This window comes from Vulpes vulpes, chromosome 3 (genome assembly GCF_048418805.1).
Source record: "Vulpes vulpes isolate BD-2025 chromosome 3, VulVul3, whole genome shotgun sequence".
Classification (NCBI taxonomy): domain Eukaryota; kingdom Metazoa; phylum Chordata; class Mammalia; order Carnivora; family Canidae; genus Vulpes; species Vulpes vulpes.
The window spans coordinates 65,723,043-65,867,221 of NC_132782.1; the positions used below are offsets into that span (position 1 = coordinate 65,723,043).

The 144,179-nt window shown below is 46.5% G+C and overlaps 1 protein-coding gene across 2 annotated transcripts; it reads left to right on the top strand.

The window, feature by feature from the left end:
- The first annotated feature begins 16,387 nt into the window (after positions 1 to 16,387).
- On the top strand, positions 16,388 to 74,540 carry ICE1 (interactor of little elongation complex ELL subunit 1). Of its 2 annotated transcripts, none has more exons than XM_026017680.2 (19): positions 16,388 to 16,703; positions 29,013 to 29,071; positions 29,731 to 29,765; positions 32,365 to 32,383; positions 33,123 to 33,234; positions 34,716 to 34,792; positions 35,958 to 35,995; positions 38,184 to 38,266; positions 38,454 to 38,493; positions 38,575 to 38,631; positions 45,757 to 45,843; positions 48,600 to 49,009; positions 51,355 to 56,154; positions 57,392 to 57,560; positions 60,287 to 60,447; positions 64,253 to 64,443; positions 66,523 to 66,629; positions 72,500 to 72,598; positions 73,475 to 74,540. In XM_026017680.2, exons 1-19 carry the CDS (start codon positions 16,620 to 16,622, stop codon positions 73,654 to 73,656), a joined length of 6,810 nt encoding a protein of 2,269 aa, XP_025873465.2. In that variant the 5' UTR covers positions 16,388 to 16,619; the 3' UTR covers positions 73,657 to 74,540. The 2 variants fall into 2 exon arrangements, with proteins under 2 accessions (XP_025873465.2, XP_025873466.2); XM_026017681.2 differs by having other exon boundaries at positions 16,479 to 16,703; positions 48,600 to 48,964.
- Positions 74,541 to 144,179: the final 69,639 nt, after the last annotated feature.

Genomic DNA, 144,179 nt, shown 5'->3' on the forward strand with positions numbered 1-144,179 from the left:
TGGAGGCTCCAGAGATTTTTTTTTTTTTTTTTTTTTTTTTTTTTTTGCCTTTTTCAGCTTTCAGGACACCTGTATTCCTGGGCTTGTGGCCCCGTCCATTGTCTTCACATGGCCGTCTCCTCTTTGCTAAGACCACCTTGACAGTCTTAGATTTGTCTGGAAGAGTTTGGAAAAGGTGACATATTTATGAAGTTTCTAATGTTTCCTTTGAGGCCAGTCTTCCAAATAGAAGTGGAGCTTGATTACAATTGGTTAAAATCCATGATATAATCCAGTTGACCCCTGAAACAACATGGGTTTGAACCATATGGGTTCACTTATACATGGATTTTTTTCAATAAATACAGTAGGGGTGCCTGGCTGGCTGAGTCAGTTAATCTTATGATTTAGGCTCAGATCATGATCTCAGGGTCCTAGGATCCAGCCTGCATCTGTCCTGCTCCTTGCTCAGTGAGAAGCCTGCTTCTCCCTCTCCCTCTGCCCCTGCCTCAGCATGTGCTCTCTTTCTCAAGGAAATATAATCTTTAAACATAAATAAATAATGAAATTACTACAGTAGAGTATTATAAATACTTCCTTCCGAGTTTAAGATTTTCTTTTCTCTAGCTTACTTTATTATAAGAACACAGCATATAATACCTGTGACATAGAAGATATGTAATTAACTGTTTATGTTTTCCGTACGGCTTTCAGTCAACAGTAGGCTATGAGTAGCGATGTTTTAGAAGAGTCGGAGTTATAAGGGGATTTCCAACTGTGCGGGGGTCAGCACCCCTGACCTCTGCATTGTTGAAGGGTCACCTGTGATTTGGGAGAAACAGACTCAGAAAGCCCTGAGAGCATATACTCATGCAATGTTGTTCAGTGTAAATTGAGTGGCTTGGTACACTTTTAAATTAATATTGGGGAAGTTCCTGAAATTAGCAATAAAGTTATTTGCAAGTTTTATCTTCCTGGGCAAGAGTTATCTAGAGTAGTGATGTCAGATTGATTATCAAGACAATGAGATAGTAAATAGATGCTAATGGTGGTGCCCGGAGGCTCAGTCAGTTGAGTGTCCCTTTTAGGCTCAGGTCTTGGTCCTAGGGTCCTGGAATCCAGCTCCCTGCTCAGCGGGGAGCTGCATCTTCCTCTCCTGCTCCCCCTGCGTGTGCTCTCTCTCTGTCAAATAAACAAATTTTAAAAATCTTAAAAAAAAAAAAAATAGATGTTAATGTTGACAGTCAGTTATGTGGGTATAGAGGCTTTGGTTCTCGATACTTGGCCCACCAAAAATTCCTGAATCAAATTAGAGCAGAGCATGCCTCTGGGAGGGCCACACTTCACAGAGAAACCCAGAAGTCCCCCATGCACACTGAAGACAGTCGGGCCAATGGTGAAGACGGGAGGGGGTCGCCTGGGTACCTGGGTAGTTTGCAAGGGAAGCCACTGTCGGAGCAGAACATTTTCTCTGTATGACTTCCAAAACCCACACCCTGAATGACTTCTAAGGGTGTGTTCAAGTGACAGAAAGTGTGGAACTGGAGACAGCAGGGGGATGAATTCTGTAAGTGGCAAGGGCATCTGCCACAGCCCAGCCACAGACCTGTGCCGCCCACCACCTAACTAGAGGGGTGCCTTCTGCACTGAAGGGTGGGTGCACCGGGGCTGAACGCTGGGGTGAGTTCAAACATTGACAAAGTGTGAGCTCTTCTTATTATTTCGAAGAACGGTGGGGGGCGGGGGGCGGGCAGGGAGTGTTTCAGGTAGCCGTGTAGACCTGCTTCCAGTGAGATCGCAGCCCAGGCAAAAGGCTAGAGAGAAATTCGCAGGTGCTGAAGTTACGAATGTCATGTGTCTCATAGCTCAGCAGCTGTCCCTTCCTAAGTACCGACCGCTGGGCAGGTATGTTATATTTGCAACTAACTCAACACAGACAAAGGTCCTGTCGGGCCATCTTACAGCTGCATGAAGAAGCGTTCCCAGAGGCTGAGTGTTTGGCCAAGGCCACATAGTGAGCGCCTAAACCCTAAACCCTAAGCCTCCCGACAATGCCATACTGCCCCTGGCATTTCCAGAAAGCCACAGTTAGGCTTGCTGCTACACTCTGCAGAGCTCGCACACCATGTACCTATAGATACACATGTTCCTCTGGCGTCATCCTGGGACAGAGCATCTCAGCCTGAGAGTGCAGCCCCAGCACCTCCACATCCCAGAGCAGTGCCCCACCTGAGCACACGCTCCATCTGCACTGCTCAGTGAGTAAAAGCAGGGCAGTTAAAGGTTCTAGCATGAGCCTGTAGTGTTGGGGGAGATGCTTACATGAGGAAACTGTGCATTCTACTCCTATAACATAAGGATGCATCATCAAACCTAGGGCAAAATAGGAATTCCCCTTCCAAAAGAATAGGAAAGACTTTCAGATAAGTGAATTAAAAACATAAACTCTGGCAGGAACAAGGATTTTTTTTTGTCTTCTTTGCTAAATTAGTACCACTTGGGTTCAAAGACGATCGATCATGTTTGTCAAGTTTAAGATTTATCAAGTTCCTTCTGCTTTTCCCAAATTTTAGGTCTGTGACTTAAACATATTTCATAAAGAAAATCACAGTGTCTTCCTCATGTTGCTATTTATCAATGAGAAACAAGGTACTTTATAAATAACACTGCGCTTCGCAGGATTCCTGTTAAGTGAGTCAATATGCATCCCCCCACTTTTTGGGCAGAAAATCTGAAACACAAGCAAAAAATAAAATTTTAAGCACACAAGAAATGCAAAACCAAGTTGAGAGTAGACACAAAGTATTTGCTCGAGCGGTACTTCCCATCCGTCATTCCCAAGTGTCCGTACCCCTCGTGTGGTTACAGATCAAAGACTGTCTTATGAGTTGGATTGCCGCGTGCATTATGGAAGGCAGTGACTCTGCGTCACTCTGTGTTCTAAGGATCTGTGTCCTGCCCACTGAAGAGTACAGAGCAGCTGGAGAGAAGTACCAATGACACACCAGGCAGATGGATGGGGCAGGGTGCTGCTCTGGGCTAGATAAATTAGGGTTGCACCCCCCCCCCCCACCACCACCATCCTGTGGGACAGCGGCAGGAAGTGAGAGACAGGAGCACTTGGATGAAGTTCTGGGCAGGAGGGAGACATTTGGAATGAAAGGTGAGATCATCTAAGGCGTGTTGGGAGTCTGAGGGTTGATTTAATGTTCTAATTGATAATTAAACTTCAGAGAGCTTCCAGAAGGCTGGGGGAGGGCAGGAGAAGAGGATGTTAACTCCCTTCTATGGCTGGCTGGCCGCAGTGACAGGCTTTAAGGACAAGAGAGCAACCTGCTTTAAAAAAAGGCAACTCTTTAAGAGAACTAGTGTGCAAAGCAGTAGAGAGGAGTGGAAGGAGTCCAGGGCGGGGCTGTGTGAGTCAGCAGACACACGGTGCACACTTTGCTGTGATGAGGCGAAGGAAGGGAAGCAGAGGCAGGAGGAAGGAAGCAGGTGAAGTGTGGGCTGATGGGGAGAATGTGTTGTCGTTGGCAGAAGTCAGGCAGGTGAGCAGGAGCCAGCGTCAGGATGGGGTTCGGGAACAGTGTGCCATCCTGCTTCCAAAGCCACATCACATTAATAAGCAAACTGCAGGAATCACCAGCTATTTTAAAACTGACATGGGATCCCTGGGTGCAATGGGTGGCACCTGGGTGGGCTCAGTGGTCGAGCGCCTGCCTTCAGCATGGGTCGTGATCCTGGAGTCCCGGGATCGAGTCCCACATCAGCCTCCCGGCATGGAGCCTACTTCTCACTCTGCCTCTCTCTGCCTCTCTTTGTGTCTCTCATGAATAAATAAATAAAATCTAAAATGAATGAATGAATGAAAAAATAAAATAAAATAAAATAAAATAAAATAAAATAAAATAAAATAAATAAAATAAACCAGACTTTATGCAAAGAACTATGTGCTTCCATTAGGGTCAAAGCAGGAGCGGTCTGTGCCCCGGGCTACATGAATAAGCCTGGAAGGCCTTTCTTAGGATCTGTGTCCACCACCCAAAGGAAGGTGAGGCAGGGTGAGGCCACCACTGGGATCCTGCTTCAGGAACACGCAGGCTTAGATGCATTCCAGATGCCAGAAAGCTGCCTGTGGTGTGCAGCAGGTGAGGCCCCCGAGACAGCAGGCTGCGGCTGCAGAAACCCAGCATCTCTGCACTGCGTGTCAGCTGCACTGGCCTAGGCGGTTGCGGGGTGGGCGCCCCTGTCGCCTGTCTGGCAGCCTTCCCACGACAGTGGCTGCTTCTCAGACGGTAACCTGGTAACCTCCATGCAGGACGCAGCTCGAATGGAATGATACAAACTCCCTCTCGACCCTTGACCTCTGGGAAGGCACCTGAGGAAAAGTCTTGAATAGACCTTGAGTACGGATCTGCCAAATGGGCCCCAACTCAGTACCTACTCACACCATTGCACTCCGAAGCTTCCATACCACTGGAAGGACACCTAGTGCTCCTGCGCAACCTAACAGGTTTATTCTTCATACAAATGGGAAGTAATTCCATCTTCTTTGCAGAAGGGAAGAAAGAAACCTGTGCTTAAATATTTAATTTTTTCCCTCATCAACCATAAAATGCCTCACTGGATAGAAAATCACTTCTTTAACTGAAATTCAGACTATAACAACAAATTCAACAGGATACATCCAAAAGACCTTTGGGGGGGGGGGGATCATACCTCCCTGTCTGTTTTTCAGTGAAGAACATTAAGTTATGTTTTGTTTTGTTTTTTTTCATCCTAGTATATGTTGAATGATGGTCTCCAGTTTTTGGAGCATCCGCCACAGATCTGGAATGTAGTGTTCAAGTGTAGCACCATTTTTCTTTATGGCAGGGTTTGAAGATGAGCCCAAAGGGAAAGTTCTGGCCAAAGATGTTTGGTATCACTTTGTTTAAATTTCAAACAATTGCTAGACACTTCTTCTAAATGAAAGATACTCCCCCCCCCCCCTTTTCTTGGCAAAAATTTTCTGCCTGGACAAATTACAGAATGTGCTATAGTCTCATGATCTTAGAATACAACCATTCCAACCCACAATCTGGAATCATCCATTTCAGAAATAAGTTTTGATAACCATGGCTTCTTAAGGCTTCTTAAGAAATGCAAAAACATTGCTTTTCAAAAACTTTTTGTGACACCGAGGTCCCGATAATTTTACTATGTGCTTCTTCCAAGAGATAGGTAAACAACCTCTTTTAAGTTTCATACATTTTGGAATGGACACATCCTTGACTTTCCCCTCCTGTGCCAATTCTTCCTTCCCAGTTGGGGAGATGACACCCAGCACCCCTCTATTTCCATATGACTGCCAGAACAAAAGGTTTTAATGTAAGTCAGATAACACCTTTCCATTTTTTAAAACTCCTAATGGCTCCTTTTTGCATTTAAAATCTAAAACATTTCCACCCCAGCTTACAAGACCCCATGTTAGGGGTCTGGGTCTGTGCCACCCTCATCCCTTAGAGTAATTAATACCAACTGGCTTTTTGCTCTCCATACTCCAGACCCTGAGCTGATTTCTGATGCTTTGATATGCCAAATTCACTCCTGATTTGGAGACTTTCTGTTGTTACTCCCACTGTCTGCAACTTTCTGTTCTTTTTTTTTTAATAACTTTATATTTTAGAGCATTTTTAGGTTCACAGCAAAATAGAGTGGAAGGGTGGAGTCCCCACGTGCCCCTGCCCCCACACTGTGCATAGCCTCTGTCACTGTCGGCATTCAGATGGTACACGTGTTATCGAGGGTGAGCGTGCACCGATTCATCATCACACAAGCCCATGGTGTGCATCAGGGGCCACTCTTGATGTTGTACATTGCATAGATTCTAGTAAATGTATGCTGACATGTGTGTGTCATTACAGTACCACGCAGAATAGTTTCACTGCCCTGAAAATCCTCCCTGCTTCACGTGTTCATCCCTCCTCCTGCTCCCAACCCCTGACGACCGCTGATCCTTTTTACCATCTTCATAGTTTTGCCCTTTCCAGAATGTCACCAAGGTGGAATCAGACAATGTGGAGCCTTGTCCGACTGGCTTCTGACAGTCTAAGGCTCCTCTGTGTCTTTTCATGGCTTCATAGCTCATTTCTTTGTAGCCCTGAATAATATCCCACTCTTTGGATGGACCCCAGGTTATCTGTTTACCTACTGAAGGACATGTTGCTCACCTCCAAGTTTTGACAGTTTTTAATAAAGCTGCTACCAACGTGTGTGCAGGCTTTCATGTGGAGCAAGTCTTCAACTCATTTGGTTAAATACCAACGCATGAGATTGCTGGAGGTCTTGGTTCTTAATCTCACTAGGCTTATACTTTCATTCAGATGAATAGCCATTTATTTATTTGCTCAGGGATTCCTTCAGCAACTATTGTCAACTGTCTGCCGCAGGTGAGGCATGATCCAGGACTAAGGGTGTGGGGAGAAGGGAAGGAGCGAAGGGTGGGTATCTCCTCCACAAAGCATGGGTCCAGCACTGGGAAGCCCTCCACAAATGGGTGTTGGCCAGTGCTGCTGAGAGCTCAGAAGATGAGGAGTCAGGGAAAGAGAGATGGCCCAAACTCGCTGACTTAGAGAGATCTGTGGTCACAGGACATTGCAGCAGGGACACGAATGGGGTAAGGAGAGAGGTCCACAGATATGGTGCGGGGGTGGGGGTGGGGAGAACATTCTGCGAGAAGGGAGAGTAATACAAAGGGTCAGAGGGTGCCTGGTGTCCCTCTGCAGCCCAAGGCCCCCACCCACAATGGGATGCATGTGGAAGAGGGGTGGGAACAAGAACAGGTCTTCCAGGAAGATTGTGATTTTTCCCCACTCTCTTGGTCCAAAGAGGAGTCTGCTCTGGTTTATGTTTGAAAGCATCACTTAAAAAAAAAAAAAGAAAGAAAGCATCACTTGCATGAGCATGTGGGACAGATGTGAGACAGAGGGGTGGGAGGGGTGGGGGCCGCAGGTGCTTTGACTGTGTGGCTGCCCAGCTGCTGGGGAGCTGGATGAGGCATGAGGGATACTCCCCAGCTCTGGGCCCTGGACGTGCAGAACGTGCTGCCCTGCAATTCAGCAAGCTGGGGAATGTTCGGGATGCCTGTCGCACATGGCAGGAGAGAGCACATGCTCCCTGAGCACCTGCCTCTAGAGTCTAGGCCAGAGGCCCAGGCAAAAACGGGTCCCGCAAGCCACACACCCGGGGTTGGGTAGGAAGTGAGGGAGAGAGAGTCGAGGGCTGAGCTCTGGGGCTGGGGATGCTGATGGGGCAGGGGGGCAAGCAAGAGAGCTGAGAGGGAGCAGCCTACACGGGGGGCCGGGGGGGTCCAGCCAGAGGGTCCCAGGCCCCTGAGGACACAGGATCAGGGAGGAAGGGTGACAGCACTGTAACCAAGATGCTGTGAGCCCTGCAAGCACCCGGCCAACATGCAGGTCCCCCAGCTTTACTAATCTGTCTTTCCCTGGGCCCAGGGAAAACACCTGCAGCGCTTTTCTGGGTCCCTGGAAAGTGTCTGTACCGTATTCTCAGGAGGAGGTCCACCATGAGGAATGACAGGAAGAGCTCCATGGGTTTACACTGTGGTCAAGGTTACAGACGCGTTTCATTGGATCCTTTTCCAGGAAAAAATAAAAAACAAAACTCTCCCTTGACTCCATATTCTCCCTTCCAGGCACCAAGAAAATTTAAAAGTAACTGCTGAGATGCAGAGCAGCGGTTCCTCGTCCCAGGACAAGAGGCAGAGCCCGAAGAGTTGCGGCGATCACGGTGGTCCGGGAGCTCCTGGCCCGGGGCGAGGGCGAGGCTGTGCAGGGCAGTACCCCAAAGCCGCAGCTCCGGGAGCCCCAGGACACCTGCCAGGAGCGGCCACAGGCTCCAGGCCCTCCCGCAGAGCCCGGGGAAAGTGCCCTCACCAAGCTCACGAATGCACGAAAGTTTCCCCTGTGTGGCGCCCACCGCCGATGGGCCAGCCTGGGGCGGCCCCGAAAGGGCTTCGCAGACCTCATCGTCCAGTGACAAAAAGATGACGGTGTAGGGTGAGGACAGTCGAGGGGGGTTTCAGTACAGCGGACAAGGGGCCCTTCCCGGTGCCGTGAGCGGGGGACGGGTGCTCGGGGAGGGGAACGGCGGGCAGGGCAGACACAGTGGGTGCTGGGGCGGGGCACGTGAGGACGCAGGACGCGGGCAGAAGCCGTGGGACCCACCGTGAGGCACCGAGGACGGCCCGGGAGCACAGCGCGCAGAGACCATGGGATAGGGCCCCGGCTCCGAGGAACGGTGGTGGAACAGGGACTGCCCGGACCCCTGAAGCCAGCCCAGGGGCAGAGGTGTGCAGAGGGCTGGACGGGAGGAGGTGGCGCGGACCCCCCGAGCTGCTCCCCGGCCATGGAGGGGCCTCCCACCGGGGGATGACCCCCGGGGGCCTGGTGCGGCTGTTTCTAGGCAGCGGTGGGATCCCCAGAAAGTAGAACAAGGAGCCGGTCTTTACGGGAGCACCGGTCCTCAGACCGGGTCCAGCAGAGAGCCCTCCTCACACTTGCCTCAAAGGACCAGGGGGTCAGATGTAAACCTGCAGGCAGGTGCCTGATAAGGGCACCTCCGTGCCTCAGTTGGTTAAACATCTGCCCTCGGCTCGTGATCCCAGGGTGCTGGGATGGAGCCCCATGTCCTGCTTAGCTGGGAGTCTGCTTCTCCCCCTGCCTCTGCTGCTCTTCCTGCTTGTGCCCACTGTCCCTGTCAAATAAATAATATATATATGTATATGTAAAATGTAATTAATATATATTATGTAATAAATATATAATGTAATAAATATATATATTATGTAATAAATCTATATATAAAGATAAGGGCATCTCTTCGCACGGCTCTCTGTTGCAGTCTGCCCAGCTCCTATCACCTTGGCCTCGAGGTGGTAAGGTTCTTTACAAGGTGTCTAACTTGGAAATGTCCTGGTGGACTTCCTAGGAGCAGAGCCTCCCTCAGCAGGTCTTGGCTCTGACTCTGGCAGAGGCTCCCATTTCTCCTGGGAGTGCCATCCTTCCATGAGGTGGCATCTTGGGGGAGCCCCACTAGCAGATCTGCTCTGGCAGCAGTGGGCATGAGGAGACAGTGGCTGCCTCTTGTTCTGACCCAACGCCAGCGACACTCTGAGGTCTCTTCTCAACGTGGGCCTGACTCCGGGGCTTCTATGATCATCTCTGCATTGTGTGGCTTTCCCCCCCCCTTTTTATAAGATTTTATTTATTTATGGGAGAGAGAGAGAAAGAAAGAAAGAGAGCACACAGAGGGAGAGCGAGTAGCAGACTCACCATCGAGCAGGGAGTCCCATGCAGGGCTGGATCCCAGGACTGCAGGATCATGACCTGAGCTGAAGGCAGATGCTTCACCAATGAGCCACCTGGGCGCCCTGTCCCAATCTTATCAAGAGTCCCACTGAGTCTATTTAACCAGAACCCCCCATCCTCAATATCTGACCCTCCTGAAGCCTAATCCACTGTTCCCTAGAGACGTCCCGTTGGCTGTCTCTGACAAACATCCTGTTAGGTCAGTTTTGCCTGAAGCCCCCTCTCTCCCCCCCCCCAGTGTTCCTTCCTAGAAACATTCCATTTCTTACTTCATGGGCACAGGATGTTGTATACACAGATGAATCATTGAACTCTGCCTATGAAACTAATAATACACTATATGTTAATTGAATGTAAATAAAATAAAATAAAATAAAATAATAAAAGAAAAGAAAAAGAAACGTTCCATTCCTGGGCTGCTTCCTGGGGTCACTCAGCAGTTGTCCCAGGGCTTCCTAGAGCCTTATGATCATAGCCCCGGGAGAGACGAGTAACAAAGAGCACAGGCGGTAAAGGTCCTGTGTAACCAGAATCATGAAGGGCCTGGACAGACAGAGAAGCATGAGGCCGGGAATCAGAGTTTGGTGAGGGTGGGAAATCAGTCAGTGCTCCTGGACGGGCCGGAAGCTGGTGCCTAGAAGGCAGAGGAGGGCTGGGGCAAGTAGGAGCCCAGCTTCCCTGCCGTGAGCTGCTGCATCTGCAAGGGAGGGTGGCCTGGGAGGAGGGGAGACCCCGTGGGGCAGGAGGCTGGGAGCAGGTCAGGCTGGGAGGGTGGGAGCAGGGCCCCTTCCCAGTGCACCATCCACTCTCCAGGGCTCATTCTTGCTCTAGAGCTTTGCTGTTGGCATTTAAAAAGCTTTACTATGCCTTGAACAAGGGGCCTGGTGTTCATCTTGCACTGGGCCCCACAAATTGTCCAGCCGGTGTTGGTGCTGGAAGCAGCTGGAAGTTGGCTGGGCCTGCAGCGCAGGTGCTTTTTAGAAGCCAGCCTGGTGGTGAGGGTCCAGGCTGACAGAGCCACTACGGAGGAAGGGAGGGAGCAAGCTGCACGAGGGCAGGGACGTGTGTCCCGCGCCCCCTCCCTGAGGCTTGCTGTGGGCCTGCTCCAGTCTCTGGCACATGTTCTCATCCAGTGATATTTGCTGCATGATGAATGAACACTGGGAAAGAGAAGACAAGGTGAACGGCCCCTGTCTCTGGTCTCTGTGAACACAGGTGAGCAGGAACCAGGCCCACGTTAAAGGAGTCGCAGCATAGGGACTTGGCAGGAAAAACCTCTTGGACGGCTCTCAGGTGGACGTGGGGAGACGCAGGAGGGCACCGGGTGGGTGGAGGTGTGGGAGAGCCCAGGGAACCCTCAGACGGGAGGTGCTGGGGTGTTAGGCCAACTTTGGGGAAGAGCCAGGTGGAGGCCCCGATGGGCGCAGAGGCAGGTGTAGCTGCTGTGTGGCTCTGGGGACGCATCTCTGCCACCTCCTCCCTGTGATGTGGGAGACAAGCGCTTCATCACTCTGACTCTCCGCTCCTTTGCTTCTACACTAACAGCCACTTAGAGCTGCCGAAGAGCACACTTGTCCCCTTGCCGAGCAGGTGCTCCCAGCACCCCGCACCGCCTGTGGCTCTGAGCTTTGGGAAACACAGGCTGGGCAGGTGGCCACTCCCGGCTCACGTTCCGGGGAGGAGGAGGACAGGGGGCAATGCAAGGCTTGGCTCCAGTTCGGCCCCTTCACATCGCTCACATTTATCTACTTTCTGGGACAAGTGGGGTAGTGTTGCAAAGGAAATACAAGAGCCGTATGTGAGGGGCAGGTGGGATGAGGCCCGGACCAGGGGAATGAGCCGGCCCCAGAAGATCTGTAGGACAGTGGGGGTGCGTGACAAAGCATGGTGTGGGCCAGATCCAGGGGAGCCATGCAGGCTGTGGAAGGGGGTCCCGACTTTGTTTCTGCTGCAGTGGAGACGGTGCATTGAATCCGGAGCCTGTCCACCTCTCCTCTCAGCAGCATCACTGTCATGAGCAGCTGGATGCCACTTGTGGCTGGTGGTGAAGGGGGGAAGAGCTCGCAGTGAAGGGTTCCCTGGCCATCGGAGCTGGGGGTCCCTGGAGGGTAGTGGCAGCTGTGGGGCCGAGGGGGGGGCAGGTGGAGATGGGACCACAGGGCCTGATGATGCTCAGCTGCGTGGAGTGGCAGGGGTGGGAGGGTAAAAGGAAGAGTGGGAATGGTATCAAAATAAGACAATAAAATGAGACTTGCAGGGGTGCCTGGGTAGCCAGTCGGTTGAGCATTTGACTTCCGCTCGGGTCATGACCTCAGGGTCTTGGGATTGAGTCCCACATTGGGCTCCCTGCTCAGTGTGAAGCCTGCTCAAGATTCTCGCTGCCTCCCCCTCTGTCCATCCCCACCCTGCCCCCCACCTCTGCTTGCAGACACACTTGGTCTCTCTCTCCAAAGTAAATAAACAAATCTTAAAAAAGAAAAATGAGACATGCAGAAGAATCCCAGGGAGGTCCGCAGAGCAGGTGTGTGGGCACGAGCCTTGAACTGCAGGATGTGCAGCCTGGGACGCCAAGTGCCACCCCGCAGGGTGGCGGCCTAGAGCGGCCTGGTGTGCAGGCCAGGAACCTGGTGCCTGCTGCGAGAGGCATCGCGGAGGGGGGCACACGGCACATGTAAGGCAGATGTGCAAGGGCACCACTGGGCACAGCCCTCATGAAGGTGCCCTGCTGAGGGTCCCGCCACCAGTTCCTGCGACTCCAGCTCCCTGGGGCCTCTCACCCTGGACCACGTCTGGGCCCAGGGGCCTCACAGATGCTTCCCAGCAACACAAAATGCAGCACAAGTTATGGTGGCTTAGCTCCTCTCAGATGCCAGCGGGAGGGGTCAGGGAGACAGAGGCTCGGTGGGCTCTGGCCTCCAGCATCTCCAGCCCCCCGCCCCCGAAAAGGCTCCATGGCTGGGCTGGGAGGAGAGGCCATGAGGAGACAGCTTGTGGCTGGTTCTGCTGTGACTCGGGTTCACGAACTGCTCAGGTCAGAGGACGAGCTGCACAGACGGGCTACTGAGGGGAGTCCCTGCTTGCAGCCCTGCGGGGACCTCCCATCCCGCGAGAAGTTCCTACCGCCCCTCAGGCTGCAGGTAACAAGGGAAGAGGATGGGGTGAGCAAACCGTGGACACTTGGAGGACGTGCAGCCCGAGCTCCAACTCAGGCATCCGAGGAGGGGGACTGCTGGGTTGGCCTGGGTCTCTGCGCTCGGACGCTGGGTCCTGTGTCAGTCTGGTTCTGCAAATGTCAGAGAAACATTTCTCTGGGGATAAAATCAGATGTGGCCTGGGGCACAGAAAGGATGAGAGACCCGGACAGGACCCGGAATTCAACGGGAGGAGAGGGGAGGCGGAGGCGGACCAGTGCCCTGCTCTCCACAGGGCCTGCAGGACCCCAGTGGGCAAGGTGGCCACGTGGCTCCACGGTCCCAGTATCACAGGGCAGGGTGCGCAAGGGGGCGACAGGCTCAGTGCCCTGGGGTGCATCTATGTTCCCACGGGCAGGTGGTGGAGAGCCTGGGCGGATCTTAGGAGCCAGGCCGCTGCTGCGGACGCTCAACCAGTATGTAGTTGCAAGCTAGTTGCAGGGGTGCCAGGGAGGTCTCGAATCCCTCAGAGAAACTGAAACACTTCCCTGAGCAGCAGACCCCAGGATGGGGTGAGGGCAGCCCCCCTCCCAGCTGCACTTCTCCTGAGGGGGGTGTGTGGGAGCCACGTTTTACTTCCGGCTGTCTGCTTCCACTCTGCCTCGGCCCTGGGCATCTCGAACACCTGCCAGGCATCTTACGTGCCTCCTGGCCGTCCTCTTGGGGCCCGGACAGTTTCCACCTGGACGCCTGCAGGATCTAGTGCACAGAATACCCTCACTTTTGTCCAAAGCCGACATGTGGCTTGCTTCTGGTGTGCCCCACCCCACTCCCCATGGCCTCGGGCATCTCCCACCACTGGCCTTCCCGGGTTCTCACTGAGTCACGCCAGGGCACATGTCTAGCTTGGAGCGGCTCACCCCACACTTCTCCCTCTTCCCTCTCCTGCCCTCTTCTTTAGGAGGGGTGGGCTGCACTGTGCACACCAACGCTCCCTAACAGAATCCTGTCTCCCTCGCCTCTCTGAGACTGCTACCTCCCTTCTCCAGATCCCAGAAGCCACAGGAAGCATTTCAGGTGACAAGCTGTTACAGCTGCTTGGTGATCACAAAATACCCTACAAGGAAAGTGAACGTGTGCTCCCAAAGAGGGTCACACAACTGTGAGAGTCCTTTAAAATTGTGCTTCATCCTTAACAGTCACACCGGTTTTGTGCGCTATTGCAGATGATGCTTGTTGTAGGAAATGGATTCGTCTGCTTTCTGAGTGAGCTCCATCCTCCCTAAAGGCCATTTGTGTCCAACATACAGGGAAAGACTGGCATCCTGTGGCCACTCGTTAGCATTACATCGCAGGTCTGGAAATGCACAGGACTTCATCAGATTCGGACTCCATAAAATGTGTAGAGGAGTTTTAAAATAAATAATGCTACGTAGTTTATTTTTATTATGGAAAGTGCATCAAATGAGAGGAAGGTGCTTCCTGAAGCAAAACACAGGAACTTCTAGGCAACAAATCGTTTTCCATTCTGAGTATGTATGATGGTAATCTCCTTGGCCTCTGGACCAGATCTATTAACTGTTTCAGTGGAAGCACGTATTAATAAATTAAATCATCAGTTTATGTCACGTCTTAGTTATGTGACATCCTAAAGCTTTAGTTTGGAGAAGTTACTGAGAGAGTACCTGGGAGGTCCTGAAGCAAAACCTGAGACTTTTAGGGTCCGATCCTCTGAACTGTGGACTGGACTCCACAGGGAGTCCCCACATCAGAAGCCCGAATCTAGACTTCCCTCCAGGTGTGAGGACACAGGCAGAAAAATGCAACGTTTTTCTTGGAAGTCTCATGAGAAAAATGATTTTTTTGAAAAAACGGAAAACTCCAAACCAAAACACCACAAACTATTTTTGTGAGTAGGCTAAGGATACATTTGTTTTCCAAGATGGATGATGCCATCAATCACTTGTTACTTAACTACTCTCTGCCTAGTAGGTGCCTTGCACCTGCCCCCATCCTGGTCACTTTTCACTTGAACGGCAGCTAATCCTCTGTAAGACAACAGCAGCTCAAATTGGTCACTTGCTGGAGAATTTAAAGCCGGGTGTGTGGTTCCAAATGGACCGTTCAGCACTGTCTGCAGTATAGACACCTGCTTGTTTCCATCACAATGAGGAACAGCTGTGGCTCCCCACGTGGGAAAGGGGGACGCGTAGTTTTCAGCGCTCCTTGATCAGTGGCCCACCTCAACTCCCACTATACCTATAACGTGTGTCTTTGCAGTCTGCAACCTAAGAATGAGTTTTACGTTTTTTTTTTTTTTTAAGACTTTTCAAGTAACCTCTACATGCAACCTGGGGCTTGAACTCAGGACCTCCAGATCAAGTGTCACACGCTCCACTGACGGAGCCAGGTGGGGGGGGGGCATGTTTTGTTCGTAAAAGTGGTTCTTTACAAACCAAAACTATTGACAAATATGCGCAGAGATCTGTAGGGCCCCCAAATCCTAAAATCATCACCACGCGGCTCTTTACAGAGTTTGCTTGCCCTGCGTTACACATAGATTTTTGCTTCTTTCTCTCAATGTCTGAAGCACTGGCTTGAGGAAGGTCGTGGTAGAAACAAATGCACTTTCATCCTTGAAGGCGGGCGCGGGTTCTTTTTGACCTTCAATCACTTGCAGCCAATTCGGTTGACTCGGACATTCACTGAGCACCTACTGTGCACCGCCCTTCACAAGGTTTAAAAGGAAAACGGAGAGGTCTAAGAAGACGTGAAAATCACTGTGATCCAAGTCAAAATGTGGGTGTCACAAAAAATCAGTGCGGAAAAGGCGGGTGTCACGCAGGGTGGTGGAGGTAAAACGCGGGCCCTGGGCGGCCCGGCGGGTGACAGCGGATGCAGCTGGGAGGAGGCGGTCCAGACCCGGGCGCGGGCGGCGCCGGCCAGGCCGGGAGGCCGGGAGGGCAGAGGAGGCCTCCAGCCGTGCTGGGGGGTGGGGGGGGTGAGCTACTAATCTGGAGAAAACCTCCAGTTATTTGGGGAACCGTGAATCACAGGGCAGTTCCCCTGGAAATCTACGTGTTTGGGATCAGAATCCGGAAACGGGAGGTCACCGGGCCTCCTCGAGGGTCCCGCGCGGCCCAGGTACGCCGCTCCTTCCCCTCGCCGGTCCCGGCTCCCCCGGGTCCCCCGGGTCCCCCGACCCGGACCCCGCGCTCCGCAGCCCGAGCCCAGCACTCTGGAAGGAGCCGCTCAGGTCCGTAGGTGCGCCGGCGGGCGGGATGCAGGGGTCTGGGCCTTACACGGCGGCGCGGGGCAGGGCGGGCGACCGCGCGGTCCTCGGAGGGTGGCGGATGGCGGGTGGCGGGTGGCGGAGAATCCCCGCGCGCTCCGGGGGTCGCGCCCGAGCCGCCCCAGCGGCGGCTGGTTTCCTCCCCCGCCCGGAGGCACGCGTGCGGCTAGGAGGTGGCCGGCCGCCCCACGGCCCGCGGCAAGGACCGCGGGGGCGGCGCGGCGCCGTCTCCAGGCCCCTCCGGGACCCGCCGGACTGGCGCGGAGCGGTTCCCTCCGGTCACAAGTCGCACACCTGCCCGCCGGGTGCGGGTCCTTCCGGGCCGGCGGGCGCCCGAGTGACGTCACCCAAGGTCCCCGCCCCCTGGCTGGCGGCTGTGGGTGTCTATGCAAAGTCTGTCACACCCAAGCCGGCATGGAAGAGTCGCCGCCTAGACAGCGCAAGGGGTGCACCTTCGAGGCTGTTGGTCTCCCTGACTTTTCCCGTGCGGGCGCCTCTCCGGCCGTCCCGGCCCGGCTCCCCTGCCCATTCCGCTCAGGCGGCGCCGCGGGCAGCCCCGGGCCGCGGCGGGGGGCGGGGCGAGCTAGGGCGGGGCGGGGTCCTGGCTGGGCGGTGTCGCGCTCGGGGGCCGCGCCGGGTCGCATTTCTCTCCAGTGCCCGAGGCGGCTCCGGTCGGGAGAGCCTTTCGCCACCTCCACGGGGACCTCTGTGCACGGATGGACCCGCCCGGACCCGGCGGGAAGCGGCCTGGCAGGCGGCGGCCCCGGCAGCGTCAGCAGAGGGAGGACAGGGCCGAGGCCGCGGGTCCCTGAGGCGCGCGGGCCCACGGGGCCCGGCGTTGGCACCATGATGCCGGGCGAGACGCACTCGGCGGCGCCCGGGACGGCGGCGGACCTGTCGCGGTGTCAGGGCTGCGCCTCCCTGCAGCAGGTGCGGGCCTCCCCGGGCCGGGCGCGGGGCTGGGGGTCCGGCGCCCGGCGGAAGCCCCCTCCTCCCCTCCCGCTCCCCTTTACTGCGGCTGTTTGGGGAAACGCCTCCTTTGCGTTACTGGGCGTGCGGCCCGGGAACCCTCCGCCAGGATGCAGGGGTGGTGGGGGGCGTGCGGGCGAGTGCTGGGGGCCCTTCCATCACGTACCCAGCCCCGGGGCTCCCCGGGGTGACTTTGAGGTCGGCGGTGACGGGCCAAATGCCGGGGGAAGCTGCCCCTCTCTGCGACTTTTTTTATTGCCCTGGCTCATCCTGAGACATTTGCCTGGAGGCGCGACGTGCAGGTTGGCTGGGAGGGCCATTCGTCAGTGAAAGGCTTGCCGTTCCCGCAAGTTTCTAACCGCGGAATGGACTGTTGTGTGCAGCACGGAAGAGGCGTTGCTGCTGTCTGGCTCCAGGTCCTGCGAGGTAGAGGGAATAGGCCCAGGGTCTCGTTGCCGTCGGGAGTCTCTTAACCTCCAGGGTCGGTGCCTTTGACGGCAAAGAGGGACGCAGCCCTGCCTGCAGGAGTGCATTAAATTATCGCCCTTTCTGCCCAGTGGTCCGGGCAGCAGGGTCACAGGGGTGAACAGAGTGGATGATCTGCTCCTGAAAGTCAGACACGTGTGCAAATAAGACCTTAGAAGATTTTAAGTGTTCCAGAGAAAGTAGAGGAGGCGTTGGAATGGGGGTCTTGGCTTTTGGGATATTCTGGGGGGACGGGAGGTGGGGAGAGCTGAATGTTGAGCACAAGAGGTGTGGCAGGACCTCCCTGCACGGACGGATTAACAGGTGGGACCGTTATGGGGTGAGGAGAAGCAGAACAGCGTGGGGTTGGTGTGAGCAGGGTGCAGAGGGGAGGGTGGCTGCCTAGATGGGACCAGAAAGGGATGTAGGCCATACACACCATCAAAGTAAGCTGGGTGGGCTTTTGTTTAAGTGCATTGTCTGTGAACTGATCCCAGGTGTTTTCAGTGTTGGGAGCGGGGGACATAGGAAGGGAGTCACGCACCGGCACCCTGGATGGAAGGGAACTGGTGGTAGAACTGTCCGGGCTGCGCTGTATACGCATCTGTAATATGCTTTTACTCTTTTCCCTCAAGACCCCAGGAACATGAGTGAAGTTCTCCTGAATCTGTAATAAGATTATTCTTTGTGCCAGTCTCATCCAACAAGTATTTGTAGGTCACCTGCTGTGTTTGAGGCAGTGTGATTATAGCAGCAGGAAAAGAGGCAAGCATCCTTGATCTCTTGGAGCTTCCATTTTAGGAGGTGGGAGGAAGAGACAGACGAAACAAGTCACATGAGAAGATGATAAATATGTCAGAAATTGAGCGAATAAGGTGTCAAGAACAAATGGGCAAGGAAGGGGCCGCTGGCTGGTGGAATCTATGTAGGAAGTCCTGGGAAGGCCTTTCTGAAAAGGTTATATTTGAGCAAAAGGGGTGAGAGAATAAGCTCTGGAAATACCTTGGGAGCAGAGCATCGCTTACAGTAGGTGTGGAGCCCGACATGGGCTTGCTGGGTGTGCTTGGGCAAAGCACGGTGGCCAATGTAGATGTCTTAGTCTCTTCTGGGCTGCTGTAACAAAATGTCATAGACTGGGTGGCTTATGAGTCCTAGGAACTTATTCCTCCTAGTTCTGTTGACTGGGAAGTCCTAGATCCAAGCACAGGCAGATCTGGCATCTCAGGAGGGCCGGATTCCTAGTTTGTGACTGTCTGGCCCTGTCCTCCCCTGGTGGAAGGAGGAAAGTGAGCTCTCGGGGTGGGGGTGGGGGGTCTTTTGTAAAGAGCCCAAATCCCATTCCTGAGGGCTCTGCCCTCATGACCTAATCCCCTCCCAAAGGTGTCACACTTTTGTTGTTGGCCGCCCACATGGGATTAGGTTTAAATATACAAATTTGGGGAGGGAGCACAAAAACAATTTCTAGCAGTCAGGACGTCTGAAGAAATCAGAAGGAAAAGGGTCTGAGGTGTGGGCCCTTAGACACCACTGCAAAGGATTTGGCTTCTACTCTGCAAAGGAGTGTGAGCTGTCAGAGGCTTTTGTGAAGAATAACTGGTGTGAATTATGCTTTTCAGTTGGGAATCTGGTCTTTCTCCAAAAACCTGGCCTACCCTTGGTAGTCCTCATCTCAGCTAAAAGTAGCCACTGCATCTCTGGTTGTTTAGGTCAGAAACTAGGTGTCATCCTTGGTGCCTGTCTTTCTCTCACATCCTGTGTCCAGTCTGTCCTCTGATTCCCTTGACTTCTCCTTCCCTATCCACCCCTCTTCACTCTTGCCCGCTGCTTCCAGCCTTGTGTGAACCTGTGTGATCTCTGGCCTAGGGATTCATGCTTCAGCCTCCAGAGAACTCCCCCTCTCTTCCACCATTGCTGCAGTCTTGCTATTGGTTCTCAGAATAGCAGTAGGAGGAATCCTGTTAGATCCTTTGGCCAGGCGTATGCAGGTTTGTTCCACGAGGGGCAAGATCATTAGGATGCGGTCTTGTGGTCTATTCACAGGTCTTCCTCTACCCTTGTAGGGCACGAGCAGCGCAGGCAGCAGTAGAGGAATGGGCCTGGCTGGGCTCGAGGGAAACTGGATTTACAAAAGCAGGGCCTGCCTTCGCAGACCTCTTCCCTAGGTCAGGATACTCCACTGCATTTGGGCTTTTGCCTGGAACGTTTTTTTAGGGGAAGAGAATGATTACTCAGGTGTAGAGTCTTGAACAAGTCTTTAATTTTGCAAAGGAATGCTGGAAAAATAGGTTTGTGGCACATTATTGAAGATCTTGAATAGTAACCCCCTTCAAGTTTTATACTTTTGTCAGAAGGAGTAGAGAAAGGTTTTGCACAATTACCAGCGGTGTTTTTGGTAAAAATAGCAGGTGGCAGTGTACAGGTTGGATGAGAGGAGTGCATCTAGCTCTGGAACCTTATTTTATTAATGCACGCTAGTGATAACAAAAGTCTGGGTGAAACAAAGCTTCCTGGGAATGGGAATAAAAAAGCAAAAGGGTTCAGATATGAGAAGCTACAAAGCGGATTTCAGGTCAGGGGAAGAAAAGATCCAGAGATTAAAACCAGAGTGTCTGAGAATTGGTAGAGGAAAGAGAAATAGAAACCAAGACAGAAGAGGTGTTGGAAATGTGGGATTGAAGTTCTAGAATGAGGTCAGAACTGGGACTTGGGAGCTGCTTTCACATTGTGGAGCATGAGGCTTCCAGAGCGCCTGATGTCCTGCTGAGAAGACAGAGCAGGCCAGGGTAGGTCGGAGCGGGGTTCCTTGTAAGAAGTTTGTTTTGGAGGGGGGAGATGGTGATAGGAGAATGAGGGAGCACGGTCTGTCACTTGAAGAGATTTTGAGAAGCTTTGTGACACGTCCTGAGATTAGGTGCTGGCACTAGCAGTCGGTGAGGGAAAAGCTGCTGGCTGCTGACGGAAGGCGGGCATGGAATGGTGGGTGAGAAAGGAAAACATAAACAAGAACCCCAGGAAGTGAGGGCGGAAAAGATCGAGAACAGGGAGCAGGTGGAGATCTGTCATTCGGGGTACGTCCCTCCCCTAGGAGAGGCTACCAGGTTCCCTCCTGGAGGGACACTGGTGCCAGGGAGACTAGGGGGTGCCCTGCACAGAGACAGTGGGCCGCTGGGTGGTTTTGTCAGGCACTTGGCATCTGGCTGGAAACGGGCAGGCTTGCCGCAGGCGTCTCCCAGTTGTTGCGGCTGCACTGGGCCTGGTTCTGAACCACAGCGGGAAGCTGGCTCTGTCCCGAGCGGAGCCATCCTTTCCTTGTGCTGGAAACCTTTTCCCTGCCCTCTTTGTTTCAGTGTTGCTGTGATGATGGTCACTTCATTTGGAAGCATGTGAATTAACTCCACGCTAGGCACCCTTTGTTTTGTCGTCCCGCAGCTCACCTGTTGTTAGCTGCCCACATGGTGGCGATGGTTGGTCCCTGAGCTCCAGCCCAGGGTCCCTGCGGCTGCTGGACTTGAGTAGTCACAGCAGAGCAGCGTGGCTCCTTCTGCGGTGGCGGAATGCACTTGCATGCTGCTTGCGCTGGGTTGTTTTAAGTCTGCTGGCATGAGTCGCTCCATTCTGGTGGAGGAGAGGCCTTTTCTTCATGAGTTTGCTTCACTGCAGAGCACAACAGTTTAACCTTTGGGCATCCTGGTGATAGTTGAGAGCACGTGGTTATACCCTTGACCTTGTGCCACTAGAGTAGATTCAGGGTACGTGGTGTTTGGCCGTCCTCAGTGCAGACTTGAGCCTGCTACTCAACTCGTGTAGGCCTCCCCCTGCTACTTGCCAGGGGTCGGAACTTCATCATTTGGACCCTGAACTGTGATTTTTCCTAGATGATCTGACTTGTAAATTATTCTATTAAAAGAAGGCTCACAAAGTTGTAATCCGTTCAGTGAGCAGACATTTTCTGAGCATCTCCGGGTCTAGGATGCCATGGCTTGTTTTGGAGTATAGTCGGGAAAGGCTTGGTGCACTTGTTCTAGTTGGGGTTCCAGATAGTGAGGAAGCTACCACAGGAGAAGCCTGTCAGTGAGTACTGTGCTGGGGGTTGTACAGGGTATGCGGAGAGCATCTACGAGGAGCAGGGAATGGGTTGAGGTCTGAAGGATGATTCTTAGTCGAGTAAGAGGGAAGAGATGGAGGGAGTGTGTAGTGGACCAGCGGGCACCGTGTGCAGAGATCAGTGTAGGAAAAGGTGGTTTGTGATGGATGAAGCACAAAGTGTGAGGTCAGGGCAGCTGAAGACGAGGCGCGAGACTGGGGCCTGCCTTCCCAGGAGGCAGAGCCACTCAGCTTGTTTGGTGGGGAAGTGCCCTGAGTGGCATTGGAGTAGGGGGAGCATTCCTGCCTTCCTGCCTTGTTCCAGTCCACTCTGCCAGAGGACATCACGTGGGGGTCCTTGCTACTGCTCAGGAGACACAGCTCTTATGCAGATCAGTGTAGACTTTACATAAGAGCACTGAATAAAAAGTTAAGTAGGAGGAGGAAATGTGGCATATCAAAGAGGATTCAAGCTGAACAGTGAGCCAGATCATCCCCAGCAGAGCAATTAATGGGATTAGCATGATCTTTAAAAATAATTTCTTTTGAAAGAATTTAAGACTTAAAAGAAAGTCACCAGAATAGTACCAAGAACTCTGGTATTCTCTTTAGCCCATTCACCGGGTGTTCAGATGTTTCCTAGTTTGCGTGGTCATTGGTACCCACACACTTCCTGTGCCCTGCAACACTGCAGGGCGTGTTTCCCCAAAATCTGACCCATTATCTGACAGAATGAGCCCGCAGCCCTCCAGCCTGGACCTTAGTCAGCATTGGTGCAGCCAGTCCCTCCCATCCTTGGGCCCTTCAGATTTTGCTTAGAGGCTCAGGAATCCCGCTTGCTTTGCTGGTTCCTGGTCCGGTTGACGAAGTGTGTTGTAGAGCACTGTCAGTACTTCTAGCCTCCTCCAATTGAGTCTCTCTTTGCCTTTCACGTACCTGAAAGCTTAAAGAGCACAGCTTTGGGTTCTCATTGGCAAGGTCTGGAAACACTCTGGGGATCACACTGTATCAAGGATCCCAAAACCCACTCCAGCCTCAGTGTCATCCTACTCTCCAGGTGGCTTATTACACCAAGAGCATACATGCAAAATCTGCCAGGAGCAAAGGCCACGTGGTGGTGCCCTGAGGAAACCCAGTGAGGACTGGACTCACTGAAGTTCTCCAGCAGCGGCTGTGACATGGTACAGTGTCTACTGGGCACTGGTCTCATGCATATGCCTACCTAACACATACCCAAACTCCAGATGCTCAGAAGGAAAGCAAGTTTGAGCATAAACCACATTGTGCAGTTAAGCATAGGGAGTCATTCTTGGCATTAAAAGAATGATGGGAACCCTCCAGAAATGCAAGTGCCCAGACATCACCAGGGGCCTACTCTGCTAGCAGGCCTTTCCAGAGACAGCATCTCAGACCTGTGTGGGCACCTTGAGGGTTGAGGGAGTGCTCTGGCCACCTCAGGAGTAGAGGCCAGAGACACTGCCAAGCACAGTGCCTAGGACAGCCACCACAAACAGTCCTCCAGCCCATAGTGTTAGTGTTGAGGTTGACTTGGGCAGTGTACTTATCCCATTGTGCCCTGTACTTATCTGCTGTGATTCTACATGGTGTACTGACTCCTTAGTATTGCCGTTTCCCCAGATGCGCTGTCATCCCCTCTCCCCACCTCTGCCCCCCCCCCCCCCACCTCCGCCCTGGAGCACTGGCTTGCCCCTCTGCCCCCTCGGTGCCCTGTGTGCCCAGCCCCTGTGTTGATTCCACCTCTTGGAAAAGGGAGGGGAGATAAGCACAGATTGGATTTCTTTTATTTTCCTCAAGTGCTAAACGTTGGCAGGGACATTTGGAGGATGTTGTGTGGATGACATGAAAATGGTGTGCTTTGGAGAAGGAGCAAACAAGGAGTAAAACGTACAAGTAGCAGAATGTACTACTCTGGGAATATATTAGTGAACAAATGAACAAGTACAAAGTACAGGTTGAGGGACTATGCCAGGAGCCAGAGAAAAAACGAGATGGTGTTGAGTGGGGAGGGCTGGGAAGAGGCCTGAGCGTGGCAGTAGCGGTAGCAATGGGCATTCCAGATGAGCACGACCGCTGGGAGAGAAGTCAGGGGAAGCAGGTCCTTGGGAGCTAGATGTACGGGATGTGGTGAGCCAGCCCTTGGCCCCCAGCCCCACTTCTCCCTTCCCACTTTTAATGGTTTGCACTCTGTGTTTTGTAATGAACTCTGATGTCGTTAAATAATAGACTTCTGTTGCTGCTTCTTGCTTTTCAATGTAGGGCATATTGTTCAATTTCCGACTTTGGAAGGTGAACTAAGCTGTCCTACATTGTACCCCCAGCCCTCTGGAGCCTCCCTTAATGGCTCCCCCAGTCTTCTCGGCCTACATAGGATTTGCATTAAGTCATTCCTCAAAGTGGACATTGTCCTGACTCTATATGCTATTCAGAGCTATACTCTGGATAAATTTTTTTTTTTAATTTTTAATTTATTTATGATAGTCACAGAGAGAGAGAGAGGCAGAGACACAGGCAGAGGGAGAAGCAGGCTCCATGCACCGGGAGCCTGACGTGGGATTCGATCCCGGGTCTCCAGGATCGCGCCCTGGGCCAAAGGCACGCGCCAAACCGCTGCGCCACCCAGGGATCCCTACTCTGGATAAATTATACTTACTTTACCTTGATGTGTTTTCTTCTTTCCACTGTTGAATGATGATATCTGTAATTCAACTTGCTCATCTTGAAAAGATTAAGGACTATTTACCATATGCCAGGGACTGGGTCAAACCCTTCCTGTGGCTCATCTTATTTACTCCTGATAGCTGACCAGCTGTGCCCCTCCCAGCGCTTCAGTCTCTTTATCTGTGGAATTGGAAAGGATCTTGAGGCAAGGGGAGGCTAAACATATGCCCAAGTTTTACTCAGCCAGAAAGAGGTGGGACAAGAATTTGAATCCAGCTGTGTGTGACTCTAGAGTCAGGTTGCTGGAATGTCTCTTGTGTAGTACTTTATGTTACAGAATGATATCTGAAAGCAAGGTGGAGATGAGGCCCAGTAGCAAAGACCTGGAAAGAGGATGGGGAAAAAAGGGAAGAATCACTTATATTTAAAAAATAATTTTAAATGCATGGTGAACACCAACTACATTTACTTGGAGTTCTCTGTCAGAAATGTCATCTCTCTCTCTTTCTCTCTCTCTCTCTCTTTTTTTAAATATTTTATTTATTCATGAGACACAGAGAGAGAGGCAGAGACACAGGCAGAGGGAGAAGCAGGCTCCATGCAGGGAGCCCGATGCGGGACTCTATTCTGGGACTCCAGGATCATGCCCTGGGCCAAAGGCAGGCGCCAAACCGCTGAGCCACCCAGGTGTCTCAGAAATGTCATCTTAATGCTTTCATTCTATCAGATATTTCTGTCAGTTTCTTCTTAAGGGAAAAGAAATTCCCTCCTTCTCAGCCTTTGGACCTGCTCTGTTCTGGGCACAACTGCCTTCCTGGATTCCCATTTCCTCTGTCTTGTGTGCCATATCAATGGTTTTGGTGAAACATGTTCATATCCTCCAGGATTTCCCTATTAAGGCTGTCTGGGAAGTAAATTCATAGAAATTCTGGAGATAAAATGGCTGTTTTACCATCTCAGTTGATTGGTGCCTTGTACAGAATTTTACCTTGGAAATTACTTTGCTTGAAAATTTTGAAGACTTGCTTTCTAGGTCTCTAGGTTATTGTTGAAAGCTGAAGCCATTCTGCTGCCACATTCTTTGTATATGAGTTGCTCGGTTTTATTTTTCTCTTGGGGTTCCTGTAGGATCTTTGCTTGTCTCTGATGCTCTGAAATTTGGTGCCGATGTTCCGTGGTTTGGAGTCTGTTTCTGTTTGTGTCCTGGGACTTTTTATTTTGGAAACTTCTGGTTTCAATTCTGAGATTTCTTCTTGAATATCACAATTTCTTTGGTTATCTGTGTGTCTTTTCTATGGCTCTCTGTCTGGAACTCCTATTGTTGGGCACGTGAGATCTTGCACTGATACTCCAATTGTTTTTATTTTTCTTTGTTCTTTCTCATGTCTGTTTTGCTTTATTTTGAGAAACTTTTTTTTCCCCCAGTTTTATCATCAAACCTTTTGAGGCTTTTATTTTGCTTTCCTGTTTTTAATTTAGTTCTGACAGTTTTATTGAGATGTAATACACATACCATAAAATTCATCCTTTTTATGTGTACAATTCAGTGGTTTTTAGTTCACAGTTACGCAACTCTGTCATCACTTTGTAAGACACATTCATCCCCCGCCCCCCCCAATGCCCCTGCCAAGAACCCTCTTAGGCATTAGCCATCATTTCCATCCACCCAACGACCCCACCCCCCCCCGCCCCGCCCCACCCTGCCCCGTTCCTGGCAACCAACCACTAACCTCCTCTGTCTCTGGATTTGCCTGTGATGGACAATTCATATGAGTGGACTCATACAGCATGTAGCCTTTTGTGACCAGCCTCTTGCATGTATGTGATGTTTCCCAGGTTTAGCCTTGTCATGCAGGTGTCATTTATTTGTTTTCATTGCTGAGATCAAATGGTATGGCTGTGTGACATATCCTTTATCCATGCATCATTTGGTGTATGTTTAGCTTATTTCTACTTTTTGGCTAGTGTGGATAGTGCCGTAAGTCGCAGAGTTCGAATTTGGCATGGACGTGTGTTTTCAGGTCTCTTGGGCAGAGACCGAGGAGTGGCATTGCTGGATAACATGGTGAACTGTGTTTGACATTTGGAGGAATTGCCAAACTGCTGTCCACAACAGCTGCTCCATGTCGTACTCCAACACAGAACCCGAGACTCTAGTTTCTCCCATCCTCACTGACACTTGTCTGTTGTCGTGACTTCAGCCATCCTAATGGGTCTGTCTTTAATTTTTAAGAGCTTTAAAAAGAAATTTCTTGGAACTCTGTATATTCCTTTTAAAAGTACTGTTGTTTCATGAATATAACATCATTTATCTCTGATCATATTAATATTTTTGAAGTTTTCTTCTCAGTTTTTGTTTACTCCAACTTGCTTTGTCTTGTTTTGGTGTCTCTTTCATGTTACAGGCTTCTCTCTGATGTGTGGAAATCCATGGTGGTTCCTATTAAAACTGTTGGCTACTGTGCTGGCTGGAAATGCTGAGTGTGCAGGGCTTCTGGACCCTGAGCTTCATGCAGGTCTGGTGGGTCATTTATTTGAAGGCTGTCTTGTGCCAGTGCTGGTTAGATGTCCTCTGAGAAAGCGCTTTTAGTCTCCCGCTTGGAGGGCAATGGACTGGCTGTGACAGTCTGAGAGCCAGTGGGGACAAGCAGGTGGTCAGGGTCAGGTCAGTATTGTAGGAGGTGCTTTGTCCCTTTGTTTTTGGCACAATATTTGCAGTGTCCCAGGCAGAGGATTCTTCAGACAGCAAAGCTTTTGCTGGATGGTGGCATGGCAGAGAGGTAGGAAGTTGAGGATTTCATGCTTTTAAAAAAGCTTGCAACTAGTTCTCATTTTGGTGTCACCCTGCTCTCTCCTGTCTCAGAGCACCTGGTGTCACAGATTCCCCCCTTTCCCACCTCTCCTGCTTTCTTGAGCCTAAGTCAGTATTCTCGAATCTGCTTTCCAGTTTCCATTTGTCCTTTATTCTGCTCTCATCTTTGTGGGTTTTGCCTTTGGGGCAAAAGTTCCTTGGCTTTAGTATTAGCTGGCTTTTAGGGAGGGAAGAAAAGCAGTTGCATTATTTACCCTCTGTGCCCAGAAATCTGTTGTTATATGGAATTTATTTTGTACGTGATGATTATTTTTTAATGTGGAAAGCAAAAATATACATTGAACACAAATATGGAATGGTCCACTCATTGCCCTTTTGACTTACAATGTTTAGAGTCTCTACTATATACTATATCAGAATGATTAAAGATGTAAATATAAAAAATGAAAGTACTAAAAGAATGTATAGAAGAATCCTTTTATTTTAGCATCTTGGGTGGGATAGAATTTTCTAAATATATCAGGAAACCAAAGTTGTTTTTTTTTTTTTTAAACTGACAGATTCAGCTCTGAATATTTAAAGCTTCTGCATGTCTCTGTGGTTATATTTTAGTGATCAGTTGACATACTGTATGTATGTATGTATTTGTAACTTTAAATGAAATGTTACTTTTGCTCAAATATCTCAGGTATAAGAAAGTGCCACCACACCAGTGGTTAAGGACCACACAGTGTTAAGGAGCTATTAATAAGAGAAAAACTGTGAATGACAAGAGATTTCTCAGTCACACTCATAAAGAAATTTAAATGGAAAAATAGGCCTTTAAGATTTTTCAAAGCTCATAACTATCACCAATGCAGGAAGCCTATTTGGACTTGATCCTAAGGAAAGATAGAAGGATCTCACAGGAATGGGCAGGGATAGTCATGGGGTGCTGTTGGAATCAGAAAGAACCTGAATGGCCTTCAGTGGTGAGTTGGTGGAATGAGCACATCCAGATATCCTTTACTTATGCAGGAACAGTTCTGGAAGGAGATACTCAAAGAGGAATACTGATTGGTGGTGGGAATATAAGAAAACAAAGGCTTTTTTTTTTTTTAAGATTTTATTTATTTATATTTTGGAGAGAGAGAGAGGGCACACATGTAGGAGATGGGACGCAGAGGGAGAGGGACAAGGAGACTCTGAGCTGACCTCAGAGCCTGACTCAGGCTCAGTCCCATGACCCTGAGATGAGAAACGCCAGCCGAAACCAAGAGTTGGGCATTCAAACAACTGAGCCACCCAGGCACCCCAAACTAAGACTTTTTGTTTATGTCTTTCAGTGTGTACCCTTTTTTATTTTAACATGTTACATGTATGACTGCAAAGAAGATGCACAGACTACTATATGGGGAAATACTTCTAAAATTCTGTCATTTGGATTATCTAGAAAAAGATGTTTGGGAATAATCAATGTGGAAAATAAGTTCTTTTGAAGTATTTACTAATGAAATATGGAGATGTTAGGGTAAAAAAATCACTTAAATATCTGTTTTTAAGTCGTAGGAACATCTTGAGCAGTGTAATTAATGATGTTTTGCCTGTTGGATTGATAGCAGTAATTTAGAGCCAGATTTGTAGTTGGTCCCTAAAATATATAGATCTTTATAAAGACCAACTACAAATATATTTTGTATATATATGTATATTATATATCTTATAGATCTATATATTTAGGTTCTAAAATATATAGATCTTTATAAAGATCTATATAAAATAGATTTTTCATTGAATTTCATCCCTATTTTAGTATTCCCATTTGTTCTTCCCATGTTATTTTTATTTTTTGCTCTTTTTATAATTTATGTGACTTTCTGATTGTCTTAAATCCTTTCAGAGACAATTTTGAGTGAGTCGTAGACTGATGATTACTAGTAATTAGTGAACTAAAATAGTGAATATGTATCAGATTTTCACTGATTAATAAGAGCACTCCGTCAGAATGTCTGTACACCCCCCTTGCTGTCAGAGAGAGGGTCATCCACCTAAAGAAAGATTCAGAGTTAGAGCATGGGTTCAAGATCACACAGAGTAGGTCAGTGTTTCTATGTAACATAAATAATATATTTATGTATTTCTGTGTTTACATGAGAGTAAATATGTTCATGTCTTATAGTAAGTCACATATTACAGAAAATGTCATTCATATTACAAAAACAAGTAGCTGACTATAGCTTTTTTTCTTTCAGAATTTAAACGAGTATGTTGAAGCACTAATTACCTTGAAGCAGAAAATTATTAATACAGAGTGAGTATGTTTTCATGTGTTTTGTTGAACTTCATGAACCTGATAGACAAGCCAGAGCAGGTGGTGCTGGGTCCCTGGGCCCAGAGAGTTTCCATCCTCCCTGGGGCCTTGGGCTGTGGGTCACAGTGGAGCCCCTTATTGGCAAGCCTGAGGAGTAGGAAGTGACTCTGGTAGAGCGGGTCCTCACTGGGGACCCTGGGCTGTGGGTCACGGTGGAGCCTGTTACGGCAAGCCCAAGGGGTGGGTGGTGACTCTGGTGTAGAACGGGTCCTCACCTGGGACCCTGAACTGTGGGTTGTGGTGGAGCCTCTTCCGGCAAGCCCAGGGGATGGGTGGTGACTCTGGTAGAGCAGACATTTTTTTAAAGCTGTTTTCTATCCTTAAAGCCTCTGAGCTTTGGGACTGGGCCTCAGATTCCTTCACAGTATTTCATAGCCATCATACGAGCTCTTCTTTTGTGTTTCTAAAGTTCATATATCATTGCAGTGCTTTTAAGGAATTGAAGGTGATACATATATGTGTGTATACATATTTAATTAATTAAACATAATTTGTTGCAGGAAACCTTGGAAGACAGGTGCCTAGCGTATTTTGAAATGTGATTTTAACAGTATATTTTCTAGATCAAGAAAGTAATGTCATTCTTTTCTTTGTTGCAGTAATTTATTAACAGAATATCAGAAGAAATGTGATGATATCCTTTTATTATTGAGTTTGTAAAGGTACTTGTCTATAGCTTCTTAAAGAGCTGTAGGAATGTTCAGTTATTGTTAGGAAGGGAGTGTTTCCAGACTCTGAGGAAGGAACCCTCCTGAGCAGTGTAGCGGGCGAGTCTTTTCCTGTGAGTATGTGTTTAATGATGAAGAATGCTGGTTTCTGTTCTAGAATATTCTGTTTTTATCACTGGTTTTGGTTTTTTAGGGCCTCCTGATGTTGTAAGGGGTAGGTCTTTTTCATCTGTACTGAGGATGTGACATATGTTCTGCAGGTTTAGGAGTAAAGTGAAGTTGAACATGATACTATGAGAATTTTTCGGAATTTCTGTAAGATCTGCAATGTAGGGAATATTCAGAACATAGGAAAAGTGACTTGTTAATTAGCTTTATGATTTGTAGAGAATGGATGTATATCTCCTTAATCATAGAGTGATTTTGTATTTATAAGACAAGTTTGGTCCGCATTTGTCCAATAACCATTCAGAGCACCTGTAGTGTAGTTGGCCTCTGCTGAGATATTTTATTGGTAGTGTGAAAACTGTGTGTGTGTGATTGACTTTTCTGCATTTCCTGGTGAAAACACTGCCCATGAATGAAATCCCCCATGAAAATTAGTTCAGGTGTACTTTTAGGGATTCACTGAAGTGCAGCTTCAGCTTTGGTCTTGGGACAGAGGCTGTTCTTCAACTATGGCAGGAACACGAGGCCTGCTTTGGTAGTATTTCTGGCATTCCCTCAGCTTACCCATGATCACTGATGATTTGTCTGTGTTGGAACCGTTATGTCTAAGTTGCGTGATTAGAGTAATAAAATCAAGGCATAAGGCCTAGATTTGTTTTTAGTACTGAATTTCCACATTAAAAACAATGTACATCTGTGAAAATCCCCCCTTGTACTTCATCTGTTGAAACTCTGTTTAACCATAAATGTATATTATCACAAGAGTGATATCTTTGATTATGAAAACTGTACAGAAATATTTGTTAATTAAGTACCTTTAATTATCTAGATAGGAAATAGGCAGTGAATTCCAGTATTAGGAGAATATACTTTTCCTTTTTGGGATAAACTTTTTGAGGTAATTACACATGTAATCTAGTGGGGTAAGTGATTTACTTCTTAAAAATTTATAAAATTATTAGAATAGTTTATTAAAAATCGGTAAACCTTGGGATTCTTCTGGAATACCCATTCTGTGACGTAGTAATCTTCTTCAGCCTCACCTACAAGTAAATATTCTTTTAAAAAACAACAACAAAACATTTGATATTTGCTCCCAGTATGTATTTTTTGTACCTTAGGTGTACAGTGGTTTGCTCTTACAACCCAGGGTGCTAATGGTGCAGGCTTAAAAGGTTTTGTTATGTAAGTGGATTTTTTGTTTTTATTTTTTTAAGATTTTGTTATTTTATTTATTTAAGATTTTATTTATTTATTCATGAGAGACACACAGAGAGAGGCAGAGACATAGGCAGAGGAAGAAGCAGAGAGCCCGATGTAGGGACTCTATCCTGGTTCTCCAGAATCACACTCTAGGTGGAAGGCAGACGCTTAACCACTGAGCCACCCAGGCATCCCAAGATTTTATTACTTTAGAGAGAGAGAGTGTGAGCGCACATGAGCAGGGGCAGAGGGAGAGGAAGAACCTCAGGCTGACTCCCCACTAAGCATGGAGCCCCACCTAAGGCTCTATCCCAGACCCTGACATGACCTGAGCCGAATCAAGAGTCAGATGCTTAATTGATGGAGCCAGGCAGGCCCCTTGATTTCGTACCTTTTTGTGTAATTCTGACTGTTCTGTTATTTCCTTTTTTGGAAGGACAGGTAATTTCATTTCATCAGGTATTTTTGAACCAATCTTTTTTGCAAAGACTGATAACTTAGGGTGAATATAGTCCTTAATGTGGAGAGAAGTCTGTATTCTGACAGGGGAGGATGGAGGCATGTTGCTATAGACATTTGCCACCTCATGGTATAAGCATAGAATCTTCTCGGAGGTGACACTTAAAGAGATCATTGTTTTGCTGTCCTAGAACATTTCATTGGCATGATGAATTGAGAAATGAAGTTATATTGTGTAAATTGTAAAAGCTAGACGTCATGTAGGTTTAATGTTCTCCCTGTGTTTCTTTTCCTGTTATTCATTGAGCACAGTGGTATATGGTTCTCATAGGTACCTAACTCTTGTTTGCTGGAATTATGCTCTGGACTATTTGAGAAATTCAGGATAGGTTGTTTGGGGATTTTGTTATTTATAGGATCCAAAGTAGTATTCATTTGTTGGATTTTGCTTTGTGTTTATTCTTAGAATTCAGTATTAATCATCGAGGTAATTGAATACCTATTTTAATTTAGACAAGTAGATATTTTAATGTTAGGTACATGTTATGGTAAATTGAGCAACTTAGTGAAATTTTTATCACTATGTTATAAATGGACCTTGGAATATTGTTTTCTAGGAATTGTGATCTTGCGTGTATATACGTTGAACAGAGATTATTACAGGTAATTTTAAAGTGAGTTTAATCTTCAGACAAGTATCAGACAAAACTGAGAGTTTTCTTTAACAAGTTTTACAGCTGCAATTTGCCAGAAGGTAAGCTATCTGTCTTCATAATTGTTTTGGGGGTAGATATTTATCAGGCTAGGTTTTGAAACAGACTCAATCATAGTGCCACTTAGGATTGACTCATTATGTAGAATGTTACTTTGATGGTCATAATAAGAGAAGATTTACATTTTCCTTACTATTAAATTATCTAAATGAATTTCTTACCAAGGTCTTAAATTACAGCCTGGTATTTTCACTACTTTTACTGATGATGTTGCCATTGAAATGAAGCTTATTGTTAATCAAATGATTGTTGTCTATGTGAATTGGACTATTTAATAATGTGGTTATCCTGTGTATTTTAAACAGTTTAAAGTGGAGTGAAAATTTAGCAGTGTTTCATATTCTGAATACATTCATCCCCTAGAAGAGGGCAAAACATTGTGATAAACTGATCACAAAATTGCCTGTCATTTAATTTGAATAAATGGGGATGAGTTCAAGGTTGGAAAAACCTAATTGTTTGGCATATTGTCCTTTCATATATTGTCTATCAGACTGAGAATCTACTTACTTCTCAAGTAGTTTATCATATAGTTTTATTAGAGTAGACTATAATGTCAAAGAATAAAGAGCCTTATGAAGATCATGTTGGTATAAATAGAATGCATTTAAAGAGAAATTCTTTTATTCCTTTTTTTTCCAAGTTAGAGAAAATAGAAAAATAGTCAATATATTTATAGATACTTTTGTATAATAATGCTAATGTGTTGTCCATTTTTAGAGAGAATAGTACTCTGCATCACCAAGTGGAACAGATGCTTCAAAAAATTTCTCCTCTGCAGAAATGTCAGGAAGAGTTGGGATCTTTAAAAGCAGAGCTAGAAGAGAAGAAGGTACCTATAGGAATTTTCCTACAAAGGTTTATCTTCCATAAATTAAGATCTGCTATTCACTGTCATTGGCATGAGGGAGTATTTTCTGTCTTACAGAGGGAACAGGGGATACTCAAAAGTTGTTAAGTATATTCCTCTATTTAGAGACACTGAACTAGTTGGTTAATGGCTTGATCCTCACAGTAGTGACTAGCTCTGTGATGCTGTATGGGCTGCCTCTGCATTCTTTGAGGTTCTGCAGAGGAACCTTCTAGCTGTGAATCTTTAGCACTCTGTGTGTCCTGTGTTGTTTGCCTTTTCTTATTGGTCTTGCTTTCAGTGTAAAATAACCTGCAAAAATTTAAACTTAAAGATAGATCATGTTTTCTGTTTCAAAATCAGGTTGCAGTAAAACAGTTTTTAAAAATGCTGTAAACTTGTTTTTCAGTAAAACTTTGGTTTAACTCTTCAGGGGTCTTAGGAGAGAATTCATGGCTTTTACAGATAACGTACATCAGAGGCCAGTAAAAGTTGGCTTGCCTGCCACGTGTCCTGTCCAGGCTGGAACAGTGCCTGCTTCTCAGCGTATTCTCTGAACTCTTTTCACAATGCGGCCTAGCCGTCAGTCGTGGACTTGTGCTCTTGTAGGAATGCCACGCACCCATTGCGGGTCTTATATACTTCAGCAGTGATTGGTGTTCCTACTTCTTTTTTCTTTTTTTTTTTTTTTTTTTGATGTTCCTACTTCTGTTGGAAGTCTCCATTATATATTGAACTACTCGAAGAAGGTTAAACAGAAACAACCGCAACATCGAATTTTGTCTGCCTCTAATATATAACAATCTTGGCAGCTGTATCTGAGAGGAAGTGTGAGCACTAGAGTCAGAACCCAAAGAGAAATGTTCATTCTGTGACTTCAGAAAGATAAGTCAGCTTATGGATTCTCAGACCCCCTCATCTGTGAAAGGGGGCCATAAAATCCATCTCTACGCTATACGATCTTGCACACATTGTAATAGGATACAGCACTCAGCAACAGCTTCTTTCCCATTCCGTGGTGGCCGTCAGGATGTGTATGCTGAGTGGTGGTAGCACATTTTCCCAGTTATTACGTACGATGATTTGCTTTATATTTTTTTGTAGTAGTAATGATAGCTTATATTTATTGAGCTCTAAAATTTTTTTAGATTTTGTTGAATTTTAACTGATTGGGGCAAAAATACTGGCTGTTTATTCTTAGAAAGATTTGGAGTTGCCCTAAAATTAGTATGTTTTAATTTGCATAGCTTCGTTTGATGAGATTAATCAGGTTACATCTGTTAGGGATCTGGTTATCTCTGTTCAAACGTTCAAAGAAGATTCTTTGGTTTCCTGCCGAATATGTCTATTCATTTGGTTGATTTCTTAGGGTTAAGTGGTAGTAATTTCACTTATCAAGGTCAAAGTAAGTTCTTACTGATGGTCAGTGATTTTCAAATTGACAATAGATATCTTTTTCTTAGAGTTCTCTGAAGTTGTACCAAGATACTCACCAGGAATATGCACGTGTAAAAGAGGAATGCTTGAAAACTGATGCTCAGTAAGTTCTAAAATGATTGTGAAAAAAAAAAAAAAATAAAATAAATAAATAAAATGATTGTGGACATACAATTTTCATTTCTGAAAATAGCTGGTCCTTAAATCAGTCCTGTCTCTCTCCTCTCTGTCTTTAGGTTGTGGGCTATAACTATGATTTTTTTTTTTTTTTTAAGATTTTATTTATTTATTCATGAGAGACACGGAGAGAGAGAGGCAGAGACACAGGCAGAGGGAGAAGCAGGTTCCATGCAGGGAGTCTGAAATGGGACTCGATCCTGGGTCTCCAGGATCACACCCTGGACTGAAGGCAGCGTTAAACCACTGAGCCACCCGGGCTGCCCTAACTATGATCTTAAACTAGTTAGTCACTCAATATTTAATCTCTAGATCTGTAAAATGGAAATTATACCTCCCCCGAGGGATTATAAAGAAAATGGATAAGTCTTGATATGCTAAATTGCTGCACAAAGAAAGAATTCCATAAAGGTGTTTGTACATGTGCATGCACACACTTGTCTCTGTGTGTTTTCAAACATGATTGTCAGCTCCTTCCTCTGTACCAGGACTTTAACAGGTCTCCTGTGGAATGAATGTCTTTGTCACCATTAATAAAAAGAGCCGTTTGAAAACATCCAGGAGATTATAGTCCTATGATTCATAGAGCTTGTGAGCTACACACACAGTAGCCTAATGTAGGCATGATGTAGTGGTACCTCAGAGGCTTTTTCTCAATTACTTACCTTCTCTGACCCAGAAATCTGTCTGGAAACTGGTGCAGCTTTCCGGCCTCTGCCTCCATTCCATTCCATAAAATGGAATCGTGAGCAGTACCGTCATGCCATGCTCCCAAAAGTAACATTGCTGACACAGATGGTGGACTGGTTCTGGGAGACCCCCTGGATACTCAGCTTGGCCTAGAGATGAGGCTTCTGTGGCTCAGGGAGACTCCCAGATATGACATGCCAGAAAAATACAGATTTCTTTCTGGAAATACTACATACTGAATGGTGTATATATAAATTTGTTATATAAATTTTTGTTATATAAATTTTATATAAATTTTACTAATTAAGATGTATCACAGATTGTTACATATATGTGTGTGTTTATATATATATATATATATATATTTTTAAACTATTTTAATTTATAAATTGTCTTATTAGGAAGAAGAAATTAGAAGCCAAGGTGAAAAAGTTGGAAGGTAATTGGCACTATTGTTGTTGAGCTAATGGAAGTCATTGGTCTTCACATAGATCATTGGTAACTACAGTGTCATAGGGCTTATTGGTAGCTGAGTCATTGTATTTTCGAGGGTGCACCCTGAATGACCTTGCTAAGGACATCTTTAGGGAGGAGTTTGAGTACTCGGCTCAGTTCCTGGATAGGAATATGGGAAGGGCATGTGGCAAGTAGTTGAAATGTTGCACACTCAAAATAATAGTAGTCCATATTTTTACCTTAAGAAGTAGAAGTCAGTAAAAGGATTTAATTTTGAAAGTTGGATATTATGGGGCATTCTCATTTTTTCCTAGAATAGTGGTTAGTAGTAAGAAAAGTTACCATTTTTAGTACCAGAAAACTTGATTATTTTTAGATAGTGATGACACATCCATGGAAAGGTGGTGAGAAATTGCCTGCATTGAGGATGACCCCTCTGTCCCTGACCCTCCCCACCCCACTGTTTGAATATGGGCCTTTGGTCTGCACTGAATAAGCAGAGAACAGTGAGACCACAACAGGATCAGGTACGTCCTCATGTGACAGCTGATAGCCCTCCTGGGAATGGATCTCATGGTCATTTCTTGGGTTTTTTTTTTTTTTTTCCCCTTTTCATTGGGTATTGGGGCATGGAAATAACTAAGACTGGGGAGAGACCATGGGGCTTTGCTGGTGCCGTCTGTGCTGCACATCCATCCTTTCATTCCCACGGGGGCTGCAGTGGGCCTCTTCCCTGCCATGTCTTACTGAGCCTGCTCTTGGCTTTCTCACCATGATGATGGTGCTCTGCTGCAGACCACGGTTCACTTTTCATTTAGAGTGTGAAATAAGAATTCAAATTTAGTTGGATTGGGCATATAAAAGAATTTGATGAAAATACTTTCACTCATGACTTTACCTAGATTGAGCCCAGGTTTTTAGATTTAAACTCTGTAAATATTTTCACTTTTTCGTCTGAGTTAGTTTTTGCACAAACACTGACAGTATGGCAGTAAATATGACCTGACTCTGTTCTTGAATTTTTAAGTATGGCTTTCTCTTGCTGGTGTGTGGAGAAAAGTGTCTATCTAAGGAAATGTTTTAGAGAGATCTGAGATGCCTGTGCACTTTGGCCTATATGTAGCTTTTAGAACAGATTTCCTCTGAAGAGAAGTGTGGCCTTTATTTCCCATGTGGCAAATTTTTTTTTTCTGATGATGTGATGTGCCATAACAACCAGGTAAAGAAATACTCAAGCTCATGAGAGGAGTCAGGAAAGGATCGTTACTATGGTGCTTTATGGGATTTTAATTTTCATGGCAGTTTTGTGTGAACATACTTGGGTAAAGTCAGTGCTGGTTAGGTTCTTAATAATATATTTGGACTTTGTGCTTCAGAACCAAAAACCAGACTGAAGAATTTACTGAAAATCAGGGAAGAGCTATGACAACACCTTATTTTTTTTTTTTAACGATTTTATTTATTTATTCATGAGAGACACACACACAGAGAGAGAGAGAGAGAGAGGCAGAGACCTAGGCAGAGGGAGGAGTAGGCTCCACGCAGGGAGCCTGATGTGGGACTTGGGTCCTGGGACCCCAGGATCATGCCCTGGGCCAAAGGCAGGCACTAAATCATTGAGCCACCCAGGCGTCCCAATGACAACACCTTAAAAGTAGATTTAGAACCAAGGTGTTAGCAGCTAGAACCATTAACTTGTGGAAGGGAATTCCAGGAAGAAGTAACAGTATAATCAACATGGAGAAGATTGTCCCTCCTACCCAGTACAGAGGATGGTATTCACTATATTCTGAGTTCTGAAATCTCTGAAACGTGAACATTGCTTATTGCTGAAGAGCAAGGGGGAGCTGTGCCCCTCCTTTTCGAAAGTTCATGCGTGTTGGGTTCTGGCCTGACCAGAGGGCGTAGGCTGCCCTGCGCAGGGATTGCAAAGGCATCTTGGAGCCTCTGCCAAGTCTGTGGTTTTATAGATAACAGTTTAAACAAAGTGTTCCTGCATTTGTCCCTGACTGAGGAAGTATTGAAGGAACAGTAACTTTTTACAAGATTTGTTTCAAAGTTTTATGAAATGAGAAAAACTCTCCTTAGATGATTTATGGAGTATTTCATTCATGGTAACTAAAGTTGGTAAATTGTTAAATTGTTGTCTTTCTTCACTGTGCTCTTTAAAGAGGCTGCTGTCAAGCAAACACAGGACTTCAAGCAGCTGAGGAATGAAAAGAAAATACTTGAAAAGGAATTTAAGAAGACCCAGGTAATAGATAATAGTGTCCACCCAGGTGACGCTCCTGGCCCCCTTGGCATCCTCCTCAGGCAGGAGTCAGGAACGGGGCCACCTGGTGACAGTGGTCTGTGCCACCGCTGGGCTGCCCCCCTTACTGTGTATGGGGCATCTGTCCTCCCTGCCCCTTACAAATACCATCAGCACTTTGTTTTCACAGGAACGACTCGACGAATTTTCTAAACAGAAAAATGAAAAGGGTGAGTATTCACTTACTGGTTACTTAAAAATTCTGTTTTGACATGTAATATTCTTTATTAACTGTTTTTCCCATGTTTTAGAGTTGAGACATATTGGAACACAAATTTCAAGTGATTCCTATGGAAGCATAGATAAAAGTGAGTATATCACAGATTCCTTTTTAATTTCTGTGCATTGCTTTCAGGGGCTTGGGAAGTTGTTTGTCGCTCTTACCTGTAATTGCAGAAGTTCTAGGGTTTAGCAGATGTTTGTGTTGGAGAAGTCCTATCCCATTTTATGTCTTTGTCAGATCTATTGTATGTGTTCTCTGATCAGATAATCCAGTGAATGAAAGCATCGAAAAGCAGTATTGTTTGGGAAAGGAAGACTAGCCTGTGATATAATTTCCATACTTTAAAATAAATAAGTATAGTTTTTTATTAGATTACAATTTGCCAAATTAATCTGTAAAATTTCTTAGGTGTGAAATACATAAAAATTATTAAGGTCAGGCAGGAAAGCTGGAGTCAAGACCCTATAGTGTATTTTTGGACAGAAGAATTTAGGGAAGGCCAAGCGTTATAAAGGATAGTAAGACAGTAGTCTTGGAGCAAGGGTAATCACAGACATTTCAGTCTTCATTTTAGCAGCAGAGTGTTATCATAGGTAAGGAGATATAACACCGGATGCCGAGAAATTGAAGTTTTTCCTGTAATATTTCTCTTTATTAGTTGTGTGATCCTTGACCGTTTACTTCTCTGTGTTTTGTTCTTCATTCTTAAAAAGAAGACTATGGATTTCTGCTCTACTTATATCTCACACTTTCCTGGTAGAGATGGAATTAAAATGATAAATAAGTAAATAATGATATTTTCATGTCACTGATGTATTATTTCTCCTCTAAATGGAGAAGACTACTAAAACCACTTGCGTCCTTCCCACAAGAATATAGTGTCTTTTCAGAAGCCTCCTTTACCTTGTCTCTTCATCCTTTACTTTGGTTTTTAATTGAGAACAAGATCACCATTCCCTGGGTTCAAGGCTTTAATAGTTACCATGTTTCCCTTGCCTGGGACTGTGGCTACCACATAGTTACATGTGCTTCAGCACTCTTCTCAGTTGCCTGTGTGTAGAGCCAGGCTCTGAGTTGTAGGTAGCTGCCCAGAGGAGTGGAGGGCTCACCCAGCTTGGCTCTCCCAGCCACAGTCAGCTGCTGCTTTCATCATCTTCTCTTTTGGAATGATGGATTTGTTTTAGGATTTGACTGTTCTCAAACCATACTATTTAAAACTGAACCCTCCCACCACGTCCCCATGGTTGCTCTCTATCCTGGCATTCTGTTTTATCTACCCTTAGCTTGCGTAGGTAGTGTCTCCCATACATTTAACTTCTTCCAGATAAGGGTGTGAAGTCTTTGGGAACTTGTTATTTTTTTTTTGAAAGATCTATCTATCTATCTATCTATCTATCTATCTATCTATTTATTTATGTGAGAGAGAGAGAGAGAGAATGGCAGAGACATAGGCAGAGGGAGAAGCAGGCTCCATGCCGAGAGCCCGATGTGGGACTTGATTCCAGGACTCCAGGATCAAGCCCTGTGCCAAAGGCAGGCGCTAAACCGCTGAGCCACCCAGGGATCCCCTGGGAACTTGTTAATTATTCACCTGTGGACCTTGGGGGATTTAATTCCTAATGCCTAGATATATCTTTAACACTTTTCTCTCATGATACAGGTGACCCTTTAGCAGCACTGGTTTGAACTGCACGCAAATCCACTTCTATGTGGGTTTTTTGTTTGTTTGCTTTTAGAAATACAGTGTGCAGTACTGTGAATGTATTTTCTCTTCCTTATCGTTTTTTAACAACATTTTCTTTCTTCTAGCTTACTTCGTTGTAAGAATATAATATATGATGCATATAATGTATAAGATACTATTGCCTATCAGGAGAGCTTCTGGTTCACACTGGGCTGTTAGTAACTAGGTTTTAAGGGAGTCTCAGTTGCATTTAGATTTTCAGTGGTGTAGGGCATCAGTGCCCTTGACCCCATGTTCAAAGCTCATGTGTACTTCTGAAAGAAATTAACAAGTTAGAAAGTGTACTGGGTTTACTGCACTTTTTCAAAAGGCCACCTGAATGACACACTTGCCTTTCCTTCTAAATTCCATGAGAGATGACAGTAAATAAAAGAAATATTCTCCTTTTGAGTTAAAAAGTTTACTGTCAGTGGAAGAACCTGTAAAGCAGTTGGTATCAGTTGGTGATGAAACCCACAATTACAGAGAAAATAGCAGGCCTCAGAAAGCAAGTTTGATTGTAGAAGCCCTACATTTTTTTCAAATCAAAGGCATAGGGAGTGGGAGATGGAGCAGGACATTTGTGGTCTGCCAGGTATCGGATTCAGAGTGAAGAATGTGTAGCCTTCAGAAACAGCTTCTGGCATTTGTCCACACGTTGTGGCCCAAAATTTAGTCCTGTGAAGTATCATTTACAACATAGGAGGCACTGAATGAGTGTGGATATAAGAAAATCAGAAAATTGGGTAGTTACGGCTGCTTTGAAGGATAGCCACTCCTGTTTGAAGAAAATGAGATGCTACATTCTCTGTGTAAATCCTCAAAACTGCCTCACTCTGCATCCCTTCCCTCCGAAGGCAGGGTCCTATAGGTCCATGAAATGAGAACCTTCATTTATTGTCAGAGGAATGTAGGATAAAGAAGTATACATGGCTCTCAAAGGTGTGCTGCTTCAACTTTTTGTAGAAAACTGAGAAGCAGCAGCCATGAGAAAGAAAGGCACCAGCTCAAGGAGAAAAACCCTGAAGAAATGGTATTAAATCATGAATGGGATGGAAGAAAGTGCTAAGAATAGAGTTAGTGTCCTTAGAGCATCAGCTGCTGCTATGAAATTGACCCAGTGGGGTTCTCAAGTATGAAAAACAAAATCGTAGATGTCACGGTGATCACCCATCAAGATCACCCTTAGGACAGAGTCCTAAGAAGAGAAGATCAGCAAGAAATGTGTAAAGGACACTTCTCAGAGCAGGACACACACATAATATTTATATTAGAAAGGCCTTTCAGGTGTTGTACCTGGTTTTTGTGTACAATCTTCATTTCTGGCATGTTAGTAGGAAGCATTTTTAAAATTAAATGAGGTGGAAAGATTGTAGAGAGATGGATAGAGAAATTTTGAGCAAATGCTAACTTGAAAGCGGTAACTAGGCAAAAAGTAATGCAAGCCTAGAAGTGAATATACATGAATTAAAAAGGAAATATCCAGGTTGATTAAAGGTACGATTCACTATAAAGATGCTACTGTCATAGACATAAAGCATGAAACTGTCAGGTAAAATGCTTAGAAATTCTAGAATAGTCCTATTGTTTCCATGAGAGACTTTAGTATGTTTCTTAAAGGCCGCGATTTATAAAAGCAGATAAAATAGGTAGAATTGGATTTGTGATTTCAGGATTGATGATTTACATCTAACTCTTCGAAATCATAAACCTAGAATTCTCTAAAATACTTTCAGACATATATGAAAGCTGCCTCTCTACTAGACAACAGAAACTCCAGCCTAATACATTATTAAGATTCTGAAATTTAATAAGATATTAATAAGATTGTCTTCTCCCCTTTCCCCAAAACTTAACAACTTTCCAAACCCGTCTGGTAAGTGATCATGCATTAACACAAACCAACTCCTCTTGGATAGGAGAGAACATAAAAACTGAAATAATCGACCGTAGGGCAGTATTGAAATCTCTGAGATTCTGAGAGTATGGAATTCATAAGCATGAATGGTCTTATGTGATTATTTTAGAAAGGGAGAACTATAGAAATGGAATGCCAGGAAAGTAGGAATATGCAACAGGAACTGGGGAAAAGTGGGAAGAACGGATTGATGAAGAAGAAAACCTAAGTTAATGAAATAGACAAAGCAGTTGATCTTGGCCCATTAAAACAAACAGCGGGATCTTTGCAGGGCTGTTGCGACCGACAGCCTTTCAGTAAGTCTGATCAAGAAAGAAGGAACAGAAGCACAGAAGCACCATGACTGAGGAAGCTTAGGGAAAAGCCACAGTGCGAGAACTTCCGAATTCACATGTTCAGATCTGATCATGTTTGTGAAATGGACCATTTTCAAGGAAAACATGCTCAGACTGGCTTGGGGTAGTTGTTGGAAACCTGAACATTAAAGTAACACAGAAGAAATTTTAATAAAGATCTAACACCATTCAAGATCTGAAGGACTTACACATGAGTTCTGTAAGGGCTGTGGTGAATAAAACTAAAGTCTTTATTGTTATTTTGTCTTAGAACAATTCCATGTCATTGTCTCAAGCGCAAGTGGCCCCAGAGCCAGCTAAGTGTGACACATGCACACCCTCAGGACTCAGAGCGCTGTCACTTAGGAATATATAGTTGCAAAGATACCAAATGGAATTTGGAAAACTCTAGTCTTGTAGTAATAGAGAACACAGACACATTATGATGCAGGGATTTATCTCACGAAAACCACAACCACTGGTTAAGAGAAAAACATGATCATCTCAATTCAGCACCAGTGCCTCATAAAAAACAAAATATTGGGTGAGGTAATAGAAAAACACGTTTATTTATTTATTTATTTCACATTTTGAAATTGAGAAAGGTGAAAGCTGAAAAGCCTAGTCATGACTCAGAAGCAGGCACACATGCTTTTTGTTACCTCCATTCTGTATGCGCTGGGAGCCCTACGCAGTACAGCAGAGCCAACACAAAATAGCAGGAGCTGTAAATACTGATAAGGAAGAGTCAAAATTGTCCAGTTTCAAATGATGAGACTGTCTTTATAGACTCAACTGGAAAATAGGTACAGGAGTTTGGTAGAGTGGTGTTACATACTGTGAGTACACCCAGTGTGCCATCATTAACCTATCAGAATAGGGTCTGGATGAGAACAGCCCATTAGGTGACAGAACCATCATGTCTAGGCAGAGAAAAAAGCTACAAGCAGTGTGCTGGGCCTTTGTGAGGAAGCCTGTAAAGCTCCTGAAGAGCATGAAAGACCAGAACATGTAAATGAACACTGTTCCTGGATCAGAGGCTCGTAGTGTAAAAGATGGGAGTTTCCCCCACATATATTTATGGAGTTCAGTCTTACTCAAATCCTGCCGGTGTTTTATACAGGAAAGGACAAGCAGATGGCAAAAGCTTATCAGGATAGAATAGATACTCAGAATAATCAAGTTTTTGGAAAGGAAAAACCTGAGCAAAGCTCCTGCCCACACAGATGGTAAAACATAATTGTGACGGTATGGTGAAAGCATGCTGTTCGTGTGGCACTTAACAAATCAGTGGAGCACAAGTACAGAAACGCGGAGGCCTAAGATTCTGATATAGACAGGATTTTATAGGATTGGGGAAAGACGTGCAGTTTGACTTAATGAGCTTTTCTCTTCACAGCCAAGTAATGAAGCCCCTGTAAGGGTTTTTTCCAGCTCTACTGGGAATGGAGAGTTCTGTTTTGATTTGTCAGATTAGAAGTAGTGAACGAGTACTCAGTTAAAATAGGCATAGCTCTGCTTAACAGCCTCCATAGGAATAGAAAAGTAACTTTCTCTCTTTTTTTTTAAGGTTCCTTGTTTGCTGCTTTGGGTATACGTAATAAGCAGGGATCCTGGTCAGGTCATTTAAGCAAAGGGGATTACAGTATTTGGAAGCAGGCTTTTGGGTAGGTTAAATCACAATGTAGATAAGTTACTTGATCATAGAATTTTGGATCTCAAGAATGGATGTGCCTCATACACAGTGACAGTCAGAAGCTGATTGGTCTCAGGAGAGCTTGCCTGTTACTATGTCCTCCTCACCATTTATCCTGGTCTGCTCTTTGTAGTGATGAGTTTGCCAGCCTAAATAGGGCTGACCTATTTCAGAGTTGAGTTCCTAGAGATATTTTGGGTTAAAAGGTTGGTCTTTTATCCTTTCTAGAACTGGATTAAAGATTTCAGTATTTTCAACAAATGCTTCGGACTAAGTAGAACGGCAAGGAAACTGTAATAGAACTGGAGATGGCCTGAAATTACCTAATACTTAAAGCTTATTTTTAGTTGAATTTTTATTAGTATGGCTGGTCTTTTCATGCACTTTTGACCACAAGCTAGTCATACTTAAATTTTTATGAATATTTTTTTATTCTGGGAGATTTTAGGGAATATATATATTATATATATGTATATTATATATATTACATATATGTATATTATATATATAGTATATATATATAAATGTTAAGCTCACTTTAAAACCATAGTATCATATTCTTAATATTATATGAACTTTATTAGGTCTGTCTTAGTTACGACAATCTGAATTCACAGATTATTGAGGATCCAGATCTGTAGAAATGTGTACCTTTCAACCTGAACCAATGATTCTTAACTATTGTAGGAATCCTGACCCCTTTGAAAATTTATAAAAATGCCAGTGCTTTCACTTTCCTTCTAAAAGTATGTGTTTCTCCATGTCTGCTCATTTGTGTGATGGTCTCTTCCTTTCTAAGTGTTTATACACCCATATTTTTGTGTCCCTCCCTGTTACCCTTTAAGACTATTACGGATTTTCTATTATCCACAAAATCCCCAGGTTAGTTACAGCACGGCCAATTCCTTTTTATTTTTTTTTTCCTTAAGATTTTAAAAGTTGTCTCTGCACCCACTGTGGGGCTTGAACTTACAACCGCCAGATCACTAGTTGCACGCTCTACTGGCTGAGCCAGCCAGGCACCCCAGCATGGTCAATTCTGACGGGTTTTCTGACACCCTCATGTTACTGAAGTGTGCCTCTCTGCTTTTGTTCGTTGTAAACACAGAGCCAGCATAGCATCTTTTATATCGGTCATTATATTGGTGCTTTTGTCCCTCATCTCTTACCACTTTCTTTAGAAAGTGCCAAGGATGGGTGTTAGTTCATACATACAAAAAGATGATAAAGACCTTGACCAGCAAGTAGATTTGGTCTTTTGAGTCCTGGGCCCTCCTAGTCCCCTCACCCCTGGGAAAAAAAACAAAACTAAACAAAAACAAGCCCATGTTCAGCCTTGAGTGTTCAGGTGGAGCCTCTCAGGCCTTCCCGTCCACAGCTTAGCTAGTTACAGATGGTGCTTGAATTTGGGGAAGAAGCCTCAGTGCCTAGCTGTCTGCCCAGCCCCTCAGAAGTCCTGATTTCTCAGGTGTATGTTTTGTCCTTGTGTGTAGATCGAGCTAAATGGCATGTCTTTAATATCTTACTCTCTTTCATAGGAAAGGTAAAACTACTCCTGAAGGAACTCTGGCTCTGCATCAATACCACACACAGACTACCTGGCGAAGGCAGCAGATGTGTCATAGGTGAGAGAGAAGCTTCAAGAAGAACATTTCATGCATGAAAGTAGAAATGCTTACCAGGGGCATTATATACCTCTAGCTTCTCCTGTGTCCTGAATCTGACGTTGAAAGAGTAAAGTAAACTAGAACGAGTACTTTCAGTTACAGGGCTTCTTTCCCTTCAGCTGGCTTCTAGTCTCTTCCGCAAATGCAGGTTTCATCAGAGGACATGTGAAGAAGCTGGTGAGACTCACAGTGGGGCATGTGGGGCAGGAACACGCAGAGGATGGGAGGCTTTTGATGTTTTCTGAATCATTTAATAAGTGTCATCCACCCATCATTCATCCATCCTGGCTGAAGTTACTTCTGTAACTTCCTCGTTCCTTTGGTTGAACTCTTGGCAGCCGATCTACTGCACGTTCACGGTCTCCTGAAGAACACTGGTGTTGTCCCATAAGAAACGGTTTCCTTTCATGCTGTCACGTCAGGTTATTACTCTGCAGCACCATCCGCTGACACATTTTCAGATTTGACTTCATCTGTGGGCTCTCTTGGTCTGTAGGAAGAGGTGTGGCACCTTCTGTTGTGCTCTCAGTTATACTCTACTGGGAATTTAAGATTTGGAAATCGATGTTAGTCCCCCAGAGTGGATAGGGAAAGGTAGCTAGCTGTCTTGCTGTCCTGCATAAGATATCAAAGTGCTCCTTACTTTTTTTTTTTTTTTTTCCCACGTAACTGGTTTCTTATGATGAGCTGCATTGAATTCACAGATCATTAAGAATCTAAATCTGTAGAGATGTGTACCGGTTTTTCCCATAGGCTTCTGAAGGCAGAGTTTCCTCAGAAAACTGTTAACCAGGCAAGTTGCTGATTCTCACTTGTGCTTGACTGAGAGCTCATGAAGTTTTGTGATGTGGAGAGAGGTCTGTTGGGTCAATTGTCACGTGCTGCATGGGGCACTGTTGATCCAGGCAGGGGGTAGGGGGTGCCTGCGTCTCCTGAGCCAGCCTCTGCGCTCACAGCCTGTGTATTGGTCTGTTCAGGGAGAAGCAGCCTGGGCTCCTCTTAGCCCGCATCAGTGCCTTAGTAGTCTTATTTATCCTGAGCGCTTCATGTTGTTCAAGGTATGAAAAAGGCTTTCCATTTAGTAATTTCATGTTTTTATTTAAAACAAACTATTTTGAGGGATAAGCGTATTGCATAATGTTAACTTTTTCAAGTAGAAAGGAAAAAAACATGACATCTTTGAAATCTTCAATCTTAAAACATACTTTAAAAAAATTTTTTTTTGTTTTTATATGAGAAATTTTACAAAAAACATTGCAGAGAATTCCCTTAACTTCTCATCCAGATTCCCCTGGATTTAACCCTTGGCATAAGACTGTTAACCAAGCCAAAACTCACGTGGCTGTCTCCAGTTGTGTGTGATTCCCTGGACCCCCTGTTGCATGTCACGCCCCCAGTTTGGCAGTTCCTCTGTGTCACTTTGTCCCATGTCTTTCCCACTTTGCAGAGAGGAAGTTTTGTAGGAAGCCTGTCAGTTTTGGCTGGTGTGCTGTTTTCTCATTTAGTTGAAGACTGTATTTACAGCGAGAACTCCACAGTAATGCCCTTGTGCTCTGCTCTGGGAGCGGTTTGGGGGGACGGATGATGACACGAGGTGGCGGTGGGACTGCTTGTTCCAGGCGGTGTCTGCCTGGTGGCTTCATCGTTAACATTACCATGAATTATCTTGAGAGGGACTCTTGGATACTGCACATAGTCTCTCTCTCTCCTGATCTAGCCCACTGATTTTAGCAGCCACTGACAAAGCCTGTGTGCCATGATTACTACTTAGTCTAATAGTGATTTTTGTATTTCTCTCATTCCTTCTACATTAATTAATTGGAGTTCTTTCTTTTGTGCATTATAATTCATAACTACCATTCTTTATTTCATCGTTTAGATTGGTCCAGCTTTGGTTATTGGCACCGTCTTCAGGTTGACTCCTGGGCCCTTGAGGCATACCTCAACCTGTTTTGAGAACTTCTTTCTGCCTCTGCAAGATATTTCAGGCCCAGTTGTCAGTCATGTCATCAGGGAGTCTTGAGTCCTTATGTAAAACATATTTTTGAAGCTTTCAGGTGTGACAAATGGTCATTTCCAGTTATTTCCCAGGACCCAAATATCTTCACTGACAATTCACACCATTGCAGTTCACCAAAATTGAGACACCCCTTCCCCCCGCCCCCCGACCACTGGCTTTTTCCAGTAGTTTTCGTATTGCTTGGTAATACAGAGGTTGTGCGTGACTTGCGTCGAGTCCCATAATTTGAGCATTGTACGAGTATGGTTATTGGGTAGGCTTAACATTGACTGATGTTTGATTGCTTTTCAGACAGAGGAAATTGTGTTCCCTGTCAGGCTCTGCACAAAGCTGTGTCTCCTAATGCTGCTGGTTGTATGGACAGATAGTTGCTGACAGAAGGAGCATGCTGTGCAAGCCTGTTCCCACCATCGCCATGCTTTTCTGTCCCTGTGCCTTGCTGCCCCTGGGCCCCAGGCCTCACCTCCATCTGCCTGTCTGCCTTCCTGTCCTGTTTGTTATGAGGGAGGTGAACCTACAGGAAGTGTGTTCAGGCCTTACAGGATAATCTGTAGGAAGGGATTGGTTGCCTTTTCAAAAATGTTTCTGCTTATTTGGATTTATTCAATAAAGCAAGCATATTGAACAGTTCGAATATTTTTTTTAAGTTTTCTCGATATTCTGGATGTTTGGTATTTACTTTTCTCTTCTATAGAGAAACCTGCCAAAGAGACCCCCGGGCCCACGGAGTCCCAGGACGATGATGCACCCCCTCCAGCGGGCAGCAGGCCTCTGAAAGCCGCACCTCTGCAGACATGCCTGGCGGAACTGTCCATGGAGATAGAGGGTGACTTCTCTGCATGTAGGCATGTGGGGAAAGAGGGGCCTGGTGGACCCGCTCACCATGATGACCACGTTTCTAATGAGGGCCGGCACCCGGAGCTTCCAGTGCCCCGGAATGACGAGGACATTACTGACTTCTCTGAACGGGATGCCTGTTTCGATGAAGATCTCCAGGCTGCAGTCGACTTCTTCAGACGCCCACCTCCACTCTTGTCTCCCGTGCCATCCCCCCCTCTGGTATCCTTACCACCCCTGAGCACTTTACCTTCTTCGCTCGCACCCGTGAGTTGGCAATCCTGACATGTTAGGCATACCTAGGGAGTGGTGCTGCTCAGTGATACACAGGCCAGATTTTACTGGGGATGAATGTGAGAATATAGTGGGGCCTGCTAGCGCTCTTTGGATCAATGTGGATCATAGGACATTTTCACTTTGCGTTATGGTGGCGTTCTGCATGTCTTTATCCATAGTCCAATTCTAAGTCCCCTGTGGAAGGACTGCCTGGCCCCTCACCCAGTGAATGATTTATGTGTATGTTTGTGGGCATGGAGTTTTCTAGAGATGGGGAATCCATGTATGTAGCATGCAGGCCCACTAACCTATGTTGGCCAAACTCCCTACTTTCACTTGATGAATTCATCATCTTTTGGTGTGTTTGTAGAATGGTTTATTGTAAATTCTTAGGAAGTTAGTCTTGATGAAGCAAGTTTGTATGCTTTTTGGCTTAAGGAGCAGATAAATGCATTGCTCTTTTGAGTCACTCCCTTTAAGGAAGCAGTACATGTCTGTTCTGTTCCAGGGACTGTGCTGGGCCTGGGGACATGGCTGTTCTATTCCATAGGGCCTTGACATAGGCCATGGTTACCACTTGGCTGGATCTTGTGTGGCATTTGGGCGGGATAGGGAGCAGTTGATTGCACAGCCGTGGTAGAAACTGCCAGGCTGGGGAAGCGCACCTACTGGAGAGGACCCACGCCAGAGGGTGGGTTTAGAGGGAGGCCAGGGAGAACAGGGATGCTCTGGGAAGACAGGACCCAGCTCAGTGTTCAGAGGGCAGTGCTGTTTCAGGTGGAGACGCTTTTTACACAGGGTCATGCAACTGGACATGAGCTTGTGCCAGAGAATGTCCACCCTTAACCAGGTCTGCAAGGGCTGTCTGTGTCCCTTAGGACTTTCTATTTTATTCTAAGGCAGGGGGAAGTCCTTGGTGGATCCTGAGAAGGGGACTTAATGATAGATTTTCAATTGCAAGTTTCCATTTAGCTGCTGTATGATCAAGTAGGGAGTGGGGATAGTCTGGCAGAGGCGAGAGCATAGAGGGAACAAACACCGACTTAATCAGCAGCTTCCAGTGTTCTTGACACCTCATTCCTGCAACAGCACTGGGGTTCAGAAGGTGGGGCTCTTTTGAGAAATGCTGAGGGTGAATGAGCAGCATTTGGCAAGGTTTTCAGTGTGATGGTTAGGGAGGTGGAGGAGTCAGGGATGCTGGAAAGTAGCAAAGAAAGGAAACCCTGCGTGGATGGGAGGTTGCTGTGTCAGATGTGGATCCAGGGTATGCATAGGGCCTCCAAGGGGGCACACAGTTGGATTGTAGACCCACGGGCATGGAGCTCAGAAGGAGGCCCTGGTGGGCCTGGACAGAAGAGCGCTGTAGTGTTTGGGTGTAACAGATGCCATGGGACTTGAGGTTGTTGAGTGCAGGTGTGTAGAAGAGAATGAGGTTCCAAATGGAATCCTGGGGACCTGTCAACCTGTATGTGACTACATAGGAGGAGAGGAGAGGAGGTCAAAAACAAGTGACAGGACAATGGAGGGAGCCCAAGAACTCAGGGGAGGAAAGCATTTTGTTAGTAGGAGCAAGTGTACATGAACTGTTACTCACCAGTCCCCTGTCTCCCTCATGGAACAGGGCCAGACAGTGGAGAGGCCAGCTCTTTTGGTGGGCTGTGTAATGGGGGCATTTCTGCCAAGACCACAGGGGCTACCCAGGGGCCTTCTGGAGCAGAGATGGAGAGCAGGCTGTGGGAAGGAGCAGTGTCTGTGTGCATACTGTTGAAAGAAGCAGAGTCTGTCCACTTGGTAGGAGCATCCCAGATGCAGCCTAGACATGAGGAACTGTAGGTACAAGATATCTACAGGATGTCACCTGAAGTGGTGGCCAGTCCTGCTGGGCTAGAGCTGGACACCTGCAGAGGAGTGGCCTGGAAGCAGGAGGACTAGAGGCTCTGCCTCCAGAGTTGGACACCTTTCATGCCAGGAAATGGGGAGGAATTGCTGGAGAGAGTAGGAATGTCTGGCCCTTTGGAGAATAGTCCTAGGTCTGTTGTGGGAGGAGTGAGCGTTCGGAGTGACGGCAACTCGGGTAGACCACTCAGGGCAAAGGCAAGGAAACTTTGTGCTCAGACTGCACCTTGCCTACCCACCAGTGGGTTTCAGACGGGGAACTACCCTCTCCTCAGATGTATTTTAAAGGATTCTTTAGGAATGCATTTAATTGGTGGTTATGCAGAGTCAGTTCAATTAGTATTTAACAAGAATTACTTTTTCAATGCATTTGATAGATGGGTATGTTTAGTTGGTTTGATTAATATTTAACTAATAAGAATAATTTATTCATTTTTAAGGAAACCTACTTTGGAGAGTATACAGATTCCAGTGATAACGAATCGTCCCATAATAGAAATTCTCCTGAGTCTGTTTCAGAAGATGAGACGTCTGGATCACAGTATTTTGGTTCGTCCAGAAAAAGTAAAGGAAGTAGTGGTACCTGGGAGGAAAAGCTGAAATCACATGAAGCCAGCCAAGCCCTAACTACATTGGAAGTCAACGAAGTGACAACTGTTGGGTTCGGGACATTTACAGCAACACTTCAGCCTTCAGCCACATACTCCTTAGCTCATGAGAAACATTGGATGGTGTCATCTGAATCCACTAGTGGTGGGAGAAGAGGCATTTTAGACGAAGCACAGAGACAGAGAGAGGTTAAGGAGGTGGATAAGTCGGTGCAGACAGAGAACACACTTCACGAACCTATCAGAAACGTGTGTGTGGAGATGTTGTCTGGCAGCCGGGCACAGGGCAGGGGAGCAGCCCCCCAGAAGTCTGACGTGTGTTCTTCCCCACTTGGCAAGAGGCCATTCAGTAAGCTCACAGAATCTGAAGGAGAAACCCTACTATCTGAAATGATAGGATCACCCAAATCACAATTTACTAAGTGGACACTAACTAATGATATCCCTCTGGAATCGGATCATATGTCCATTTCTGATCATTTGCAGGGAATGTGTAGAGTACTGGGAAAGGAGAGGGATGTTCCAGGGTTCGTTTTAGGAGCATCACCTGAACCAGAGGACGATACAAGTGACGTGGTGGGTGCCACAGGGCTTGGCATTGACGCCAGGCTTTCTTCCTCTTCTACCTCGGGAACGTCGTCTGTCTGCAGTGGCTCCCCGTCTTCCTCTACTGTCAAGTATGCTCATGATCTGCACATTCCTGCCCAAGTTAGCCCCCTGGAACTGCATCACTCTGAACAAAAGTTACAAGCTGAAACCTTGAATGTGCTAGATCTGCAGCCTGAGCCCCCAGAGTGTCCTGCTAGAGAGAACCATCTGGAGAATAGCTTGTGTGCTTTGAGCCCTGAGTTGGGAACATCAAATTTTAATCAGAGTAGCAGTGAGGTCGAGTGCACAAACGTTGTGAAAGGCATGCCCAAAGTCTGTTCGCTTCCACAGTCAGTATTTATAAAAGCTATGAAAGAGGCACAGTGTGGAAGTCAGGGCCCCAGAACTGAGCTCCCCCTCACTCGGGCGGATTCCACACCATTGCTAGAGTCTCAGTGCAGCTTGACCAAGAGTGGATTTGGTTTTGTTAAAAGCCCTTCGTGGCACCATACTGATCTGTTAAGGAGAGGTGGGGAAGAAAGGCTGAGAGCTAAGTCAGAACATGAACAGAAGACTAACCATCAGGTACAAAAGGCAGTGCCATCCTTAGAAAGTAGAGGATCCACACCCAGGCATGAACATGCTGGAGAAAATAACTCTGCGGCGTTCAGAACTACTGCATCTCTGTTGCCTAACCAAGTGTCAGTGATCACCAAGCAGGCCAGGCCTGAGGTGGTATCCAGCACTAGATGGGAGCCCTGGGGACGGCAGAGGACTGAGCCTGTCTTCACAGCAGCACATGCCAGTCCTGGGGCTGCTCCCACAGCCTCTGTTGCCGGATGTGCCAGAGAAAGAGAGGACACGGCACAGAGTGCCCAGGGGGTGGCTGCTACTGAAGGGACCTCACCACAAGTTTCTGCCTCATGGAGAAAATTAGCATTCAGTTTTCCTAGTGATTCTTTACCAGTAGGAATTTCTCACTGTTCCACAAATAGCAAACTGTCTTTCTCTTCTGAAAACATCCCAGTCCAAAGCCAAAGCATCATGATGGAAGCCTCAGTGCAGGAAGCAGCACGGAAGCAAAGCTTGCTCCTTCATGCCACAGATCTGGACTCATCTGAGCCACATGCAGATGGACCTCCTCCAGCTGCAGAAGTGCCAGTGTCCAGAAGCTTTCCTGCTGACAATGTAGCCTATGGGGGCCCGGGCAGATCTAGTGGGGAGGCCCTGGCTGTCCCAGAGGATGCTCCTCGTGTCCGGCAGAGCCTGAAGGAGCCACCGGAGCTGCCATCTCAGACTCCTGGTGGTGCTTCTCAAGATGCAGGCACTGCAGGGACCGTTCTTCCATGCACAATTCTCAGAAAAGATGAAGAGACACGTGCTGTCCCCTTGGGTGGCCTCGCCGGGGCCCTGTGTTACACTGGCATTCGGGAGACAGGAGGCGGCGACACAGAAGTGGAGGAGAGTGAGGCACCTAGCTGCAGTGAGGGGGAGAGTGAGCCCGAGGCTGCAATGGGGGACAGACAACAAAGGATGGCCTTTGCCTCCAGAAAAGGTTTAGGAGGTCCAGATGCTGGTACAGCCGAGCCCAGGCCTTCCATCGAGGTGGGGTGTCTGACCTCAGCGCTTCAGGATTTCAACATCAGTACCCTGTCAGAGATCGATGGACTCTCCACATCAGAGGTCGTGATGTTTCTTGAAAGTTGTCAGTTAAGAGATTATAGCTCAGGGGACTCTGTGTCAGAATGTTCTAGCAAAGGAACCCTCCATAAAGAAATGAACAAAGATTTAAAGACAGGTGAACTATCAGGAGAAAAATATAGAAAGCAGCTCTGCGAAGAAGAAACACTTGGAACCTCCGAAGAGTGGATTGAATCCGAGGAGGATGACAGTCCCTTGAGCACGAGTCAGCTCACCCGGCAGTCCCTGGAAACGCTGTCCGAGGTCCTCACCAGGATTGGACAGGAGCTTCAGACCGGCTGTGGGAGCTCTCCTGGCAAAGATGCTGGTAGTTTACTGCTCTTAAATATGCACGACAGCGTGACGGCTACCCCTGTCAGAGAGCATGCCCCACCTCAGGAGGCGACTGGCTTCCCACCACACCCTTCAGGTACGTCGCCTCCAGCCGGCATGGCCAGCAAGGGCCGTTCACCTGCCAGCAGCACCTCGAGTAACAAAGTCACTATGGGCAGTCCTAAAGGAGATCCCGAGGTCACCAGCCCAGTTTGCGGTGGGGCAGAGGTTATGTCAGAACCAGCAGAGCCCTCACCCCAGCATTCTGACTCTGCGGCAGGGCCGACGACCACCGAGGGCAATGCCGAGGATGGGACAGAAACGACATTTCAGTGTCAGATATCAACAGTGACCTCCGAAGTTATAAACGTTCTGATCAATAAGGATCAGAATCTTGTCATTGAGAAGGGGGACCACTGGACCATCATAAATGGGGTAGCTCTCATGCCAAATGTGGACCAGGTCATACTGTGTGACACTCCTGAAGACATCCCTGTTTCCCCAGATCGGGGAGGCCTGGGATCTGGCTTCATTTCCATTACTTCCATAGAGAAGTCCCCAGAGACCGAGCCCCCTGACCCTCCATTTCAGGAGCCCCAGTGCGGTAGCAGCCTGTCCTGTGCTCAAGAGGAGATTTCTAGCAGCAGCCAGAGCACCAACTTTGATAAGAGTCGTTTGCGCAACAGGCCTGTCAAACCTAGTGTGAGGATTAGTTCTGAAATCTATGATCAGAATTTTGAGTCTCAGCCTGTTGCATCTGATCACACATACTTTAACTCAAAACTAGAGCCATTCAGCAAAAATAAGAATCGATCGAAGATTTCAAATAAAGAGCCGTCAAACAAGCCAGCAAAGGCATTGGCATCAAGCCGAGTTGAAACTACTCAGAGTGAAGGTTCTCAGTCGTTTTCAGGGGAAAGAGAGAACATCAAAACTCCGAGAACTCAGACGCAGACCATCCTAGCCAATGCTGACACGTCAACGCCTACAGACTGTTCTGATACTCTGAGTAAAATCCGGCAAGAGGTGGGGCCCCCCCTGCCACCCTTGCTCGCTCCTTTGGTCGCTACACCTCCAAGGACTTCGCAACCAGTTTCTCCTCTGATAGCAGCTTCCTCTCCCTCCTCACCTACTTCTCCTATTGGCCAGATGTCCCCCTTATGTGAAATCCCAGTGCCTCCAATGATGTCTCCTTTGCCGGAAGAGCCGGGCTGCCCCTCTCCCCCATGCACATCCCCGTCCCCATCCACTGCACCAGCGGGCGAGAGGATATTGTCGTCACCCTTGCAGTTTTGTGCCGCCACCCCAAAGCACGCTCTCCCTGTGCCTGGCCGCCTCCCCACCTTGGCATCTGCACACACGGCTGTGGCCGGACCCCAGGAAAACTCCGTTAAAATCCTTGACACCATGTACCCAGAGTTGTCTGCTAGGGCCCGCACCCTCAACATCCTCAAAGGAAATATCCAGCTTACTCGAGGTACACCTGCGGACCTTAAGAACTTACCAGGGCCGGTCAGCGCCATAACAGGATTCAAGGCAATCACATCGACCTCGACCGCCTTTGTTAAGACGGGGGGCAGTGCAGGGAGTGACTGTCATCAAGATAAGTGCAGAGATGGGGGGACTCGCCAGGATGCAGGTGTGAAAAGGACGTTGTCCACATCCACACCGAGGAGTGCCAAAAGATTGCGGCTGGACAGTGGGTCCCCAGAACCAGAGATGGGGGGTGCCCCTGCAGAAGGAGCCAGCAAGCCCCCTCGGAGGAACCCCTCTCAAGCTGAAGGCATGACAACAGAGGAAGAAAGTTCTCTATTGACTGTCAGTACGGTTTCACAGTTGCCTCCAAACCCAAAAGAAACTGTAGAGTCTCACGACAAAGCCATAGCTGATGCACTGAAGAAGATCGCAGAGTCGTCTTTTGATCTCTTACCTGTCATTCGGAGTCACGTCTATGTGGGAAACATCTCCAAAAAGCCCGTAATGAGAGATCAAGAAAAGGAAGTTGTTTATGAATTTAGCACAACCAAAAAGGTATGTGACTGCCTTTCTTTAAGTGCGTTAGGAATTGCATGTCCTGAGACGCAGGATGTCTGCTTTTAGCAAAGTGGTAGATTACCCTGAACAGAAATTTCATTTCAGAGATCAGCAGTTATCCATACAAATGTGATCTATACTTCGTTTCTAGGTAGCATCTTGTACACTTTAGATGTGATAAGACACTGGCGATTTGATAATTTGTATTCATCAAATAGCTTAAAATTTGAAGACATAAAAGTATCTGTCAGGACTACAGTTGTATATTTCCCATCAATTCTGGCATGTTTAAAGACTCAAAATGATTTGCTTCAAAGCGTGGAATTATTCTCCCATAACAGATTCTTTCTTTTCCGTGAATAGTGCATACACGTTTGGGAGTCTGAGTGTCTTCCAGAAAGAGAGCCTGGGGTTTCCCCTGTCCCTCCTTTAATGAATGTCACAATGAAACCGGAACAGATGCTGGCTTCAAGATAGGGACAGTTAAAGTGGGAGGATTGTGCAGGTCCACATACATGGGTTATTAGGACTTCTACAGGGTTATATTTTCCAAGTATGTCGACACCTTGTGTGAATTATTTTCAGTGCCCCATGGATCCTGCTCTATTGGTTGTCTGCACATCCTTGGAGTCATAATGGTAGAAATAGTGTGTATTTTTCTTAGATTACCTACTTTGGCAAAGAATAGAGAGTAGTACAAACCGCTTTGAAAAGATACTTATTTTCATATGAACAAATGGATCAAATTATTTAATTCCCTTCTTTCTAAGTAGGAAGAATGTTGCCCATTACTTTTAAGATCTAAACAGGATAAATGTGTATAGGGCACATTGGAGTTCAGAAAACGAGCGGGAGAAGAATCTGAGTGGGTGTGATACACATACACAGAATTATTTTGGCTATAACCAAGAAAGTGTATACTTGGTTGGAGTTGTGGCAGCGACTGTAAGCAGGCAGGCGTGTTTGGACGTGGCCTCTGGCACCTGCAGGCAGCCTCCTGCTTTGGTCCTCTTGCCCCCCCCCCCCCCATACCTGGACAGTGGAGGGGAGGGGAAGCTCACTGGGCTGAGTAAAGCAGATGGCTTGCCACAGTGACTGCTTTCTACTTGCTAATACAGTACATGTTTTATGGTTCTAATAGATATCTAATTTTGTAGCTTTTAGCTATTCTCTAATAGGCAAAAGAAATCAGTGTACATTGCCTTTTCTTTTTTTTTTTTTTCTCCCAATCCAGCATTTAGCTGAGTGCTTGCTTCACTCGATTCTCTCAGAACTAAAAATTCAGAAGATATCTATGGAGCGTAATTACATTCATGCCCTCTGCAGAGTGTATGTGGGTATTTGTCGGCAACTTGGGGACTTGGAGAGAGCTCGCTTGTTTTGCTACAGCCTACTTAAGGAAGGTACGTTTAGATAGTGACGTTTCTGTATTGGCAATCTACTACTGCTTTTTTATCTCATTATTATACTGGGAGACCTGTATTTGCAGCTAAGTCATTGCTCTGTGTCTTTTAAAATTGTGTTAATGTTTGTGCATTTACTAGAGGACATGAAGAGCCTAGCTGTACCAACTGTGCCTGGTTTTCAATGGGAGAATTCCTCATATCAGCACATACGTTTCCACTTGTGTATATAATCGAGGATCTCTCGTTACCGCCTGTCTCATCCTAGTGCTGCTGCTGAAAAGTCAGAGATAGGCCACACAGCATAAGGGACTGAATGTAAAGTCAGTGACAGACCACACTGCGGTGTCACTGGCTGGAAAAGGCAGAAACCCTAAAATAGAGCAGTGAGCCCAGAGCGCAAAGAGGAGCAGAGAGAGGTGGACGGAGGGCTCTCCTGGGATCCCCATCTCCCTTCCCCTCTCTCCATCCCCACTCATGGGTCAGATCGGGAGTCATCCTTCGTAAAAGCACATCCTCAGTAGAAACCTTTGTAAACAGGGAAATGATACACAAATGCATTTAATTTCACATCAGAAAGTCTTCTCTTGATGAAGGTCTTTCATCCTAATAGTGTGGTATTCATAGGGCTTGTAAAGCATGTAATGGAATGTGCCCATTGTGTGCAGACCTGTGAATGAGGCTGCCGTCTGTTGCCCTCTTCTTTTCTTTGTTTATTCTTTCGGTCATTGGTGGACTCAATAGTAGTTCACAGGGTGCACGCTGGGCATTAAGGCCTGGACAGCGACCAGAACCAGTTGCAGACACATCTGTGTAGCGGGGCCTTTGTTTGCTGGTTGCATGACACTGTGCACGTGGGGCTCCTTGGAGGTGAGCAGTAGCAAGGTGAGCAGCATGGACTCTGCTGGGCCCTCCCTGAGGTTCTGTTCTTATCAAACGCCACCAGCCCACTCTCCTGTCAGGCTCATGGGCCGCAGGTCTCTCCATGGGGAAGCTGACCTTCACATTTCGGGGCTCACAGTAGTTCATGGGTTCCCACAGTCATTTTTATCCTGCACCCTCCTGGCTTTTCCTTCATGGTGCTTATGCCCCTTTACCTTGTATCCTGAACCCTTCTGTTTGCAGTTTCTCCTCCACTGGACTGTGTGCTCTGTAAGGGCAAAGATTTTGTTTCTCTCGTCTCCCCAGAAAAAATGCATTATATGTAGTCATTGAAGATCTGTTGTGTGAGGGACTGTGCTGTGGAAGGGGACTTGTGAGAGTCTCTGGGGTAGAGAAGCTTTCCTTGTCAGTGGCTTCTGAACTTGAGGTATGAAGATGCCAATAAGTGCCTACAAGAAAGTGAGAGAGAAGATGCCAGGCAAATGAAGCAGCACGTGGATAGGCCCTGGGGTGGGAGGACATAGTACCACACAGACCCCAGATCTCAGAAATCACAGCTCAGAATTGCACAGTGAGCTACTGCTTTGACATAGCCATTCTTTAAACACAAGACCTGACTTATGCCAAACAGGGTAAAAATCTGTTTTGCCTGGCACAGCCATGTTGCAAAACACTGACAGTTTCTTACAAAAATATTCACTTATTGAATGACCCAGAAATCCCCCTTGTAGGCCCTTAGCTAACCCAAGTATAGACATACTCTCACCTAGACTGGTACTGAGACACGGCATTTTCATTGGCAGCAGCCCAGAGCTGGAGATAGACGTCCATCAGTGGGTGAGAGGAGAACATTCAGCTGATTGATATGTGCTATCAGTCAGTTGAATACTAGTTAGCCACACAACATGAGGGACTCCAGATATGTGTGGCAACATGGGTGAGTCGTAGAAACACTTTGCTGAGTCAGGGAGCCAGACAAAAGAGAGCACGTGCTATCTGAAAGCATTTGAGGAAAGGCAGCTAAATTATGGTGGCAGTGAGCAGATCAGAGTTGTCTGTATCTGCGGTGAAGTGATGCCCTGGGCGGGTTAGACCACGGGAATTTGGGAGGATGGAAATATTTTATGTATTGCTTGTGGTGGGGGTGACATGGACATATTCATTCATCAAAATTCATCAGACTGTATGTGAGCTGCATGTGGGTTAGTTCGATCAAACAAACAAAGCCAAATGTAGGGAAGAACATTTACAGTAGAAGACTGTCATCCATAATGTATACAAACATCTCTTCAAATCAAAAGCCTTTTCTATGTTTCACAGGTGAGTTCTTACAGAGGCATAAAAAATAGCCTGAAATGACACTTCACAAATGGGAAGGTTCTAGGTTTGTGGAAGTCTGAAGAGCTAAGTTTGCCTTTACTTCACATTTTGAATTCTTTGGCTCTTTTCATAATACAGTGGTGTATATCTGGTTATTATGTTTCAATTTTAATTAAGGAGGGTTTGCTAAAGGGAAGGAGTTGTGGGAGAAAGAAGCAAGGCCTCATCAGGCACCTCCCTTCAGTGTTAGGAGGCCTTACAAGGCACTAGTGAAATTATTAAAATGTGGGGATGCCTGGGTGGCTTAGTGGTTGGGTGTCTGCCTTTGGCTCAGGGCATGATCTCAGTCCCCGGATCGGGTCCTGTGTCGGCCTCCCTCTGAGGAGCCTGCCTCTCTCTGTGTCTCTCATGAATAAAATAAAATAAAATCTTAAAAAAGAAAAAAGAAATTATTAAAATGTATTCTTAGCTTGTAATTTATTCACTTGGTCAGACATAAAGGTTTATTGTCTTTTTTCTCATAGATTTTCCAGAGTCTGAAAAATTGACTTTGTTCATTGCAAACATGTGGCATGATATATTTATTTCCCAATCGGTGATTAATAAGGCAATGCAGTTGGTTGCCAGGCAACGTGCTAAAGGAGAGGTTCGGAACTGTTTGAGAGCCTTTCTCAACTGGGAAAAGGTGAGGTGTTTTTTTGTTTGTTTGTTTGTTTGTTTTTTATTTCTAAATCATCAGACCTTGCTTGTAGCTCTTGCATTCAGTTTTGTATTTACTGTTGAATTAGTTTATGAACATTTGAGAGACACAACTCTTATTATTAGATCCTTTAAAAATACCACTTTAGCCTAAGTGCAAGCATTTAGTTTGGAAATATGCATGAGGCACTTTGGGAAGAATTACAGATGTAGGTGTTGTGTTCATTTAACAAGAGTATATCTTGTTCACTGTTTATAACTGATGAGGTCCATGTATGTGTGTCCATGTATGTGTGTGTATGTGTGCAGTGCATCTGCAGGGCTCGAAGGTGAGAAATGCCATTTCAACTCCTTCCTGGTTGATTTTTCTCAATCTAATATTCTCTTCTTTTTAGTTGATGACATTTTTATTTAAGTATTTTGTTCCTGTGGGTTCTTTTCCCTTTTTTTATTATTTTCTTTGCTAACTAAGTGCTGATATACCTACTGTCTAGATTGGTGTTCTTTTCTATCACAGCTGTTTATCTAGTGAGAATCTTTGGAGGTTGAGTTGGCAACCCCTGTTGTCACTACAGGGGTACACACTAAGAAGAGATGTTGAATTCAGTGAGGGGTTGACCTTGATTGGTTTTTATTTTTTATTTGTTTATTTGGAAAGAGAGAGCGTGTGTGTGCGCGCGCATGTGTGTGCAGGAGGAGAGGGAGAGAGATTTTTTTTTCTTTTTTTTTTTTTTTTTTTTTTTAAGAACGACTGAGCCAGCGAGATGTAGGAGGGGCACAGGGGAGAGGGAGAGAGAATCCCAAGCTGACTCTGATGTGGGGCTTGATCCCACATGATCCCACGACCCTGAGATCTTGACCTGAGCTGAAATCAAGAGTCGGATGCCCCACTGACTGAGCCACAAAGGTGCCCCGACTTCTAATTTCTTACAGAAAGTAAAGGAAAGGACTCTTGATGAACACAAAATAAGGAAATATTGAAAACCAAGTCTGTAATCATCTCTTTAGCAACTCCTCTATACGAATCCGAGTGTAGTCCTGGGAGCACTGTCAGATTCCAGTCAGCCACTTAGAAGACCCGGGTCCTTCCACCTCCTGTCACTGTTGGCCACAGTCCCACCCCTTCCCACTACCTGCAGGGCTCCTCCCCCAGGTTCCTGAGGCGGACTTGCATCTGCTTAGTCCTGCTTGTGCACTGAGGATAAAACCAGATATGACAATTTGATGATAAAAGATTTTATAAAGAGAATAGAATTTTAATAAATGTATTTGCTTTATATCATGTCAAATAAAAATATAAAGTCAAAGGTATAAAAAATGAGTAATACTTGGGCTAGAAATTACCTGGGTTATAATAAAAAAGACTTCCAGATCTTCTGTCACAGAATTCAGTGGATCCAATAGATAAAATGAGTAGAATCAGTGGAATTCAATAATATAAAATGTAAACCTGAAGAGTATGTATTTCTTTGTGTGTCTGTGTCACATTTACAAAACCAGTCCTGATCTTGGCCACACACCCACAAAAAAACCCCTTAATTTTTAAAAAGTAAAGATTCCATACTCAAAATTCTCTGGTAGTAATTCAGTGAAACAGATCCCATAAACATTACTTGAAAGTTGGCATACATGTTGCTGGACAATCTGGGAATAAAAAGGAACTCAAAAGTAAAATCTGTTTTAAAAGTCATTGAGGGGATCCCTGGGTGGCTCAGCGGTTTAGTGTCTGCCTTCGGCCCGGGCTGTGATCCTGGAGTCCCGGGATCAAGTCCCATGTCGGTCTTCCTGTATGGAGCCTGCTTCTCCCTCTGGCTGTGTTTCTGTGTCTCTCATGAATAAATAAAAAAAAAATTTAAAATAAATAAATAAATAAAAGTCATTGAAAAGGAAAACCCTTCGTACTAAAGATCTTTAGTTTTTGTAAGACTTATTAAGATAGTTTAAATGTTTTCATTATTAAATAAATAATAATAAAATGCCTGATAATGATTTTAAAAATTAAATGTCTGAGAAGGAATCTAGGAAAAAAAGGAATAGAGTTTAAAAGGTAATAGTAATGAAGCAGAGAACGAAAAACACATAGAAGAAAAACCCATTGCCTTTAAGAAATAGTAACAAAACAGCTCCTAGGTCAGACTAATGAAAAAAAAGAGAGAGAAACTATTGAGGATTTCAAAAACAAGAAAGAAAACAGACTCCAGATGTAGGAGGAAGGTTGAGAAGACCACCACCCTCGGCTCTATAGTGCAAGATTGGAAGCTGAGGATGATTTCTTAGCAAAATAAAAATGATCAAACTGGGTTTCAGAGATGGAACACTTGAAACCAGTTTGTTTTGATTATCATGAAAGAAGTGGAAATGTTGATAAAAAATTTACTGTATAAAAAGCATGTGTAGATTACACCTGAATTTTACCTCATCTTTTGAAGAACCAAATAATTCCCAGTCTTTGGCAAGTATATGAAAAGAGTAAAAGCTTTCTGTTTATTTTTTATTTGTTGACTATTATTACTTTCTTATGTAGGCTCCACGACCAGTGTGGAGCCTAGTGTGGGGCTTGAACTCAAGACCCTGAGATCAAGATCTCAGCTAAGATCAAGAGTTTGGACATTCACCCAACTGAGCCACCCAGGCATCCCTCTTTATTTTTAATAACAAGACCCAATTAAAAAAAATTGCACAAGTAAGAAAAAATTATAAATCCACTGCTAGTTCTTTGTTTAAGAGAAGTCAATTAATGTCCATACAAAGACATGTTACATGCACGTTCATAGTAGCATTATCCCGTGTAGCCTGAGACTGGAATAGCCCAGATGTCTGTCAGGAGGTGAGTAGATAAATGGACTGGTCCATCATGTGAAGGATAATCCTCAGCAACAGGAAGAAGTGTTCATCGATTGGTAGGTATGAGTGCAGGTACCTATCAGCACACATCCACAAATGTGAAAGAAGCCAGAGGAGTCTAGTAGTAGCTGATTCAGTTGTATGAATTTCTACAAAAAGACTGATAACTAAAGTCAGAGGATGATAGAATTTGAAAAACTTTTTTAAAGTTTAAAAAATGTTCTTATTATAACTTTATAACTTTAATTTTCTAATTTGAGGTAATAAAAACTTGTGTTTCTGTCGGGATTGCAGCTAATCTCCTTTCTACCTGACTAGATTATGCATCCTGCCTGCAGCCTTTTTTTTTTTTTTTTTTTTTAAGATTTTATTTATTTGAGAGAGAGCGCACAAGTGTGGAAGCACAGGCAAAGTGAGAGGGAGAAAGAGTCTCAACTACAAAGCCCAACTGGGGGCTCGACCTTAGGACCTTGAGATCATAACCTGAGCCCAACCCAAGAGTTGGATGTTTAAGTTGACTCCAGGCTTGGAGCTTTTTTTTATCTGGCCTACCAACCTCTGTGCTTATAATCGTTTTAGGACAAGTGTTATGATTAAGATAAACATAGTTCCTTATTCAAATACAACTTTAAAACGTGTCTTTTGAGGCACCTGGGTGGCCCAGCAGTTGAGTGTCTGCCTTTGGCTCAGGTCATGATCCCAGGATTCTGGGATCGAATCCTGCATTGGGCTCCCTGTATGGAGCCTGCTTCTCCCTCTACCTGTGTCTCTACCTCTCTTTGTGTGTGTCTCATGAATAAATAAGTAAAATCTTAAAAAAAAAAAAAGTGTTTAAAATTAAATGGTTATTCATCTGATGCTTGTAACGCTCTGAGATTACTAACACAAGATCTGTAACATTTGAAACTCTAAATTATATTTTGTTTTTTCCTTTTTTCATTTGCTAGAATGCTCCTGTGGATGTGGGTTTCATGGTTTCTAAGCTGCTTTTGACCATACAGTTGTGTCCAAAAACAGAGTTTCAGTCCAGTGAAAAATTTGGTGAAGACTTAAGTGATAACACTTGGGAGTACATATTTGCCATTGATCTGCTTTGTTGCCATCAGAAGTGGATTTGGACACATGATAACATTATAAGGTACAGGGCTGTTTTGCTAACTGAAAGTTGGGTTCTTGAATTTGGATGGTAGCTGGTCGAATGGTTGCTGACTTGTGGTTTGAATAGTTACTGCTGTTGAAGGCCACTGAAACATGTACAAGTGACATTTTGATTTGGGTAAGAGTTAGTAAAACTCCAATTAAAGGATTTGTATTATTATCACGTCCCCTTGCTAATTTATGTGTTTGTGGTGGCTGTAACTTCTTTTCATTGTATTCTGTTGGTGCTGTCTCTCCTCTAAGGAGCATGATGACACTGGTGAAGGAGGGGTTTGGATTCACTGTCACATCACCAGCTCACAGAGCAGTGCCCACAAAGGGAAGTAGTGTAGGAGGAAGCATCATGATCATATCTTCACATTCAAATACTCTGGGAAACCCATGTGAGCAGACATATTAAGAGCTCCAGGTTAGCAGCTTTTCTCACCTGGGTTTCAGGAGAGAACTAAGTGTCAGGCATCTGTTTTATGTAATGAGTCCGCTTTCCTCTGTGCATGGGAATTCTTCACTAGCTATGTACCATCTTTGGGAGAATGGAGAAAATGATCACACAGATGACTTCCACAGATCTTAGTTTTCTTGGGACCTCGACTGAGAAAGGCTGGTTGAAAGGAGTTTATGGCATTAAAAAGGATTCACAAAGGATTGATGGTCCATATCCTGGAGATTCTTGAATGTGTTCTGTGGGAAACTCTGCTCTCTTTCTTTCCTCTTTAACACTAGGGACATATTACTTATCTAAATGTCAAGCGATAGGGAATTGAATTATGGTTCTTCTGTATAATGAAATACTGCCATATTAAAGTAACTAGCTGTAAGTAGATGTTTAAGCATTGACAACGCATGAAGGTCTCTCAGTGCTTCTTCCTTCGCTCACTGGGGAGTGGTGGGGCGGTGTGTCGCGTGTATGTAAGGTATGAGTGCCTCCTGTGGGCCTTGTCCCTGACTCTTCATTCGTGGGGGCCCAGCAGGTAGGATGCCTAATCAGCCCACCAGGAGTGGTTCTTGGTAGAGGTGCTCTGCCCAGGTCCGCCTGCTGGGTCAGGATCTCTGCCTAAGCAGCTCCAGGCCCAGATCATGCAGCGCTGTGGTCACCTTCACCACATGTTTACGTACACACATGTAGAGAAGCACATGGAAAGAAAAATCCAGGATTAGTTGAGTAATATCTGAAAATGTATTTGGGGTGCTTTTAATTTACCTTTTTCTTCTGTGTGTTGGCATTTAACTTTTCTTTCTTTTTTAAAGATTGTATTTATTTATTCATGAGAGACACATAGAGAGAGAGGCAGAGACACAGGCAGAGGGAGAAGAAGGCTCCCTGCGGGGACCCCGATGAGGGACTTCATCCCAGGACCCCAGGATCATGACCTGAGCCAAAGGCAGATGCTCAACCCCAGGCGCCCTGGCATTTTAACATTTCTAATACTATAAATACCATATAAGAAGTAAATACACTTTTGAAAGAAGAGAAAGCAAAGAGGGGCCAGCAGTGTTTGCGGTCAGTAGCGAGTCTGCAGTGTGGTTGTTTCCTCTGAGCTCCTTGCTCTGCTCCTTCGAGCTATAGAGGTCTCTGGAGGTCTCAGTGAAGATCCTGACTCCCACTTCTTCCAGTTCTGTGACTTGGGGACAGTGTTTGGCATCTCTACTCAGAGCCTTGTATAAAGGGTGAAAATAGAATCAAGATGCAAGCATGAGTATCTATAGCCTCATTTAAGCCAGTGTGGGCCCAAATATCTGGAATAGTTGGAGAGTGTATGAGCTTCCAGTGTCTGTTCTCATTTTACCCTAAAAAGTTACATCTTCAGAAGACCTTTTTTTGGGCACCTGGCTAGCTCAGTAGAGCAGACGATTCTTAATCCCAGGGTTGTCAGTTCAAGCCCCACATTGGGCATGGAGCCTACTTAAAAATAAGTAAATAAATTTTTAGAAGTCCCTCTTCTTTATTGTCTCTTATGGACCATTTATAAGTTGTTAATATTGGACTGATGATGGACGTGCATACTTTTCACATTCATGTACATAAATAAACATATATATATATGCTGTTGTTTTCTAGTAAAGAGCTGTGGCCTGTAATGGATAAGTGGATAAAATACAGGAAAGGACACGCGAACATCGCATATACTCCTGATATTATTATAGCATCGATACTGAGGCTGATTGGTGAGTTGTCTGTTTTATGAAGTGTTTTCTTCTTGACCATGTCATGGTGGGGGAACAAAGCTATGAAACGTCACTGGAATCACTGATCTGACACCACTAGAGTAGATGCTTTGTTGCTTCCTTCTCACTTGCTCTTTCTTTATAAATTAATGTTTTCTCCCACTTTGTCAGAGATGAAGTCTTCATGCTGGGACACTATACGTGTGATTACATGTGCGCTGCTCAGTTCCTCCCACTCACACACACCGTGAACACCCTGACATGAGGGTGACGTACACACCCAGGCAGAACTGTGGTCAGTGACACTCGAGTCTCGTTGGGTTTCTGAGGCCCGCCACCTCTGCCTCGCAGCTGCTTCTCTATTGGCCCACGCAGGTTCACATCCTATAACTTCATGACTGGGCCCTGGCTCTGTTTTCCTCCAAGCCCATGTACAGAGATTAAAATTCTCATTTAATTTTTTTTAATTTTTATTTTTTTAAAGATTTTATTTATTTATTCATGAGAGACACACACACAGAGAGAGAGGCAGAGACATGGACAGAGGGAGAAGCAGGCTCCATGCAGGAAGCCTGATGTGGGACTTGATCCCAGGTCTCCAGGATCAGGCACTGGGCTGAAGGTGGTGCTAAACTGCTGAGCCACCTGGGCTGCCCTAAAGTCCTTATTTAAATGAGGCGTAGATTCTCTTTCATCCTTGATGAGCAGGACCGCAATGGCTTTTTGAGTCTGCTCCCCATCACTTGCATATTTTTATTTTTTATTTTTACTTCTCTTTTCCTCCTTGCCTAATTTCTGACAAGTTGCTCTCTAGGCTCTGCAGAATTATCAGTGATGAGATCTATTAATTTTTGGAAGACTCTCCTTACTTTGAACTGACTTCTCCATCTGCAGCACGTATTCCTTGCCCCTGGCGCACAGCATCGAGATCGAGGCTCATCTGAGACCTGTGCTGTAGCCCCTCAGGTCCTAGGAAGTTCTCACCATGAGTTTTGAATATCTTGGAGTTTAATTAATCAGAACTTCAAGACAGCACCACTTGAAATTAGGCTTCCAAATACTTAAATTATGTAAGTCAGTCCCATAAATAGGTTTGTTATGACTTATATATCCGGGCTAGTTTTGTTACTGTATCATTAAATAGGTACTCCTGCTCTCAAGGAAGACCTCTGATTTCACTGGATATAACCAGAAATACACTTGGAGTGAAGTTACCAAATGGAGAGTGTGTGTGCCAAATGATTGGTAGAGACGGTGGGGGAATTAGAAGAGATGCCCACAAAGATAGGGGGGTAGAAGTGGAATTGAGTGAACTGCTCTGTGGGGGACCATCTCAAACTATAGTTTGCAGAATTCCTTATTTCGGGATGCCTTGAACAATTTTAGCCCTAATCCAGAAGCACTAAGGACCCCTCATGGGCAGGGACACATTTTCAACATCCACTGGCATCTGGATGTCTGCGGTCTGCTTTTAATAGCATCTTCTCTCACAGATTCAAGAAAAATGTTCATACTTGGAACTGACATTTTAAATTACAAAACCTTCTTGAAAATTTAAAAAATTGGGTAATGTTAAATTCATAAATACATTTCTTGACCTAGATAAAATATCATCGGAATTTTGAAAACATGAAACTTCTTGAAGTCTTGAAGAAGTCTTCAAAACTTTTGAAGTATTGAAGAACACTTATAAAATATGGTGTGATTTTGCTGCTGTTGTTTGCAAACGTGTCTGTTTACATATGTACTGGTCGTAATAGGAGGAGACGGGTGTGGGAGAGTGGAAAGCTGAGCTGCTGGTGACTTCCACACAGTCCTTTGCATCTGTGGTGGAAGGTCAGCCTCATGTGTCATTCTCCCCTGCAGTTGGCTTTCAGAATTCTTCCGCATTTTGGCTGGTCATGCAAATGGCCTGAGAAGCTTTTTAGAAAATAAGTGTGGCTACACACATAATTAAGTCATATATGATAAGTTGTATATTATGGGAATAATTGATAACATATAGTTAATAGTATTGCAGGTTAAAATGATAATATGTAAAAAAAATAAAATAAAAAAAATGATAATATGTAAATATTGAATGTGATCCAGAGGAGATGGTGATGGTGAAAGTAAGAGCAGAACCAGGCCTGGTGAGCCCTTTTTGGCCTGCAGACGTGCCTGGGAGGCTGAGCTAACATGTATGACTGAGCTCTGTGTGGAGAGGGCTGCTGTGAGTCACTGGTGGCACAACTTTGCCTGCTTTGGCTGGCTGAAGCATTATTGCTGGGTGATGGGTTGCCAAGGGTGGTAAGCAGACACAGGTGAGGCCTGCTGGCAGAGTTCTAAGGAATCCCTTCAGGGTCAGGTGTACATGGCCCCTTCTGCACACCTGTCCGATTTGGAGTTTGAACTATTTGTAAGAAGAAACCCTGTAGAGAACCTTCTTGCAGCTTCCAAAGCTAATACTCACTGAAGAATTTAGTAAGTAAATTGCTAGGACAGGAATTAATAATAATGACCGAAGTCATCATTTACAAAATAAAGGTGTTGTGTTTATTCTGATTTCCAGATTCGCAAAACCCTAACAGGATTTTCACTTCAAGGGAAATAAAAGATGCTTTCTGTCAGAACAGTTCAGTGTTTCTGATGTTGGATAGGGATGTGAATATTGCTGTTAGTGGGGGGGGGGCCATGTATAATTATTAGATGGGGTTCTCACATCCTTGAACGATGATGTGTTAGAGCATTCTGTAGACTGCATTGCTCTAGATTCGGGTCAGAGAAGTGATGCAACCTGCTTCACTCTGCTTGTCTCGGGGCCGATGTGAGGCTTGGGAGGTTCAGCCCTTGTCTGAGGTCACGCCCTGGGGTGGCAGCAGAGCTGAGACCAAAGTTTGTGTGCTGCTAAATTGAGTTCAGTGCCCTCGGAGAGCCTATTAACCCCCCCTATGGCCCACCTGGTATTGCCTGGAGCCTAGAAGCTAGGATAACGCGGTTTCCCACAGCAGGGTTTTGCAGGGCTAGCTGAAGTAGCCATTGTCAATTTGTACCCAGTCTCTTCCGAGGCCTGTCGCCTTTGTTCTGAAATGATCTCAACTCATTTTTCCCTTGGTCTGCACCTGTGATCTGAATAAAAACCCTGAGTGGCCCCAGGTCACCTTCTCTGCAGGCCCCCAGCTGCCCTCACACTTCCTGGGTGCTGTGAAATGTTTCTGACATGGAGATGAAGTGCACGTTTCTTACTTGTATTTTAATATGGTTGAGCCACCTGGAGTCACATGCCTTCTGTAGGAGGACTTTTCTTCCCATGTATGGAGCAAATTTGTCTATCATCTTTGTCATCATATATGTAAGCCCCCCCCCCCCCCCCCCCCCATCTCCATGTTGTGATTTCCTCTTACTTTACTCCGGATAGCTCCATTAATTTAAATAGCTTGTAAAATCCAATTTGTTATGCATTTTTAATTGAAAGAACAGGAGACATTATAACAGGGTTCTCTATTATCTGGGAATACACATCCCAGGGCTGAAAAGAGCCCATGTCTGTGTTTGGCACACACCCCATCCCTGTCTCTACTATCCGTTACGTATTGAACACCCTAGTAGACTGTGTCGGAGGACAGATCTGGCTACCAGTTTGATAGAATTAGAAGCAGATAATTGATCAATAAGTGAAATTCCTGATCTCTGAAGGACATTACTTTTCAGCCTCAATGAAGGATTTCCCAGGAAATTACCCAGGTGTTTATATTTTCATCCTGGGTTTGAAATTTTCCAGGGATTCATCCATCGGTGGGAATTGACCAAGTCTCTAGCAACATTCTGGTTGCACAGAACCAGCCCTGAGTGGATTTTTGTCGAGGATACTAAGAGGGAGCCCAGTGGCCTAGGTTCACATACAACCCCAAGGACATGTGCAGTATTGAGAAAAATGTGGACACAGAAAGGAGATTGCAGGGCATATCGTAAGAACCCAGGAAAAGGATCTGGGTAAGAGTGCATCTGGGTATGTCCCAGAGTCCTCTCCGTACAAGAGATGAGGGGTATGAGGCCTCGTCTTGAGGGAGGGATGGGGGCCTCTGCTTTAAAGCAAGCTTGTATCCACAGACCCTTGGAAGAAAGGAAGTATCTGGTTGAGTGGAAGCTAGCCAGGGGGCGGAATGTGGTTTGCTGCAGCCTTCAGTTGGAGTTACCTCCCCAGCTGCTTCTGTCCCTCCACGTTGTATCTGTGAGGTGTTAACATATTCAAAATTTAAAATAACATTTAGTTAGCTTTTCATTTAAAATCAGTAATAACCAACATTAACATAAAGGACATTCTCAGTGAAAAATATTTCCCCAACCACAGTAACCGGAGGATGGGCACGTTACCTTGTTGCAGACCTCTTTCCTGTCTGGATTCATGGCCCTGTCTGCTCTGCACTCAGGCTCTTGCAGTATGTTGTTCAGTTGAAGTGTATGAAGGAAATCCAGTTTTATACGGGACTGGTAAAAGGAGAGGAGTATTTTAATAGCTTTTTCAGATCATTGTGGCTATTCCTCTTTGATGTTGCATTAAAATTCCCCAAGGGGTAGCTCCCTGAAGGCTGGATGTGTAGTGTGAGGTGTGCTTACCAGGGGGCCTTCCTGTTTCACTGCCAGTTGGTCTCCGGTGCACGTTGAAGAGGCTGTCTGCCCATTCATGATTCTGTGACACGCACTGCTCACTTGAAAAATATTGATTTGCATAGATCTTCCAAATGTCAACAATATCGAGAAAACAGACATTAATATCATCACTGATCTCATCAGAGAAGTCTTAAATTTTTGAAGCTGTCAAGCTTAGGGTGGCTGATGGAAGTTTTTCCAGAATTCTAATTTTGCGTAAGAGCTCACAATTTATCTCTGACAACAGTGATAAATTCCTTTCAGTGACAGGTTCACTTTATTCATTTTTGAGAAAATGTCTCTCGGTCTGAATAGCTATAGTTTGTCAGTTATCTGTTCAGTGAAATGTGGGTGTTGCATGGAGAAGCACCAGTTTCTTTCCCTTCCCAGTTCAAGCAGTTTACACCAGTGCATGTCCTCGGGACAGCCAGCGTGCCTGGGTATGTGGCATATGGGTTCTTGCCCCCTCCCCATCCCCTTCCCCCGAACTTTGCAGACTTCTGTAGTTTAGGGATCTGGATTTAATAAGAATTGTTATTGCTTCACAGAGGACATTTGTAAGTGCAATTCACTTTTTGCACTGGGAATTTCTGGCTTGTAAGGGGGACTGCCTGCAGCCGCCACCCTATAGGTACCAAGGGCCCTTGGCTTTTGTGCCGTCTGTCTGGTCCCAGCCCTGGGAAGAAGGCAGGTTGCCGCTAAGTGAAAGTTGTGTTGTTGTGAAAATCATTTTGACCCTGAGTACCGTGGGGGTCTGCAAATCACACCTGAGAGCTGGGGTGCTGCTCTGCGTACTTAGAACAGCCAGGTATTGGGTCCAAACCAGGCCTGATGGACAGCCTTTCAGGGCGGGGTTGGGGGTTTGTCTCAGAACCTCTCAGAAATCTTCCACTTCACGGTGCGCCTGCTGAAACCATTCCTTCTCCTAATTGCACTCCTTATGGTACCTTCCCCGAGAAAGCTGTGCATTGCCTGTCCCCCGAGTGTGAGTGAACATGGGGTGATTGGTGGTCTTGCTCAGCACCACCCCTACCCCCCAGTAAGACAGACGGTGCTCGGTGGGGTCCTGGTGCCTCACCCATTTTACTTGCTTTCTTGGAAGAAGTATGTATTTTAACTTCAGGATCGTTAAGCTTAATGAACACAGTGTTCTAGGAAAGAGAGCAGAAATTTTCAAGTCTTACAGAAAGTTCACATTTCACTGAGGATTGTTTGCATTCTGGTTCCCTTATGTCCCCTAGGTCGTTTAGGCCAGCTGGGCTTGAAGGAAGGCTTCCCATCTGCTGTGAAGAATATTAGTTCTGTGATTGGTATGTTCATACAGCACGCCCAGGATGAAGGTAAAACCTTTGTTAACTGAAATTATTTTTAAGTCCCTTGTGTTCTCCTATTAAACTCTGTTTGAGTGTTTACTGCAGGCCGGGCTCTCTGTGTCGCTTAGTGCCTCATGCTAGGGGGAGGTGGGGCATTTGAAAAGCTGCAGTGATGGGATGAGCACTGGGTGTTATGCTATATGTTGGCAAATTGAACTCCAATAATGAATGAATGAATGAATGAATGAATGAATAGATAGCTGCCGCTTTGCCTGTTTTCAGCAAGACATTGAGCACATGTGGGTTTTGTGTTGTTTGAATGATGATTTGACTAAAATTTAACTTACTATATTTTAATTAAATAACTTATAAATAACCTTGCTAAATGAGAAGGCTCACCACCAGAATGTTGGACCTCGCCGTGGCCTATTGGCACCCCCTGGCCCTCTGGTCGTGCATTGTGTTTTGTGCTGCAGCAGGTGGGAGGACCCCGTCTCACCTCATTTCTGCATTCTTCGTGTTCAGAACACTTCAGTGAATAGCTAATGGAGTTACTTACTTGACAACTGCTTTGGGATCCACATTTTATTGAAACTTAAATATGGAGCATGATCCTTCCAAAGCTGCGAGGCCTGGATCTTTGTGGCCGTGTGTCCTGTGCTAACTGGCAGTGCTTGAGGTCAGCCTGGCAGCTGGGCCTGCACACGACTCTTCTGCTCTTCTGTCTCTTTCCATTTGCAGATGGATCTTTAATTAATTTTTTTATTGTGGGTTTTTTCTTTTATATTTTCCATTGCCGGCAGAGAGTGCCTTGTATTTGACTAGTAACTCAGTGGAAGACGATGAAAATTTTGAGTAACAGGCATTTTCTTGTGGAATGACTGATATGAAAATTCTTTCCAGATATACCATGGGGCATCCAGCTGGCGGCTGTGTACGCTCTCTGTGATTTGAGTCCCAGCAACCCAGCGGAGATATCCAAGATCCTGGAAGCCTGGCGCAAAGAGACCGCGCACAGCGTGCCCTCCGCGGTGCTCAGCTGCCTGGAGGAAGTCAGCTTACTGTGCGCAGAGGAGGTCGGCTAAGCCGCGGCGTGCCACTGCGTCTAGAGAAGTGCCTTTACATATCTTGAGTACAAATAGATGAGTCTGCTCGCAGAGCACAAACAGGTTCCAAAAGGAAAGACATCGAAGAGAGACAGTGCCCAGAGGCTCTCCTCTCACTGTGGCGAGGAGACAGAAGCCAGCCATGGCAGGGCTGCCTTTCCCCAAACCGCGTACATTTCACTTAAGGCTGTTGTGATTCCATGACATGTGGGTTGTAGTATTGTGTCCTTGGTCAAACAACAAAAACTTGAACTTAGCCCTTTTTGCTGCAGAAAGTGTCCTTTTAGTCGCTTTTTAAAATTGAGTGGCATTTTATAATGAATTTAATATAAAAGCATTGATTTGATTCCTGAGCTAATTTTGGACTTTGCGCTGAAATGATTGACTTAGGAAAAAGTAAATTGGCTAAGAAAGAGCTAGAAGACTTCCACTGTCTTAGCTGGAAATGGGCTACAAAATTGTTTCTCATGGTGTAGCGGCTTGCACCTAGTCAGAGGAAAACCCGGCAGAGCCTTAGAGACCCATTCTAGTGCATCTTCTTCCTGTCTCTGCAGTTCCTTAAAAGTGTCACTGTATCAGGACAAGGGGGCGAAGAGTAGAAGTTCACTTGCAGGGTTTGTGTCAGCGACATGTATATAGACGATTCAGAGATGCGCGCAGGCTCGTCTCTGTGTGTGCCGTGTACATATGGACAGTGCTATAATGTGTTTCACATTTGATGATATTCCACTTTCGGAATTTTAGTATTTGTACATAGAAAATGGGTTTAATAACTCACCGTGGGTCTGATTTGTCTTATATTCATCATTTCTTAAAACTCTTGTATGTGTTTTTTATAATAAAAAATAAAAGTAAGCCATGCACATGATTGTTCTGATCAGTGAAGAATGACACTGGGTGTTACTTCTACTCCAACCAAAGATGGAAAGTTCTTCACTCTAACCAAAGATGAAACGGCCGTTCCAAGAGTTAGAAATAATGTGACGTTGCCATTGTCTAGCCGGTTTCTCTGAGATGCTCTTATGCTCTTAGCGACATCGGATACCAGATAATTACGTGTACTAATTGGCCCTCATGATTGGATGTGTTTGTATACCTACAAATATTGCTGCCCTTTAAAAATTACATTTGACAGCTATTTTGTTACTCCTGCCTCGTGTTTTTAAAGCAATTATAACAATCATAATTGAGATTTATAAATAACTCTGCATTGCCCTTCGGAAGCCTTCTGTTGGCATGGTGTTCTTTCTACCAGTATTTGCTGAGCGTGCGCTCCATGATAGGGACCTCGCTGGGAAAGAAAAACCCTAACCACCCATCCAGGAGATCTGCAGTCAAGTTGTAGTAAGTGCTATGTCATAACGTGGAGGTTCGCCCTGGAATAACAGGGGCAACTCCTATCTTTCTGAGTATTGGTCAAGGAGGGTCCCTCTGAAGAGGTAGCAGGTGAACTAGGACCTGGGAGGAGGGAGCCAACCCTGAGACAAGACAAGTGACTGTCCTGGGCAGGTGGACTGGCTCTGGGAAGGAAGAGCCCACTGTGTGCGGGAAGGAGGCTGGGGTGGCCTAAACACACAGTCTGAGGGGTGAATGTTCAGTCATACGGGTGACTGCCTGTCACTGGGGTCTGGGCAGCCAGCCCCGGGCTTGCTTATGCTTGGAAGCAGGTCTGACAGGGGTGTCATATGAGGTCATATTTTTACTGGGGGAACTTTTCTGAGGCAGAAGGATGGGAGGATGGGAAAAGGGCAAGCCAAGACCTGTCAGGAGGTCTGCAGAGAACACAAGAGAGCAGTCCAGAAGGTCAAGGGCACGTGGGTTTCAGATATGTCTCCGAGGTGGGATCACAGCTGCAGTCATGCACTGAGGTAGAGGGACATGTAGGAGTCAAGGTTCCTGGCTTTCTGAGTTAGTACCTGGACTTGGGGCCAGGTACACACGTTTGGTGGCTGGAATCACAAATCTTCAGTGTGCTTTCAGGATATGGGAACCTCGAACATCCACATGGAGGTGGCAGCCTTTCCAGGCAAGTCTGGAGGTGGAGACTACATCAGGCAGACGGGGAGATGACAGTGTGGGGAGGCATTTAACGCTCAGAGTATTGTCGCAGGGAATGAGACCTTGCCGGCCACTACCTCCTATACCTGACAGTGGGTGGGCTGGGGGCAGCAAGGGAGTTCCTAGCCTGTCTCCTGGCCCTGGCAGGTGGCCCTCCATGCTGGACCCTCGAGATCAGGTGAGATGATGGTTGCCTTGCGCCTCCTGTGGGTGGCGGTGACCTCGGTGGCCTTCCCATAGGGAAAGCCGTTAAGGGAAAGAGAAGATTAGGTTTACAGATGAGCTTGTGGGGCAGTTTGCCTGGTGAGTGTCTTGGTCGTAGGCTTCGAAACCATTTTTTAACCTTGGTAGGTTTATGTGTTTGTAATTGGCAGAGAATAGGTAGCACTGGCCATTTTATGCTGGTTGCAGTCCTCTGGCCACCAGGTGGGTGGAGTTGACTTGTCGGCCTCACTTTGGTGTGGCCTGATAAAAGCAGACGTGAGCTCCCCGGGGGCGCTGTCACCTTCAGGGGTGAGGCTGGTTTAAGCTGTTGTTGGATTTAATTTCTGGTACCCAACAGAACACTTCTGTGGGTTTTATCATTTAACACAAGTGAGTAAACAGCCAAGTGAGTAAACATTTGAACCTGGAGTTGGATGGGGCGTTAGACTAGTGCTGGGTCCTCCACACCCAAGAAACACAGCAAGGTTCTGGGCAGCCCAAGCTGGCTCCTGCACAGCTTACTAAGCAGCCTAGGACAGGCCTGCACCTGCGGTGATGCTCATGCAAGCCCCGCGCTCTGGCCTGGGCTGCTGGGTGCTAAGGGCGCAGGAGCCTGGGGAGCAGTTCCTGGGACGGGGGCAGTGGGCAGTGAGCAGTGTGGCATCGTCTCTGCTCACTTCTGAGTGCTGTCCCCATGGACTCCCCCGAGGACGTCCCTGCGTTTCATCCCAAGCACAGAATCCACTTGCAGGTGGTGCTTGGGGCTATCATTTTACACCCTGAGAGACCCCAGTCACTGCTCACCTTGTGATGAGGTAACTCACAAATCAATTTTTAGAACCGGAGATGATTTTGGATTTGGGAATGGAAAGAATTGCACTGTAGCCATTAGGGGGCGCTGTAGCCTCACCCGTGAGCCACACGGTCTGGGCCACGGAGGACACGTTCACTGGCTTGTGGCCGAGGTACAGTCACCCAGGGATACCCGCTTGCTGTCAGATGCGGGACCTTGAGTGGAGTGGGTCTTTGCACGTAGACCCCTCCTCCCCACAGTGAATGGGGAGGACGCGTGGACAGGGTAACTGTCCATCCGAAGGGTTGAGAGCGCTCCTCCCCCTCCCTGCCAACAACAAATGTCTGGAGCTGGCCTGTGCTTTGGGCTCTTTCCTGGATATTTTCTGGTGATGATCCTGGAGCAGAATGCTTTGGCAAAAACGGGCAGCTGAATAAGGCAGCCAGGGGGGCCAGCAGCGGTGGTGCTGGTGGGTGGGGAGGTCCGGAGTGCTTGCCTGCTTAGCCAGACGTGTGAATGGTGGTGATGTTAGCCTGCCCGCGCCAAGCGTGTCCAGTTCCCCCAGGTAACATTCCCCACGCGTCCTCCCGCGTAGAACCATGTTGTCAGGAGGCTGCAGCGTGCGCAGGGCCCAGAAAAGGAAGTCTAACCAAGCTGTCTCATGAAGATGCCACAGAGGGTTCCATGTGGAATGTTCTAGAAATGTAGGGGAAGTGCTGCAAAAGGAAGACAACAGCCACTGAAAGCCTTCCTCCCTTGCCTCCTTCCACTTCCTGGTGTTTTCCCAGAGAAATGAGTGCGTGGCTGTGATGCACAAACCGTTCCTTTTCCTGCCCCGAGAACTCCGAGCAGACCTATTTATGCGGTGCGACATTTCTGTCTCTGTGTGCTGGGTTTTTTGCAGATCACAGAGCAGATCACTGAGCCCGTGCCCTGGGCACGGTTACATAGCAGGGACAATGTGGACAGGTGGAGCTGTGTGTGACTTGCCAGCTGTACTAAAACGACAGGTTTGCCTTTTGTGGAGGACTCGGGTTTTGTGAACCACACCAGGACCCAGGCTCCCTGACGCTCGTGCCCCAGCGCCCTGGCGTCCACACTGGAGCGCGGCCTCCCCCGGGGGTCCTTTGACTGCCCAGCCCGTCCAGAGGTTCCGTGCAGGGGGGCGGCAGTAAGGAGGACCCCTGGCTCCTGGAGGGCACAGCTTCACCCCACACCCACTGAGTGCTAGAGGGCGGCTGTCTGGGCTTGTGTATAGTGATCAGTGAAGTGTGGGCCCCCAGCAGCGGTGGGGGGCCAGGGATCTGGGGGACCTGAATGCTGCTGCCCCGGGCCAGGCTCTGCCTCTGCCCTCCCAGCCCCCTACCGTCACCTCTTCATCTGTTTTGGGGGGAAATGAGAAAGAGGAGGGGAGCCTGTTTACCCTCTCCCCACCATCCAGAACCCTCGTTCTTTGTAAAATCGCTCACCTCATCTCTAAGAATGTTAATGTTTTCCTTCTCAAATCGTCCTGAAGTGCTGCTCTGGGATAACATCACCCTAAATCGAGGGTACAGCTGATGAAAGAGGAGGAAAACAAGGGGTCGAACGTGTAAACGGGGAGCCCAGGGCACCTTCCCAGCACAGGCTGCTCAGGAGACTGTCGTGTTCCTGTCTGGTGATGTGTATTACTATGTAACTACTTTGAATAGTTTAAATTGTGATCCAGTGTAGTTTTCATTTAATTTTCCATGTTGATTTTGTAGTATATGCATGTAGTAAATTAAAAATGAAAGGTTACATACTGGCCCATCGGTCTTCCTCTGGCCCCGTTCCTCTGGCCCTGCCCTGCTTTCGGGGTGACAGCTCTGTGACCAGGCTCCCAGGCTGACTTCCACATCCGCAGGCAGATGTCCTGAGGCCAACATCAGGTGCCACATGTCCTCCTCCCCCCCCAAGCTGTTCCCCTGGTGGAAGGCGTTGGGACAGGAGGGCCTGGGGCGACTGGGAGAGTTCAGTCACGTTTAGCCGATAGGAGAGCCCCCACCCCATGCTGAAGGTGCCAAGGGTCAGGCCTGGAGGGCCTCAGGGTTGTGGGTACAGGAGCTCCCTGGAGGCGGTGTCGGGGGGCACTGGCTGGAGGGGAGGGCCGGTGAGCAGGGGCATGTGGGGGCTCTGAACCTGGCTTTCACACAGGTGACACTTACCCCTGAACCCCTCACTCGGGTGGATCCTGTTTTAGGATCCCTGACGTCCAAGCCAACACAAGATTCTTACAAATGACCCTAAAAAATAGGCGGCACCCCCCAGATGAAGGAACCATTCTGACTTCTGAGGAATTGTCGTATTTGAGGTGTGGTGACAATCCTCTAAAATAAAACCCTAGTGATGTTTTGGGGGTTGGAGTCTGGAGGCAATAGGTGTGTTGGATGCTGAGTGAACCAGCTGAGTGTCTCTTCCACACTGTGCATAAGGCCACCTTGAAGGGGGCGGGGGTCGGGAGCTTAGGGGACAGCGTGGCCCAGACCGCACATGCCAGGGCCTGTGCCCTGTGCCCTGTCCAGGCCCTCTCCATGTTCATGACCCCAGGGGCACAGGAACCTGCTCCCACCTGCCCATCAGACCTTAGCAGATAAAATCCAGGACTCCTACTTTAATCGAAAACAGCAGTTGTGTTTGCAAATGTTTGGACGACCCACATGTGACCTGCAGAAACTTCCTTCATGAGAATTGGTAAGGGCTTGCTGTTGCTAATGCAGGCAGGAAGGTCTCCTGACCTGTATATACTTTTTCAACAGTGCTTCTCCTTTGCGGAAGAAAATGAGTTTGTGGACCAAGAGTGTGGAATCTTAAATAAATAAATAAAAATTAAATAAATAAATAAATAAATAAAGGCATTTAGAGTACAGGGGAGCCCCTGCCAGCCCCCATACCTGCCCTGGGCAGAGGAAGGTCAGGGGGGATGCCTGCACAGCCCTGTGCCTGCAGAGCGGGGGGGGCACCCTCTTCAGTAATGCGAGGGTTCTCATGATTTCATCTGCAGCATTTGCTTTCTGGGGGGAAGAGCAGAGAGACCCCCGGGGGGAGGACATGCCAGTTGTAGGGTGTTTACTTCCTCCAGAGTCTCCTTCCTGTGGAATCATCTAGAGAAGCAGAGTTGGGGTCCTTTTTATTGGCAGCAAGTTGCTCGAGAGTCCCATCTCTTCTGGAGATGTCCAAGGAGAGACGAATGGAGAAAAGCAAACAGGACCCTGCCCCCCCCCCCCCCCCCCAAGGATGCAAAGGAAATGCTTTATAAAATGAGCCGGCAATCTCCAGAATGCCATTGTTCTAGTCACCTTCCCGCAGAGACCCCAGGGGCAGCCTTTGGGCTGGAGAGGGGTGTGACAGCCTCAGTGGGGAGTCCCACAGTCCACACCGCACGGGGCCAGCTTTGGTTCAAATACTGCAAATCTGTTTGTTGCCTTGGAGCTGGAGCAGAAAACAGGTTTTCAAGCGCTCACTCCTGACCTTTTCCAGTTTGTTTTTGAGGAGACTGGAACTGGTTCCAGTCCTATCCTCCGTGGCGATCCTCCTGAGCAAGATCTCCGTGCGTCGTTCTGTTCATAAAGCCTGTTTGTTTAGGGATGAGGCAATTAGTTTTCTGGATTCTGATGCAGTTTGGAAATGTATAACTTTGACTTCTAAATAGAAACGCTGGCATTGGAAACAAAATAAAGGAAGATCACTACAACCCGAGGACGTGTCCGTTCCCGTGGCTTTATTTCTGGCTTTCTTCAGCGGCGCACCCCCATTGTTGTGGCGCACTCTGGAAAAGGGAGATGTTGGGGTGAATGGTTTGTTTTTACCTCTGGCCCTTTACCTGGGAATTCCCGGTCACCCAGATTCCATGGTGTGGCCGAGCAGGGAGAAGAAAAATCTTCAAGTAAGAAAACCCTTGTGCTGGGGGTTTAGTAACAGACCAGCGCAGGTGGCGTGGTGGGAAGCGCAGTGCCCGGCCTGCCCGGGACGGGGCGCGCTGCCCCGGCCAGCAGCCTGCAGGCCCCCCACGCCGGACACCAGCCCAGCCGCAGATTGGGGCTCAGGAGAGCAGAGACACAGCCAGACCTAGGGCACACTGCAGCCCAGGCGTGCGTCTGTGGAGCTTGGGAGCGGGGGGGGGGGGGGGGGGGGGGGGGGGGGGGGGCTGGGGGGGGGGGGCTGGGAGTTGGCCCTTCCCTGCTAAGCCCATCCCAAGGCAGCTGCCCTGGAGCCCCGGGCGGGGAATCCGCGCTGCCTCTCAGGCAGAGGGGGAGTGCGCTGTGTCTCTATTCCTTTGTGACTTCCTGAGGCCCAGGGCAGCCCTGCACTCTGCTGTCATGAGCAATGCACGCTGCCAGGCACATCTTTACAATAGTCCCCCGAGAAATGTTGGTGTGCCTTCAAACTTGTTCTGTAGAAAAGACGGGGCCCCTGAAAAATGTCCCTTCGGGTCTTGAGGGTTTGAGCTCCGGAGGCATCTCACCCAGGAAACATCGCTTTTACTAGCAAAGGTCACTGATCCTCCGACAGCTTTCTGCCAGGATCCTGTGCATTAGTAATTGGCAGCTAGTAATCTTTCACCATCGGAATAGGATTATTTTCATTGCTTTCTTTTCCCTTCCTTGTTGATCACCTTGATTCTGGTTTTGTTTTTGTTTTTGTTTGGGGGGGGGGGGTGAGTGGGATGGAAGATTAGCTTTAAGTGTTCAAGTGTAGACCCAAATAGAGTATTCTTTGTTACCCATTGAAATAATTAAGTGCCACTAATTGCATTTGATTGAATTTTTTAAATGTTTGCTTTGGTAGAGAGTTTTTCAAGACAAACTACTTTTATTAAAATGGAGGAATATGGGCAGCCTGGTGGCCCTGCGGTTTAGTGCCGACTTCAGCCTCGGGGTGTGATCCTGGAGTCCCACGTCGGGCTCCCTGCATGGAGCCTGCTTCTCCCTCTGCCTGTGTCTCTGCCTCTTTCTTTCTCTCTCTCCCTCTCTCTGTCATGAATAAATAAAATCTTTTTTAAAATGGAGGAATATTAGATATCTCTGTCTTCCTTAGAGGCTGCATGGAACTCAGCTTTGGCCATCACCGAAGCTGCTCCCAGAGCCGGGCGGGGGAGGGGCAAGGGGACCCAACCTCAGTGACGATGTGGGCTGGGAAGAGCACTGGGCACAATGACAGGAACTCGTTGCTGGTTCTGGCAGCCTCATGAAGGTCCATGGTCATGGACAAGGTGTTTCCTGCATCCTGGGTTTCACCAGGTGGACTGAACGAAAGCATGACGGAAGGTGTCAGAAAGATCAGACCTAGTTTTAGCCACTCCCATTGTCTCTTGATGCCTCTTGGAAGAAGGGGGATGCGGGTGTGCCCTGGCCAGCAGAGCAGGAAGGCCAGGGCCGCATGAGCCAGACAACCAGGGAGGCAAGAGGGCTCTCAGCCCCACTGCCCCCAGACCCGGCCACACAGCGGCAGAGATGACTTGCAGGCTAGTCTCCATGGCTTCTGTCTAGAACCTGCTGTTTCTGATGCCTGGGCCCACTGTCTGTGCTCAGCGCGTGTGTCCACACGTGAGGTGTTTCTTCTTTGCAGAAAGAGAAAAGCAGTGCATGCTAAGAATCGCAAGATTGCTTCCACTTTACCCTGGACTGACTCATGGCATTTCTGTGTCATTCCAGATTTGATTATGTACTTCCCTTTGTTGAGCTCGCACAGACTTATTCCACCTTTCACTCAGAAAAATCTCTAAGAGCAATTAACACTGGACGATTTGCAGTCCTCATTTAGAAGTACGTGTTTCTGCCCAGTGATTAATTTAAAATTAGAAATTATCATTATGCATTTTTTTAAAATCATAAGGGATTGTTGAAATTTAATTTGGCTGAAAGTAAGTTTGTGGTAATCATACATTTACAATTCAACTTAGTAATATCTGCATTCATTTCAACATTTACAGCTGCCAAAACAAAGACTAATATAAAAGTCGCTTTAACCCAATGTTTTTCAAGTTGAAATGGGCGAGTGGCCTGAGGAAGAAGCAGGCTTTCCCCTCAAGCTCTGCAAGGTGGGCAGCAGATGAGTGTGTGGCTACCTTGTCTGAGAGGTACTCACAACTACCCTGTGCTTACCGAAATCCTGAAGTGTGCCTTAAAATTATGGCTCCTGGGGGGCCTGGGTGGCTCAGTCAGTTAAGTGTCTGACTCTTGGTTTCTGCTCAGGTCTTGATCTCAGAGTCATGAGTGCAAGCTCTGCACTGGGCTCCATGCTTGGTGTGGAGCCTACTTGAAATACTCACCCTCTCTCTACCCCTCCCACCTTCTCTAACATAAATAAATAAAAATAAAAATTCCAGGGGCCCTACTGAGGGCCCCTGGAAACCACAGACTTGCCACTGGTTGTCAGGAAAGCCAGTAGAAGTAAAAGATAGAGAATCCTGTAGAATTGTAGATGAGTATAGCACAACCACAAAAATGTTGAAGAAAACATTTAAAATCAAATGCACAGTCGAAGTGGTAACCAGAAAATGTGCTGAAGGTGTGACAGGACAAGGCAGCAGAAATCCACAAGGGAGGGATGGACTGCAGCATGTGCCTGGGTGAGGAAGGGATGGAGTCAACCAGTCTGGGATGGCAAATAGGTTTACAGGCCACAGAAGAGGGTAAATGTGACAAGGCCTGGGCCAGAAGAACAGAAAGTCCATTGGCAATAACCACATCCCATGAAGCCAGGACACAGGTAGGGATGAAACTCTGGGTCAAGCCAAGAAAGATAACCACAGAAGAAGAAGGGAGGGACAGAAGCCCTATCCATCCTGGCTATGGGTGGAACTAGGAGAAACACACACACACACACACACACACACACACACGCAGAATTTCTACCCTGAGTCCAGCCCTCGTGTGAACATGGACAGGAATGAACACCATTGATATGGCCCTCGTCCCTCCAGATTCTGCACAGTGATCCCAATTGAGTTGTACTTAGAGCACTTGGAAGAGTCAGATGCAAATTCTTGTCAGAGGAAAGATTTTTTTTTTTTAAAGCCCAGGCCTTAAAGAGTTCCCATAGGTAAAGTTTCAAGGAACATGAATTCATACTCATACCCATGAAATTACTAAATAAATGCAAAAACAAAACCCATCCCATGAATGGGAACTTCCAGAAACAACAAACCAGGTCTTTTAGTCAGATTTATGGAGTTTGTATATGTCTTATTTCCCAGATTTAGGCTACATACAATAAGGATACTTCATATCTTAAAGAAATTGGATGGGAATATGAAAGTATAACAGAAAAACGAGATTATGGAGTTTCATCAGACAACAGATGTGAAGAACAAAATAGAACTTCTAAAAATGAAAAGATACAGACACACATGTATATATTTTCAAAGTATAAAGCCAGGAGGCAGGATATAAGCAGATTAGTTACAAATGATGAGATATTGGCTTAAGATTGCTCTGCAAATAATCACAGAAAGGAACCCACAAAATGGTAGAAAATGGAAGGTAAGAGACACGGAAGATGTCTCGCAAGAGACTCTTGCTCTCAGTAACCCAAACAAGATGTAGAAACCCCCAAATCCTAGTCTTTCTAAGCCAATCAGAGACCTTAGGATGTAAAAAAATCCCATAAGGCACTGAACTCCAGAAAATGGCAGGTTTTTTTCAGAGGTTAGAAGAGACCCATAGCTATTCTCATTGTTGATATAGATAATAAGAGAAAAAGTGTTCTTCCATGGATAGGGATGTGAACAAGTGGGCATGAATTTTATCAATCTTTTAATGGCCACACCAGGCTGGCAGATGAGAACTGTGAGGACCCCCAGTCACAGAGCAAGTCTTTCCCACAGGCCTTAATCAAGTGTTCAGGATCAAGGTTGGACAGGAAGCTGGATAATGTCCCCTGAAGGTCATGGTGCCTCCTCTAACTTCAAGACAACCACCTGCAAAAGGAGAGGAGAAGCTGAGCATGAGAACTGATGTAAATGAGTCAGAGGCGCTCTGGATTTTCAGCTGCCAAGGGCTGGGTGTGAGCAAGACACCTGAGGATTCTCTCCATGGACATTAACTGCAGGTGGGGTGGGAGAGCTGAAGAAGCCCATCCATGCACTCCAGGTGCAACAACATCTTTGCACATATCCCAAGGCCTGTGGCTGCACCAGAAAGCAAAGAGAGCTTCCAACTATGTACAAAGCTATTGGTTGACTTATAAATCAGAAAGATCTCATGGTATGGGAAAGTGGTGGTTGGAGTAACATGAAGAAATTTAGGAAATCTTGCTACTGCCCAGACCCCAAGCACTGCAGAATGGAAAATCCTAAACCCATGCTCAAGATATTTGAAGATAGTACTGAATTAACTACACTTACCAAAAAGCTCAGAGCTAGCCTAACTGTAAAACACATTTATAGGGATCCCTGGGTGGCTCAGCAGTTTAGCGCCTGCCTTTGGCCCAGGGCGTGATTCTGGAGTCGCCGGATCAAGTCCTGCATCGGGCTCCCTGCATGGAGCCTGCTTCTGCCTCTGCCTGTGTTTCTGCCTCTCTCTCTCTGTCTCTCATGAATAAATAAATAAAATCTTTAAAAAAAAAACCCACACATTTACTTGGTCGCTCCAAACCAGTGGCCTGAACCAGAAGGGAAGTACCCTTGTCTAGAGGGAGTTATTATTTACTTCAGTCTCTACTGTTTTCAGATATCATGATGAAGAAAGGAAACAGTAAATAGAAGTAGATCCATAAATGGTCTAGATGTTGGAATTGACAAAAACTTTAAAATAACTAGAAATATGCTAAGTGATCTACTGGAAAAAGTATGCAGTAGATATGAAGAGATGGTGAATTTTAGCAGACACAGAAACTATAAAAAATCAAGTAGAAATGCTAGAAATAAGAGAAATATTTTGGGGAGTTTAATATTAGAGTGATTTAGCAAAGGAAATAATCAGTAAACTTGAGGATAGGTTAATTGGAAGTATCCAAACTGAAATACAAAGAGGAAAAACATTTTAAAAATACGCAAAACAAAACCAAAAAGCAGAATAGATAAGAGTGTATCTTAATTTGTGGTACAATATCAAATGGTCCAGCAGGTGTGTAATCGTAATCCAAGAAGGAGAAAGGAGAATGAGAAAGAATAAATGTTTAATGAATTGGTTCTTTAAAAAAAAAAAGATTTTATTTATTCATTCATAGAGGCACAGAGAGAGAGAGAGAGAGGCAGAGACACAGGCAGAGGGAGAAGCGGCCTCCATGCAAGGAGCCCAGGTCTCCAGGATCATGCCCTGGGCTGCAGGCGCACTAAACTGCTATGCTACTGGGGATGCCCAATGTTTAATGAAATATTTGCTCTGAATAGTCTAAAATAGATGATATATGTCAACTCACAATTCTAAAATGCTCAGAAAAAGCCAATCAGGAAAAATACAAAGGATGCACGCATGTGTGCACACACACATGTACACAATTGTCAACCCAGAATTCCATATCCTGAAAAATAGCTTAAAAAACATGAAGCTAAAGCAATCTCAAATTGTTACAATTTCAATTGTACAATCCTGTACAATTTCATTCTTGAAATGATAACATTTCAGAAAGGAGAGATAGATTAGTGGTTACCATGGGTCACTGAAGGGGGTGGGGGGTAGAGAGTGTGAGGTGTTACAGTAGATCCCTGTAGGATGGACGTTCTGTATCTTGACTGCACCAGTGTCAGGATCCTGGCTGCTGCAGTATAGGCAGTTTTGGTAACATGTTATCATTGGAGGGCACTGAGTAAAGGGTACATGGAATCTGTTTCTTAAAATTGCATGTAAAAAAAATCGCATGTGGATCTAACATCTCAAAATAAAAAGACTAACTTAAAAATAGGGGCAAAATAAAGAGAAGATAAAGCTAAGGGCATTTCTCTGTATTAAATCTTCTCTACAAGAAACACTAAAAATAATTTCTTCAGGCTAAAGAAATAGGTCCAATTCTGAATCTGTAGGAAGCAATGAAGAGCACCAGAGAAGGTACATATTTGTATAAATATAAAAGACGTTATAAGTGTGTGTGTGTGTGTATATGTGTGTGCACTCAAAGTAGGGAGATAGACAAATCAAGGAAGGTGAATCCATCTGGAGATGGCCACACACATGATGTGCTATACAACACAGAGATGCAAAGAAAGTGCTATTTTGATGGCAAGGAGACTGACTGTGATTATGAGTGTGGCTGGGAGGTCCGGGCAGCCATGAAGAGCAGCTGGAAAGGCAAGAAGAGCACACAGATCTCAGGGTCCTCTAATGCCCCCAGGTATATGAAAGCCAGTGGTCAAAATCTGTTAATTGCCAAATTAAGGAAAGAGTATACAGTTGCTCTATATTAATACCTTATAATTCAGGTTTTAAAATGTGTTTTGCACAAGATCCTTTTTGTTTGTTTGTTTGTTTGTTTGTTTTATAGAGGGAGAGAGTGTGTATGAGCAGGAAGGAGAGACAGAGGAAGAGGGAGAAAAAAATCTCAAGCAGGCTCCAGAGTGTGGAGGTGAAGCAGGACTAGATTTCATAATCCTGAGATCATGACCTGAGCTGAAATCAAGAATTATATGCTCAACTGAGCCACCAAGGCACCCCTGAACGAGATCCATGTTTTAAAAAAAGAACCTCAATCATGAATTCATTCCATACAAAATCCTATTTGAGATAGACCATAATGTAAAAACTCAAACAAGAAAGTAGGAAAACATAGAAGGCCAAATTTCACAGTTTAGGATAAGCAAAGATATTTTACAAGACAAAAGGTATGCTCATAAAACTTTAAAAAATGATAAATTAGACTTCATGAAAATAAAAAAATTCTTCATCACAAGACACTATCAATAAAATAAATAAGCAAGTCACAGACTGTGAGGATATATTCAGAAGACAAAATATTTGTATCTAGAATATATAAAGAACTCATAGATTCAATAATAAGGCAACATAGTTCAAAAGTGATAAAAGCAAATACACACAAAAAAAAACATATAAATGGTTAATAAGCACATGAAAAACTATTCAGCTTTATTAATCATTGAGAAAATTGCGCATTAGAAACCCAATGCAATATTGCCTATGATATGATATTAATGATATCCATGCTGTGCTGGAATGTCTAAGGTGCAGAGGTTGACCACAACAAAGCCTGGAAGAGATAAGGGACACCACAACTCCCACATGTTGTTGGCAGGAATACAAACAGTTTGTCAAACTGTCAGGTCCTATGACACAGTAATCCTGCTTCTAGGTATTTGTCCAAAATAAATGTATGTGTCTATGGAAACCTTTTAATAAGACATTTATAATAGTCACACCTGGATTAATGATCAACAGAATGGATAAACCATGCTTTGTTCACACAGTTGACTGTTACTCAGCAATGAGAAGACATGAACTACACATACACACATAGTATGTTTAAGTCTCAAAAGTGATAGGCTGAGCGGAAAACCACAGAAGTGTACATCCTGTGTGATTCCGTAGGTACAAATTTCTAGAATAAGCAAAAGGGACCTATGATCATAGAAATCAGATCAGTGCATGCCTCAAAGAGGGATGGATTGTCTGGAGGAGGGAACTGCTCAGGGAAGTGCTGTGTGTCTCAGTGGATATTGCAGCACCTCATGGAATGACCCACTTGAGATCTGAGCATTTCAGTGTGTGTAAATCACATTAAAGATGTATTTTCTTTTTTTTTTTAAGATTTTATTTATTTATTCATGAGAGAGAGAGAGAGAGAGAGAGAGAGGCAGAGACACAGGCAGAGGGAGAAGCAGACTTCATGCTGGGAGCCCGACATGGGACTCGATCCCGGGACTCCAGGATCGCGCCCTGCGCCAAAGGCAGGTGCTAAACTGCTGAGCCACCCAGGGATCCCCAAAGATGTATTTTCTTTGTGTGAAATTGGGTACTTTTGCTACTCCTGAGGCTGAGAGAGCAGAGCTGAATTGTGAAGTTGCCTTCAGGGAAATTTCTTACAGGGGGGGAAAAGGAGCAGATCTTGAGAATACCCTCAGCAGCACCGCTCTGCCTGCCCCTCACCCCCCAGGCCCTCCACCCTCCTTGGCTTCCTATCACCTAAGCTCTCTTTGCTTCATGACCCAGGGCTGATAGACTCAGCAGCATGTGTGTTCTCTGGGGAAGGGTGGCTGTTCTTGCCCCGTGGAAGTTCTAGAAGGAAGGAGATACATGCCAGCTGGGATGGTTAACTATACATCAACTTGGCTGGGCTGTGGGGCCCAGTCGTTTGATCAAATACCTGTTTACCTGTTGCTGTGAAGGTTACTTTCCAAATGCGATTAAGCTCCACAATAGATATATAGGTGTAGGTATGTATATAGAGAGACATGATCTCTTTATCTATGTAAATAACTGTATAGTATACAGAGATATGTATAGACATATCATATCTAGATATATCTGAAGCTAATACGTACCTATCTGTCATCTACTTATCGTCTATCTATAGTGCATTAGTCAGGATTCTCCAGAGATGCAGAACTACGTATTCCTAATATATGTCCTCTTGGTCCTGTGTCTCTAAAGAGACTGAACTGATACAATATAGATAGGTGGATAGATAGATAGATAGAATTAAAGATAGAATCTACCTATCTATAGATATATAAAGATCTATCTATCCATATCTATCTATCTATCTCATTTATCTAATCCATCCATCCATCCATCCATCCATTCATCCATCATATAGGGATTCTTCAGAGACACAGAACCACATATTCCTTACTAATATAAGTCCTATTGGTCTGTGTTTCTGGAGAACCCATACTAACACATCAGCACAGCATCCCAATTCAGAGGAAGCAGGTGGCCTGGTATGAAAGGTCATTTATTTGGAAGGATACATTCTTGAAGTGATCGATGAGGGGGTCTTCAGGTAGACGTTTTTGGAGACAGGGACATTCCTATTTCTGAATCCAGATCCCCTAAAGCAGTGTGTTGTATTGCTCATCACATCCTCCTTCACAATGTACCTGTTCATCTTTTCCTCAGTGAAAAGTAGTGGTTGGCCACAGACTTGTGGAACTGTAACCTTTCCATCTTGGGTTTGTGGGCATTTTAGTCACCATGTGCTCCTGTCTACTGAGGGCAATCACAGAGTTGGTTCCTCTGGTGTGAACACACCAGGTGGGGGAAATGTCAGTTCTCAGGGCCATCCTAGGATTAGTTGCTTGGCTGTGACTGGAACCCCAGAGTGAATGGGTATGGGAGCTTTGTCCACTCTGCCTGCACCCTGCCACCCTGGTCCACGCCAACCCAAGGCATGCACATGGTTCCACTCACCCTCATGACTTCCCCCATCCCCTCACCCTCAGGGTGTATGAAGCCCTTTGCTTCTAATCCCAGATCAGCAGTTCCTTCCACAGTCACACCACTGCCTCTTGTGAGCCACACCATATGCCATCTCGCACGGGGTGCACCAGGTGGACTGCGGAATCCCAAGATGGGGCCCAGCTGCAGCCCGCGAGCCTCAGAGTATCTGGTGATGCAGGGTTGTCATCAGCACAGAGCTGAAGAGGACCATTGCAACCAAACTGGGATAGGCCACAGGTTCCAGAGCCAAAGGAAGGTAAAGGCTGGGGGCTTAGAAAGAAATGAGGCAGCAACACCTGATCTCCGACTCCTCTTAAGGACATGAAATCACCCAGCTAGCTGCAGACCCTGATGGACCCCACCTTGCTGTCCTCCAGGGGGTGCAAGCACTCCTGTCGCCAATGCCCCACTTCCTCTTTTCTTCCCTCCTTTTCAAAGATTAGATAGATGGGGCCCAGGTGGGGCCAGGAAGCCTGTCCATCCTCTGGCTCCCCTCACCTTGGAGATGATGCACAACCAGCCTTCAGTCTCCTTCCAGGCTTCAGTTTCCCTGCTGGTTGCTAGTATGCTAACTCCACTGCCTTTGAGGGGTCACCTGCCCCCACTTACCTGCCACTCTGGCTGTTTGGTGGGCCCACGGGGAGACCAGCATTATTTGCTCCTTGCTTCTCCAGCCTCATCTTCTCACACTCACCTGCATTGTGAACACCCACCTGGGTGCACTTCCATCTCCCACGGCTCTGTTCATGTTACCTGAATCTGGGACTTCCTTCCCTTCAGTCTCTTGGACAAGTACCAAGCTTCTCAAGAATGGAAGGCTCACCCTGTGCAGCCTTCCCAAGGAGGCTGCTGTCCCACTGCCTGGGGGGCCGGGGAGCTCTGCCCCTTGCTTTCAGTTCGGGCATGAAGACCCTTGTCTGCTTCTTTCTTCTACCTGCTTCTCTCCCAGTGGGGAGAAGCACCTTCTTCTCTGCAGGTGGGGGCCTGGGGCTAGGCTTGTGCCTGAAGACTGTCCCAGAATCACAGAAAATAGCTGGCATCAATTTCTCCAATTGTCTGGAAATAGCATACCGTGCCGGCTTCCCATGAGCGGTAACACATTTCTTCTACAGTTGAAAGGAAAAGGAGTGAGAGGAGAGGCACAGTGTGCAACACTTGTGCGGTGCACGAGCAGATAATATGGAGAAAGAACGCAAGGGGCTCCGTTCCTATAGTCGATTTCTAATTCATCTGTTTTCCCGGATCAAAAAGTCATTTGCAAAATCGTTAAGTCAAAAAGAACCAAATAGAATAAAATTGCATAACTTTTCGGTACTATAATAAAAATCAATATGCTGCAAGTGGTTTCAGAAATCACACCAGCTTCTGAGAATAAATATTTATCAAGATGGGCACTTGTGCATGTTTAAGGATCTTGCAGAATAATTTAATGGTATCCCTTCTACAGTCCATTCATTTTGGGTTTTTTTCTGAGACTCCATTCCCAATGTGGTAACAGTGCTCACTGGAGGTGTCCTGGGGACGGCTGTCCCCAGAGCTAGAAGCACACATTTGGGGATTATCAGGTAACAAAATTATGTTGAACTGAAGAGAGCTGATGTTCTAACATAGTGGCAAACACAGACAGAGGGAAGGGAAGCCATCACCTACTAACCACTCTGGCTTTACAGACCACCTACAGTGGTAAAGGTGTCATCCCAAGGCCAGAACAGCAAGTGTGGAACCCCTGACCTCAAAATTTGACCTTGGCCAAATCTCTGCAAATCTCTCTGCCTCACTTCCCTCCTCCGTGAGCAGGATGGCAACAGGATTCTCTGTCACGGATTGTTCGAAGACTGAAGACCCTGATTGTACAATGCTTAGTACGGTATCAGCAGACAGCTAGCGCACAGTAGGTGTTGGCTTCTCCACATTTGATTCCATCCTCACAGCAAGTCTTCTGGCCTCCATTTTAAAAGCAAAATACTTGAAACCAAACCTGTATTCTCCAGAAAACAGAGCCTGAGGAAAGGAGCACATGCTGCTGGATTATGGGTGTTGGGGAGTGAGGGAGCAGGGGTGTGAGCACAGGGGTTCTGTCTTCATCTGCCCAGGCTACCATGACGAATCGCCAAAGACCAGACAGCTTGAATGACACACACTTGTTTCTCATCATTCTGGAGATCAAGATTCTGGCAAACTCAGGGAGGTCTGCTCCAGGGTTGCCGGTGGCTGTCTTCTTGCTGCATCCTTGCGAGTCAGAGAGAACACAGAGGAAGCAACCTCTCTGGTGTCTCTTCTTATGAGGACACCAATCCCATCATGGTTGCACCACCTTCATGACCTCGTGGAGACCTATTTACTTCTTGAAGACTCCATCTCCATTTACCATCTCACTGTGGGTTAGGCTTCAACATATGAATTGGAGGGGGACACATTCAGTCCGTAGCAGGTGGGAAGCAGTGCCAGGGAGAGCCCCGGTCAGGTAGGTGTGCACAGGTGAACCTGCTTCCAGGATGGCGCCAGGCAAAATCACCACAGGCGGTAGAAGAGGAGAGAAATGTGTGCTCCCGTACCCTGGCTCACATCGGCAAACATCCCCCAAGTTAATGAGATTGCACTCTGGGGCAGCTGCTGGGGTATAGATCCCATGTGTTGGCATCTTAGTCAGTTCTGGAAGTGGTGGCAGGTCATGATGTTGGAGAGGACCCGGCCTCTGGGCAGTAACCTGGGAGCCCCGGGGGGACCTGGAGGTGCCTTGTGGCTCAGGCAAAGTCAAGTGCTCAGGGGCCCAGAGACATGGCAGCAGAGGGCTCTGAGGAAGGCATGTAACAGATATGACAGATGTGGAGAAGCCACAGGCTGAGTCATCGGGGCACTGGGTCATCTGGTGCTACCCTGTCCCCTCTTCAGTGTCCATTCAGTGGCCAGCACCCGGGGCTCCCCCTCAAGCCTCTGGACTCAGGCTGCTAGACCTGTCCTCCTTCTACACAGAGTAGAAGTGCCAGGAGTTTAGGTCCTGCCACCGCACCCAAGGTGACTGTCACCAGTGTCTCTGGGTACGGGCGCCTGGCTCCCTGTGGGGTCGGCTGAGCTGCCCTCCAGGGACTGTGCTGACATCTCCCTCTGCTTGGCCTCCTTCCTGCCCATGTCCAGCTTTGGCCCTGGCACCAGTTTCCACTTGCCCTCCTCCTTATCACACGCACATCACTCCTTGTCTCAGCTCGGCTTCTCGGGAACCCGACTGGACACATCACCAAAGGCTGCCCAGCTCCAGGCAGGGGAGCCCAGAACTGAGCCTGCTCTGCTGCTCTCTGTCCTGCTGTCCCTTCCACACCCGGTCACGTGTGGAGGTCTGCTGAGGAGCCCAGAGAGGTGCACTAACTGGCTGCTTGAGGGGCCAGCCCGGGCCCCTGGCACCAGCCAGTGCGTCCCACACGTTCTAGCCGAGTGGCGTTAAGCCGCCATATTGTTTTCCTTCTCCTCAAAGGCCCACAGAGGAGAACCTGTGCTTCTCCAACAGAGAATGCCTCCCCCTGAGAAGAAAGCTCTTTGGAGAACACCCATAATCTCATCAAAGAGCTCTGGACTGAGAGAGAGGCCTTTCTGGTCCATTAGGAGGGTCTACGTAAACCAGAGAGTTCTTCAGAAAATGATGTCGAAGGTTGGCCTCGCGCACCCTGAGACCTTACGAGATCTTTTATTCTTCACAAGCCTGTGTTAGGTTCACCAGGAGAACTGCAGGTGGTAGAACCTGTAGGGACACCTGGTCATAATAGAGTGGTGGGTGAGGGCTGCCCACCCAGTGGGCTCTTGGGCAGAGCACAGAATCTCCACTGAGCCTGGAGGTGTGGAAGGGCTCGGGCCAGTGGTCTGGGGGCCCATGTGTGGTGGGGGGGCTGGGGGCCCATGTGTGGCTGGAGTCTTGGGGCCAAGTGTGGTGGAATCTGGGGGACCAGGTGTGACGGGGGCTGGGGGCCAGAGGGTGGCTGGGGTTTGGAGGCCAGATGTGGTGGGGGTCCTGGGGGTTTAGGTGTGGCTGGGGTGCTGAGGGCTTGGGTACATGGGGAGAACATAGATTTGAAAGCACATTCTTTGGTGCTGGCATGATTTCTGCTCTCATCACTGGCTACCCACATGTGAGCAAGCAGTTGGACACATCCAGGACCAGAGTTTTGAAAGGCGGAGATATTAATGGTTTTTTTTTTTTTTTTTTTTTTGTCGAATTGTGCTAACGAAATGGGATAACAAGTGGGAAATTGCCATGCATACCATAGATCAGTGTACAAATACAAATGATCTTCGATAATGGACCATCCACGCACACCCGATATATAAATAGACCTTACACTATAAACTAGAATATTTAATTTACCCATTTCCTGGCCATACAGAAAAAAAAATTTTGATTCATTTGTATATGTGAGTTGTGCGTGCCAAGGACATGAATGTGATCCAGGGGAAGATGCATTTCTTTCTCCAAGTCCAGTAGCATCGAGTGCCCTGAATTACATGGGTGCTGCATGCCAGCGCAGAACAGAGTCAGAACGACTGGCTTATATTCTATCTATTGTTCTCTTCCTGTTGAGAAGGCTTAATTGGTGGTTTATTTCATATTGTTCTTGGGAAACTGGGTAGCTGATGACATGAGTTGCAATGGTGTGATGCATTTTAAGCAGATATTTATTTACATAATGTGCTACTGCCAAAACCCAGCTCACATAGACCAGATGTTTTTATCACACACCCTTGGTATCCGGGAAAAAATAGGACAGCGCAGCACGCTGGCCATTAAACAGTGGGATTTCAAGGAACACACTCTTTAAAATGCTATTTTGAATATTCTCATAAATTCCTTCATTCTAGGAGCTAAATTTACCTGAAAGAAGATGAGCTGCTAGTTGGAAAACAATGGTAAGGGTATTTGAATTGAATTTTTGGCCAAATTCACTCCCATTCCAAATCTTTTTTTGTAATTTTTTTTCTCCTAATGCTACTTGTCTAAAGCCTATGTTCTAATGTCTAACTACCCTCCGAGGAAGCGATGGGATGACAAACAAGGTGGGAATTCTATCCTAATGACACCACTGATTGGCATTTTTTCTCTTCTTCTCTTAATGACTCTTGTCTGGGTGTCTCCAATACCTGGGCTGCTCCTCAGACACAGCAATCCTGAAAACCCCGCCAACACTGAGTCTTGTCTAGCATGCCCTGCTACTCAGCCCCCAGGGGCTCTCACGGAGCCTCAGAATCCTACTTGACACAGTGATGCACCCAGCTGCTGGGAGTTCTCTATTTTTTTTCTTTCTCCCCATGCACGGAGATCTCACCATGGCCTCTGAGTTTCCCTCCTGCTACATTATTCCCTCTTGTTTTCTCTCTCTCCCTCAGATCTGACAATTGCCATTATATTATTTTTTTTTTCGCTTCTAACTCCTACTTCATCTGGTTTTCAGCCCACACTGCAATGTGCCTGTTTTTCTAGCTGCTCTTGTTGTTTTTTCACATCTACTGTGTTGGAGAGATAAATTAATCTGTGCATTTGATGCTTCAAATTAATATTTTTCTTAATTTTAAAACTTAATTTAGCTGGAGAGGGTACAGTGATGCAGATATGCTCATGTATTATTGGTGTCACTCTAAATTGTTCTAACTCTTTGAAAATAGATCTGACAGTGTGCCTCCAGAGCCTTAAGTCATTAATCCTCTTTAACCTAGTAACTGAACTTCTGAAAATCTGCCTTATAAAACCAATCCCGAACTCAAGCACAAAATCACACAAAAAGCTATTCATGATGGCATCACCCCTAAGTGCATCTGATGGTAAATAATCTAAATGTAATAATAGGATGGTTTTTAAAATGAAAATAAGGGTACCTGGGGGGCTCTGTTGGTTAAGTGTCTGACTCTTGTTTTTGGCTCAGGTCATGATCTCAGGGTTGTGAGATCAAGCTCTGCGTTGGCCTCCACACTCAGTGCAGAGTCTGCTTGAGATTCTTGCTCTGCCCCTCCCCCTGCTGTCATACATGCTCTCTCTCCCTCTTTAAAATAAAGAAATAGATAAAATCTTTAAAAATGAAAATATAAATACAACAGAATATGACAATATTTTGAAAATTAGTGCAGGCTGGGAGAGTGGTGAGGTGGAAAAGTTGAATAAGGATTGACAGAGACTATGAGCTCAGGATAGATAAGGGTTGTGACATGGGCACCAGAGAAGTTGGAGTGACATGGCCAAAATCATGGTGTGTGTTCTTGCTACTGAGTGCTGCGTAACAAACAAGCCCAAGCTTAGTGGCATAAAGCAACAATCATTTATCATGTTCACAAATCCTACAGGTCAGGAAATTGTACAGAGTACAGAAGGTCAGGGGTCTCATCTGGAGAGACCTGAATGGCTGGGGTGACCTGAGTTTGGTACTAGAAGCATCTAGAAGCTTCCTCACTGAGACATCTGGTGCCTGGGCTGAGGTGGCTTGAAGGCTGGGCTTTGCCGGGATGGTGAGCAGAGTGCCCGCATAGTGCCTCTCTATGAGGCATGGGCTTCTCACTGCATGGGACCAAGCTCTGAGAAGGAGCGTTCCAAGAGAGGGTTCTATGAGGCCCCACGGAAGCTGCATGACTTACATGACCTTCCTCCAAGAGTCAGGTGGTGTCACTTCCACCGTATTGCCTGACTGAAGCAGTCACAGCCTGCCTGACTTGAGGGGAAGGTCTGAGGGGAGACACAACAGAGATCCCACTGTCGAGACAGTCCATGGATCAGAAACTTTAGAAGTTAGTAATGCGGCCCTAGAGTTTCTCTCCATATGTCTGGTGCACATGTGTTCAGCCTTAAAAGTAGAGCTCACAACACAAAGGAGCTTTAGTGCCAAAACGCTTGATGCAAGGGGTTCTCATATCTTGTTTCCAGGACAGCTATAAAATAAGGTGGATAATAATAGTCCATGCTGAATAGTCTAGAGATATTTCTATTTAAGGTGGAAGGAATTATATCAATTCTTGGTTTCTATAGCTCATTTCTAGAAGCCTTTGTCCCATTTATTAACCTCTGAAGATCCATAAGCAGAAATTAAAATCCATGTCATGAGTTTTGAGATAAATTGGTTTATTACTGAATGCTTGTTACATACAGTCCTACAAAGGTTCCTGGGTGTAGATGTGAATACATTAGCAACCTGGTTTGTTCATATCCATCTAAGGAATCCAGAAAAAGAAAATAGGAGCAAACTTAATCCACAGAACTGAAAGAAACACTTCTCTCTCTTTTTCCTTCTTGAATTTGAAAGTAAATTTTAAATATTTATAAAAGTGAAATTCATGCTCATTTATTTAGTCATCATTCTGAATGCTTATTTCAAAATCTGATTCAGTGATCTCCTGTGATATTTTCTCTGTGTCTCTCCAACATCATGTATCATGTCTTTTCTTGGATTATAATTATTTGTACATTTATCTAACCCATATTAGATTATACACTAGTATATTCTATGCATAGATTATATCCTATGCATTTTCCATATGGTCAATTAAATATTTATTTTACTGAGTTGAACTGCTCTTTTCCTGCCTTGCTTTTGGGTATGCACAATGATTAGCAGCTAAAGTTTTCAATCCTGATGGCACCTTTTATATTTTCTTATATGTTTGGAGCATTAACCATTTGTGGTATTCCATCAGCAATATGAAAAAAGACTATTTTCATGATCATTCATAATTTTTATATTTTAATTATGTTTTATAATAGACTCTGAATTACATGTTTAATTTTTTAACATGAATGGACAGGGGATGCCTGGGTGGTTCAGTCTGCTGAGCATCTGACTCTTGATTACTACTCGGGTCATGATCCCAGGGTTGTGAGGTCGAGACCCATGTTGGGCTCTCTGGTCAGAGGGAGTCTGCTTCTCCTTCTCCCTATACCTCTCACCTCTGCCCCTCCCCTGGCTCATGCACTCTCTCTCTTAAGTAAGTGCATACATCTTTCAAAAAAAATCATGAATGGGTAGAATTCTTTGCTATTCTTTAGAGAATATTTATTGTGTTCTTTGAGACCAATGCTGTGAATATCTTTGCCTGGTCCATTTTTTTTTTTTTTTTTACATGATGCCCTGGTTATCAGGCACTGGCTGTCTTCCTTACAGCTGTGGGAAAGTTGAATAGAAATGGGAGCAACAGTCAGTAAGGAGCTGGGGGTGTTGGGGTCAAATCCAATGGCATTCCATATTGCAGCTTTCTTACTTGTAAATAGGATTTATGATGCCTGTCTTACCTACATCATGAGGTTGTTCTAGAAACAAGTGAAAAAAATAATGATGCATCCTGACACACCACAGCAAGTCTGGAATAATTGTCATTGTACACATATTTTAATGGGAGAAATGGCAAATACAGAAATTCCTGTGCACTACAAGCTTGTAGCTGATGTCACTCCTTATCGTAGTGTCCTTTGCCGTTGACCTTGATTCAGCCTCAGAATGTTTCTCTACACAGTGCTCGTTGATAAGATTTGGAACATGAGATAAATGTTTTTTTTGAGAGTATGTTTTCTAAGTGACCTAAAGTAATCATTAGGCAGGGAGTGTGCAGGCTTTTCTCCCCTTCTTGCCCACATGCATCTGTGATCATATCTTTGCTTGTTTATACAGACACAGCTCCCCCAGCCCCATCTCTACTTTGCACAACATGCACCCCTTCTGCGTTTCCTTTCCCAGCACTCATGCTTAGACTGGGGGTGCGGTCCTGAGAGTGATGAGGCCTGATGTGGGGGGGGAATGAGCACAGGGAGACTCTGAACAAGGCTTTGACTCAAACTAATTATTGGCTCTCATCCTCCACACTGCATCTCAAGAAGAAATGGGTAGTAAATTAGGCTATGAAGGATCGACTTGCTTGATGTTATTTCTCTTATCTGTCATTTTACTTTCTTAATTAGAGTTCTTTATTCCCCCTGAAAATACATTCATTAAGTTTGAGGTTAGATTGTCCATCTTGAAACTCCATATCCTGCCCCAACTGCTATTTAGAAACTTATAATCAGCATGTTTTAATGAGAGGTGGACAGTTTCTAAGAACCCAACAAGACAAAACCCAAGAGAGATCTACTAGTTTCATAAGAAATGAAATCTTTAGGCACTTTCTGACACAAAAGGAAGCAGGGGGAAAAAAGCTTCATTAAGGAAGTTACTTGAAAGGATGTACTTAATGCACTGCATGTAGTCATTTGTGTTTTTACTTATGGGGATGGTACCGTGAGCTGTGTCTTTCTAGGCATCTGCCATGCTGATGGGCTATGAATGCCTACAGGAGGACCTCTGTGATCCTGCTGTAAGAAGCGAAGAAGAGACTTCTATTTCTGGGAATGGAAGTCTAGATAATGAAGACCAACCTTTCAACTGAGAACACTAAGAAAACTGAACACAATAAAAAGTAAAAAGGTCTCTCTGTTTGTGGCCACTGTAGAGCTCCCAAAGCCCCAGGATTTGAGGGCTGGGACCTTGGAAGGATGGCAGGTGTTGAGGAAACCCTGAGGTCAGGTGCCACTTTCCCACCAAGACGCTTGGAAGCCAAACATCTGAACATCTGTAGTGTTCTCAACAGTTTCCTGGGCTGGGGATCTCAGAGACTATCCTGAAGAAGTCCTTGGAATGACCCCCAGCCTACCAGGTAAGAATCTTGCAGGACAGCATGGAAAAGTAGGGCTAAGACCAGAAACCATTCAGGTCTCCTGAATAAGGAGCCTCACTTCAAATTCACCCAACCCTGGCCACTGGGCCAAAGTGAGAGGCTGTCTTCCCCACAGAATGATAGTGTAATGAAAACAAACAGGGGTGACACAAATAAGCCAGGTGGCAGGAACCAAACCACAGGGGTTCCAGATATTGGAATTAGCAGACATAGACTTTAAAATAATTGTGATGAACATGTTTGAGAATCAAAAGTCGGGTTGGAGAATACTGTGGGAGAGCTGGAGACAGGAAAAGGAAAATATCCAGACTGAATCATAGAAAGAGTAAGTAATGGAAAATACAGCAAAGAAGAGAGGGACAAAGCAGCATAATGAAAAGGTTGGATGTTGATAGAATCAATACCCCTGAAGGTGAAAACAGAGATTGGATCAGATCAGAAACAATCTTCAAACAAGTGATGGCTGAGCATTTCCCAAATGTCCTCCCAATGAAGGACATTGACTCACAGATACAAGAAGCTCATTGGTAATCAACACTTTGTGATGTTTGTCTAGCTGTGCACGTCAGGACTCATTTTCCCATATTTGATTAAAAAAAAACAAACATAAAGCACTGTATAAAAGCAAAGAAAATCCACAAAAGCAGTGCAGCTGAAGTGTTGTGACTGATACAGTGGCCTAGGTAGCCCAAGCCTCTGAGATACGGTGTGATAACCATATAACATGCACCACCCTTTATTAAGTAGTAAGGATATTGTGGTGGAAAGGCCAGTGTTGCTCAGGTCTGCAGGACCTGGATTTGAATCCCCAATCAATGTCTCACCAGCTCAGTGATTTTGGGCAAGCTACTTAGCCTATTTCCTCAAATTAAAGAAAGAACAGCACTTCAGGGGGTGGTGAAATGAGTTGCCAGCTCCTGTCTTTCTGCATGCCCTGTGCTCGCTGGAGCTCCAGTCCCCTCCCCCTGGCCAGTCTCCTCTGTGCCTTCGCTTCCTCTCCCTGCCTCTTCCCTTCTCTGCTGGCACTTCATTCTCCTGGTTTTAAATGTCACACATTCACTCTTGGTTCCCAGTTTGCACCTCCAGCCATTACCTATATGTTGACTGCAGACTTTCAGCTCTTAAGTGGCTATCCAGAGAGTCCAAGTGGCATCCTAGCTGTGAAATGTCCAGATACAACCCCTGAGCATGCCCTTGCTACCTGTCCCCTGCTCTCCATATCATGGAACTCGGCAGCTCCATCCTGCCCACTGCCCGGGCCCAGGGAACTCAGAATAATTGCACACTGATTGCTCATACCCTCCATGTCCCAGTCCCTCAGCAGGTCCTGAGAGCTGTGTCCTTGACATATATCCCAACTACAGCCACTCCTCCCCAGGACTGCCCAGCTCCCCTGACCCTGAAGGAAGAGGAGGGGCCAGAGGCCAGGCATGCTGCATCCAGGGGCAAGGCGGTGTGTTCCAGGCAGGGGGAGGAGCAGAGGCAAAGGTGTCGAGGCTCAGGTGGAGCTGGCAAATTTAAGGACTAGCAGGGAGGCCAGCATGCAGGGAGGCCAGAGTTTGGGGGAGGCCAGCATGTGTTTGGCCCAGAGTCTCTTGCACATGGTTTGCATTTGTTCATCCCTATTTGGGACAAAGTCAGCTTTGGTCTTGATGGAGATTTTATAGTCAAAAGACCAGAAAAGAGCAGCAAGCTTCTTAAATATAACATCATCCAGTCTCTTTATTTTACATAGAAGGAAACTGAGGCCCAGAAGGTGAGATAGAAGCTCATTCAGGACCATGAGGATCCCAGAACTCTTCTTCAAAGTCAAAATGGGTGCTGTGATTTGCTGGTCCTGAGGAGGACGATGGTAACTCCAGTACCTGCTCAGTCACAGCAGCCCAGAGGCCATGTCCACCCACTTGGACTAGCAGGTGCCTGGAGTCTCAGAATGCCAGAACCACACAGCCACTGGCACGAGGGTCAGCAACGGGGCTGGCTGCCAGTGAGCCTCCGTCTGCAGCTCTGGCTCTGGCTGTCACCCGGATCTGACCCCATCCACTGGGGCATGTCTGGCTGCAGCCTCTGCCTCGGGGAGAGCCGGCGGCCAGTGCTGCCAGCATGGTGGAGAGGCAATGGGTATGCAGTTGAACTGGAAGCTCTCCCTGTAGCTGGGACAGATGCAGACATAGGAGCATCCAGAGCTGGCCATTGCCTGAGGATGCAGGCACAGGGGCGCTGTGGCTGAGGGTGCAGGATCAGACACTGTGGGCCCCTTAGTACTCACGTGAGCCTGAGCAGATCACGTCACCTCGATCCCAGCTTCCTCATCAGATCCAGAGGCCCCCCCCTTCAGGCTCTAGCAAGGTTTTAACAGCGTAGCGCAGGCATGTGCTCAGGTCATTACAGTGCTGCCCTGCCCTCACGAACCCTCCATAACTAGTGGCTATTTTTAGCTTTTATTATTATGCGTCAGGTCCTGTTTCTCTCTAGGGAACTCCCTACACACTGCAAATACTCTGAAGATAGGGACGCAGGATGCAGCTGCTGACCCCAGCCCCTGAGCGGACCAAGCCTAGTTCTCAAATGAGCAGCCCTGCGGTGGCAGGAGTTCTTTCCCTGGCCTCACCTGCTCAAGTTGGGCAAGTGAAGTCAGCAAGTCACGACACAGGGGCTCTGGGACAGCTCTGAGTGAGGGAGGCCCTGGCTAGCATCGACATCGACATGTCATGGCCACAAAGACTTGGGACTCTCCTCGGTGAGACTCACAGCACAGAAGGAGAAGCACCAGCCAGGGACTCTCGTATGGGTGGGTGGGGAGGTGGGGGTCTGCGTCAGCATGCAGGAACAGCAGGGCAGGTGGGGTGCAGTGAGGGGGCCCAGAGGTAGCCAGGGCTAGACCCTGTGCGAGCAAGAGCACAGTTTGAAAACAGAGCCTTCAGTGGTCCTACCCCTGGGCTGGATGCAGACCTGCAGACAGGAAGCTGTGATGGGAGGAGTGGCAGTGTGGGAGAGAGGCAGCTGGCCCCCCCGTGTCAATCAGCTCGGGGCTGTCAGCTGACTTGTGTCCCCAGGAAGAGGTGTCCAAGTCTTACCCTCCTAGGGCACAGTGAATGTGCATTTATTTGGCAATGAGGTCTTTGGGGAGGTAACTGAATTAAGAGGAGGCCATGCAGGTGTAGGTTGGACCCTACTCCTTGGACAGATGTTCTTTTGTAGAGGGACACAAAGAGAGACACCAGGGACAATGGGACTTGATGACAGAGGCAGAGACCAGTGTGATGCAGCCACAAGCTAAGGAACCCCGAGGATGGCTGGCAATGCCAGAAACCAGGAAGGGGCCTGCAATTCTTCCCTGGGGCCTTCAGGGACCTGCCGACACCCCAACTGCACACATGTGGCTTCCAGAGCTGTGGGGGAGTAGAACTGTGTTGGTTTAAGGTCCCAGTTTTGGGCTCTGTGTTGCAGCAGCCCTAGGAAACGAACCCCGCTCCAGGCTGTGATGGGACAGAGCAGGTGTGAGGGGGAGAAGGGGGATGGAGAAGCCTTGCGGACAGAGCGAGGGGCCTGGCTAGGTTTGAGTGGAGCAGAAGGGGCAGGGGTGGGAGAGGAGAGAGGGAAGGAGGGACAGCATGGAAGTAATAGTAGATGCAGAGGCTGCCTGAAACACTAGCTGAAAATTCCAGAATCCCAGCTCAAGACCATTGACTGTGGAACAAAAGCCATTCCAGGCTTTTGGAATTGCAGGTTAAATGATTAGAGAATCGTTTTCCACCAGCCTGCTCAAGACTGGACGGGATGCGTCCCCCGCAGAGGCCTGGCAGATGGTGGCACGAAGTAGAGGTCAGGGCACCTGTCAGGACTCCAGGCGCTGGCGGAGTCACTCAAGATGGTGATTCCTAGTCGACTCCAGCAGTTTCTTCCCTTCACAGATTGAGAGAGCACCTGAATGCTCAGTGTGTAGGAGTCCTTGGAAGTTGCTGTTGTGTGGACTCCATTTTCCAGATGGCTGAGGGCCCAGGTATGAGCTTCCTACGGCTGCGGTAACAAAGTACCACTGACTGGATGGCTTCCAACCACACAGATGTATTCTGTTCATTGCTGGAGGCCACAAGGCTGAAACCCAGGTGTTTGGTGGGCCCTGTTCCCTCCGAAGGCTCAAGGGGAGGATCTTTCTTGCCTCTTCCACCTTCTGGTGGTGGCCATCCATCCTCCGTGTTCCTGGGCTGGTAGACATGTTACTTCATTCTCTGCCTGTCGTCACATGGCTTCTTCCCCATGTGTCTCTGTGGCTGTTGTCTTTTGGTCAGGGTACCAGTCATTGGGGTAGAACCCAGCCCAATCCAGAATGATTTCATTCTGAATAATGGCACCTCTGCAAAGACCTTATTTTCAAATGAAGTCACATTGTGAGGTTCAGCGTAGATGTAGATTTTGGGGAGACACTCTCCTGCCCAGTACATACTTTATAAGTACATGCCCACCTATCTTCTCAAGCTCAGACTCTGAGTCCTGGTGCCCCTCAGCTATGCTCATCTTGCTGGGCTGACATCGTTTCCATAATTAAAACTTCCTTGAGGTATCGCTGGGTTTGGTAGTAAGAGTCATGCAAGAATAGTAAAAAGACCAAAGAAGAATGGGAAAATTATATCTACACTCACAGATACCAGTTTCTTAAAAAATAAAGAGAAATTTAGAAATACTATTTTTTTTTCTAGCCTGGATGGATGAAGAAATCACATTAGAAACCCAGCGACAAGATATGCTTTCTCTATACTGTCATCGAGAAAGCCATGAGAAGTGAGCAATTAAGAGTAAAAGCTTTTCCTTAGCAACACCACCAGACAGCTCATCCCTCTGCCCTGCTTGGCAGGAGACTGTGCTGCTCCTGTCTGCTCAGCCGGGGCACTTGTCCTTTCACATATCTCCCTGGGAGCGCGCACGGAAGTTGATGTGCTTTTTATTGCTTTCCAGCATGATTACCCACATGCCTCCATCACCCACTGACGATGCGTAGCAGATACCGGGTGGTGTGCAACCTCACCTTTCATCGTGGGAGTGCGGTCTCCGGACAGTATGTATCTCTGCAGCTATCGCCCCAGACACTCTGGGTTCTGTTGGTCTGTCCATCCTTTGCATCGCCACATTTCAGTCATTGTCTTGACTTGTCATGTTTATATTGCAAAATCGAATTTGCCTCTTAGCAGCCTGAGGCTTGGTGGCCTTGAACTTGGTTTTCCCCCAGCATGTGGCTTTCCAGCTGGTGACATGAGATGGTTCCTATGTCACAGCCAGCTTATTTTTTCCCCTTTCTTCTCTTTTCTGATTCAGAAAGACAGAACTATTCAAGTATTTCCTTGTGAAATTAGGAATATATAGATTGCTTTTCAAGAGCATTCTCTTTTCAAAGGAATGTAAGATTAAGGTGCACACATCTGCAGTCTGTAAAAGGCCTGGAGGTTACATCTTTCCAATAAAGAGATTGTCTTTTTATTTGCTTTGATTAAAAACAGCAGCATTCCCTGCTGCCAAATAACTCACCTGGGTTTTATCTCATCACTATAAATAAGCAGAGCAGCCATGCATCACAATGAGCTCCATTCAAAACATCAAGGCGAAAGTCTGGAAAAAGGCTCCCCATGGCCATGAGTCAGTTGCACTTTCAAGATCACAGGCAGCCAGTTTCTTAATATCTTTATTCTTAGCCATCTGGTCACACTGCTTCCTGGGACTGGGGTCCTCCTGCTCGGTGTCCACCGAGCTCAAAGCCATGTATTCAGGCTTGTCCATGGTGTGTCTGGCTCACACAGTGGCTGTTGATGTGCATCGCTGCCATTTTCACGTGGCCGGGGACGGGAAGCATACCACTTTGCCAGCGCCTCTGGGATGGGCATGGTTGGGCACACTGGATTCCGGAGGTCTGAGGGGGAGCATTCAGGAATGTGGGAGGTTGAAAACACAAAGAAGGAAGAAATAGTGTACCGGCTCCAGAATGATGATGACAGTATTGATGGTGACATGATGATGATGGTGGTGATGGCGATGATGGTGTTGATGGTGACATGATGATGGTGGTTATGATGATGGTGATGGTGATAGAGCTGATGGTGATGAAGATGGTAATGATGGTATTGATGATGATGTGATGGTAGTGATGATGGTGTCAATGGTAATGAAGATAAGGACAGAAATGATGGTGATCATCATTGTTTGTAGAACTTACTCAAATTTAAGCCTCAAGCCCTAGGATTTAGTCACTATTATGAGCCTGGTTAGTAGACTTGGAAATCCCTTAATGCAGTCTTATTCCTGTTTGAGACAGTTCTTTCAGAAAAGCTATAACATGGACTCTTGGAAGGGCCCTCTCATGGACTATCTTCACATGTGTGGTGTAGAAGTCAGGATGCCATCCTGTCTGATGGCCTCTTGAGAGGAGAGGTTGAGACTGAGAGACAAAATGCACAGAGGAGGATGAGAGAAGATGAAGGGAGCTTAACAGGCAAGTCTCTACCAGGAGTATCCCAGTGCTTTACACTACCTGAGGTTAGATGGACTCTCTAAGAGTTCCTGAGGAAAGAGTGGGTTGAGGCACAAATATTGCTGATCATGGCTTTGCTCTTTCCTGAACTGAACAGAGCTTCTTCTGACGGACCAGAGCAAAAGAGCCCAGGGCAGTGATTCCTGAGTAGACACCAGTAGGGCCAACTTTACATACTTACTCTCAAAGCCTAAAGCCACGGGATATTTTGAGACTCCTTATGTTGTCTCTCTGAGGACACTCTCAGTCCCTCAAAATCTCAGAAATTCCAAATCTAGGACAGGTTCTCGGGGAGAATTTGACCCACCCGATTTCTTACCAGATTTTTGTTTTTCTGTGGTTCATCCACTCCCACCCCTGATGGGATTTCTGACTATACAACCATCTACATTTCATTTAAAATCTATATGAATAAGACCATAAAATTGTAATGTTTCCTGCGACTTTAAAAAGTGATAAATACTGGGGCAGCCTGGGTGACTCAGCAGTTTAGCGCCTCCTTCAGCCCAGCACCTGATCCTGGGGACCCACATCGGGCTCCCTGCATGGAGCCTGCTTCTCCCTCTGCTTGTGTCTCTGCCTCTCTCTCTCTCTATCCCATGAATAAATAAATAAATAGAATCTTTTAAAAATGATAAATATATCATTTTCATATTATCTCTTCCTGATCTTTCTTGTTAAAATGCCTTCTAAAACAATGTAATTTAATGGTTGCGCTGGGTCTAAATGATCATTGTGATTTCAAGTTCCATGTTCTTTTGTCTACTTCCTGAGACCCGCATATAAATGGCAGAGTATGGCAGAGATATACATATAATTATCTCATATCATTATCAGCTCTATGTGACCTTTCTCTGGTAGTGGTCAAGAGACAGAGTCCAACTGTTGAGGGAACCTGGCATCCTCTTACCAGGTACTGGTGTCTGGGCCAATGACATGCCTGCTCTATAATCAATGTTTGGCAGTTCATTGGTGAATGATTTCCTGGATATCTGGAAGAGATGTTTTTCTTTCTAAGATTGCCTCTTTTTTTGTTATTAAACTGGTTAAGTATTTTTTAAGTTGTTCCTTCCCCTGTCCTCATTATCTTCATCATTATGTACTCTTTTTAAACCAGTGATCACCCTTGAGAATGCGACAGTCACTGTGACTTACCGTGTCTAATATAAATTAGTGCTTTTACTTGTTTCCAGCCACAGCAGAAAAGGTAGGAAGCCCTGACAGCATGTAGCCTTGCCCCACCGGTCTTATTGTTGTCACTTACTTTGTATATTATTCACACTTGGCATGGACACTTCTGTTTAGATTTGTTCACTTGTTTGAAGTTTACCCTCCTCTTGCGTGTCTTAGGTCTTACTTGGAGTCATTCTCTCCCACTGGGAGGACTTCCTTCAGCCTTGCCATCAGGGTGGTTCTCATGCTGATAGATTCTGTCCATTTTTGTTCCAACATGTTTTAATTTTACTTTCATTCGTGGGATATATTTTTCCTAGAACTTTAATTTAAATTTTTGTTTTTGTGCTGGAACACCTGCACCCCAATGTTCATAGCAGCAATATCCACAATAGCCAAACTGTGGAAGGAGCCTAAGTGTCCATCGAAAGATGAATGAATAAAGAAGATGTGGTCTATGTATACAATGGAATATTCCTCAGCCATTAGAAATGACAAACACCCACCATTTGCTTTGACGTGGATGGAACTGGAGGGTATTATGTTGAGTGAAATAAGTCCATTGGAGAAGGACAAACATTATATGGTCTCATTCATTTGGGGAATATAAAAATTAATGAAAGCGAATGAAGAGAAAGGAGAGAAAATGAGTGAAAATATCAGTGAGGGGGGATCCCTGGGTGGCTCGCAGTTTAGCTCCTGCCTTTGGCCCAGGGCGCGATCCTGGAGTCCTGGGATCGAGTCCCGCGTCGGGCTCCCAGCATGGAGCCTGCTTCTCCCTCCTCCTGTGTCTCTGCCTCTCTCTCTATATCTATAATAAATAAATAAATAAATAAATAAATAAATAAATAAATAAATAAATAAATAGATTTTTGGTTTTGTTGTTGTTGAGAACTTGATTTTCTCTTGGCTTCCATCATTTCTAGAAACCAGTCAGCTGTAGCTCTTACTGCCACCATTCTAAAAGTCATTTGTCTTTTTTCTCCACCTGATTTCTCTCTCAGTTTTCTACCTTTTCCTACATTGTATTTAGGTGAGGGGTATTTGCAATTACCCTGTTTGTGTTTGTAGAGCTGATTGAATATGTGGCTTTAGGTCTTTCATTAGTTTTGGAAAACTATAATAATTTCCTCTGCCTCTTTGTTTTTCTCTTTGTGTCTGGATCTTCAATTGCAGGTAATGGAGACTTTCTTGTCATATCCCTGCCCCTCTTATGTTCTTTCCATCATCTTCATCATGCTGCCTGAGTGATTTCTTCTGACCAACTTGTCAGTTTGCTAATTCCATTTTCAGCTCTTCATAATTTTCTATTAAACTCATCAACATGGTGTCATTGTAGGTTTTTGGTCCTTGAAGATCCACTTGGGCTTTTAAAATGGTTTGTGTCTCTTTACAAAATTCTCTAAAAAATAGTTTCTAGTTCTGTGCAAAAATTCTCAGCCTGTTCTTTCATTCCTTAAGCACATTAAGTCTTGTTACTTTTCAGCCTGTGTGTGACAATGCCATTGTCTGGATCCCTTGTGGGTTGAATTTCTCTGTTTTAAATAATGTTTCCTTATCTCCTCATGCGTAGTAATTTTTGACTGGGTGTAGGCATTGTATTTGAAAAGTAGTAGAGATAATTTGAGTCTCTGTATGATGCTTTCTTCCTACACAGAGGACCATAACTAGGGAAGGGGATTCAAACCTAGGGTTACCTTGACTCTCAGGGGCATACATAGATAAAGGCTTGACTACTGTCTTTTTTTGAGGGTCAGTCTACTTCTAGTTTACCCTTATTCCTAGTATTTTTAAAATTTATTTTTATTTTAGAGAGAAAAAAAGAGACAGAACATGTGAGCAGGGGGAGAGGCAGAGGGAAAGGGAGAGAATCCTTAAAGCAGACACCCCCCTGAGTGCAGAGCCCAACACTGGGCTCAATCCCAGGACCCTGAGATCATGACCTGAGCCAAAACCAAGAGTTGGATGTTTAACTGACTGAGCCACACAGGTGCCCCACTTATATTCCTAGGTATTAAGTCTTCGATGTTTCAACATGATACTTAGGTGTTTACAGAACCATCTTCTGTGCCTGGAGTGCCTTGAATTCCAGTTTCTGTCTTGATCCCTGAGAATCTGTCAAAGGCTCTGGTCATCACTACGTGTTCTGCTGCTCATAGAAGCTTCTAGGGTAAATGTCCCCAAATGCTAGACTCACCTGTTTAATTTTTCTCTCAAACATTGGTTTTATGATTTTTAAAAAGGATTTTATTCATTTATTCATGAGAGACACAGAGAGAGAATCAGAGACACAGGCAGAGGGAGAAGCAGGCTCCCCATGGGGAGCCTTATGCAGGACTTGATCTAGGACCCTGGGATCATGCCCTGAGTCAAAGGCATCATGCTCAACCACTGAGCCACCCAGATGCTTTGGTTCTGTAATTTTTTATTGCTGTATTAGTTTTATGACAACTTTAAATACATTTCAACAATATTTTCTCAGATTTTATGGTTGTTCTCATTGAGAAGGATTAGTCTGGTATTATTAGAGCTGGAGCTCACCTGTATAGCAGTATCTTAATCATTTATGAAATAAATCTATTTCATAGAAATTTTGCATATAATACATGGGAAAGCAATTGAACCTACCTGCCAATTGCCTTCTGTGCAGCTATGATCATGCTAAAAAAGACAGTTCTCATGACAGCACTGCAGTATTTTTGCTCTAGAATGTTCATGACACTCAGATACTGTGCCAACTTGATTGTGTTTTCTGCTATTAACTGCCTATGAAATCAGCATGGGGATGGTCATCCCCTTAAACTTGGCACTGGACCATCTGGCTGCATTTTCCATGTCTTCACCTGCCTAGAAACTCTGCAGAGTCTTGGCCACCACTGCTCCATCCTTCCTCCTTGAAGCTCAGATACTTTTACTGCTCAGATATCCTTATATCCTTCACCTGGGTCTACCTTTGTTACACTGCACACAGTAGACAAAGGTTTGAAACCCTTTCCGGCTCACTTTTAGAGCTACTGTTTGCTGAGCCACAGTCGTGGGCTCCCTTGTGCTCCCTTGTGGATCTCAGGCATACCTCTTCACATTGCTCTGGGAGTTATATGCTTCTCTGCTTACCTGACAGATTAGGAAACGAGTCCAAAGAGATTAAGTTGGTTGTATAAAATCATATAAGAAGTCTATAAAGGAGCCAAGGTGTGAACTCAGATTAGGCTGGCTCTAAAGCCTGTGCCCTCCGTTTGCACTACACTACTTGGTTAAAGCATCTTGTGCAAACTGAATTACCTCAATTTCCAGAAAGGACAACTTGGGTACATAGAAGTATTTATTCTTATGAATGAAGAATGTCTAATGTTATTGACTTTGATTTTATTTAATAGGACTTTAGTCCAGAAAACTCAAATATGTTACCAGCTGCAAGTAGACAAGTGTCACAGTCTATGGACATTTTTTACTACTTAGATTTTACCTACGTATATGTGTGTATGTGTAATTGGTTATTTATTTATTTTAAAGATTTGATTTATTTATTCATGAGAGACACTGAGAGAGAGAGAAGCAGAGACATAGGCAGAAGGAGAAGCAGGCTCCCCGAGGGGAACCTGATGCAGGACTCGATCCCAGGACTCCAGGATCACAACCTGAACCGAAGGCAGACGCTCAACCACTGAGCCATCCAGGCGTCCTGTAATTGGTAATTTAATGTGTCAGCTTGGCTGTGCCATGATACCCAATGTTTGCTTAAATACCAGTCTAGATGTCCCTATTAAGGTACTTTTCAGAAGTAATTAACACTTAAATCATTAGACTTTGGTTAAAGTATATTTTCTTACTTAATGTGGGTGGGCCTCATCTAATCAGGTGAATGCTGTAGGAGGAAAGATTGAAGAAGGAATGCAGATGGCCTTCAGGCTTGAGCTGCAGTGTGAACCCTTCCCTGGGTCTCCAGCCTTCCATCCTTCTCTGAAGATTTCAGGCTGGCTAGGCCTTACAATTACATGAGCCAATCACTTAAATAAATCTCTCTCTCTTTCTCTGTCTATACATATCTCCTACAGTTCTGTTTCTCTGGAGAACCTGCCTAATATAGTATATATGAAAAAATATTTTATTTGTAAATAGATCACTGAGTTAATCCCAAGCCTCAACAGACATCCTCACATTTAATAGAGAGGAAAAGTTTTGTAAGTGGAACTTGGTTTCATCTAGAAACAGTGTTCTCATGACCCCTATTGAACACTAGACCAGTTTTCCAAAAGACCAAAGCCTGATATTATCTTAAATGGTTGAAAATACTCAATGGACAACCAGCAACGATAGGAGGCAGCATGGGTTTGGCTCATAGGCCATGGTTCGCTACAGTTCTGGTCTGTCACCTGGTCACACTGTCTGGTGTGCAGATGTGCCGTGGACATGTGAGTGCTGGATCAGCTCCAGCGCGTGGGTGAGGATGTTGTTTTGTGTCTTGCCAGCACTCTGCTCCAGCTGAGAACCTGAGGCTTTTATTCATGTAAGCCTTCCACTAAACACATTTTTTTCTCCCTCTAGTGCAGGCATCTATCAGCTTTGTGTTGGATTTCTAGATCACAGAGGAACCTCGGGAGGTTCCAAGTGTCTTCATTTTCAAGGTGGTTTGTCTTTCAGATGCTCAGCATGAATTCTGCAGGCCGACTTCTCACTGCACAAGGACAGAGGGTGGGGGGCTAAGTGTTTTTGCAACTGGCAACCAGGGTGGCTGTCATCACGGAGCAGGGAGATGCTGGGCTCTTGTGTTATAGGAAGTGCAGTAGAACTAGACAGGCCACCCAGGGGACAAGACTGATGGAGCTGGAATGACCAGGAGGATGGAGAAAGCCCTCGGTCCTTGTCACATCCTTTGGAAAAGTATCTTTGAAGGTTGGGTGGAGAAGGAAGGGCCCCACCGAGCTCTTGGCTATGGTTTATGTCTCTGGCTGTAGAACAACCAGGATATAAAGTACTTAACTTAGTTTGACTATTGTTGATCTCTGGAGTCAATGAAGAAAGATTAGCAGAAGAAAGATATCATTTTACTCCTTGACTGTGAGAAGAGCAGCAAGCATCCACCTCCATGTTTTACCCAATTCTGATTTACTTAACCTGTGTGTCACGGCAGTTTTTCTCAGCAAGACCAGTTGGGTCACTCTGAGCACTGAGCCCATGTGCTTGTGCTGTTGTCAGTGACAAAAGGAGGCTCAGGATGGAAGTGTGGGCACCCCAGGCCAGAGCAGAACGATCGCCTTTGAAGGCCATCCGTGTTCATGAGGGAAAGAACGAGCGCGAGCCTGGCTCTGAAGGCCGGGCAGCCTCTTCCCAGCTGTCTTCAGGGTCTGATTTCGTCTGACTTTGCTCTCCACAGCTGGAATGCTCGGATATGATGTGCAGACTTGTTTTCAAAAGCAGGGATGACAGTGATGAATCTTTCCTATCCACAAGCCACTGATTTTGGAGGCCTTGAGCGCACACAGGCAACCCCGTGGTTGAGGGGGAGCATCTACGTTTCACGGGCCTCCATTCTGAAGGAGGGATCTGTCTACTGTTGGGACAGCTTCAGATTTCTGTTGAAGGGTAACACAAGACACAAAACAGTGACTCATGTTGGGTGCCAGTGATGATGCCCATAGTGGATGCTAACAGGACTTGCTCCCAGACATGGATCAGTTGGGGTCCTGGTAGGGGAAAAAATCCAAGTCAGATGGTTCGGAAAACCTTGAGGAGAGATCTGTTCTCAGATGTGTGGGCTTCTTTGAAGGAAACAATGAGGGAAGATCACCGCTACTCCCCAGACCCGGAGGCCCAAGGTGGTGAAGTGTCCCTCCTTGACTACACTCCAGTCAGGGCTCTCTGAGCCCTCTTCCCAACTGGACCCCAATTTGCGGACTTCCGTGTCCGTCTGCATCACATAATTTTAGCAAAAGTCCTGTTAGTTGGTTTAGTCAGATGCCCACTGTGCATGTCTGGTCACCCCCAATATCTGCTCTGGTTCCTTACTTGCACTGTCCCAGTGACGTCAGACCCCCTGGCCTGCCTCCAGAAAAAGTCCTGTCAGTCTAGGTGAGCTGGAATCCCTCCTTGGCTGTAGACTCCCACGTTTCCTTCTTGTATTCAGAGTTGAGCCCAAACTCCTTCTCCTACTACAAAAACCCACTGTGGGGGTTCCTGGAGCTATTACAAGAGTCCCTCTGAGTGAAGCCCACCTTGCCATCTTCACAAGTATCATGAATCATTTTCCCCATCAATAAAAAAGGAAGAGAGGGTTTTATCTGAGTTGAGCAGGAGTGGGAGCTGCGATGAAGGGACCCCAGTCCCTGCAGAAACATGGTCTAGCACAGGAAATGGAGAAAACACAACCCCTCTTTCCTGCGTCTCATCTCCTGCCAGTGCTTCCTGGCGCTGAGACTAGAGGGAAGCTGCTTACCAGGGGACCCTGTGGCCACAGCCCACAAGGTGTGGTGGGGAGGCCGACGGACAGCAGGCAACAGAAGGCCTGCGTAGTAAGCGCCCAGTGGGCTGGAGATGTAGCACCCTCGGCCTTTGTCCTGCCTCTGTGCACCGCAACGAGTCCAACCTCTGCACGGGCTGTGGGTGTGGGCTGGTATGTATGTGTCTGTCTCTGCATGGAGAGACATCTCTGCAGGCCTTAAAGCATGCATGCCTATGGCTGTGTCCTCCACGTGGCAGGATTGTCAGAAACACGATGAGCTGTGCTGTCAGCCGGTTTAGAATTACTGAGTCTGAGAGGGAGAAGGAAAATGGAAGACTGAGGACCCAGGGCTACCTCCCATGGGTCTCTGCGAGCCCTGTTCTCTGTGTGGTAACTGGCCCACAAGGCACATATTAGAGCATTTTAAATGCATGCAGGAGTGATGGATTCCATTCAAGGCACAAGTAAAGTTTTAGAAGAAATCACAGCACAAAGTTAGACCATGACTCTCTTTCCACTAATTCATAGTAGAGTAAGGGTGTGCATCCAGGACCCCAGAGGCCGGGCCATCCATCTCCTCACCCCCATCTCCAGGGGACCCAGGATTGTTGGGTTTGAAGAAACCCCAGGGACTGGTGCTCGGATGGCGTGGGGACAGTTATACACTGACATATGGCAATGGAAAAGAAAGCCAGAAGTGAGTTGTGGTCTTCTGGATTAATCCAAGTTTGTCCTTCTCGGAGACATTTGCAGCTTGTAGCCCCAGAGCACAGGGATCTCCGAAGGGTCAAGAAGAGATACGTGCCCATGGTGGGAATACATGTTTCTTAGAATAAAACCAGACAGCATGAGGATAGTATATGGCTGACTATGTGTGTTTGTGCTTGTGAATGAATGGGTTTGTGTTGGGAGGTGTTATGGGTTGATTGTGCCCTTCCCCCAAATTCATCTCTCTACATAGTAACCCCTAGCACCTCAAAATGTGATCTTATCGAAGAATAGAGTCCTTGCTGGTGTATTTAGCTAAGACGAGATCGTCCTGGAGTAGATGGGCTCCTGACCCCTCCTTGTAAGAATGGGGGGGCTTTGGAAAATTGGTTCTATCTGAGGCTGTTAAAGAAATCTTGGGTCCAAATGGAAATACAGATTAAAATTGTCGATTTTGATGAGGATCGTGATAATGAAAATACAACATATCCGAATCTAGGTAAAGCTACTGTCAGAGTATATCTTGAAGCATTAAATACCTATGGGAAGGTGGGGAGTGCGCAGACTGAAGAGGGTCAGTTACAGCATAAATTAGTGATAAGGATGTAATTTTCAGTAAGGTCACTATAATTAACAATCCTGTATTGTATATTTGAAAGTTACTGTTGGGTGGATCTTAAAATTCTCATCACAGAATAAACTTTGTACCCTTGTATGGTGACAGATGTTGAAAAAGGAGGGGAGGCATGCCCACAGGGGGGATGAAGGCAGAGGTTGGGGTGATGTGCTCACAAGCCAAGAAAGGCCAAAGATGGCCTGCAGACCAAAAGTCAGGGGAGAAGTACGAGACAGAGTCTCCTTGAGGCCTCAGGAGGAGCCAACCTGCCAGCACTTTGATCTTGCACTTCTGGCCTCCAGAAAGGGGAGAAAATACAATTCTCTTGTTTATGCCACCTGGTCCATGGTACTTTGCACAACAGCTCTCGCTGACTCTAAGTAGTATATCCACCTTAGTTATGTGCTTATATATGTATGTAAACAGGTGCACACAGGGGCACCATGCACACGCACATCTTCCAGATATATAAAGGAGTCCCTACATGCTCCCACCTACACCCCAAAGTCTAGGTTGACCTTCCTCTCCCCTTCCTCAGGGGGCAGGGAGCAGCCTGGGATCCACCTCAACCTGTCAATTGCAGCTTACACACTAGCCTACCCCCTTCCCTTCCGGTCTCGGCTCTAGAGGCCAAGGTCCTCCCATCACAGAGCAGGGCCCTGTGGCAGGTGACCTCACCCCTTAGCAAAGGGCCCAGGCTTGGACACTGACACTGTCCTGTCCTCTGTACCTGGAGGAAGTCTTCTGACCCCAGCTCCAGTGCACGACTGAATGTTTGATCCCAGTCTTCCTTCTTAAGGAGGAAGTTAAGGCGACAGTGAGGGGTTTCAGGTCAGTGTGAACACAGGCAGGAGGGTCTGTGCAGTGTGAATGCCCCCTGCTGTGTTCTCTCAGCACACGGGACTGGGCATTTCCCAAAGCAAGGTGTTTGCCTGTGTTTATGAGACAGCGAATCACTGAAGCAGCTGGATGCAGCATGTGGCTGGCCCTCTGTTCCCCCCCTCCCAGGTGTTTTTTCAGACAAGCATGGGGGCCCACACCTGAGGAGCCTAGAACAGTTTCTGATTTTTGAACTCTTATATATTAGTTTGTTTCCCTTTTCCATTTCATTAAAGCCTTCTGCTGTGGTTTGAACATTTAAAACAAAACCTATTTTAGCATTTAAGACAATCATAAGATAGAAACTTTTTTCTTATGGTTGGATAACTTCCAGTTGGCTATGGTAATTTTTAAACCCTGCTCCAGGCCAGAAAAAAATAACCGAGCCTGTTGTTGAAAACAAGACAATAGCGCAAAATGGAGTTGCTGATGCTAAGCCCCACATCACCAAACCAAGAACTAACTTACTTAGTTTGGGCTCTCCCAGAAGGGGAAGCTTAAGTGAGTCAATCAGAAATCAGTGCCTTGGCATTCGGTAGGCGATGGGTGCAATACACCCTGTAGGGTCCAAGACCCTGCCCCAAGCTGCACCACTTTGACATACTGATTATTTGTTTTGAATTAAGATACTTAAGAACAGCTAGTATAAAAAGAATACTCTAACCCTCACTTTGCCCTCAGACAGCAGGAAATAAACTTCCCGTGTGCAAGGTAGAAGGAATAAAGAGACACCCTTAACCACCAGAGATATTGGAACTCTGATCCCCAAAGACTGTATAAAACACCCTTTGTTACATTTGGCTAAAAGTAAAAGCCCAGATTCTGTTTATAATTCCTTACTAATTGAAGCTCCCAAAGTTGTTATTTTTGCCTTCTCAATTCTTCACAGATTTATTGTCTGTCTACAAAGTTTAGAAACTATCTGCCTTGGTCAGTTCTTTGTGTCTCAGTTTCATTATTGGGTGTCTGAGTGCATGTAATAAAACTTTGGGTTTTTTTTCTCTTGTTAATCTGTGTCATGTCAATCTCATTATTAGACCAGCTAGAAGAATTTTGGAGGGTAGAAGAGATTTTTTTTCCCTTTTCTACAATCCCTTCCATCCCCTAAAGGAAAGCAACGCTGCAATAACCAACCCGTTTTTTTTTTTTTTTCCTGTCAGTATAACTTTCTTGTTTCTGCTCCCCTCTGCTTATAAAAATATTTTATTATAGGACCTTGGAACTCCTTTCTAGCTGCTAGATTGGATGCTGCCGATTTGAATGGATTTTTGCTCAAATAAACTCTTAAACATTTTAATAGGCCTCAGTTAATCTTCTAACATTGCCAAATGCCAAAAACACATTCACATACAATTGAGGTATAAAAATGAGCAAGAACTCTGCCTAAAGTCTGACTGTCTGGACACACCTGTTCTCCTTTGCAGAGAACATCTTGGTCGAAATAGGTTCCACATTTCTTCCATGACTGACCCTGTGAATTTGATTGTGGGATTGACAATTTGCTAGAATATTCTGGAACTCTGAATGTTCCAGGAAGCATTAGCAAAAATGGGAGGTGCTAGAGTGTGTAGACAAAGTTCAGGTCTAACCACAGGATGACAGGAGACTGAGTTCCAGGTCGGGTTTTCAGGGCTTCATCACCTCCCACTCGGAATGCCTCCTAGCCCATTCCTACTTTCTTTTGTTGAAAACCACCTCGTTTTCAGAATGGCTATGACTTTCCTTCTTGTCTTCTTTCTATGCAGGCTCTTGGGGTCTCCAGCCTGACCCAGGCTTTTGTAGGAAGCACAGTATGGATTAGGTACCTCAGCTGCTGGCTACCTGCCCCATATGCTATTCACTTTGATGAGGGTCACGGCAGCTTAACAGGTGACATCTCACTGCACTGTGTCTCCTCCCTGGGACCATCTACAGATAAGGTTTCGACTCCAGAGTTGGACACTCATTGATGCCAGGGATGGAGATGGGGCTGGGGAGGGAGGTCTCCGGGTCCCAGTGGATAGGCTTGCAACCTGTGCCGAGGGTTGGCATGGACCGTCATCACACTCAATTCTGAGTCACAGTGAAATAAAGCTGCATGGAGCAATTAAAGATGAAAATGACAGAACAATACGCTGGGCCAGTCATCAGGGACTGACTTATGTTCATTGACATTATTCATTTATACTGTCCCAAAACTGGGAAAACCAGTGCCAAGACTGGATGATGGAATTTACCATCCACAAACACCTGGCATTGTGATCATTTTTGCTATTTATTTGGCTTTATTTTTCACAAGTCAACAGCTTCTGAATGGTTTTTCATACTTACCTTGCCTCCCATTCAGGAGAACTCATTGCATCAGATTTTCCCAAATGAAGGGTCCCAAAACGTGTTTCATTTTTAAAAATTGAGGTAAGTGAATAAAATATAAAATCCACCATTTAACAACTTGAAGGTCTATATTTTAGTGGTTTTGAGTATGCTGACGATGCTGTGCCATCATCACTTCTACCTGGTTGGGGAATATTTTCATTGCCCCAAAGGGAAACCCTTACCAGTTCACGCTCACTCCCCAACCCCTGCTCACCCAGGCCCTGGCAATCACTAATCCATTTCTGTCTCAACTGCTTTGCCTACTCTGGACATTTCATATAAGTTGAATCCTATGACACGTGGCCTCTGTGTCTGGTTTCTTTCACTTAGTGTCCGATTTTCAAGGTTTGTCTATGCTGCAGCCTACGTCAGGGGTTTGTTCCTCTCTGTCAGGAAGTGATGTGGACAGGCTGCTTTTGCTCACTCATCCATCCCTGATGAATATTTGGGTGCTTTCTACCTTTAGCCTTTTGTTACATTTCTATTTATTTTTAGCAGCTCTTTATTTTGTTTTTTCACCATGATTTTTTTTTTAAAAAAACACAACTCATTCTTCTTGTAGACACATCCTGGACTCCAACTTCCCTGTAGCTTCTTGCCTGGAGTTAAAGAAAAGCCTTTGTTTTCTTGGGATCCTGTTGCCAATCAGGACAGGGTAAGGCTTCCAGAAGATAGCTGACTTCGGTAAAGCAGGGCAGCGAACGAGGCAGGGAGGAATGTAGGCCTCTGGGACTCTTGTCCAAAAAGCTGATGTGTGGGCTCTGCTGAAGTTAGTTCTCTACAGCACGTCCCTCCCCCAGGCATTCACATGTTCTGGAACTGTCCCCACCCAGATCACAGCGTGATGAAGGCCTACCTTATCCACCAGGGACACCTTGAGCAGGAAGATGATGTTTCAGCTGTAGACAAACACCTACACGCGTCCCTGTTTGGACGTGTGAATATTGGAATCCTGTACTTGGCAGAAAGAAGACAGACCCCAGGACTTGAGTGTGACCAGTTCTGACATCAGAAGCGGCAGTGGTTAGCTCTGGTGTATTCGTGTTTTTTCAGTTGACACCATCTCTGCTCTGTGGACATTTTGGCCTGGGTTATTGTCCTAGGGGCTGTCCTGGACATTGTAGGATGGTGAGCTGCATTCCTGGCCTCCCGCCACCGGACCTCATAGAACCACTCCACCTCTGCCCAGGCACAACCAACAGAAACATCTCTGGACACTCCAAATGTCCCCTGAGTGGTATGTGTGGGGGGCCATCTCTGCTTGAGAACCACGGGGTGAGATAAAATAAACAGACCTCTTATTCCCAGAACCTCTTGTTTGGGTCTTAGTGGGAGGGAGGGACAGAAAACAACAAGAAATTACAGGTGGGACGGGGTTCTCTGGAGAGAGGGAGCCGCACCAGGGAAGGTGCGTGCATGCTTAGACTCAGAGCGTTTTCTTATCTGGGGACACTTTTTAACACTGTGGCTGATGACGGGCTCAGGGCTTATTGCTCCCTGGCTGCCTCTCTGTCTCCGCTCATTACAAGAGCCTTCCTTTGAAATCTGTTTCTGGTTTTTGCCCTCTTTGAACAGAATAGTGAATGAGGTCTCGGAGATTAATGGCTCCTAAAAGCCACTCTGTTCTGATCTTTCTCCAAGGGAAACAAATCACCATGTTTTCTGAATGCAAGGCCCTAAAATGAAAACACTGGCTGTGGCAGGTGCTCCCCCATCAGAGGGTTCCAGTGGAAATCCTCAGGTGGACTTTCACATTCTTCTCTCAAGGGACTTTTAAACAGGGCACACCAGCAGACTCCTTTGGCCCAAAGGGTCATAAAGTTGTGATCAGAGTCTCAGAGGTGGGTCACCTCTGCCTCAGTGGCCCCCCAGCCCCACGACGTTTCCCACGTTGAGCCTGCCCAGGATCCTGGCACGGTCGTCTGAGGAGCTCTGTCCTTTCTTTGCTCCATCTGGAGGTTTCTCTTTGCCTGCTGTGTGCTGCTCTCTGGACTTGGCTTCCGTGCTTTCAACTGCAGAGGCCGTGCGGATGGATGGCTGTGTCCTCCGGCCCTGTTCGTGGCCCACCCTCCGCTTCTCTTCCTCTGCTCAGAGCGCTTCTCCTCGGTGTGCATAAACGGGGCCCCTGCTCCACATCATTCTGCTAAATCCCTTCTACTTTATATCCCGGCTCTTAAAGGTGTTCTTCCTTCTGCTTTTGTCTTTTTGGCATTAACTGCTATGCCAACAGGAGTCGGGAGGCCTGTGGCAGCTACCGCCTGCCGCTAATGAGCTGGGTGACCTTGCTCGGGCCACGGGGGGCTCCCCTCACTGGCTCTTCTGGAGGAGAGGCCCGATGCCTTCTGCCTCGGAGCTGTAGTTAGCAGATGATGAGATGATAGTTTTTAGAGTGTGTTGTGAGGTGAACCTATAAACGGAAACTGTGTCTATATTTACTCGTTTCCTGAGTTCATCGCAGCCCACGCCTCTATCCTGCCGTCTAGCACATTCTCCTTACCCTACTTACTCCTAGCTGCTTTCCCATTTCCCCTTACTTCCAATTTCTTATTTATTCTGTGTAATAGCCTTTAAAGAGCCTGGTCTTGGGCAAAAGTGCCCACTTGATCCAAGCGGATGGTCTCCTTCCAGACGGGAAAGCTTCCCTTCAGAGCTGCCTACGAGCCCATCCTCGTCTCTGTCCCCTGTGGACAATCAGGACAAGAAAACGTACTAAGATCTACCGCTCTCCCCTTGCTGTCCCCTCTTTCCTCCTGTGTCCCTTTGGGGAAAGGGATAAGAGGAGAGAGACAGGGGGAGGAGAGATGTGATCCTGTACAGCCCAGAGAGGCAGCATCTAGCCAGCACATGCCACCTGCACTCCTCGGTGTGTGGGCCGGCCGTGGCCATGGTGGCGTCCTGCAGTGCCATGGGGAGGACACGGTGAGCAAGGGGTCGGCCGATCTGCTGGTGAGGTCTGTACAGGTGCCCGGCCAGGCAGAGGTGGTCCAGCTGGGGTTACTCTCTTTGTGGTTGTTCATGACTCAGCTGTGAGGAGCCTCCTGGCATGGTGACCCCTTCTGCACCTCGATGCTGAACAGAGGAGTATTTTGGTGTTTGTGGTCAGTAAAGGACACTGGTGATGCAGCCGCCGAGCACACCGAGCATTGAGAGCGGAGGCACTCGAATGTCTCTCGTATTCTCTCTATCCCCTGCCGTCCAGCAAACCCTGCTCAGACTTTGTCACAAAGAACACGTCCCTTCCGGCGAAACTTCACAGCCCATGTGGCTTTGACAAGGTGTCAGCCACAGAACAACAGTTTTCAGAATTGTGTTTTTTTTTCAGGGACACAGAGGAGGGAGAATCTCTGGTGTTGAAGGAGGCGTTCTTTCTCTCTGTTGAGTCATCCCTGCCCAGTGGGCTCCCGAGGGCTCTATTAGCAGGCGTAATTCAGTTGAGACTAGTAACTATTCATGCCAGATGGTTTCCACCATTGGTCCCTAATCCATCGTCTCCATTCTAAAGGCTATTACTGGGAGCTGATATTGCTTGATAGGGAGGCGAGGACCCATCATTCCTGTTGCACCCAGTGGCTTCACAACAGCCAATTGGCACTCGTGACGAAGCACCATCCTTGCTGGGCCATTGCATTTGGAATGGGGCTTTCGGGATTTTTCCAGAGAGCTGACTTTTTCAATCTCTGGGTTAAAGAAGTATGAAGAGAGTGCTACAGTTTCCAACATGTGATTAGCTTTAAAAATGAAGAGAAGAGATGATATGGAACAGATTTGGAAATAGAAGGAAAGAGGGGACAATTATCCTTGGAGTCTGGCTGGGGCAAAGAGAAAGCAAGACACAGGGCTCAAGCTGGTGGCTTCAGTCCAGAGACAGAGGACAAGTTAGCAGAGCTTCTTGGGAAGGGAATGCAGCAACAGCTACTCAAGCTCTGGGAGCCTTGCAAACTCTTGGCCCCAGGGATCCCACCAGGAGGAAGTTATCCTGAGGAATAATTGCGGATTATCTCATTTCTGCAACTGCAGGCATGTTTATGATGTTGATCTTGATAATAAAGACATGTGGACAACTTACACATAAAAGGTTGGTTGATGACATTATAGGATAATATTTACAGTTATCTTCTTGCAGAACTTATTCTATTTATTAAGTAAAGCCAAAAAAGTTTAAAAAGCAGCGTATGCAGCTACCGTAATAAAAATGGCATAGAGGTAGACAGACCAATGGGATGAAACTGAGTGTACAATAAACCCATACATACACCTGTGGTCAACTAATTTTCAGCAAGGTTGCCAAGACCGTTCAATAGTCACCTCTTTGGGGGGAGAGGATCAGCTCTTGAAGAAGTGATGTTGGGATGACTAGATTTCCACATGCAGAAACAGTTGGACCTCTACCTACACCACATACAGGTTCTAACACAAAATGGACCAATCATCTAAATTTAAGAGCTAAAATCATAAAATTATTAGAAGAAAACATCAGGGTACATCTCCAGGACCTTGGGGTTAGCAATGGAGTAATTCTTAGGTATGACACCAAAAGAATTGAACAACAAAAAATCCCAGAAGATTTGAAGTTCATCAAAATAAAAACTCCATGCATGAAAGAACATCATGGAGAAGAGGAAAGGCAATATACAGGCTGGAAAAAATGGTTATAAATTACACATTGATCATTGATATATACATCAAAATATGTAAAGAGCATTTAGAATTCAACAAAAAAGACAAAGAACCTAATTAGGAAAGTGAAAACATAAGAATGTGAAAACATATTTATCCAAAGAAGACATACAAATGGCTGAGCATGTGAAGAAACACATCAGTAGTTACCAAATGAAAATGAAAACCATGAGATACCATGTCACACCCTCCAGTATGCCTGTAGTAATTATAAAAAAAGAAAAGAAAAGAAGAAAAGAAAAAGCAAAGAACATGCTTTGGTGAAGGTGTAGAGAAATTGAAGCCTTTGCACATTGCCAGGGGGAGAAAATAAGTCGGCCTCTGTCGAAAACAGTTTGGCAGTTCCTCAAAAAGTCAAACACAGAGCTATCCCGTGACCCCACCACTCCCTGCCTGGAGATAGACTCAAAAAGATTGAAAACGACAAGTGCGTGTTTATGGCCATCAGGACATGTACAAAGCCAAAAGGTAGAAATAGCCCAAATGTCCACCGACAGACGACTGAATAAAAGGCAGTAGACTCGCATGATGGTATCTTATTCTGCTATAGAAGGGGATGAGGTACTGGTCCATGCTGTAAAGTGGACGAAGGCTCTCACGTGTAGTGCCAGCTGAAGGCAGAAAGATATAAAAGGTCGCATGTGACATGACTCTGCTGGTATGACGTGTCCAGAAGATACAGATGATCTGCAGAGACAGAAGGTAGCCTCGTTGTCAGAAAGCAGGAGAAGAATGCTAAATGACCAGTGGCTTTTCCTGTGGAGGATGAAGATGTTCTGGAACCACACAGAGGTGGTGGCCGCACAACAATGAATGTACGAACCGGCCACCAAATCTTTCACGTGAAAATGGCTAACTGTGTTATGTGAATTTCACCTCAATAAATTATTTTTTTAAACACAATCTGTGCAGTATGGTATTTTTGTTGAAAGTGGGTGCACATAGTCATAGGGGAGAGAGTCTGGGCCACGACTCGTTTACAAAAGTGCGGACAGTGGTTACCTCTGGGAGGCGGGGTTCCGGGGGGACAGGCGGGAAGTCGCAGCTTCGGCCGGGCCTGGTCCACAGGGGTCTGCAGTGGCCTGGTCACTTCTCGGCTTTGTGACCAGGCAAGTCACTCTGCTCTGCGTCAGAGCTGTCAGCTTTCAGTGAGATGCACATGCGTGGGGAAGCCATGTCATCGGAGGGGGCGGCTCAGGGGTGCAGGCCCAGCAAAGCTGCGCACCCAAGTCCTCCGCGTGATGGGCTCGCCCGAAGCCTCAGCACCCAGGCTTTCCCTGGGCCAAGAGAAACGGCCTGAGAAAAGCAGGCAGTGACAACATCCAGGACACTCAGGTGACATGGGCACAGAAGCACAGGATTGGGTGCCCCTGTGGGCGGGGTCTTTGGAGCCCTCTATAGAAGGTTCGCTGAACCCAGCACCGTCAGTGAACAGCTGGGGATGACAGTGAGGGGCGAGGGAGGAGACGCACCAGGCATTGCTGCCCTCTAGCTTCCTGCAGGGACTGAGGCGGAGGAAGTGCCCTGAGTGCCACAGGTCCTATCTGGTTGCAGAATGTCACCTGCAGCTGGGTGGGCCCCACTTTCTGGTCACCTGTGTCTGCACAGGAGCGCGTGTGTGTGGTGGCGCTGGCTCAGGGAACCGGAGGAGACTGCTGTCCCCCGGCGCTGCTCTCTGGGGACCCCTGGCATGGGTGCAGCAGGGGGCGGGCAGGGAGGGGAGGCCCTGCAGGGGGTCCCAGGCCATGCGCCCCTCGGCCTTGCTCACGCAGCAAGCTGGCCACTCCTGTCCCCTACTGATGGGAGACGCCCTGGGGATTGGGGGCAGGGGGTGATGCCCAGGGCCCTTCACACCTGGGTCCCTTCCCCACTCTTCAGAGGTGAGTCACTGAATCCAGCCCAGGCCCAGGAGGGGGCCGGGCTGCACTGGCTCCTGGAGGGAGAGAACTCTGACCGGCAGCCCTTTGCTTGCTTGGTTTCCTCTATGGTATCTAGCAGGGTCCTAATTAACCTGCGGGGGTGAGGGGGGTGGGGGAGGCATGGATTCTTTCTACTTGGGTTAAAGCAAAATTACCAAAATAAATATTTTTTATTTTTTATTTTTATTTTTTAACGTTCCAGATCTCTAAGGCATTTGATAAAATGAACTGCTCCCTCTTTCTGGAAACTGATTCCTGAGGTTCTTGACCTTGGCAGCACTTTTCTGCACAGACCTACACCCATAACCTCTATGCCCTCATCTCCAAGCCTTGGCCCCCTGTGCCACATAATTTATTTCCTGAGCATCTTGGATGCTCTTTTTAAATTTTGAATCATAAAGCTCATAAGCCTAATAACTGAGCTTTTGTTTTTTTCCCCCAAATAAATCCCTGCCCTGAACCTCCATGTTTGTATGCAACGAGTGACATTCAAACTTCAGTTATGTTTTATTTTCCTTCTTTCTCCTACCTGCCAGATTAACGCATCACCTAGTCCTACAGGAAGGAATACACCTGTATTTTTAATTTCTTTTTAAAAAAATTTATTTATTTATTCATGAGACACACACACACACACACAGAGAGAGAGAGAGAGAGAGAGAGAGAGAGAGAGAGAAAGAAGCAGACACAGGCAGAGGGAGAAGCAGGCTCCATGCAGGGAGCCCAACCCGGGACTCAATCCTGGGTCTTCAGGATCAGGCCCTGGGCTGAAGGCAGGCGCTCAACTACTAAGTTACCCTGGAATCCCAAGTATTTTTAATTTTTTTTTTTTTGTATTTTTAATTTCTAACACCTCACTGTGAAGTAACTGGTGGAAATGGTCTTTGGGGAAGAACGTCCCAAGGGCAAATGCTGGTGTGCTGTGTGCTTGTCTCTAACGTGGGCATCGCGCACTTTCGGAGGTGTGAGGACACAGTGGTCACCCCATGTGAGGGCGCGCTGGGCTGCTGGGCAGTGGCTTGGCCCATGCCGGGCCCTCCTGGTGGCCACGGCCTCCCTTTCTTGCTCAGCTCCTCATCGGCCACAGCCTGTAGAGCTGATCACAGTGACCACCACCTCCCTCACACTGTGCCCTTGCCCGCAGCCTCAGAGGCTCCAAAATCCTCCGTGGGCTAGCCACAGCCATCGCAATTTGTCTCCATCCTGACTTCCAGCTGTACCTCTTCTATCCACAACGTCCTGGATTAGATTCTGTGTCTGCGCTCACCTGTGGCCTGTCCCTTCTTCTCAGCTCTTGTTACCAGAAGCTGCCCCTGGAAGCTTCTCATCTTCCACCGAGCCACACGACCAAACCCTCCACCATAACTCCATTTCAACTCTGTTCTCTGCCACCGGCCTCATGGCCTTTCCAGCCCATGGCAGCTGCTGCTGCTCCTGCGGCCACATCATGTTTCCTCTCCAGGAGCTCCCAGGGAACCTGCTGCTGTCTGCATGCCCCCAGCATCTGGTGAGCCCAGGAGGGCTGCCAGATAGTGTGCAGGAATAAGGAATGAACCATATAAATGTCAAAGGGACCGAAGCAGAGCAGGGTTGCCATCTCCTCTCAGGACTCTGGCTCTGTGGGAGCCTCAAACTATCCCTCAAAAGCCAAACAGCACCTTTTCTCCTTACTAACCCTCGACGTTGTATTGTCAAAGAAAACAGTGACACCCCCTCAGTCATATAAAACACACGGGTCACTCTGGTGCTTTTTATTTTTAAAATTTTTTTCTTAAACAAGAATTTATTTTCAGTTTATTGTTTTACGATCCAGGGCTCTTGCTTTTTTTCTTTTTCTTTTTTTTTTAAAGATTTTATTTATTTATTCATGAGAGACACAGAGAGAGAGGTAGAGACACAGGCAGAGGGAGAACCAGGTTCCTGTGTGGAGCCTGACGTGGGACTCGATCCCAGGACCCTGGGATCTTGCCCTGAGCCAGAGGCAGATGCTCAACCACGGAGCCACCCAGGCATCGCCCAGAGCTCTGGTTTCTTTGCAGACTTCACACAAGCCCTGTGAGAAGGTCTTGCTGGGAGGAGCCAGGGCGGGCCAGCCATGGGGCTCTGGGCACCTGGCAAGGCCCCGCAGAGGTTCACAGTCAGAGCAGGTTATAATCCAGGGCAGGTGGGGTTACAGCTGCTGAGCAAAACACATCCTCTCCCTCAGTCTCGGCCACTGTGCTTTCTAAGGACCTGAGGAAGGCCAGTAGGAGTCTGGGTTCTCAGACCCCCCAGGATGGGGAGAGGGGCTCCAGGCTGCAAGCCCACCTCAGCCCCGCCCCACCGCCCCAGGGGCGGGTGCTCCCTACCTAGTCCATGGGGCTGTGCTCCCACACCTGATCCTCTGGCTGGGACCCCAGCCCGGCGGTGAGGTCTAGCTGGGCTCACTGAGCTGGGGAGACAGCTATACGGGGCGCGTGGCTGCATGGCTGTGGACTTCTGGGGCCCTGCACCCCGTCTCTGTGTCCTGGAAGGGGGTGTGCTCCCAGTGGGCACCTGTCTTAAGGACACTGACTCGTCGATTGCAACTCATTGCCGAGCAAAGACAGGGAAAGGTGTGGCCTCCAAGCAGAGAGGTGGCCCGTGTAAACCTAGGGGACGTTTGGATCCCTGGAACTGCCCGGCTCCTCGAGCTTTGACAGCCGCTCTCGGAAGACTTCGGCAGCACGGGCCAGTCGGAGTCCCAGAGCTGGGCCGGCCGTCCCTGTGCGGGACCAGACACCCGGCAGCAGGCAGGGACCGCTCGTGTCATGGATTCGGTCTGAGCATCTGCGTTTCTTGCCCGATGTGCTTCGGTTCCGTTCAGCTCAGCGGAAAGAAATGACTTCCCCCGCTGGAATTTTGAGCGGTGATTCATTCTGGTGGAAGCGCTGATAATTAAAAACAGTCACAACAAAAACGAGGCGTTAGAACATATGAGTCCTGGACAGTCATCGAGCCCAGGAGGCCCCAGCGTAATGACAGCAGATGTGAGAGCAAATTAAATTTCCAGCTCACTTGTGCCCCCTTTTCAGGGGCGAGCTCTCAAAATTGGTTGGTTTATGCAAGTGACTATAAAGTGTGGAATGCCTTTCTTGAAAATGATTATGCATATTTAAGAGTCATTAGAATGTCAAAAATACATAGGTGTGACTCCCAGGAAGAAGTAAGGCTGCCTTCAGGCGGGTCTGCTGCAAACAGCCTCCCCCGACGTGGAAGGCACAGGGACGTGTGGGGTGACTGATGCCCAGATGGCTCAGTGTCAAGGTCAGCGCCTTGGGAAGGTCAGAGCCGCGGCGCAGTGACACTGGCTCACATGAGTGATAAAGAGCTCATTTCCGAGCCCAGGTCGTCTTAAGACAGGTGCTCACTGGGAGCACACCCCTTCCAGGACACAGAGATGGGGTGCAGGGCCCCAGAAGTCCACAGCCATGCAGCCATGCACCCCGTCTAGCTGTCTCCCCAGCTCAGTGAGCCCAGCTAGACCTCACCACCGGGCTGGGGCCCCCTGGGGTTGAGGAGGCAGAAAGGGGCGACTCCAGCTCCCTGGGCTGGGGGCTAAAGGTCTGCGCCCCTTTCAGCAGGCTCAGCGCATACCTGCTCCATGGCCCAGTGGGGACTCGTGCCAGGGCCTGGTGGTGGCCACACCGCCACTCAGCGGCTGCAGGAGTGCACTTTGAATGTGTGTACACATTAAAAAATTAACACTTTTGGGAAATAGCTCTGCCGGCCCAGCGCCAGGTGAGGTGGAGCCTGTGATGTTCCTGCTGGGGTGAGTTCTGGGGTGGAAATATTTCCCAAGAGGATGCCCAGGCAATGAATTTAGGGACCTGGTAAGTGAAGGTCCCAAGCAGAAGCATGTCCTCGACTGGCTCTGAGCCACAGCTGGGCTGGATGGAGAGCAGGATCCAGGGGGCCCCAGGGCCTGCAGGGGGCCCTGTGGGGACACCCCCCGGGGTCCCTGCCAGCTTTGCCCCTTTTCCTCCCACACGCCCATGGTGCCATGTTCCTGCTGCTTCAGCCTGCACTCGCTGTCCAAGGGGAACTCCCGGAGGCCACAGTCCTGCGAGCCTCCTGTGGCTGAAGAGCTGGCCCCGGGGGAGAGAAGGGTCTCTGAGGTGGCAGTGGGCCCTGTTGAGAGGGAGCAGGCCCGCCGGCCTGGCCTGGGGTCCAGCTGCAGCCCCTGGCTGCTCTGACGGGGTGGGAGGCTGTTGCACCCCCCACCGCAGACCCGCCGAACCTCCTCCTCAGGGCCCCGGGGCTCCAAGGCAGGGCTAGAGGGCCGTCCTCACCTCCTGCCTTTCAGACCCAGCATCCCCCTGGCCGCATGGAGGCTCCTGGTTGTGGGCAGTGCCCGGATCTGAGCAGCTGCCTGGCCTGATGCCCCAACTCCTGGAAGAGATGTCCACTAGGTGCAGCTAGGACAAGGCGGGAGCACTGGGGGTGCAGTCAGGGCGGGAGGGGCTGAGCTGCGGTGATGGAGACGAGACCAAGGGGCCTGCCGCCTGCAGCCGGCTCTGCGACCTGGAACAGGACGATCCCCCTGTCCCGGAGAGGCGGCAGGGACGGGCTGGCTTCTCAGCACTCCTGGGGTCATGCTATCTCCCTTCTCGGGGCCCCCACTGCCCTTTCTGTCCAAGCCCCCAGGATGGCAGTTGGAGTGGCAGGGACCCCTCAGGCCAGGTTCACAGGATGGCTGTGCTCCAGAGACGCAGCCGAGTGGCAACAACAGCCTCCAGCCTGTTCTGGGAGCTCGGGGCCGGAGCCCGGGAGAAGCCGGGGTAGGAGGCTCATGCAGAGCCCCGAGTTAGTTCGCTGGGGCCGCAGTGGCCACACACACAGATGGGTCAGCAGAAGCAGCAGCTCTTCATCACTTGCTTCTAGAGGCTGGAGTCCATGGCCAAGGTGTGGGCAGGGGGGTCCTTGGGCAGCTGTGAGCAGGGGGCCTCCAGACCTCACCCCCGGGTTCCCTGCTTTGCTGGCCAGCTGTGGTGTCCTTTGGCCTGTAGAAGCATCACCCCAATCTCTGCCTTCATGTTCACATGGTGTTCTCACTGTGTGTGTGTGTCTGTGTCCAAAATTACCCTTTTCAGGGGACACAAGCCATCTCGCATCAGGGCCCGCCCTGGCACACTGTGGCCTCATCTCAGTTTTACTGTATCTACAAGGACTTTGTTTCTAAACAAGGTCTAGGATCACCCAGAGAGGGAAAGTGGTACCCTGGACGGTTTGTCCACTGGGTGCAATGAGCTGGATCCTGGCGAGGGTTCCTGGTTGGGCAACGTAGACTGGCTTCCAACACACCATCTGGGGCTACAAGGCAGGATCATTCTGGAAGAATGCTGTTGAGCTTTGACCGTGTCTTCCTGTTAAGGAGATCTGTCAGCTTGGAAACGTTGCCCTAAATTACCAATTGTTATTAACTTCCACTCAAGCTACACACGGAAGTCTCTATCCATCCTCCTGGGGTGCTAGACCGCCAGTGAGCGTTCTCACTTGTGGGTGACATGGTCCGTACTTTGTGCAAAGGTGATGAAGGTCCATGCCCTCTTCTGAGACGTTCTCAACAGGGCGGCTTGGGAGAAGAGCAGATAAATATGCTCTTTGGGTGTTGGGCTGGGCTTTTGCGAGACTGGTAGGATCTTGAGCTCATTTTAGTGAGAGAGTGAAGGACCCTGAGCTTCTCATAGCTGCCTCTCCTCTGCATGGACGCCCCCCCGATGAGGGTGACTTTTCAAGCACCTTGCAGAGAAGAGTAACTGCCAAGGTAATAGAGGCAACTGCATTTAATCATTTTCCTAATTAATGCATTTATTGCAGCTCCTTGCTGCTTTTCGGGCTGAATGTAATGAGCGAGAAGGAAGTGAGTATCACAGGGATCCTCGGCATTTTCACCTAAAGGTTAATTAACCTGGGTGTTATCTGCGAGATGATGCCCACTCCATGCTGGCAGGGGGAGTCATAAGGACGGCTCTGAGCACGTGCCCAGCCGCATGCAGACCAAGGTCACAGGAAGTGAGAACTTTGTCTGATGGGCTGTTGCTTTTGAAAGGATGTTAATGTAGATATTGATTGAATTCAGTGCAGAGCGCATTATACTTGGAAGCTTCTGGTAAATGGGAAATGAAAGAAAAGGGTTGCTGAGCAGGACCATAAATTGAACAGGTGCCTGAATGCTGGAGCTTGGATGAAAATAGACTTGGTGTCCATTCACATATCGATCTGCATTCATAGCCGCCATCCACAGGCGCTCCGAGCAAGGGGCTCTCTTCCAATAAAGCCGTTGATAGACCTCGATGGCGGGTCCTCCCAACAAGCTGGCGGAGCTTCCAGGCTGGTGCATTTGCACACGATGCTGGTCAAGGGCCAGTCCCGGGCTGCAGAGGGCACAGTGCCCTGTGCTGTTGATGAGCAACATTGCTGACTCAGCTTGACCTACCCTGAGAAGCTCAGGAAGAGAAGGAACCTCACATCCCTGGCAGGGAGCACTTGTTTGGAGAGGAGTTCACTGTGGCACATAATAATATGAGTAAAAGCAGGAGTAACCTGTCCCCCTCACCAGCCCACAAATTAAGAAACACAATGGAGCCCAATTCAGGGAGATGCACAGGTAAGTCTTTAAAATAAATATACACTTAAGCTCAGCAATTGTGCTTATAAAAAAATGTTACCCTAGAGAAAGACTCACAGATATATGTGAATATTTGGCCATAAAGATGTTCATTGTATCATTTTTCATAATAAAATTGGAGACAGCTATGAGTTTATGACTTTTGATAGGAAAACCTACCAAATGTACAGGTTTCCCACACCAAGCAATTTTGAAATTCTCTGTGGATGGCAACCTACAATTTAATTCAATTCCGGCACAAAACTGCTCAGAGTTAGCGCAGAGCCCACAGGTGGAGGGCTCGGTCCCATGACTGTCCCTACTTCTGGAACCAACTGTAGATCTCACTTTCTCACCCGGGCTCTGATCAACTGGCTCTAAAGAAGAGGCCCCCACTCCCCTTGCCTCAAGATTGACAATTTGCTGTGAAGGCTCACAGAACTCAGGGAAATACTTTATTTTTATGGGTTTATTAGGAAGGATGTCATTGAGGATTCGCATGAACAGCTAGATGAAGAGGTACGCAAGGCGAGGTCCAGGAGGGTCTGTCTCTGTGGAGCTGCAGCGCGGCCCCCTCCAGGCACAGGGATGGGCTCACCCACCCAGAAGCCCTCTGAACCCTGTCTTTCAGGGATTTTTTTAAATATAAATTTATTTTTTATTGGTGTTCAATTTGCCAACATATAGAATAACACACAGTGCTCATCCCATCAAGTGCCCCCCTCAGTGCCCCTCACCCAGTCACCCCCAGCCCCATCCACCTCCCTTTCTACCATCCCTAGTTCATTTTCCAGAGTTAGGAGTCTCTCATGTTCTATCTCCCTTTCAGGGATGTTTTGATTTCATCACATGAATGATGAATGATTATTAATCCAAAATCCAGTCCTTCTTCCTTCCCCCTGAAAAAGGTGGGTGGGGCTGAACGTTCCCAGCGTCTAATCAAAGTTTGGTCTTTCTGATGACCGTGTCCACCTGGAAGCTACCTGGAGGCCATCAAGAGTCACCACGTTAGAACAAGAGATGCTCTTTTTTTTGTTTGTTTGTTTGTTTGTTTGTTTTTTAGATGCTCTTAACATTCATGAAATGCAAGGGTTGTAGGAGCTCTGTGCAGGGGACTGGAGAAGAAGACCAGTATATGCGTCAGATTTTATCACAACGTCTCAACGGCCTAACACATTTTATCTGTGTACCTTTGGGCTTTGTGCCTTGGTTTCCCCACTTACATTTTCGCAGGGTTGCTTTAAGCTTTAAATGAACCGATGCATGTGAATTGCTGAGAACAATGTCAGCCCACAGAAGCTCTAGTGCAGCTAGGTGTTATTATTGCTATGATACAATTGTTTGGAGGGAGGTGGGCTCAGCAAAGCAGAATTGTCGAGGCGATGCGGGGGCTTTGTGGAATGGCAACATGCTCACAGTCATGGGGAAAGAGGTTATTTTAGTTTGGTAAGTAACACACGATTTTATTTTCAGACAAATGTATGGGTGTGCACATATGCATGCGAGAAAATTTAATAATGGATATCTGTAGATACCTACTATATGTATTATGTATATAAAGAGACTTCCTGCTAACATTTATTGTTTTATTTCCATACATATATTTATAGTGTATATATGTATGTATTGCATATTTTATTGCACATATTTATGTATATACATGTACATATGTAAAGTATGTATTATTACATATTTTGTGTATTATATGTATATATCTACATGTGTATACATGTACATATGTATATGTACACATATATGCTGTGTGTATATACATATGTATATATACACTGTTAGCAGTGGTTCATTTTAGATATTAAAAATAAAAGTGATTTTAAATTTCATCTATTTGCTATAGTTTCCAATTTTTCTACGATGAAAATACGTATTAGTTTTTCCATTAGAAAAAATTGTTTAAAACATATATTAACATTAACTCAACATCAGATTCCAAAACCGGCAGTTGAGGATTGGAACTTTATTGAGAGAGATTACTGTTCACATTTTTATATATAAATATATAGCCCCAGTTTTAAGGTTATTTGTGTTGAGTGTTGTCACCAGACTGAAGGTGGGAGGAGCAGGTTGGACAGCACAGGCGCCAGCCACCCAGAGAGCTGGATGGGAGTTGGTCCTTACATTCCTAGCCTTTTGCACATTTTTAAAAAAAGATTTTATTTATTTATTCATGAAAGACACACAGAGAGAGACAGAGTTACAGGGAGAGGGAGAAGCAGGCTCCCTGCAGGGAAACCGATGTGGGACTTGATCCTAGGATCCCAGTATCATGACCTGAGCCGAAGGCAGATGCTCAACCACTGAGCCACCCAGGCATCTCTCATCAGTCTTATGTAATACCCAGTGTTCATTATATCCCATGCTTTTTCTCTTTTCTTAAAATGGAATTCAGTCTACTATGTGCAAGGTGAGGCTATTTCTTTCATTAAGCAAAAACAAAAGAACATCTGAATGGCACTGAAAGTTTGGAAATACTAATGGTTGTTGGTGAAGCTGACCTCAGAGGATAGCCTTAATATGGTGGGTGGGGATGGCAGCAAGTAGGAGATTAAGAAATAGGGCTGCAAATAGAAATCTGACAAAATCCACTTCCCTGTTGGTTTAAGCCTCATTAGGTACAGCTTTTATTTTATTTATTTTTTAATTTTTATTTACTTATGATAGTCACACAGAGAGAGAGAGAGAGAGAGGCAGAGACACAGGCAGAGGGAGAAGCAGGCTCCATGCACCGGGAGCCCGACGTGGGATTCGATCCCGGGTCTCCAGGATTGCGCCCTGGGCCAAAGGCAGGCGTCAAACTGCTGCGCCACCCAGGGATCCCCTAGGTACAGGTTTTAAATGAAGATAGTAAAGTAAAAATAGATTTTCCCTTCTTTCCACTCGTGCTAAATAATCACATCCTTAATTTGTGGTCACATGAACAAGAGGCAACATGTTGGCACAGGCAAGATAATCAGTGAGTTTGTAAGAATCATCTTGTAAAACGTTCTCTGCAAAAACCCTAGTCACCTTTGGGATCCTCCAGGGGATTTCACTCTAAGGGGAAAGAACTGACATGTATAGAATCCCAAAGCACTCATCTGTTTTTTGGTTTTTGGGTTGTTTTTGGTTTGTTTGTTTTTCACGCAACAGGTCCCCTTGGCTAAATAAGAGGCGTTGCTCTGGCCAAAGGAATTTCTTGACAAAGGAATAGTCAATGGATCATGCTTTTACTTTTCTAGCCTCTCACAGGTAGGAAAGTATACCCCGTAGGTCAAATTTTTATATTTGTTTATTGTTCCCATATATTTGTTATGACTTAACTATAGAAACAATAAATGTTCCAAAAATCACTGTGGGCTTGGTCTGACTTAAGAGAATGGCCGCTGTGAACCTACTCTCAGCTATCACCGGCTTCAATCTCTGTGCAGCATTTGAGAAGTCAGTGCCCCCTTCTTGATACAATTATCTCATTCTTGGTTTCCACACCGTGGACTCTTCAGATTTTTCCTTCCCATCTTGACTGTACCTCCTCAGGCTTATTTCCCATCCACATCTTTTCTGGAACTCTGTGGCTACAGTTTTCATTATTGTCTGTTACCAAATAGTCCCTTTAATTATAGGAAGTTGGGGAATTGCAGGGACTTAATTAGCATTTAAAAGAAGAAAATTTTGACATTTGGTTTAATGAGCATAGTGAACTTATAGCTCTGAGCATCTTTGCGAAGACAATGTGAACTGGAGTGGAAGTTTGCAACTAATTTGAATATATTAAATCCATTGAGCTCTTCTTTAGCCACATACGTAGAGCCATATGTTTAGACGTCAGGAAGAAGCTATTGATGGCATGGATGATGGCATGTATTGTGGTTAAGACCACACCCATGGGATGGTCTTAATGCATGTGACTGCAGCAGCTGCATGGCTTTGCTATGTCTCATACCCTCATCTGCAAGACGGAACATCAGCACCAATCTTGGCAGGTTGCTGTGATAATTCGGTGAAATAATAAATGGTCAGTGTGTAGCCTTGTGCCTGGGATGCAGTAGGCACTAAAGGAATAAATGAAGGGATAATGAAAAGAAAATAACATAACGGGAGAGGCCTCAGTGACATCTTATGAGTTCATGGTAGGGAGTTACACATTATCTGACAGGCAAAGAACAGTCATTGGTGGTTGTTCAGCAGAGGGTGACTTGCTCAAAGCAGGGTTTTATAATGATTAGTTCTGCAGTAGTATGAAAAGTGAATTGGATGGGGAAGGGGATACAGACAGAATATAATTGCAAAAGTCCATGCATGAGTAATGAATATGGCAGTGCAAATGGAAACAAAATGCAGATAGAAGAGACTTTAAAAGAAGAGATCCCAAAATCAACTGGTAAAAATGTGAGAGAGAATTTTTAAGGAAACCCTTTCAATTGTGAAACTGAAAAGGAGTGGAAAATAGGACTATTTGGAGTAACTTGGGAAATGCTAAGTTCAACATCCAGCCTGCTGAATTTAGACATGCTTGTGCAACATTGGTGGAGTAAACAATGGAAAGCTGGGGACGTAGACTAATTATGAGAGAGATTCCATGGTAGGACCTTCGGATTTGAAGGATGGGAAGTGCAGGAGCAGAGTAAAGGGAAGAGTAGATGTTAGGGATCCCATCACAATGGTGACAGAAGGACCCAGTGGATGGGAGAGAATTGCTCTCTGTTGAGGAGGAGGCATTGCTGACAGTGTTAAAGCTGGGGAATGAAGATTGAGGAAAGGCCACTGGGTTGGTCAGAGGAAGGACTGTGAGCTGCAGTGACATTCTCAGTGCAGTCCCATAAATGATGGTTGAGAAGATGGAAAGTCAGGTGGTGCCATGGTGAGGAGAGAGAATGAGAGGTGAGGAGCCGCCCTAGGTGCTGCTTTGGTCTCTGGCTGTCAGCTCTTTCTGGAAATGGGCACGTTTTTGTTGTGGTTATGGTGGTTGTGTTCTTCCCTAAAGCTGAGCTTTGAGGCCTTGAATAGGTGGGATACCAAGCTGTCAACTCTTTTTTTGACATGCCTATGGGAAGGTTCCCAACACTCTACTAATTTCCTAAGTAAAGAGATCAGTTGAACTCCATTACCCATTTGGGAAAACTGAACTCTGATAAAGTTCTCAGAGCTAGTTTTCCTACCCGTGCTATCCTTGGATAAAGCTTTACAATTGGACTATAAAAAGGATAGTTACTAGATAGGAGATGTGATCTTTTGTGCATGTGGGTAAATAGTGAGCCCATGGAAGCAAATGATGTCCTTTTAGAATTTGGTTTCAGTCAAGAGATGAATGAGTGTGCTAGAGACTTAGTCTCTTTCTTTCTCATATGGCAATCACATCTGTGTCCCCAGAGATGGCACTTTCACTTCCCAACTCCAGTAACCACCCCTCCCCCATGACCTCTGCAACATTTTGGTTCCCTTGGCTTCTGCAGGTTTCTCACACTGGAGTTTATCTGAAGGACTCACTCAGTGCTTGTGTCTGTGGAAAGTGGTTAAATACAGTGGACTCATGAAAGCACTAGCAGTGGGGGGCATGATTCACTGGAAGCCCACCCCATTTTCATTCTTTATAGCAATACTCTCATAGTATTCCTATGCATGAGAGAGCTAGAAGGACATAAACACAATATTGGCTGACAAAATCCATAATTATCTTAATTCTCCACAACAGGACTGGGATCAAGAACAATTTAGTAGTGGGGGCACCTTGGCGACTCAGTTAGCTGGACGTCAAACTCTTGGTTTCGGCTTGGGTCATGGAATGGGGCCCTGAATTAGGCTCTTTGCTCAGTGTGGAGTCTACTTTTCCCTCTTGCTCCCCCACTCCCTCAGATAAATAATCTTTGATCTATCTTTGATCACATAATAGTGATGCACATTCACACCTCAAAGTCCATGTGGATCTGGGAGGGGGATTAAGAGGGTTGGAGCCCAGGGGTTGGAAGTGTGAGGTGGTTGGGAGAGCGAAGTTTTCTGTAAAGTGCTCCTTCTCTGAAGCACAGTCATGAGCTTCCCATCTGACCTCCCACAGAAGGGGTGTATATGGTTTGCTGAGATTAATAGAGGGTTTTTTTGAAAAACCTCAACCAAATATGTGGTCTTGTAGAGGTCTTGTTCACATACCAGATAATCAGTGACAATTCTCTACTTGACCTAAGATATTCAAGAGAAGGAGGAACTGGAGACAACACCCATGACAAATGTGATGGTCAGATCACAGAAAGCATTCATGAACAAACAGAAGAAAAGACTGAGGAGTGAGTGAGTGGGATGCCGTGTGCACATAGAGTTTCATGCTTTGGGCTCTGCCCACCTTTTTGCTTCATCTCCTACTGGTCACTCAGAGACATCCTGGGTTCCAAGCCCAAACCAGGTTCCCTAACATGGACAGAGTTTACTAGTTATATGGAAATTTCCCATCTGCTCTACTGAATTGCCACCACAAGGGATAAATAGGTCGCCAAGCTGTGCCTACATTCATTATATTTTCGTCGTGTACTCCGTGCATCCTTCTAATGTGATTGCTGTGCAGAGACCCAGACAGTGTCTGCGGGCAGCTTGCTGTGTCCTCTAAAGTTCCTTGTGTTATGCTTGCCAGCCATATGCTGAGAAGCAACACCTTCTATCACAAGTGACATTATCCAGTGTGACATATTTCGCCTTGTCTCTCAAGACACAGTGGCTGTGTAGCTGCTTCATCCAAGGCAAGGCCACCATGTTTCATCCCCATACTCATTGCTGAGTGCTTTTGGATGCATGAGGGGGGTGCCATGCAGATGGCTGGATTTCAAGATGAGCCAGGGGATGTCCAGGTGGTACATGATGGCCATTGGCCGCCTCTCAGACTTCTGGTACTGAGCACAGAGCGATACTGAGAGCAGGGAGGCAGAGCCATCTGTGTGAAGTCAGCTTTCAGAAGCCTGCAAGACAGGGGCAGCTAAGTGTGATTGGGATGAATCTTTCTCCATGAAGTTCTCATCCTGCTAAGAGCAGGGGATGAACTATAAATAAGCCATCTTTACACGGTAGGGAGACAAACAGATCCTGTGAACATGGCTGGCTTCTCTCCCTGTGGCCTCTGCCCTTCATGTGTCCCTGGAATCTGCTTTGGCATGCTTCTTCCTGGTCATGGCCCTGGCTAGCAGGTGGAACTGAGTGATGCCAGCTGGGTGGCTTGTTGAGCGCAGGGACTTCTATCCAGATCTCTCCTTGTGCTCCCCAGGCAGATGGAGAATCACAGTTGTCCAAAGCTCATTGTTTGGGAGGGTCAGTTTTAGTTCTGTCCCTTCCTGGCTGTGTAACCTTGGATAAATTACTGAACCTCTCAAGTTCTCTGTTTTCTCATCTGCCATTTGGGAGTAATTCCAGTACCCTTATCTTGGTGGTGGTGTGCAGATAAGTGAGATGACCCACAGAAAAACACTCATCCATCACTTAACAATAAAGAAATGTGTTTTTTAACTGTCTCCTCCATACATCATTTGCTGTCCTATTGTCACCGTCAAATGGAGGTGTTTTTCCCCCCATATAAAGAAAGCTCTACCTGGTTGTTAAATGTCACAAATTCTAGTCATTATTGACGGTAGCTACATCAAGATGCAAGAAATTCTTCTTCCTCCCTTCAAATCATTAATCCCAAACTGTCAATTCAGTGCTACCATTGCAATAAAAATGCTACTTCTACTTGCTTGGAGTTTTAGTCTCACCAATGATTTTGTTTTCTTTTTAACCTCTCTGGTTTTAACTTCTCTAGTTCAGAAAGAAATATGTTTTCATGTCAAAAAAGAAATGGTAATTATATGAGGTGATGGAGCTGTTACCTGTGGTGGTGATCATTTTGCAATATGTAAGTGTATCAAGTCAACACATTGTGCACCTGAATCATATACTATGTTATATGTTGATTACATCTCTATAAATTTAGTGAAAAAAGTATACTTGGCTTCTTCGAACTGATTAAAAATCAAAGTATGTATTAAACTATGTAGGGTAACTTGCTTTTCTTTTAAGTTGCCCAACAGACTAGGGGTAAAAATCAGACAATAGTGGAGCCTTAGAGTAGAATGGGTTCAAGAGGCCACATGACTCCTGTCCAGGATAAGAAGTAATCCTCAAGGCCATGAGTCATGTTCCTCTCTGCATTTTAAAATCACCTGGGGACCACTTAAAATCCCAATGCCCAGACTGCATCTCAGACCCATTAAATCAGAGCAATAGTGTTTTATAAGACTCAGATGATCCCAAAGGGTCATCTATGTGTGAGCTGGTTGGTGACTTGATTATTGTCTTAGTTTGGGCTGCTATAATAAAGCACCATAGACAGGGTGGCTTATAAACAACAGAAATTCATTTCTCACATTTCTGGAAGCTGGAAGTCAGAGAAGAGGGTGTTAGCATGATCAGGTTCTGGTAAGTTTTCTTCCAGGGTGGAGTAGACCCTTCTCACCATGTCCTCACATGGCAAAAGGAGAGCTACTTAGTCTCTGTCTTCTTCCTGTAAGAAGACTAATCCCATTCTTCAGGACTCTACGCCCATGATGCGATCACCTCCCAAAGGCCCTACCTCCATATGCCACAACACTGAGGATTTGAATTTACCACATGGATTTTGGGACTATCCAAGCATTCCACAGTTAAGCCACAGTGGCCACTTATGGCAGAGGAGGGTTTCAGTCTGCACTGGGTGAGACACACCAAGTGACCAGCTCCAGCCAATTAGTGCCACGTGGACTTTGAGACTGAGGGTTGCCTAATGTTCTATTTACAAAGTAAAGCTGGAAACGTGCATATTTACACTGTTGGTATTAAACATAAGGAAATTATTTCAAGATTTGGAGCACCGGGTGGGAAGAAATGCACAGCCCCTGAAGGTCATTGTTTATAACCTTGAGTTCTGCAGGGTTGGGCAGCCCTTGGAGGAACCCCAGCACTGGAAGGCCTAAGCATTGTCCAGAGAGAAGAAAGTTGGGGATGGTGGTGCCTACAAAGTTGCGGTTAGAGACACAAAAGCTGGGAAATGGAGCCAGAAGGAAGACAAAACTGCCATGTATGGAGAGGGGAGGCAGCCTGCTGACACACATCAACATTGCTCTCTTGGTTATGAGAACATTTTCTCTCCTTACTAATTGGGCCTGAGTGGAAAAAGTCAACAACTGCACTACCAAAACTCCTACTGTGACCACCACCCACCCTTATAAGAGAGGCAGATAGATGTCTTCTGTTTAGGCTGACTATGGGCAGGGATCTGCAGGTTGTGACTTGGAGTGGAGGGGATGGAGGAGAAGCAGAGAACTGGAATGGCCATGGCCAGCGAGTGTTTGATGTTCCTCAACCAGGGCTCACTTCTTTAGGCTTATTCATTGGGGTTCCTGGCCTGAACTCTGAAGAAGCCAATGATTCAAAACATTAATGCTTCCTAGGTGAGAAAGACGAGCAGACCTGGGTGGGGTAGAGCAGGGTGTTGGCCTCATGATGGTGTAAGGTGATAAGGCCGAGGACAATAATAGAGCTCCAGAGAATGATTTTTCTCAAGGAGCAAGAGACACCTGTAAGGCCAGTGTCCAAGGACCAAAGCACAGCGAGGAGCGGAGGGCTCATCGAGCCCTGGAGGAGGTCAGAAGGGGGTGGTTGGGAGAAGCTCATGTGAATAAGCAGTCACTGGTTTGTCCAACCTTGGGGCATCTTAAACATTCAACAGTCGAAGTCAGAAGCTTCATCTTCATTGCCACAGATCCAGGAGAGTTGGAGGCGACTATATGAAGAAAGACTCAGAGTCTCACTGAATTTTAATCTGGGGGGCAGGAGGGCGGAGACTCGGACTCGGACTGTGAAGCTTTGTCTCCTCCAGTTTTTATTAAGAGAGCTAGCAGGTTGGCTATAGGAATGATGAACTCTGGGAAGCAGAGAAAAACTTGTTTACTTCAAAAGGTAAAAGAATAAGCTATCAACTCCAGGAGCGGGGAGCAGAGGAGCTGTATCTGGAGAACAATGCGGTCAAGAGTCAGTGTGCTGACTCAGGATTTCCCATGTCCCCAGTGTGCCGAGGACTGTGAGATTCCCTTCTCAGATAGGCTCTGCAGCTGGTTCCCCACACTTCATTATCTTTCCAAAAAATAATTTGATTCTTTTAGCGAGAGTAGATTAAGTAAGAAATGGGAAATTCCTGAGCAAAGATATCTAGTACCCATTAGCACAGCAATCATGTCCTCACCTTGCTGCATCCTGCTCTGAAAGACTTCTGGTAATTAAAGACTGTTTTCAGTAAAGTGAAGAACTGGACAATGGGTGGGATGAATTGGACTAAAAAATCAAAGCAGCTCTCCTTACTCGGATAGCTTAGGTGACAATGCTTGTTGGGTAGTGTGCATGTGGAGCCGGTGTACTCGAACTACCCCATTCGAACCACTGGGTCACAATCTAGTGTCCATGCCCGTGTAGCCCCTTCAAGTTTTGGGTAGTGCTAGAGGTCATGCACTGCAATGTGCATTGGGGACAAGGGAGCATGGGTCAGACCCAAAGGGGCCCTGGGTGTTTGGAACTCAAAACTGATGTTCAGGTGTGGAGCAGCTTCAGGAATGACTCCATCTGTTGCCCTGTGTAGCTTCCTGAAGTGTCGGCTCCCCTGGGGTGGTGTTTTTGGGGTTGGCAATCTGGCACAAGAGCTGTTTGCTAGTTCCTGCAGAGCAAAGTCAACATGGATCCTCTTGGTCTGTTTGAGATGAAAAGAGGCTTTGTAGCCTGTGGCTAGAATGGAATAGGCTTTGTGTGGAAGCATTAATAAAAATTAGTGGCATTTGCATTGCTGTGATAAGAATAGGGAAAATAATGGCCACATGGAACTCAGACCCTCCACAAGAGCTGTCATCTGACCCTTCCTTTTGGATCCTTTTCTTTGATTTGGGGAACTCTGTGGCTGTTGCTTCCAGAGCCACTGCTGGGAGCCCAGGATATCCATACAGGACGGGAGTGGAAGCTGTACCATCGAGGCACGTTGCACCCAACAGAGACAGAGAGGGAGCAATGTGCGAGTGGGGATTTAAGAGGTGGAGGCGCACACGCTTGATAGATCAAGCCCTTCCTTATCTGGTTGCAAACTCATAAAGAAGGGAAATTAAAATACACTTTCTTACCACTCTGGCTATCATCTAATAAAGAATATTGGCTAATGCTTTGTTTTAGTGCCTGCCTCTCTATAAGCGATGTGCAAACAATGCATAAGGCATTGATTTCTCTGTGTTGGATCCCATTAGTCACTTTGAGATTTCTACACCTAAGACAGAGTCTGACACATACATAATAATGAAGAAAAGAAAACTTCCAAGAGGTGCAGGATTACAACAGAAAGACAGACAGGAAGGTGAACAGCAGCTCCCAGGTATGAAGGACTAAGGGAGGGTATGCCCAGTTGTGCTTGTATATGGGGCAGATCTCTAGATTTTGTGATGGCTTTCCAGAAATTGATGCACCTGTAGTGATGTCAGCAATCTGGTGTCAAGAGGGCTCGGTAACATTCCCATTCTGGTTACCCCTCCTTGGCTCCTGCTAGTGCAGTGCACAGACTTTCCCTCCATCTTCCTCCTATCATGCCCACCGTAGCCAAGTCCATGTAAGACAAAGTGGCAGGTGAAAGTGTTTTGAGTGCTGGGTGGTGAACAGGACTCATTAATCCTGTCATCAGTTCCAGCTAGCACTGGGAGCCACGTAGTCAGGAACTGAGCTAGTGTGACTCAAACCCAGCCCTGGCCCAGCGCTAGGAGACTCTGGCTAGGGTATCTGATCTCAGGGCTTCTCTGTTTCTGCATCTGCAAAAAGGGGAGAGCAATAACTGATGTGAATTGTTGAAAGGGATGAAGGGGGGCACTGAACTTTCTGCAAAATGCCAGACACAAGGTTAGTTTACCATAAATGAGAAGGGCCGCCTCTGTGCTCTGCAGGTTAGAGGAGAGGGTGGTTTTAATGTAACAGAGCCTGAGGCGGTGAAGGCAGTTATTCATGGGCATCTTCTGAGCACCCAGGATGTACCATGCATCAATCTGGGAAGATGACCGTGAGGAAGGCACAGGTACTAATGTGAGGGAGCCGTGTTTAAACAGGTGGCAAGAGGTACCATGGGGGAAGCACAGTGCATATCGTCCTACTGATGTCATAACAAAGGACCACATATGGCTTGTTTGAAATCATGGATGTTTGTTCTCCTAGCTCTGGAGGCCAGAACTCCAGGACCCAGGTGTGGGTAGCGTAGGTTCCTTTTGAGAGCTGTAAGGAAAAATGTCCCCAGTTTCTGGTGATGGCTTGCAGCCCATGGCTTGCAGATGCCAGTCTTTGCCTCTACTGTCACATGGCCTCTGCCTCTCTGCATCTTTTCCCTTCCTGTCGCATGTCAGGACACCTGGCATAGTGCCCACCTTCATTCAGGATGATCTCATCTCAAAATCTTTACCTTAGTTACATTTGCAAAGGCTATTTTATTAGGGTCACTTTCTGAGGTTCCAGGTGGACATATC

Bases quoted from the DNA above. Each gene is read 5' to 3' on its own strand.
- ICE1 (XM_026017680.2), top strand. From the start codon at position 16,620: ATGATGCCGGGCGAGACGCACTCGGCGGCGCCCGGGACGGCGGCGGAC. The intron at 35,996-38,183 runs GTAATTGGCACT...TGCTCTTTAAAG, and splicing joins CAAGGTGAAAAAGTTGGAAG to AGGCTGCTGTCAAGCAAACA. The intron at 57,561-60,286 runs GTACGTTTAGAT...TTTTTCTCATAG, and splicing joins CTACAGCCTACTTAAGGAAG to ATTTTCCAGAGTCTGAAAAA.